The sequence below is a fragment of the Stigmatopora argus genome, chromosome 9 (assembly GCF_051989625.1).
Source record: "Stigmatopora argus isolate UIUO_Sarg chromosome 9, RoL_Sarg_1.0, whole genome shotgun sequence".
NCBI classification, from domain to species: domain Eukaryota; kingdom Metazoa; phylum Chordata; class Actinopteri; order Syngnathiformes; family Syngnathidae; genus Stigmatopora; species Stigmatopora argus.
In genome coordinates, this window is record NC_135395.1 from 11,701,316 (window position 1) to 11,844,640 (window position 143,325).

Consider the following 143,325-nt stretch of genomic DNA (forward strand, 5'->3'; position numbering starts at 1 on the left):
GCATCGATCTGGCATTGCAGAAGAGAGAGTGCGCGGGGGGAGCATGAGAAGGAGGGGATGGGCGGCTTAGGCGTCGGTGTTGACATCAAGCGTACCTCGGAGGCTCGTCAAGAGGAAGAGCGCCGTTGTTCTCCCACGTCGAGACGGGAAGCTAGCGCCAGCGCCGGGGCGGCGCGTCTGGCGTGGAAGGATGAGCTCATTCTCATGGGCGCGGGGCACCCACCCGCCTCCTTCCACTTCCTTTTGATTTGACATGATGGATGTGACAAGTTTAAAAACAACATTAGGTTGAAAACATGATCACGCGCCGTCGTTTTCACAGGCAAAGCCTTTCTTATTGCTGTGCGTAGACTGCAGACGCTCCCTGTGTGTGTTGTGTGTGTGGTTAGTACAATGCGCATCTGCCACAAAGCCATGCAAATACAGAGCAAATTTCTTTTTAATTTTTTTTTACCACACTAGTGGCCTCTGACAGTGCTAGACGTCCAATCCGTTTGAAGTGGGAGGGATGGCACTGATGTGAGGGTGCATGTTGGCCAGGGGAAGGAGCAATTCATTTGTTTTTACCTCGTTGTCTGCCATTAAAAGTGCTCAATCTATTTGAAATAGGAAAAGTGGGCCAGCAGTAGAAATCAACATCCTGCTAGTAGATTGGACGTCTACTCATTTAAATTCACAGCAGAAGGATGATTGGACACTACCTTGAGTAGGGTGACCATCTTCCTTGAAAATCACATATTACACAACATCAGTTTTATTTATTAGTGTTGCTATATTGGTACCGATGTTAAAATCGGTATTAGTGAAATATGAAACGGCGGACTGTTTATCCAGCATCAAAACAGACTTTAGGATCATACAGCATTATTAAAAGAAACAATGGAAGCCATGTGGTGTGGCATCAGAGTCATTTGTAACGTTTGTCAGAGTGGACTGGACGGCGTTTACTTTGGGCCCGAAGAAAACGACACTTCAATTACGGAAGACGTCTCAGCAAGGACAGTCGCCATGAGGGTAATAAACGATGACGAAGCGCTCTGTCAGAGTGTCACTCTCATTTCTCGACTTGAACCTGAGTGGAAAAAAAGTCAATATGTCAACCAGTGAATGCAATTTCCGTAGAAACGTGAATGGAGAAGAGCTGACTCTGAACTAAAAGACGGTGCAATTCGTTGTCTTGTCCAAATGTTGAAAGAAGGGCTTGAATGGGTCAAGAAATGTGGAAAAAGAAAATCCAGGAAAATGTGGATTGCCATGAGAAAGTTGAAAGAAGTAATTGGACAAAAAAGAGGCATAATATTTTTTAAAAAACTTTTTGGGAGCTTCATTTTGGGTCTATTGGCACCCTTTTGAAAGATCTGTTTTAGTCTCTTTTTGTCTTGACTTCCATCTGTATGGCTTGTTGTCAACGCTGGCGTTGAGCAGCGAGTCTGCAGCACAGACGTTTTCAAATGAGATTGGTCTGCTCTTCAAGTGCATTAGCTCAGCAGCGTGATGCACGTCGTGCCGCCACCGCCAAACGGTGATGGATCGTGCTACTTGAAAAATATAAGGCTGCATGTGGATGTGGATGAATGAGCACCAGTCAACTCCAATAACAGCTAAAGTATGATGGCGTTTCTTTACTGCGTATAAAACGACGAAACACACTGAGCCGCTATTCTATATTAATAGTGTTTTTGCAGGGGGGGTTAAATTAAAGTTTTTTTTCTCAGAAAATAGTCATTTTTAATCATATTTTACATTTTAATCTTGGATTATTTGGATTTCTAATCTCACAAAACAACATTTTTTTCACCTTAAATGTTGTTTGCAGTCACAGAAATGTGTTCATTTTGTTTAGTTTGACTCTCGTAAAAAAAGTACACATTTTTCTTGCATCATAATGACTATTCATATGCATTCCCCACTTTATTTATCTGTCTAATTTGGGACTTTTAAAGTTGCATTATTTAAAGCTACATTATGACTTTATTCTTATGAATGCAGTATGCAATTTCATTTTTCATAGAATGTGCCCAAATCACACAAAATTAAAAAATCTAATCTCATAGATTATGATTTATTGTTTTCGTTATTTCTGTTTTCTCATTATTCTTGTGCCTTTTATGACTTTGTCTCATTTATTTTTCTTCAATATCTCGACTTTATTCTTTTAATGGTTAACTTTATTTTCAAAAAAAAAGACTTGTTTCTTCTAAAGCTTTGAATGCATTGTTCATTCTGACTGTCGTCTTTTAAAATGTTGACTTTTTCTCACTTTGTGTTTGCGGTGCAGCTTTTAACATTGTTGGTGATGGATGAGCTTCCAGTCAGCTATGTTTATTTGTTTAGTTTTTTTTTTATTCTTGACTGTCAGCCACTTTCTGCTTTTCTTCCTCTCCTTCACCCTGTCTGAGGCCTGAGTATCAAAACAGCACACGTGTCTTCACAATGAAGACGGATCACTCTTTGCTAGCCGCGTGCACGCGCGTTTACGTGCGGAGGAGGAGGAGGACGTCGAAGAGACAGAACAATCACCACTGGAAGGAAGACCAAAACGGAAAAGGGGAGGAAGTTGGCGACTGAGGGAGAGTGACAGAGTAGGAGAAGATGAGGAGACGGGAGGAAGCGGGGCTTAAGGAATTGGGGGAGGGCCAGGGGTGCTAGTGACACGTTTTTCGGGGCTTTCCGGTACACACCGACGTCGTAAAAGCTGTTCTTTCCCCTGCAGGCCGTCAAAATGGAAAATAAGATCTGTTGTCGTTATATTGGCCCGAAAGGACGGCTATCCGCACAGGAAAGAGGAAGCCCACAAAAATTAATGGTTGTCAATTTTAACCAACGTCCCTTGTTTGTGCTTTGCTGAAATTATTTGAGCTTTTTGAAAGTTTTCACTGTCGGGAGGGGTATTTGGATATTCCTTATGACCAGGACATAAGACTCCTATTCATCAGATGACACCTGTCTTGGATATGAATGGCACGTCTTTTAGTAAATAATGTCACCTTTGATGAGAAAGTTGACCTTGTTGGAAATTGGATAAGAAAGGTTTTCGTTGTCTTTGTTACTGTTGAAATTGTCTTTATTTTCTAACTCGAGTCAGTTGATATAACTGAAGGAAGTTGGAAAACAAGTTCTTGTCTTCCCTCGCCAGGTCCTCCATTAGCGTTGACCTTTGACCTAACGGTTGCCGATGTGATTGTGCAACTCAGGGGTCACGGCAGCTAGTCAAAACAGCGCCGTCGACGCGTGACACCACGTTTTCCCAAACCTGGCTCGTCAAACTTAAAGCTTTAACTCTGACGGCTTTAAGTTTGACGGGCTGCAAAAGTCCACATTGGTCTACAAATACTCCTCTTTGAACTTTTGTTGTTTCGGTATTTCTGTTTTAATACACTGATTGGATTTCTTATTAGTATACTCTTATTATCTCATATCTCATTCAATACCATCGATGCCAATAGATAGCCAATACATTTGAATGAATTTATTCAACCTATTTAATCTTGTTTACAATGTTCATTTGATGAAATGAGTTTTGAATACTCAAAATAAAACCCTTTCAGGGTCAGGGATCACTATAGTAAACAACTATTCAAAAGATGTATTTTTCCTAAAAAATAAAAGTTCATTAACAAATAGAGACAATTTTTGATCATTTAAAAATACAACTTAAATATTAGCAAGGTTTATTGAATATTTTATTTGAATTATTAAGCATTTTTCTATTATTTTTATTTCATGAAAACTAAAGTTAAGAATTATAATGTTAAGTAATTCATCTAAATGTTAAGTAATACAAAAAAACTAAATGAAATTTAAAAAGAATAAAAATGGAAATACCTAAATGACTGAAAGCAAATGTATGAATTGATTCAACATTAAGTAAATAATGTTCCTGTCAACTAATTCATACAATAAATGAAATTAAAATGAATAAAAACAGAAATGCATTCTGGTTGATTTTTTTCCCCCATAGTTATTAACTCATTGCATGCTATTGAAGTCGAAAGCCGTCCAATTTAAAGTGGCTTTGAATTCTTATCTTTCAGTTTCATTTAGGTCCATTTCATTCATTCATTGACCCTTCCAGTCAAAATAAACTGGACGTCTAGCGTCATCAATGCCAGTCAATGAGTCCCACTTTTAATATAAAAGCCATTTTGCTTTTAACGAAATCGAAAAATAGTTTTACTCAAGTTACGCAAAGAGTAGCGGCGTCTGCGTTTCGGTCCGATCGGTTCGAGAAGAAGAATAGATAGATAGAGGAAAGGAAAAAAATAATAAAGAGAGCGAGAGAAGCTTTTAAAAGGATTTTGTCGGTTATTGACTGGTTGCACTCTTCAGCTAATAGCCATTTAAAGATTATGGGCCTGCTGGTGGAAATCAAGGCCTCCATTGTTTGCCTTATTGCATTCTGGCAGATGGGGGGCTGACACAACAACATGCAGCATCCCTGCGGGGCGCACTCGCCCAAGCCTCGACCCTCCATCAGCACATCTCCTATTGAACCGCTCCTAATAACCGCCCATGAATTATTAATCGGCGCAGCATATTGAAGAGAGGGGCGGCGGGCGGGAGAGCCCATTGGCGTGCAGGTGCCAGTCAGAAAGGGGGAAACTCAAAAGAGTCCCACGGCGACCATTTCTCGGAACAGGCGGGACGTTCCGATAACCGGCGAGGCCAGATAAAATATATATTCATTAAATGTCAGATTGCTGATGAAATGGCTCCCATCCATTAGCGGCCGACCGGACGAGCGGACGCTTAATGCTTCTTCCCGCTCCTTCTCGGGCTTCGGGTGGGTGGGCGTTTTGGCCACAATCGAGGTGGGAGGGGGCTACATCTCGGAAGTTTGCCGGAGCAGGTGCCAAGGGTGGGGGGGCGGCTGGGGTCAGAGGCACCTGTCGGCGGAAGGATCGAGTGAACTTGGGGGCCGTTCGTCTGTCCGCTCACGTGATTAATGGCTGGCTTTGGAGGACGCTTTTTTTCTACTGCTGGCCCACTTCTAGCAACTCAAATGGATTGGACGTCTTGGAACGTTGCTTCGTTGGCTGCCATCCCTCCCGCTTCAAATAGATTGGATGTCAGGCCTTGTCAAAGGCAGCCATTTAGGTGAAAAATAAAATTTGTTCTTCAATCCTCGTTGGCGTCCAATCTATTTGAACCGGGAGGTTGACTGTGAATGGAAAAAAGTCACTGCTTCGCTCCAGCTTCAATAAAAATGAAGGACAAACCTTTTTTATTTTTTTCCATTAGTTCCTGAGATCATTAAATTCAGATACAGTTTTATATTTCAACTTTTCAAGTCAAGTATTTAAATTTTTTTAATATCAGTCCATACACCTGTGCCACCCAGTATTTTTATTGCAATTCAGTAAATCTCATTTTATTTCTTAATGCAAGTTCTCTCACTATCTAATGTGTTGGGTTTATTTTGGTGGGTTTTTATTCTCCTAAAAGCACTCATGTTAACCAGATGGTAATTGGAAGAACAGGTTTAGACAAATAGTGGCTGGGGGTTTGGCATTTTTGAACCAAGTTGGAGACAGGAGGATACAATACACATATTCTTATTCAGAAAGTGTGGCTAAACTTTTGACTGGTTGTAGTAAACTTGGTTGTTGATGATAAGCATACTCCAGATTTCTGTTCTTTGTTTCTGTTCAGCCTCTTATTTCCATCTGCATAGGATAAAAATCAAATTTCAGCTGCCATTCTGAACAAGGCCTTCTAACCCTCCTCTGAAACAGTTTTTATTTGGCATTCAACAGACTAGAGCAGGGGTAGGGAACCTATGGCTCGGGAGCCACATGTGGCTCTTTTGATGGGTGCATCTGGCTCTTTGCTAACCTGTGAGCTAAAATATTGAAATCGCTGGTGACAGAACTGAGATATTACATCTAGAACTGCTTTAATCTTCTTCTTTTTTGCAGTAGAGTCTTCTGGAATGCATCCTCTCATTGATTAGGAACAGCATAAGAATCTTTTACAAAATATTCATTTTTTTCCACTTTAAAAGTGGTGAAATTACACACAAAAAATTGAAAAGGCACTAGTTTACATGTATGTATTTGACTTTTAAATTCATAGTATGGCTCACAAGGAATAACATTGGAAAATATGAATTGTTTGTGGCTCTCTTCATCAAAAAGGTTCCCGACCCCTGGACTAGAGCATGCCGAATTTCCCCACTAAAAGCCACCCCCCTCTCTCTTTGAGGCAAAATTGCACGGTGTGGGGTGACTAATATCAGGTCAGGCAAATAAATCAGCGGCTTACAAAAGTGCGGCATGTAACGAGGCTGACGGGTGTCTTGACACCGCGATACGGATGAAGGCGGCGTGCCTGCAGGCAAAGCGCAAATGGTGGCGGTCACAATGAACACCATCTGGGTACGTGGAAAAAGGGGGGGGGGTGTTGTTTTGCTAAACAAAAGCACCAGCTCTGCCAGCATGTATCCAACAACCTCGGAACAACACAGCCACCACTTCCCTCTTCTCTTATTCCCACGTGGCCGGGGATCAGTGCCAAAGCCGCCACAGGCCACTTGCAGCCTGACAGTCAGCTCCTCTAATGGGCCCGGCTGTTTATTTTGCACGGCGTGGAAGTGGATTAGCTGGAGGTAATTACGCTTAATGATGCGGCCGCTTCACCCCGCTGAGCCGTAGTCACCCGTCAGAGCTCAGCTGCTCTCGACCCCGTAGCCGCGAGCGCCATCCATCCGTTCATCCCCTCATTCGGCCATCGGGGATAATGTTACCGATTAGAGCATCACAAAAAAGGGATTTGTCCGACGGGTGTGAAAGGAGAAGTGAGTTTCATGTCTCAATCGGATTACATGCTGGGACATGTTGCTGTCATTAAGTGAGTCGTAACACCCCATGAAAGATTGGGTTACTTTTTGGAAGATGCAAATACGGTAAAAGTAAAGTCTTGCAGAGTACACACTGAACTCACATTAAACAAATGTTCATTCGCCTCTCACTTCCAATGGAGTGGACGTCTTGTGGTGTTAAACTAATTGGTGGAGGGGTCCACCTTGGCCAGGGGCCAAATTTGATTTTTTTTCACCTCATTGGCTGCCAATAAATGTTCATTCGTTGCCACCCTCCCACTTTAAATGGATTGGACATAGTTATACACTCATTTAAATTCAGAGCAGAAGGATGATTGGACACCAGTGACGCCACACTATTGGATGTCTGTCCTCATCTCAGGAAGTGGGATAGGAGCTCCTTTTATCGACATGTGTAGCTGGCGGCCATTTTTGGGTAGGACGACCAGCAGTTGGAAATTAAAGCTCAAAAAGTACAGATTGCATACTCGCAGATACCTGAAACGTCATTCCGTTTTGCATGATTTTTCTCTAATTCTCACAATTTAGCTGGGTATGATGACAATTAGGCTTTTTGTCGAGTCAGGGTTAGGGTTAGGGTTGTGTGTATGTCCTATTATTATTATGATGGAAGCTGATACTGCTCTTCTGTTTAAATCCAAGTTCAGATTTTGGATGATCCAGCCACAGATTTAGATCATACTCTTCCGTACAAAATAAAGATTGTCATTTTTTTTAAAAACTAATCCTAATGAACTCTTAATGCAAACATTTAACCAAACCATGCTTCCCCCATCTCTAGTTACTTTGAGAAAAGGGCAAACTATAGTATTTTCTGCTTCACTGGTTAACCCTTCCTACAAAATTCTCATGTGAACATCTTGTTATGATGGATAACTCTGCATCAAACGCCAACTATTTTTTTCTGCGCACCGCCATGAATGCCCCTTTGTACTTATCTCCTGCGACGCATGACCCGATCGCAGCGATAAGGCATGAAAACGTGTGTGAAGACAAGACCGTTGTTCACTCAGCATATTTTAAAAAGGAAAAACAAATTCCCTGTTTTCTCCAGACAGGTGTCATTCCAATTCTGTTGTTATGTTTGGCACAATTTGCGCCTTTCATTTATGTCAAATACCAATTCTCACTTTATTGTGTTGGCGCACTTGCTGTATAGACTTGTTTAGTTCCTTGAAAATATATTTCAAAGTACTCCCTCTTTTTAACACTGGATTCTTTTTATTAATTGTGAGTAAAATAGTTAAAAGACAACAGGGGGCTCTTTGGTCGCTCGTTACAATCACGTTGCACAACAAAATGAAGTCGTAAGAGTTAGTCCGTAAAGGGGGATTTACGGTCGCGGGAGGTTCTCTCCGCTCGACATTTTTTAATTGGAAGCGAAATGAGATGAGGATATGAGGCTCACTTAAGGTCAATGCAATTCAAGCTCATCCTAAACAATTTCCGCTCATATTGCGACGCTTACGTTATTCGTTCGGGGAGCGAGAGATGCTTCTACAGTGGTAGAAATAATTATTTAGGCCCCTGCTGAAATTGCTAATTTGCTTATCTGCAAAGAAATGAACAGTCGCTAATTTTCATGGCTGTTTATTGATTACGGCAATACTTTTTTTTCTCACTTGGATGATTATTAAAGCTACAAAAGAGTCTTTTTCATTGGAGCTCACAACCCTTCCTCACGTTTTCTATAGGGTTTAAATTAGGGGGTGTGGCAATAAATCAATATGATGACATTGAACGTTTGTTCATTTGCTGTCAACCCTCCCACTGCAAAGCGATTGGGCATCTTGCACTGTCAATTCAATTTGTTGTTCCTCTGATTCCTGGAAGCACTCTCTCACCAATCACTTTATCACTAGTAGGCGTCCAGTCCATGAGAGGTGGTCGGATGGCAGTGAATGAACGATTGACCAATCGCTGCCAATCCTTCCAATGACAATGGCTTTAACGTGTAGCATTATTAATGTCAGCCAATGAGGTAAAAAAAAAAATATTTTTTTTCTTCCTCTGGCAAAGATAGCACTTCTTTTATCACTAGTAGATGTCCAATCTATCTTAAGTGGGAGCACACCAGCATATAAAGGTCAGTTGGACTTAACGTTTATCTTCTGCAGACCCTCCCACGTCAATTGGACATCCAGTTATTATTCATTATTATCCAATGCGCCTTTCTTTGTAAATAAGCAAAGTTACAAATCCAACAAGAAGCGAAAGGATGATTTCCTCATTGTAGCTGTCAGAGAGCGACAAGAAGTGGGAGACAAAAAATGACATCTATTACATTCATCCATCTTCGAAATTTAGCAGTAATAGCAACAAAGTGGTTTTTCCTCCTCACCAAAATGAAGTTTGACTTAATCCAATCAGGGTGTCAGAAAGGCATCTTATCGGCGTGAATAGGACAGCACACATCAGGGTTAAAGCGATTACACGCTGTTAAAACACGTCCGGCCTCCATTTTCCTGCCTTTTCCGGTCATTTTTGAAAGCCTCGCAGCTGTAATAAAATATCACTTTTTGTGCATTTTTCGGACGATAATCGCGTTTAGCTCACCCCCGCCGCTGCCGATTATTCCCGTCTCACCCTCTTAAAGCACTTTGTACCAGTTTCACAGAAGATGACACTGGTGGGAGGAGGGGGAAGTGGGGAATACAAATGGTTACATGGCGTCACGTCTCGTTTTTTTGGACTCGCCGCCATCCTCTTAGGGATCCTCCTAAAGTGCTCTGATGCTTCATAATGCCGGTCATTACCTACGCTGCCGTGGGACACCCCACGTCCTCACTTACGGTCCGGATAGTCCCTGAGCCCTGACGCCGGGTTATGCATCCCCGCGGACCCTCTGATTGTCCGTTCCCGCTTGCCGTTGCCTAGCTGGCGTTTATTGACCCTAAGTTGGCCCCACAAGGCGCTGACAACGCACACGACCGAGGCCTTTTCTCCTCCCCTGTGGTGCTTACCAGACAGAGCTTTATTGAAAGACGGAGCCATAAAGCCAAGCGCAGATATGACTTTGGATGTGATTGCGCCAGGTGACCGATGTACGAGTGCAATCAAGTCATAGGCAATGATATCAATGCTGGAACAAGAACCTGCACAGGTGGGATGGGGAGGAGGTGTCCTTCTGGGGGCACTGAATTGAGCTGTAAGATAAGGTTAGTATAGTTGGAGCCCAATTTAGGAGCTGCATTAAAGCCAGAAAGGGGGGACTTCTTGTTCAAATTTGGGCGAGGGGTTCCTCACTCGAGACAGGTCTTGGTTTAAGACGACATTGTAAAAGTTTAGTTCTGGTCGTGGACTCAACAATGAAAACACTCAGTTTAAGTCCGCTAAGATGTTGTCAGTCCGTCTAAGCACTTTTGGTGTCCTTTGTAGAAGAAATATCCTTTGCTGATTGGTGAAATTGATGTCTGAGGTTTTTTTTTTTGCATTCTGGAAATTATATTTGATCATCAAATCTTATCACATGATCTTACAAGGTAGGGCTATAGCCATTTTTAAATTTAATAGTAAAGTAGTATTACCGACAAGTAACTGCGTTTGCAACTTTTATTGACAAAGTGGATTCAAAAGTTACCATTAGTTTAATTTGATTTAATTCATTGTTATTGTGTTTACAATTATATTTTTCCATTACTTAGAGCTTTTTTAAATTTGATTTTTTTCCTCTTTCATTCATCACTATTTACATAATAGATTTTCAAAAGGGATCGTTCATTTAATTTATTGATTTTATTTTAAATGTTATATTTATTTATTTTATTGCCCATTGCAAAATATACGCGGGTAAGACTAATACTACAATTGGCTAAAAAATATCATTGCGTGGGCTGCAAGTTTGAGAACTCTTTCCTTTGAGAAAACATTGCAAAATAATAATGATAATTCGAGCATGAAAGTGTTACTTGATAAATTAAAGAAATAAGCTTAAGAGGAGCTAAATTTAGCCTACATTGTAGTTTTTGGAGAATGTCATGTCTTTATTTTTGCTGGGTTTTACTCTAGTGCAATTTTTTTTTCCCTCTCCTTCCTTTGATTTGATTAAAAATCAAATATGATACGATGATAAGATGAGTTCAGACATGACATTTCCAACAAGCCTAAATGAGCCTTGATCATTTATCAGGAAGACAGCTGATATAATTGAGGGTACGATTTCCATCACGTGTTGTCCCGGAGCAATTCGTTTATTCCCGCTCACAATTACACGGAGCACAGCCGCCGCTTCATTAACCCTCGCCTTACCTGCCCGCCGAGCACAAATGACGGCTGGAGGATTTTTAATGAAAGCTCTGGCTGGAATCTGTATCCGATTCATCTTGTCTCTGCCCCAAACCAAAAAAAAGCATCTCGACTGTCTTGCCAGACACTTTAATTACTTTTTTTTCCTCTGTGCGTGAAGAATGGCGAGCGGCGTAAACTGACAGACAGGTGCACCCGTCCTGATTAATTAAAATAATAAAGAGCGGGCAAGGAAGGGGGATACAAATGCGCAGAGACGTCATCTTGACGGGAGAGCGGTGAGTGGATGGGTAAGAGGCCTCCAGGGTGGGTTGAGAGGGGCACCATTGATTTAGTCCATGACAACAGGCTGGCCTTCAGGCCTATATGGGAGAAATGGGGGGGAGAAAAGGGGAGGGGGAGGATTTGCCCCCTGTCCTCGGGGCCTCAGCAGCTGCAGCGCACCTATGGACACATGACGGAGTTAATAAACGCTACCTCTTGGGATTCATCAGCCGCCTGGATGGTCCATGACTGCAGCAGACAAAAGCAAGCATCTTTTACAATGATTAGCCCAAAGAGAGTCTTATTGTCCTCTCTCATATTGATATCACATCACCGTGTTGAAAGTGGAGTGGGCTCAGGAGAGGATTAAAATAACAATGCGCCGACAGCTTGACAGGGAACAAATGAAGGCAGAAACGACTGGTGGTGTCCAAGTACTTTTGTACTGCTTGAACGGTAGTTCAGTGACTGTTCCTGTTTGTTAGTACGTAGACCACATGTGTCAAAGTGGCGGCCCGGGTTCCAAATCTGGCCCGCCGCGTCATTTTGTGTAGCCCGGAAAGTAAATCATGAGTGGCAACTTTCTGTTGTAGGATCAAATTAAATTGAAGACCATAGATGTATATTAAATTTCCTGATTTTCCCCCTTTTAAATCAATAATTGTAATTTTTTAATCATTTTTTTTCTGTGTTTTTAGTTCAAAAATCATTTTGTAAAATCTAAAAATATATTTTAAAAAAGCTAAAATAAGCATTGTTTTAGATCTATAAAAAACTGAATATTCAGGGATTTTAATCCAGTTCTTTTAATCAATTTATTTAAAAAAATCTAAATATTATATCTAAAATGGTCCGGCCCACGTGACGTCAAGTTGAAGTTAAAGCGGCCTGCGAACAACCCAAGTCTGACAAGGCAATATTTAGCCAACAAAGTCAGAGAAAATGATTTCCAATGAATATTGCCTGGATAAAAATGTGACCATGACAAGTTGCCAGTTAGAATTAAATTTTCTGCAATGAAAAAATTGAGCTCAGTTTTATGGAAGCACAAAGCAGTGCTCAATTTTATGACAAGTTATGGGAAGTTTTGATTTTGTATTAGGAGAGAAACTTGGCGTAACATCCACCCATATTGTGGTCGGAAATGTGAGAGGCGTAAGTTTGTGCCAGCTCGAAAGCCGACCTGCAGTTCCCACATCGTCGAGCTGACACTTTTAGAGAGCCTCTCTTCATCTAGGCCGAGCGTGTCGGAACAACGGCGACCTAAAGGAGAGCGGCGGGTTTAGCGCCTCTCTGTGAAATCCAATCCAAGCGGCAGCTCATAGGCCTTAAAGCCAACCGGCCGGGCTTCAAGAAAGGCTCTCGCACGGCCCTCATAATCCGCGTATGCTTTGGCTTTCACGTAATACGGGGCTAAACGGAGCTATAAGGGTGCATCCTGTTTGAGTCATGACAAAGACATCACATTTACAGTTGCACCTCGCACAGTCAGGCTCAGAGATTTGGAATTGTCTAAATAGGTGTAAATAGCATAAAGAAAGCCATTTTTTAAAAGTTATGTATGCACGTAGATTTAACTAAAGTATCAAATCTATTTTTTTTACAATAATTGCACTGGATTCTCCCCCCAAAAATGATAATGAAAAAAGAAAAATAATGTATATTTTGTATTCATTTAGCATGTAAAACCTGGTTAGGCGTTTTATTTTCCTGACATAAACAACAATAAATGCTTAAAATTGACAAATATTTTGTGTTTATGAACTGGTAAGTCATTTTAACAGACTCAATAATATATCCTAAAATTAATATTGTTTTACAACTATTTGCATACGCTTTATCGAAAAGTCCCATTTTTCAGTTTTAAATATCAAGTGCCCCCTTTTAATTCCAAATTTTGCCCACTCTTGCTTTTAGCTTTCTGTTAACATAATTGTGTGTAAATATTATTGATGTCCAATATTTTGCAACTTATTGGAATGTGCTGTTGTGTTTTTTTTTTTTTGCCTTTAAACTCAACAAATTTAGTCTGGAAGTAGTTTTATTTTTTTCCCCCCATATAATATACGAAGGTTAAGAATGTCTAACAATTACACATATTTAGGGAAAACCACTGTAGCCTAGCAATATTGTCAATATGTAAATAAAGTTATAGTAGAATTGACTTTCAATTTGAATTTCATTGACCTGTAGACTGGTCACTTGCTTCTTCTCCCAATTGGTCAATTAAAATCATGCGACCACTTGAACTCTTTACCCAAGCGTTTTGCTCTTGACAACGTTTTTTTTCTTTTCGTGACGACGTTAAAGGGGAAGGAATTCCCTCTGCCTTCTGTGAGGGACGATCGGTAATATTAGCTCACAAGTTTTTCTCCATTAATCGTGGCCTTCTGCCGCTGACCTTTTGACCGCCGTTGACCTCTGGACATCAGGTTACCACCCCCGGCTGAGGCATTCACGTCCTCAAAAAGTTTTTAGCTAATTCAACTTGAATTTAGAGATTAGTATGTCCGAACGACACATAGTATTAGATTTACTGATCATACTGTTCTGGTCATTTGAAACATAATTTCCAAGGGGAAAAAAACAAAAAACAAAGTTCATGTTTTTGTGAGTTTCTTTTTTGAGGAATCTGTTTTTGCAAAAGGGTGCACCATCTGTGTTGTAATATGGAAGGGGATATGTGGCATAAAAAAAGCTTCTTATTTTCCCAAGAATCTGTTGTTCGGTAGTACCAGCACCTGTCAAAACCTAGCATTCATATTCATATTGCATCTGGGGATTTAAAAATAGACAGAAGTGTTCCATTTTTATTCTTTTGTTTGGGCAGAAATTTGACAAAAATATATCATAAGGTAATTTTAAATCTACGGTAGATTTTTGTAGATTTCTTTTTTTCTTTAAATACAGAAAATCGTGGTAGTAAAAAAATGACTTTTTTAAGGTTGTAAAAGTTTATCGGAATGTAGTAATGATGTACACAACTCTAAAACGTTTTTGCTTTGTCTTTTTTTGTGTAGATCATTCAAATTGTAAATGGAAATGCCTTTTATCACATGTGTCAAAGTGGTGGCCCGGGGGCCAAATCTGGCCCGCCGCATCATTTTGTGTGGCCCGAGAAAGTAAATGAGTGCCAACTTTCTGTGTTATGATGAAATTCAAATGAAGATTGTAGATTATTTCCTGTGTTTCCTCATTTAAAATCAATAATTGCAAAAATGTGTCCTAATTTGAATGTCCAAAAATGATCTATCGATTAGCACGATCGAGAAAGCTGTCAATTTATTAATCGATTAATTTTGGCAGCCTAGTTGGAAGACATAACGTCCCTCCGGATGTAATCGAAACTACCATGTGGCCCGTGACAAAAAATGAGTTTGACACCCCTGCCTTATATAGTGCATTCACTGACCCTATTTTTACCTTGTCCTAAGTGCTTTACATAATCCCACATTCCCCCAAATAGGTCAAAAGTAGATATCTTTATGTGTGACTGGAATACTGTGTACCCCAGGCCAAAAAGTCGTCGTGCTGATCTTGTATGAACAGGGATGCATTAAAAGAGAAGTGACGATTGTTGAAAATGATCGAGGAAAGGTGCGCCTCCAGTCACTAACTTGTTGGTTGGCAAACACAATCATCAGTTGATGGACATTCAAGATGCGTAGCTGCGATCAATGTTTCCCCGCACTATCGCCTCCTGTCATCTGGATCCCAGGAAAGGTGAACTCGGCCGTTCCGAGAAATCCTGCAAAGCTGCGGGATAGCCTTACTATAGGGAAAAAAAGGTGCATTAGTGGTGACAGGCAAGCCCGGTGGGGACCAATCGGAACGGTACGATGTGGATTCTGTAGCTGAGCGTTGCTTTGACTGCTGTGCTTATCTTTTCTCACCGGCAAAACGCTTATCTGCAGGCCTTTGCCCTTTTTCCCGGAATCGTCCCAATTCAGCCCCACTGCGGCATTATTAATGTGAAAGACGACTCTATGTTCTGGATTTAAACCTTAAAGGAGCCCATCTTTCTTAGATCATCTTAAAACCATTTGCTGGATTTGATTTCAAGGCATCTATAATATGATCACACGGGACTCTGGTGACCTTATCAACCTTGATGTTCCTGTAAAATTAACCAAATCCGACTGTCATTTGCTTTCATTCATTAAGATCATACCATCTTTTCTTGTGAATCTCAAACTGTTTTTGGACTATGGGAGCAAAGAAGATATTTTGACTTTTTTTTCTCAAAATCCCGAAAAAAGCATTGAATGTGAGTGTAGTTTACCAAGTGTATTTTATAGATACAACTTAATTTTCTTATTATACAAATTTATTTTCTAGAAAGCTGCTTAATGATTATTTATCTTACAAAAACAACAACAAAACCACCTTTTTTTTAAAACATGCCCTCACCACCCTTAATAACATGTCTTTTGTTCTGGAAAGATGACTAAAATGACTTTATTTAATGAGGAAAGATAAAATCAGAGTCATAATTCACCCAAAGCTGTGGCAGCAATACAAAATAAAGAGATAAATGTTACATCTAATGTAAAGACATGAGCACCACGGTTTCATTGTGCTTTTGCAAACACCTCAGTCTATTAGCAAAAGGTCCCTTTTCACCTGAGAGCCGCACATTTCCAGCCACTTGTAAATAAAAGATGGTGTCACCCGGCGCCTGTAAGTGTCCCTCAAAGAGCAAACGGGAGGAAAGGGTGAGGATAAAAAGCGTCCAGGTTAAGTTGTTTGAAAGGCCTCGGGTATTAAGAGGCATTTTACACTTAAGAAGTTGGTTTCGCTGGGTTTCTGTTTCCCTTCTTATTGATTGATGCTCAACTATCAATGCATAATAGAAAAGCACTCAGAGCAAATGCAGGGTTATGGCCTTGGGAGATAGTCGGCTGGAGCAAACACCCCCGAGCCCCTACCACCCCTCACCACCACCCCACCCTCGGCAGTGTCCGCCCCGCCTCATCACCACCACCACACTCCAATGCCATTATTGGCCCATAACGGATCCCCTGGGAAGAGCACGGTGTTCAGATCAGCACACACCAAATACCCAATTAAAAAAGGCTTTAAATTCCCTCCTCTTTCCTGGGCCAAAATCAATCTGAATTCAATCTATTCGGCTAGGATTCCGACAGAGCGGGTAATTGCCCATAATCGGTCAGCAAGGTGACAACAGCTTAAAAGGGAGACACTAACCCAATCAGGTATTCGCTTTCAGCGCCCCGCCGGGCCTCAGCTGTCGAAAAACAGGTAGAGTGCAGTTTACGCGCTCGTCCGCCATAAATCCCGGATAAAGTTACACTTGCCGTCTAAAAGGAACGAGCTCTCCTAAATGACCCGTCGTCAAAGTAATCATCTTCTTAATTGCTGGTTTAGGAATGAGCAAAGGTGCATATTTTTAGATCGTTTCATCGCCATCGCCGCAGGATATCATAAGATGGTTTGTTATTCCGTACCAAAATAAGCGCTTTAATGGGCTTGTAGAACTGAACAAAACCAACACAGCAGGATTTTTTTCATAATATTTCATCATCAGATTAGATTAGAGTTTGTTTTAAACTCGAGGTAGGGTTTCAAATAAGGGTTTCATACTAGGGTTATAGTCTTAAACTTTGCTATACGACCCATAAGACACCGTGTGCAGTCGATTGGTCGTCGGTCTTTTGGTCACCGTCTTTTGGTCGCCGGTCTTTTGGTCGCTGTCTTTTGGTCGCGGTCTTTTGGTCGTGGTCTTTTGGTCGCCCCGACCGCGACAACGGGCGACCAAAAGACCGGCGACCAAAAGACCGGCGACAAAACAAGGTAAAACAACACGGTCTACGCATCAATAAAAGCCAACAATGGCTATGAGCAGTTTCACTGAGCCGACGTGTGAGTGTATAAGAGTTTGTATGTACATGCGTTGTCCCTTTAAGAAGGTACGTCCGTCAGGGTCTGAACAAGTTCTCCAACAAAAAACAATAAAAGTCTGGGAAATTTGGAGCTTTTCTTTAGCCTAATAATTACTAGGGCATTAAGTATGACTAAATAGTAATTCGCAGTTTTTATTTAGGGAATTTGAGCAACGATTTAAATGGTAATTATCACTTACCTTCCAGGCGACCAAAAGACCGGTGACCAATCGACCGTGTACCGATAAACCCCATAACCACCCCACCCCCAATCCATAAACATTTTGAAAAAAAATAAATAAGTCGCCTCAGATTCCTTATGCCAGTTTTTTTAATCATGTAAATGTGTAATTACCCACACAGTTCCCAAGTGCACAGCAGTTGAAGGCCATCTTGCCCCATTTGAAAATGTCATTGCAGTGGAAAGACGAAAACGTTAAGGCAATTAGGCCAATTCGGCAGGGCGGGGCGGCTCACCGCAAGGTTGCCCTCCGAACTACTTTGGTTACACAAACTTTGTTTTCGCTCCGAACGCATCATCCCGCCGCCTGCCATCTGCCGCCGAAGAATCTGTTTCACTCGATGAGCCCAGCCCGGCCTTTATTGGTCCTAATGGCACTATCAGCTGAGCCGCCAAACCCAATTACCTTTTAAAAAGGGAGGCCACCCCGGCTAATCATGACTGCCTAACCCGATTTGCCCGTGATGAAGAGACGGGATAAAGAGCAGTTAATGGAGGGAAAATGATCTCACAAATACAAAAAACTCAATTCATTTCTCTGGGAGAGCAATCTGTCCGATTCAGGGGTAATGGAGTGGAGATTCATTAGTCCTCGGGCCTCAGTCGTTGCAGCAGCGTCCCCCTTATCAACGGAATGACGAAAAGAACACACTTGTACTCTGGTTAAGGACTTTGTTGGAAGATGTAGGGACGGATTGCGATGAATTTGGACGGATGCAGTTGGGCTCCTTTGTCGAGCTAAGCTCCAAAGCGCTACAGAGCATGCTCGTGCCTACCATGCCCCCCTGTTAAAGTGTAAAAAAAAATACATTTCTGTATTATAATTCATTGTTCTGCCGTTTCAGAATGTGTGAGATGTCTCAATTATTAAAAAAAAAAAAGAATTACCATTTTGAATCCTACATTGTTGCTCTTGCGTCCCTGCCAGTTAGGAATATTTTGAAATTGTATATATTTTTTAGTGCCTTTTAACGACGAACCAATACAAACAATTACACTTGCATGAAAACATGATGAAACATTGTAAAATAATTTGAAACTTTTTACAAAGTTTGCACTCATCTGTCTTCTCACGCATTTCTAATTTCCCAACCACAGTTTGGTTTTCACTCATTGTTAATTCTTCAACTGTCTTCTCACGCATTTCTAATTTCCCAACCACAGTTTGTTTTTCACTCATTGTTCATTCTTCAATGGACAAAATACCTTCCAATGACTTTTGTATTTCCCTGACATTTTAGACGTAGTTTGCCCGACAGAGTCGGAGTGACGCAAATGAATAACCGCCGATTGAAGAGTCGCAAAGGCGAACGGTCATTGAATGCCCCAGTAAAATCAGCACGCCACTCCAACTTTTTCCTGGACCAAACAGAGGACACGGTCTAGATGGAGGCCAAGGGCCACAGGCAGGTTTCGCAGACGGACATTAAGGCCAAGGCCAGAGTTAAAATCCTATTAGTTTGAGTTGGGAATCGGATTATCGTCGTCGAGAATCACTAGTCTGGCAACTAGGGTCTAATTTATGCCAATCAATGGCAATTATTGAGGGGAAGGGAGCCCCTATTAGAGAGCCTCATCCACTTAGTCTAATGAATGGGGAAGATTCAATCTAGACGCAGCAGAGAACTGTGGCTGAATGTGACTTGGAGCAGCAGTCTGGAGTTGAGCTGCTGTTATTTGTCAATAGGACTCAAATATATGGCACTCAATGAAATAACATCAACAAAATATTTTGGAGGATGACATACATAGACCTCAGATTTAAGGGCATTGTTTTTTACAACAGCTAGAACAATGAATTTGGTATGTTAACAAAATTCCATTATCATTAAATGGCACATTTGGATTCATTCATTTATGGTAGAAGGGAATATTTGACATGAAATATGAAAACGCCCATCCATCGGGTTGTTCCCTACTCCTGCACTGCCCTCTACTGTTCTATAGACTTCTAAAGATAATTCAAGTTTGTGTCAGGGAAAATTCATTTCTGTCATGTGACTGTGCCTGAAAATCCAAGCACAATTTAAACTTATTTCTTTCATCCATGGTTTTCTTCCAATGTATTTTCTGTAGTACAATATTAATGACTTATCTTTGTTATTGAAAGGAAACTGCATGATCTTAACTAATATAGGTACTTAGTTATTCCTTTTGAATGTCAGTAGTATTGTGGCCTTTTTTCATTCATTCATTTTCTGAACCGCTTTATCCTCACTAGGGTCGCGGGGGTACTGGAGCCTATCCCAGCTGACTTTGGGCCAGAATATTGTTCTATATTTGTCAGGGTATTCTTCCCATGCATCATCATTGGCAATTCCAAAAAAATGTCCTGAGTGACCTCTGGGCCAGCGTTTATATTGTTTTTATGCAATTCAGCAAGTTCATCCCGGTCTCCTGGGCTGATACTTGGAATCATACCTGGTAGAAAAATACAAACAATGAATTCCTATGTCCCCTTATCATGTGTATTTTTTTCTTTTTCTTTTTTTTTGAGGAGCAGAGTTCAAATCTTTACAGAAAAGAGAACCGGCACTTTATGAACAAGCCCGAATACATAGTCGGCTGGGATAGCGGTATGGAAAATCATATCTACATATCCAAGACATTTGAGGAGGACATCCCCATTTTCAGGGACTCTTTCCCCATTGTGGCTGGTAAAACCAATGTGACCTTGATCTTCATTACTTACTGGAGGTATCGTGCCTATACCTGTATTGTTAGTAGTGAGAAATGTTGTGTCATTGTGTGCCACGTCATGCAAAAGTAGTATTGAAACCAACCTGCTGGCAGTGCCAACCCAAACCACAGCTTACTTGTTCTTGTAACCCTTCTGCTGCTCAAAACCTCAAAATGCCATAGAAATGATTAATTTGGTCAGTAAGTGCCCTGGTGGTTAGCACACATGCCCTACAGATCTGAGGTCAGGGGTTTGATACCGGTCTAAGGCCTTCCTGTGTGTTGTTTGCATGTTGTCCCTTGTGTGGGTTTTCCATGGGTGACCATCTCACACTCAGATACTATGAAATACTCTGTATTTCAGTCAAGGTCTATCACATAAGTCTTATTTAAATTCATAACTAGGTGAGCATGTCACAACTTTTATTGAGATACAAGTAAATATATGGAAATGGCAGGGGTATAATGACTAAGACAATATTTTGTTGCGGTCCTTTATGAGGTTCCTCTACCAACATCTGCTGATGTTCTTCAGCAAAGAAGCAAACTTGGTAGAGAAGTCCATCTTTCAGCGCAGCGACAATGACCTCCTCTGCCTTAAAAGTGGCATCAAGTTGCACCTCTACCTCAACCAAGTACCTAAGGGTACTGTTAAAATGCCCCCCAAACTGTGAGTAGGCCCTTGAAAATTACGGCTGTAAACTGGAATGATTGTCTGTCTTGTCCTTTCTTGTATTTGCAGGTCCCTGCGCCCGCACACTTTGTCATCATGGCAGATGATCGCTGAGATGGGCTTGCACGTGTCAGTGGAGGGCAAGGTGTGGTGTATGAAGGGCAACATGATGACCTAGTAGTTAGCATGCCTCGTTCACAGTTCAAAAACACTCAACACGATTTATTTAATCGGGTGCAACGGGACCATCAAAAAACGTTCCCGCTGAAAAGTACCAATGAAAAACACATCCAAGCTAGCTCTGATTACTGACTCCTGACATGGTACCTTTGTTTTTTTAAGGTGTTCTCTGTTTTAACAATTGCTCCCGAGCTCCTCACCACCAAAGTGATCAGTGTGTCACCTAAGGACAAAATTGCTCAGTGGCAAGTGTTGGGCTATCAGGGAGCCTTGCTGAGCCACTTCATTGAACCCATCTACGTCCAAAGCATCTCCGTAGGCAAGTCGACGCTCCCATTTCCACCTTGTGATGGAAATCGTCGTCAATCATCACGTATCGCTTGCTCCTTTAGGTAACGAAGACCTCCGCGGAATGCAAATGACATTGAGCCATCAGATAGAAGACGTCACCAATCAGCTGCCCGTGCTCTACTCCATGATGAGACCTCACATCAGTGCTGTACCAACTGTTGCCAGTGCTAGTGCTGACAATGTAGGTCCGGTGACTTATGGTTTCAATGGGAGTGAAGGCGACCGCTCCATCGAAGTTGTGGACGGTCTGATTGGCAGGACCATAGTCGAGTAAGTAAGATATTTGTGTGTGTGTGTGTGTGTGTGTGTGTGTGTGTGTGTGTAGTGTATATGTATTTATATATTTTTTTTTCTTTTCTTTGTTGACTTTGAGTGATAGGGTTATACACTGGACTAACCGCAATTCTCGTTGACATTCACACAAAGCCTGGTCAACAAATCAATGTTTTTTTCTGATGGCAGAAAATGTTCTTTTTTAAATTATGATTGACAATTATTGAAGGCCATTTTTGAGCTTACCCACATTTTCTCATATCACAAATAGGTCGCCCTTTAAAAGTGGACCTGCCCTGGCAAGCCGCCTATGCAAGGCAGAGATGTTGCGCTACTTTAAAATAGTGGCGAATGATGCTCAAAGGCAGGATTTGCTGGACACACATTCCTACAGAGAAGCCAAGGTAACCCTAACAGACCTTCCTCAATTTCCATTGAACAAATCAACTGCAGTGTTATTGTAAACTTTTTTTCTTAACTTGTCCTGTTCAGCTGCTTGGGTCCACAGAATGATAGATCAGTACATTGCCATCCATTATTAATTTAGGTTATGGAATTAATTTTTAAGTATTTAATTTTAAACTCAAGTACTTATGGTAGCTAAACGGTAATTGGATTTTTTATTCTTTTATCTTTTTGATCATTGAAGAGTTTGGCAACGCAATACCAGGAGGCCAAGAGTGTGTGGCGGACCACCTTGATGCAGCAAGGCTTCGGTTCCTGGCCAGAAAAGCTCATGGTCAGTGATAATTTTGACATATAGAATGTGAGCTTTAAAACTTCAAGTTGAAGTGAGGATTGCAAATATAAGAGGTACTTGTGTGGAAGTTTTGCGTTTGTCAAATTGCATAGTTACTTTGAGTTTTAAGTACAGTGCACACACTTATTACATGTTTTGGTTGTCGTGAAAAAAGAACTCTTTGGAGGTATTTAAAATTTACCTCCACAGATTTTTCAATAACGTTTATTTTATATTCGTGCATCATTGAATGTACTTTCCTCAAGAAATGGGAATATGTTATAACCCTTTGTAAGCGACATTCCATTTCAAACATTTGTTAGAATTGTAAGCATTATATGCCATTGCATGCTAATGTGGCAAAATTAAAAAAATGTCAATTCAAATAAAGAAACTGAACTCATAACTCATCTATAGTCACTGTGTGGGGAAAATGCAGGTTCAGCTTATTTTTGTTCTTTTCCTACTATGAATTTTTTTTACGAAATTCTCGTCAATACAATTCTTATCTTTTTCGCCACATCTGGTGTCCTTTTTTGTGAATCAGCAATCTTACAAGTGCAGCCTTTAAATCTTAAATTTAACAGCAGCCCTGCCTGGCATGCAAACGCTATCTCTGTGATTTGTCTTGTCTGTGTTTTTGCGCAAGCATGCAGGAAACACACTGAGATTTCCTGTGTGTTTGTAGGAGACATTTCTGCTTCATTACATAGCAAGTATTCTCATTTCACTGCTTGCAAAAAGGGCCAACCCCTTATTTGACTTATTTTGTATTATTTTTTTGATGAGTTTACTCAAAGTAAAGATGAACAAGTTGGCCTCATAACTCGCAGCAGCTCCACATACAACGTTATGCTAAAGAATATAGTTTCTAAGTCGTTGTCTAATTTTTATCTCACATTTTTTATCATTCTCAAAACGATCGCAGGAAATGTCATCTTTCGTCAGAGATACCCGTAAACCTAAATATCAAGTATGTAGCAAAAACCACAATGACGACATTGACAATTATGACTGGACTGCACGCCTTTCACCTAGTGGGCAATTTGATGAGTCAATAGCCCCTTAATGTTGAGAGTTCACCACGTACTTCTCCCACATTGATTCCGAAGCTGCTCGTATATATGGAAAACATCAGGACCGATTTGTCTTTAGGGTTTGTTTTATTTTATTTTTTTGGCGTGAAAAAACATTGACATTGAATATATTAGATCAGGGGTTCAGTAACAACCAAGAGTTATAAATAACAATAAATATATAAATATGGCTCTTGTTACAGAAGTGTTCATTAAACAAGGACATGGATTTGAGAGGTAATAAGGCTCCTTCACACAGAGGTCAATCATACTACTTCCAAATATGTAAAATTGACAAATAATGTAATTCAAAATCATTTCATTTTATAGGCAGTGTGTAAAAAGGACTCATGCAGAACCTTCAATTAAATTTAAACAGGGAAAAAAGCATTCAACATCTCATAGTGCAGCAATTATAAATAAGCCAGTGTTAGAAAACAATATAGATAACCAATACATTAAATTTCAGTCAACATTATGAACCACATAAATAAATCCTTCTCCTGTTTAGAAAAGTGGCTGCAGGTGACTTTTACAAGAACGCCTAATTGTTCAGACGCTGAAGCAACGACTCCATTTTGTCGATAAAGCCCCTCTTAGGCATTTTCGGCCAGTGCTCACAGGCACATTCGCTGGAATTGCTCAGAGGCTGTTTTAAAAGAAACAAAAAGCACATTTGAGCACTATTGTCCTTTTCCCTTTCAACATGGTAAATTCATGCAATACTTACACGACTATCCTTCCACTCATGGACGGTCTTATTCAAGAATTCCACAGTAGAATCGAGATGTCCAGTCGCGTCATTGCACTTCTTTCGGATATTTCCGTCAAGTTCTCTCAGATAGCAATCTAGTGCGGTTGTTGTACAATGCATCTGTGTGAAGGAGAGAGAGAGAAAAGGTGTGAGACATCAACAACCGCTTCCTGTACTAGACAACCTTAACTGTGGTTTGAAGAAAGCTATGCTAAATTGCCACACTTGATATAGGTGAAGAGCCCAATATGACCTTGTTATCCTTTTTAAAAATCACAGACTTTCCATACCTATGTATGACATATCTGCATAGTTTCCCAGAATCCAACCAAATTATAACCTTACCTCCACATTTTGGGGAGCGTAGAATGTCGAGTTTGAAGGCTATGTAAACAGAAATAAATGTTTCAATTAATCTATTACATTTAGTTGGGAAAGTAAACAGAAATCAACACTCACACATGTGACATGTTTACGGATGAAGAAAATCTTGGCGTCATTTAAAGGCAAAGGTTTTGCTTCAAAGTTGGCGATGATTACACAAATCCAAATGAAGATCGTCAAGTGGTTCTCCATGTTGGCCTTTAAAGATAGGCAAATTCTCTTGTGTTATGGGCCCCTCTGAGTTGAGAATTTATACAGCTCCAGTGCTGAAAAGGGCGGGCTGAATAGGAATCATCTTAATGTATACAGCATACTTTTTTTTTTCCTATACTCAGTATTTTTTGGTCATGAAGCTTCCACAGGAAAAATCCCCCTGTGGCCTGATGCAACTGGTGTGAAAGTAGGTTGGTTGTCCTTAGTTTGTGTTGTACAAACAATTTACAAGCTTAAAGATGCCCCTTAAGTTGTAATATATATATATATATATATATATATATATATATATATATATATATATATATATATATATATATATATATACATACAATGGATTCACAAATGACAGGAGGAGCAGAACTTTGCCGTTAATGTCCATTAAATATATATATATATATATATATATATATATATATATATATATATATATATATATATATATATATATATATATATATATATATATATATATATATATATATTTAATGGACATTAACGGCAAAGTTCTGCTCCTGTCATTTGTGAATCCATTGTCTTGAAACGTAATAGATATGTAGAATGGGCCATTATCTATGGGTCCTCAGGGCCCTTTTTTAGGGGCTGATCAAATAATTGGAGAATTATAGTTAGGAGTTAACCAGTAAAGAACTGTTTATTTTTTAGGCTAGGAATGTGCTACAAATTCTGCCAAGGGCCCCCTGAATTTAAATTGAGGTAGTTTCTGACAGGGTTGCAAGGCAGTCGTGTAAACGTAATAAAAGTTGTAAACCGGTAAGAACAAAATAGTAATAAAGAAACTTCAAAGAATTTCACAGAAATTATGGAATCATGCAAAAAAGTTGTATTCCTAAGAAATAGTCAATAAAAGTATGGTTATGGAACAAATTGAAATCATGAAGTATCCGTTTTCAACTTATTGGTAAAATAAACACTCATGGCTCTAATCCTAAAGAATCTCCATGATCCTTTGTTTTCATGTGATTTTATGCCAACAAAAGCAGCACAATTTAACTGGCACAGAGGTTTTTAACATCTAAAAAGTCAATTGGGGATCAATGGTTTGTCTGCTGTTGTAAATGTAGCGGTGTGGTATTCGTCATCCAGTCAGTGCAGGGATTTCCCCCTTTGCAAGTGAAAAGAAGTTGGAACAATGGTTTGTTGAGGTTGGGCAACTCATCATGGGTGGGCTCTCGTAATGACCAGAGAATACCTCAAGTTATTGGGGCAAACTTTTTCCAATAATTTTACGCTACTTTCAAAATGGGTCATCACAACACTTAACCTTCCTGAGACATTTTCACATAAAGAGCAACTTGACAAAAATCTTTACCACATACTCTTCAGATCTTAAGACAACTCATTTCCTTCCCTACTACTCAAAGCATGCAAGACCCTTAAAATATCTTAGGCAGTGCAACAAGTTGGAAAGTGACCTAAAATGAATCAGTCTTAGGGAAAAAAGAAGTCTAGAATATGGATTATAAGGATATTTGTATTTGTTGTTCACTTCATTGGCTGTCGTTGTGCCTCCCAGTCTAAATGAATTGGATGTTTATGCAATGGTCAGGTGTGCCGTGGAAAATTGTAAGAAGTCATACAATGTAAAATTCTGAGAAAAAATAATATGACGAGATTCAATTTTAACTATTACAAGTTTAAAATCAAAATATGATAAATGTTAAATTATAGATTATACTATTACAAGATTCAAATGATGAAACAGTCATTTTGTTGCTTATTTTTCCCTAACATGAACTGGTAGTATGGTTTCTAGGGCATCAACTTTTGCCGACGTAAAGTCTGTGTGAGCACTTTTTTTGCGTAAGACGTATTAGGAGATTTAAGTAATAATTGGAGAAAAGTCATAAAAATGATGCATCACTCGACGGGAGGTTGGTCAGGGTCCGCAGACATCAACCTGTGGTGACATGTCGGTGTGAAAAGTTGGATTTTTGGAATTATTTTGGAGGTTTATGTGATTCCTGCTGATGAAACTTTGATGGGAATGACTATTGTTAATATAGGCGACATAGTTTTAAATTAAAAGATTTTTAGATGGTGGTGTCCCTTTAGATTTTTACGATACAAAAAGTGTCCTGCCGCTCAAAAAAGGTTGGGAAACATTGGTCTAGGACAAAGAAAGATGTGCATTCATAGCAAATCCTTTCAGTTTAAATGAATTGGATGTCTGTTGTAAGAAAATAATCACTCCCAATTGTGATTCATTTGCACGTCCAAGTTGAAAATCAATGGAATAAATGGGAACGTTATGAGGGTTTCAATTTGCCATTGAAAATGAATGAGGATGTTTTTTTTTGGTCAAAATTGTCGGAATAGTATGTTCTTGCAAAAAACTGGCTAATAGCTTTTGTGAAATTGTTCATGAGGGAATTGTGACTCAGACAAAAACTGGAGAAGGACATTTAAAGATGAAAGCTTCTGGCTTTGCCTTTTGAAACCTTTGGGGCTTTTTTTATTGTCAAAATGTGGTTTTAGTGCAACTGTTAACCCTAAGAGTGAAATTGAGCCTGCGTCATGTGAATTCCTAACAAAGTTGAAACTGTTTTAATTGGCCAAAGTGTGTCAGTGAGGGGAAAAAATGAGAATTACAGAAAAATACAAATATTCAATGTTGGGCAGTTTTCTTTACAAAGCATCCCCACAATTAACAAACAAATAAAATAAGTATTTAAGGGGGAAAAAAATCAGGTAAACCATGTCGTCATTTGGGCTGATTAGTCAACCACTGTATACTACCTTTAAAAAATGTGCAATACTTTGCTGCAACCAACAGATGGTGTACTACCAATTTACTCGTTAGAGAAGTCATAAACAAATGAAAATTATTGATTATTATTCATCCAATTTAGATTTCTAGAAAAAAAATCCTGACAGTTTTGGACACACACATTTGGTGTATAGTGTTTGCAAGCATTTGTTCATCTGCAATGATGAGAATTAACGAGTGATGGGCAACTGAAATTTAATAAGTTTAATAAAGAAGCTGATAGTTTATGCATAAATAAATAACTTAAATAAATAGTCGAACACATTGATTTTGATGTCTCCTCAGTATAGTGTCTTCTCATTCTCGACTTGTATGTACTCAGTCCTCACTCAATCTGCTGATACCCTAAAAAAAAGATTGAATGCCATCATTTTTAAATCATGCGTTTCATATGATCCGTAGCCTGTAATTAGAAATGATCACTGCTAAGCTTCGGGGAATACATTTTGGATCCAACTTTGTGAGTTATTCATGTCATCGTTTCAGCCCTATTTTTGGTCCTTTCAAGGAGTCGCTAACTTACCCTTTGAAGAAGAGACTCCAGTCTTCTGAAAAATTCCTCAGCACTTGCCTTTGGATAGGAATCACACATTCCACAGTTGGTCTAAAAGAAAAATTAAATGACATTTTAACATGATCAAATACAAAAGACTCATATACCAACAATCAAGTAAAGGAGAGAAAAAATGATCCCCTTACAGAATTTCCTGATTTACAAAAGTCCAGACTTCTCTCCTGAAAGAGAATATACATTTAAAGATATCCAAACGATTAGTAAATAACTACTGCAATATTCATCAATTATATTGTACACACTTTACTTTTTTATGCTGCTCCTGGAATTGCCCTTAAATACATATATTTTTTTGTACTTTTAATGGGCTCCCTTGATTTACTGATCGCCACCGTACAATCATTTGTCAGACTACGATTTCTTCTCTTTATTAATACATTTGTGACAAGTCGGTACCAGTATATGTCAGTACTCTGTCAATTTTTCATAATTTCCCATGTAATCGTGTATCATTTTTATTCAGGCAGGGTCAACTTTTTTTTGATGAGAAACATTTGCTCTACATAAGAAATTGTTGTACATGGGAGATTTCTACTTACAGTGATCGGGTGCTTGAGGCCCCGGTAAAATTTGTCTTGCTTTCCTTCTGTCACGTTGAATTGTACATGTAAGACGGCACGGAAGCATCGTAATGCCGAAAGACGGCAGCATTCCTGGATGAATGAAACGTAAAAATCGAATTTAATAAGTTGCTTCGCATCTGTTTGGATTTCAAGTCACCAAGATAGATAATGTTGAATGTCAGTGGAAGGTTTGGAAACTCTGCTTTTAGACAAGCATATTTGAAAGTTAATGGAATTTATTTAGAGACTGAAACATTGGTATTTGGAGAAAAAGAAACAAATGGAGAGAGATGGGGTTAGGTAGAATTTTTTTTTTTTTTTTTTTTAAGCGGTAGACGTCTGATAAAAGAAACAAGATGGTTTCCAATTGTACGTTTGCTCGTAAAGAAAGTTATTGTCATTACACAATATGAATAGTGATAAATGAAATAAAAGTATCTTTTGGCCAAATAGATACAAATGGATTTATTTAGCATAGTCTTTACGTCAGGTCAAGTCATTTAAATGGAAGTGTATACAAATAAAATAAAAAATACTAAGCAAAAATATTAAATCTCTAATAAATACATTTCTTTAACTATAGTTTACAATTCTTCTTCTGTTAACCCTACAATGGTAACCCTCTATTTCAGGGGTTACCTTTCACGCTTCTGAAATAGGGGGTTACCATGGTTAGAGGGGAAAAAAAGGGGTACCCTTCATTGCACCGTCTTGCTTAGGACCCTTTTCCCCCCGGTAACCATGGTAACCCTCTATTTCAGAAGTGTGAAAGGTAACTCCTGAAATAGAGGGTTACCATTCTAGGGTTAAGTTACATTCTTTTGACATTATTTGAAATATGTTTAGACAACTTTTTTATATATTTGAGTCATTAACTTTTTTAAAATTGCAGTTTCACTACAATCGCATATTTATTTATTGATGTTAAATATCGTTATAATTCCAACAAAATAGATATGGGCTGTTTCCATCCATTGAGGTTCGTAGTGTGAGTGTAACGATGAGGAACAGATGAGGAACAGATTGCCTAAATGGCGCCTTGAGACATAAATAATATCATTCGATAGTAACACTTACATGAATATTCTGTGGCGGTGTATTCACCAGCAGTTCTCTGGTCTGTGTGACACAAGAGATGTTAAGTCGCTGAATAACTTGTACTTGGCACACTATTTTGCCAATCAAAATTGTTTCAAAAGAAGCTCTCACCTGTAGTGAGTCCTTGACAGCAGCAAGTTGCTTTAGGACCTCGACTAGTTTTCTCCTCTCCAAGCTCGCAGCATCGGTGATGGCTAAAGAGCAGCAAAGTGCAAAAAAACACAAAACAATCAATTTCATGATGAAGTCCGAAGCCGAAGTCCGAAGGTGTTTCAAAGTTTCTATGTTTTTCTGGAAGTGATGTTCTTAAATGTCACTGGACATTTTTATACTCTTCCTTGGGGATGGAGGGAATCCACCTCACGAGAGTTGGAACATACAGAAACCCGTATGAGTCATTTACTTTTTCGCTTCCACTAGCCGTCACGCAGTAATGTTTGGCGATCTTAGGTTGTGAGAGGCGTTTTCGAGGGCGGCAGTGAAATCCCACTTCCCATTCTTGTAGCACGTTGGGGGGGATTAGCGCAACTGCACCATTACACACATGAAGTGACAACAACGGGAAAGCTGTGGACACACAGCGAATCCATTTCTGAAATATGTATACTCAATGTTCCCATTAGAAGAGCGTTACTAAAAGCACTTTTGACGAAAAACGATGTTCTCGCGAGATGGATAAGATCCATCGTCCAATTAGAAGTTGTATATTTTTTGAAGGTTTCCTTCCATTGAATCTTACCCAAGGCTACCTGTGTAATATTCGTGTGCGGTCGATTGGTCGCCGGTCTATTGGTCGCGGTCTTTTGGTCGCGGTCTTTTGGTCGCCCCGACCGCGACAACCGGCGACCAAAAGACCGGCGACAAAACAAGGTAAAACAACACGGTCTACGCATCAATAAAAGCCAACAATGGCCATGAGCAGTTTCACTGAGCCGACGTGTGAGTGTAGAAGAGTTTGTATGTACATGCGTAGTCCCCTTAAGCTAAGTCAGTCAGGGTCTTAGCAAGTTCTCCAACAAAAAACAATAAAAGTCTGGGAAATTTGGAGCTTTTCTTTAGCCTAATAATTACTAGGGCATTAAGTATGACTAAATAGTAATTCACAGTTTGTATTTAGGGAATTTGAGCAACGATTTAAATGGTAATTATCACTTATCTTCAGGGCGACCAAAAGACCGTGTACCGTAATATTTGTCTCAGTTGGATCTGTTCCAGATTGTGTAATATATTTGTATATAGAAATATTGATTTGGCATGCCAGGTGAGTCCATTACAAAACAGTAACATCTTTTTAAACAGTATATTGATATTTGGTGGGAATATCTATTCTATTGGTATACAAAATATCACGATATACGTTTATCTACACCCTGAGTATATACTATGTGCCATGCGATGTTTATTTTGGTGGAGATAGGATTACTGTCGAATAATTGTGTTATTCAAATAACACATTTACATCAGAAATTCAAAGGATGACCCTGTTAGAATATCCCTGACCAGAGAGGGAAGACCGAAAGGGAGGAAGTGGAAGAGATACTGAGAAAAACAAAAGCCAAAACTCGCTTGCTTATAGTCACTCTATTAGTCAGCATGAAATGAAAGGAGTGGGAGCTTCTCTCAGATTTTTTTGTATCACAGAAACCATCACATTCACAAATTTAAGTGTAGTTTAATCCGTTTTTATTTACAAACTAGTGTGAAAAAAGAGGCTGTTCATGTTGACATCAAAACTTTTTTTTTAACAAATGTTATCAGTAAAGATTTGTTTTCTTCATTATTCGCAAGAACTCCTGCTCGTTGACTTCACCGTCTCCGTCTCGGTCGGCCTCGTCGATCATCTCCTGCAGGACAGAAAGCAGGAATACTATTAGGAGTCCAATTCCAAATGGTGCTTATGTGAAAAAGTGGTGCCGAGCTTGATCTAATTTAAAATGATCACACTTATGGGGAGAAAAAAAAGACGATACCTGCAGTTCTTCATCAGTGAGGTTCTCCCCCAGTTCCTTGGCAACTCTTTTCAAATTTTTGAATGAGATTTTTCCCGTGCAGTCATCGTCGAACAGTCGGAACGCCTTCAGGATTTCCTCCCTGGAGTCTTTCTCACTCTGGTAACACGTTCAATAAAATTCCACATTATTAACAGAAGCAAACAGTTTGCAGTGCAGGTCTCGGACACACCATTTTCATCGTCATCATGGTAAGAAAGTCACTGTAGTCGATGGTTCCGGAACCTTCTTTGTCAATGTCTGCAATCATCTTCTTTATTTCTTCCTTCTTGGGTTCAAAGCCAAGCGCTCTCATGGCAACCTGACACCACGTTGACAGAAAAACACCAAAGGAGACTGAAACTATAAATATTTGAAGTGAGTATTTATTTATTTTTTAATTATTAATCATTAACAACACAGTAACGGCAGCATAATACCACTTACAACACCAAAACTACGTAACAGCTCATGGATCTAACATATTCCTGATCTAATGACTTTAATATTATGTCATAATTTCATTTTATTGGCTTCCCTATGGCCTAGATTTTGACAGTTTGATTCCAATTTAAATAGGTTTCATATTTATCACAGTCAATGGCATTGAATGAATAGGTCATAATATTACAAAAGTAACGGTTCATAAACAATTTGGGAGGGTTGCTTAAGATGGGAAATTTAATTTAAAGGACAAATCTGGAATAGATTTACCCCCCCCCCCCCATGTTGAAAAAGTTGTGACGTCACAACAAAGCTTTATTTAAAAACTTGAGTTCATAACTAGGGTTGTTGTCTTGGTTTAAGTACTTTCAAAGTGTGGATTTAACAAATTGTATTTAAAGATGGAAAAATAACCTTGAGCTCTTTGACGTCAATCTTCCCAGTGCCATCGGAATCAAAAAGATCGAAAGCCTCCTTGATCTCTTGCTTCTGTTCCTCGCTCAGTTCGATTTTCGCACTGGCTTTCTTCTTGAGACCCGCCGTCGGGGCAGTTTTACGGAAAGCTGCAGCCTACAAACGCAAATATTACAATAATGTCAAACAAATGAACAGTCACGTTACTTTACACGTCGACTCCCATCTTGATGCTCGTACTGGTAAACTTTACCATGCGCCACTGACAAAAAGCAAGCATGAACAGTAAAAAACAAAAACAGATTCGAAATTAAATGCGCTAGGAAAGTCTACGAAACACCCTTATAGTGACATATATATACCATTTAAGTGGCTTTCCCAGGAGAGATGTAGCAAAGAAAAGAGGTCACAAACAGGAGGAACCCCGGAAGTACTCGAACACGTTTGTTTTTGTTTTTCGCTTGTCTTGGCGCCTTCTTTTGCCTGGATCGTCGGAGTCACGCTTTTAAGTTGACAAGAGCTCCGCCAGAAAAGTTCAGCATCTGACGTCTTTTATATTTTTCCTTCGAGTAAAGCGACTCGTTTGTTTGATTTCCCTACAACAAACGTAACTACCAGCGCTACTTTTGCCACTGTAGCAACGCGAGAGCCAATGGGAAGTGTTATTTGACTGATGTTTACGTGTCGACCAATTGCAGATTGCAGCAGGCGGGAATTAGCGTCATCCACCAATCGTAGCTTTTGTCTCCTTAGTAACTAGCCAAGCGAAGCTTACTAAACAGAACCACACGTGCGAATATGGGATGAATGGATCGGTTTTTGATTTATATTTAGTATTTATATACGTTTAACAAACAAACGGTCATATAGCCTCCCCATTATCACATGTACGGGTCGACCAATTGGAAAACCTGAGTGGGTGGGCCGTAATGTTGACCACCAATCGTTGTGTTCCGACGCGGTCCCCATAGCAACGGAGTAAACTGCGCATGCGCAATCGTCACCAGCGCTGGAAACTCCGTCAAGGGAAGGGAGTAAATAAAGTATGTATGATCATTCATTATTAAAAAGTTCATCGATGCTTTTTGTAGAGTATCACCTGTTGTTTATTTTTACTCGTCTTATGATTAAGTGTGTGCAATTTTAATGTTCAGTAAATGATCCTTCGTACTAGTGTGTTAGCTAGCTATGTTTTTAGCTTCTTCCAGTATGATGAGAGACTGCTGATCATTATTGTAACTAAGGTATAGAAAAACCTTAAATAAAAACTAACATTTTTTTTCAGGCTTTCGTACTAATGCTGGGAATCACAGTCATAAACCAACGACAGCATGTGGGACTGCAGAAGCTGTCTGCACTGGCTGCTGTTGGACACGCTGCATTGGGACCCAATAAAAGGTACAAGTTCATCCAGGAAGAAACTACCGGGGATTCGATTCTGGCCGGTTCATGTTTGCGTATCCTGGAAAACCTGGATGTCACCACTTGCACTGTCGGCCAGCTGGTTCACGAGACCATTCGGGCACACCACAAGATTTATCGCACAGGGTCGGGGTGCCTACTGTTTTTTGCCGGAGCGTGGGGTCAAACCGCACTATTGTGCTTGCAGCAAGGAATTCCAGCAAAGCAGGTGGTCGCGGCCTTGAGCGAGGGAATAGAGTTTTGCATCGACCTTTGCAAGAAAAGTAGTATTTCATTCAACACGCTTTTTGGGTCGCCACAGAAACAGGATAAGGAGGCGGTCATGGACTTTAAAGACTGGAAAGGAAAAAAGAAAGTAAAGTTAAGTCGCCATTTTTACGACTCCAAGCCTGAAAGTAGTCCGGTTCAGGAACCTTGTCTTGCTGACATTGCACACCTGGCAGATACACTAAGCCACGGTTGCGATGAAGCAATGCATTTGGTCGTCCAAGCCAGTCAGATCCAGTCGAAAGCAACACCAAATTCTGGCTTTGACGTGACTAAATTTACAACTTGTATGTTGCCAGGCCTTTCGGAAGATCTTGCTCACGTTTGTCCGGGCTGCGTCGTTCTCCTCAACACAGAGCAGACTTTTGTAGCACATCGCCTAAAGGCCAAACCACTAAATGTCGTTTTTATCCTTGGAGATTTATCGCACACCTATCGACATCTCGGGTTTAAACAGCCTGCCGTTGAGCAACATGTCAGTGACCATTTGGGTTTGTCTGACTTAAACAAAGAGCAAATGTGGATGGGAAAGGTCCTGGAGATCCTGTCACACCTGCAAATTGACTTGGTGCTGGTCAGCGGACTTGTTAATGAACTTGTGATTCAACACTGCTCTAAGCAGCTTATACTTGTAGTTGGAAAAGTTAGAATGTCCGTTTTAAAGGAGATGGCAAATGCAGCCGGAGCGATTTCGGTGACATACGCCACACAATTGAGCCAACAATGCGTTGGCAAGAATATCCAGGTCAGTATATGGAAGGAAATCCACAGTCAAGAGGGAACACCGTTAACCGCTGTCAAGGTTAACGTCAGCAATTGCAACCGCTTTGTCACCGCCGTCATCACCAGCCCCGTAATTGGGAAAATGCTGGACCTGGAGGACCACTTTTGGTCTTGTGCTTACCGTGTACACCACGCCCTGAAGGACAAAGCGGTGCTGTCCGGTGCTGGAATAATTGAGATGCTTTGTATTTCTCACCTGAAGAAGAAAGCTGAAGTTCACAATCCCAAAAATGGGATCTGTGCTTCTAACCCCTACATTGGCATTGTGTTTCTGTTCTTGGCGGACAGTTTCACTGATTATCTGTCCACCGTGATGGCAAACTCCACCGGAATTCCACTGATCAAAGCCAGGACTGCATTAAACGAGAAACTGCAAGACATCAAAGACATTTCAATAGACTTCTCAGCACTTCTCTTGGACTCTGACGGGGGCTGTCAGTCATCCAAAGTTTATGACAATCTTAGTGTCAAGCAGGAATCCTGGAGTAGGGCTTTGGATCTAGTTTTGCTCGTTTTGCAGACAGACGCTGAGATTATTACTGGTTTGGACGAAAGAAAGCAAGACAGTCTACCAGGTCTCATATTTTTATGAACTTCACAAGAGAAACTTCTGTTGTTTTGTATTAACAGGAAAATATAATAATGAGGTCAATTGTGTTGTGGGTTAGGGTTAGGTGCAAATTGGATCCAGAGATCTCTGATATATACTATTACTACTCCTCTTCACCACATGGGGGAACAGATGGTTAGTTGGTTAAATTTGCTGACACGGGTTATTGGCATTGCAAAGTATATCGCGTCTTCGCCTATCGCAAATTCACTACTTTGTGATTTTTTCCCCGCTATTAATTATTAAACAAACATTTTTTAAGTTCATAAAATGTGAAAATCCACGCTGAAACTCACTTTTGCTACTAGGACTCGGCACTGAAGAAAAAAAAGTTAAAATAGGGGTTACCCTACTTCGCGATTTTTCAATTATCGCGGCCATGTTTTGTCTACATTAACCGCGATATTTGAGGGATTACTGTAGTTGATGAATGAATCAACTTCATCCAGACCCCTGGACAGAGAATTCCACATTGGAACTTTTTGGAGTTTCTTAACTCAGTGGTATCAGTGAATTGTTTTAGTGTGCAATCCAGTGAGGAATCTGTCTCACAATTAACGTTTCTGTGTTCAAATCAGAGCATTCTGGAGCGTTTGGTCTTCTCCACGGATGCCAGATTCTAAGACTGCAAAGTGCCTGTAGGGAGGAATGTGTTGGTAACCAGTTCTGAGTGTTGTGACTGGGTGTACCTCTATGGGTCCGCTAGGATAAGATTCAGAGGTTAAATTTGTCATATTCTTAATAGATAGAGAATGTGAACTCAAGGAGGTAGTCACTGGGATACTAATTCGCACGCACTTGTGTGGAATGTGACACTTCAACAGTATTCTCTCAGTAATCTCCAATTGTTTGGTCTTCTCAAGTCTGTTTTAGAACACTTGATTTCATGCCTTTTAGCCCTTGGGATTGGAGTAGATTATTTTATGTAGAAAATAGGGGTAGAAGTAATTGCTGGTGAAATCATTGCTCTTTCTGAATTGACAGTGTCTTGAAAAAAGTACTCTTTAATTGTTTTGGACAACATGGCTCTTCAGAGTGGGTCTCTGCATTAATTCTTGGACTAATGTCCTAATATTTAATGATTTATATAACAGCTTGTTATCCTGCCAGGTTATGTAAACATCCTAAAATATTCTCAGGTGTATGAAGCAAGATTACTTCAGCGGCACTATAATGTAGCGAAACCGACATCACACGTCTGCCTGAGTGCTTCCTTCCGGTGTCACCATCATGAGCCCAGCTGGATTTAAACTGATCCAGCACAAGTTTCAGATGTGGTTACATTTGCCCAGAAGCCCTAACCACAAAAAAACAAAACGAAATGACGTCCTGAACAGAGAACTCTGCAAGAAACTGGGAACACTGTGAACCACTGAAGCCAGCTTGCTGCTGCTTCCAAATTGAGGCAGCCCTCCGCCCCCCATCTCCGCTTACTTGAACACTGCAAATAGGAAAGCTCTTGTAGGCGTGAGCTTTACTATGCGTTGGCGATCTCAGAGCGCATGCGAACTGAGGCACGAATGGGGAAAGCTTTGCACACAGATCTAAGACAGCTGCTTTGATTACGCTACTACACAGGAAAGCAGCAAGAAAAAGGGGAACAGGGACGCTACCCACCCTTAGGCAGCTCTCCAAACTGAAGGCAAACACGTGAAAGCTGAAGATTTGCAGATATTTTTCAGCTCACCATGGAGACCTTCTGTTTGTGACTCACCGGCAAAAGGGCACTTGAGGCCCGTTCAAGTAAGCAAGGACCCCCGAGGTCTTTACAGGCCGGCTTGAGTGAAGCTGCAAGGAGGGGGGAGGCCCTCCCATTAGTGGGAGGTAGGTGGGAGGCCACCGTGGGGTTCTTCCAGAAGGAGTTGGAGCAGTTGCTGCCGGAGAGGAGGAGGAGATGGCCACCGGAGACATCACCACACTTCCTTCCACACCTGAAGACGGCAGCGGTGGTTTCCCACCTTCAACTTTCAAGGAACCCAAAAGGCTTTACTCTAAGAATGGGGGCTTCTTCTTGCGGATCAAGTCAGACGGGGGAGTGGACGGAATCCGAGAGAAGAGCGATCCTCACAGTAAGTCCCCGCTGCCTTCATTTTCTTTCTTAGCTGATACAAATGTGCGTCAACACATGTTTGGACATTCTGGGAATGAAAGATTTTCTTTAATGGAATATGCTTGTACATATGTATTACTAAATTGCTGACTCACAATTCCAGACGTCACACTAGACATCACCAGACAAATTCAAGAGGAGGCAACTTCCGGATGACTAAAGCTGACGATTAAAAAAAAACGTACTTGAGGTTACATCAGGTCACTTTCACTTTCTTTAGTTCCTTTAAGGTTTTAGACTGGCAGAATCTGTACAGAGTACCGAGTTGCAAGGCATAAGTGGTCCCTATTTGGTCCATAATGAGAAATAGATATAAACAGACACAACTAAGGGAGACAGGGAGGCGCTCAGCAAATGCCTCCGGAAAACAAATGTTTTGGAAAATGTTTTGTGCCCAAGCCAGGATGACATTCCCAACATTAAAACAAGAACCTTGATTTAGATTGGGCTTCAGGAAAGACTTTACTGTTTAAAGTGGTTGAATTACCATTCAATAACAATGAGTCATAACTATTTGTGATAGAAACCAGAGTGTGCCGTCAGGAGAAATAGCATGAGAACCTAATGCGTAGTGCTCCACCTCATTGATAGGATCTTGGAGTTCCATAAATGGTACTTTTGTTGAAAAATTTACAAGACCTGCCAGAATTTGGGATTACATCATTGAGCCTTTTGCTAATAGATGTACTATTTTTCCACTTGGTTTCCTGCTGCTGTGACTATTCAAAGTTAACTGATTTTAGAATGGAACTTTTTAACTCGCAGGGGTGTAGTGCTTTTGGGAGCACGAGATTGGTCAAACTCCAATTACGTCAAAACGCAATTGCGGTGACTAGGAGACCATATCTTAAGGGCTTATCATATGTCTCTGTTTCTGTGTTTACATCCTTCTGGGTAGAGAATATTAGGTGAGTTCCAAGTTTCCACAGCTGGTGTAAGGAACCCCCCAGCACCATCACATTTTCATTTCAAACATCTTGACGCCCTTTGATTGCCTTATGTTTGATTGCGTCTGGGTCGAAAGTCTCTGGCGGTGTTCTTGACGCTCCACAGTCTATAGCAACGCATTCTTCTTTGATTTCCTCAGTAACGCTTCAGCTGCAGGCTACATCTGTCGGGGAGGTGATCATCAAGGGCGTTGTTGCCAACCGCTACCTAGCCATGAACAGAGATGGACGACTCTTTGCAGCAGTGAGTGGACCACGTCTATTACCTTTTGTTTATTTTACAGAGGATTGTTTAATTGCTTGGATAGTTTTGACCACTAATAATTTAACATCACAAACTTGAAGCACTTTAAACTGGTTTATTTATCCAAACAAGCAGTTACTTTCAACTGTGAGTTTTTTAAAGTGTTTTTATGCTTCGTTAACCCTAGAATGGTAACCCTCTATTTCAGGGGTTACCTTTCACGCTTCTGAAATAGAGGGTTACCATGGTTACCAGGGGGAAAAATGGGTACCCTTCATTGCACCGTCTTTCTTAGGAACATTTTTTTCCCTCGGAAAAATTCTAGGGTTAATGCTTAAATATTAGTACAGAATGGAAAACTGCATCATTTTACATGGTTAGTTTGTAGTGTGGTGGTTTACGTGGAGGTAGCGTTAATTCGCCACCTGCTCAGTGAAAGCAGGAAATAGATTGTCTGTCTCTGCAGATGCCCAGTGATTGACCGTTTTGCCAAACACAAGGTATGCAGTAAGAAATAGAAGGATTTTGTAATCCCTTTTTTCTGTCTTCAGAGACGAGCGACCGAGGAATGTTACTTTTTTGAGCGTCTGGAGAGCAACAACTACAACACGTACCGGTCCAGGAAGTACCCAACCATGTACGTGGCACTGAAGCGAACTGGCCAGTACAAGTCTGGAAGCAAAACTGGACCAGGTCAGAAGGCCATTCTCTTCCTCCCGATGTCTGCTAGGGGCTAACACGAGACGAGCCAGAGTCCTGTTCATGTCTTACAGTGTGACGGCAGTGAAGGTATGCCACCACTGTTCCAAAGAAATAACTGTGATTTTACAAGTTTTCCTTTTTTAAATTTTTTTATTTTAACAATCCCAACTGAGGGTGAAGAGAATGAGGTGCCTGACTGAAACTTATTTGGGAATCTACCTTCAGATTCTGTGACTTTTAGCAAAGACTTATAACACATTGTGTTTTGGAGAAAGGGCATTTTACACACTTTAAAATGAAAGCTTGAGCACATTTTCGACTTTTTTGATGCATTTTCCTGAGGTGTCCTAAACCATTTACGCTGCACTGGAGCAGAACGGTACCAATATAAGTTTTGAAGCATATATGGATCAGTTCAGTCAGATTCCAGGCACTGCTATGAAAGGCAGATGCTGTAGTAATCTTGGCAAGGTAGTCTGTTTTCAAATCATTACTTGCAATTTATGCCAACAGATTTGAAATTCACTTTAATTGCATGGGCTGAATAATTAACTACTAGTTCAAGTTGAATTTAAAATGCACTGTTCCCAGTCTGTAATAAAAGCCGGTCAATTGGATAAACACTATTTGTAACAGGTAGTGCTAGCCTTGATCTCCAAGTACGTTACAGCTAAGATGGAGGAATCTGTCGATGGTAGAGCTGATAAAACATCCCTGAGTAGACAGACGGTAGCTCCTCCATGGTGAGGTCGATCTTATCGAACCCGTGCTCCAAGCCATGAAGCAGCACCCTAGCCACGCGGGCTGTGATGGGCGTGGTGTCGGCGGTACCCGCCAGCTCGGCGAGGTTTAGCCAATCGCAGCGCTCGCACTCGTGCGTACAGAAGTTGATGTCATAGCTGAGTGGGCTGAGGCGGCAGATGACATACATGTCAGACATGCCGAAGGCACCCGGGTGGTTATGCTGCTGACGGATGCTCAGCAATGATCGGAACTCTGAGCGGATGCCTGTTTCCTCCAAGACTTCCCGCACCGCTGTTACCCCTAGAAAATAGTTGGGGGAAGTTGTTTAATATTACTAGTATTCATTTGCAGAGCAGTGTTAAAAAGCCACTGATAATTAAGATCTATTTAGGTGGTAAATCGTTAGCATGATATTTACCAATGTCCTCTCCGGGATCTGAAAGACCGCCAGGGAATTTCCAGGCATTTTTCGTCTGCAAAAAGAGCAAAGTTAGGAAATGTGCCATCAGCGTTGCTAACATTTTTAACCCAGTGCAAATTTTCTTCATCTCATTTCAAAATGTTTTCAATCTGCATTTTCGCTAGGTGTGAAGATGCATTTTTATTTCAATTTCAAAACAGAACCCCTTCCTTACATTTTTTTTTTACATCTTTTTGAAAACCAAACATTTAATCCTCTACATTGCAAAAAAAAATGTTTTTATCACGAAAACACCTTTGTTTGTTGAAGTGTTTCTTCCAACAAAACTATTTCCTCCACCTAACCTTAATAACCTTAATATTTAATAATAACAGAATGCTGCTGCCTAAATTATACTGTTAGAGAGTGTGCGCGTGTGTGTGGGTAAATATTTACATCTATTTTTCTAGATCTATTCTGTATACACATTAGAATTGTATGATGAATTCAAAAATACACAAAGCTATGTTTTATTTCTATATATTTGCAACCAAATGTTAGACTGCTGGAGTTGTTCCTCATGTGGACAAATAAAAGATTTTGTGACACTAACAATTGAATTGTGTCGTATTTGGAGTCCGAACAACAATAGAGACCAAGAATTTTTCACAATGTTTTGTGTCTCCATGCCTCTTTAAAAGGGCAATTAAATATCTACACTTAGCTGTTGAAATGCCACGTTATAACTGAAAATAGTCAAAAATAAATGATTTCCAAACCATCTATATGAGCATACAGTGAGCGCTCTGTACTGCTGGTCCAGTGCTTTTTTTATAGGGTTTTAGTGTAAACATTGTGTGTTTGCATCAAGGCAACTATCTGGAGTTTTGGAATACCACATGGATGTAAAAATAAATGTGATTATACTAGATGCTGCATTAAAGTACCTTGTTCTTGTCTTGCACCACAAGGACGTTTCCATTGGACTCATCGACCACTGCGCCTACACAAGATTACATGCAATTAAAAATATAAATTAGCTCTTTACTACGTCAGTGAACATGGCAGGCCAAAAGGACTTCGGTACCTAATAAATGAGTAAACCCTTCAAATGTTCTAAATATTGAATTTATGAGATTGGGAGTTATGGTTACATAAACTTAGCATGTGTGACTCAGCTCAACTTGTCAATGAAATGGTCATTTATGATTTTTTTTTTAACAGCGTGGTGACTAAATGGTAGGAAGTGGAGGAAGAAAAATGGGTCCTTTTTACGTCTGGTACATCCTCCTTTGGAAACATATTTGACAGCAGTGAAAAGGGGCATGTGTTCCCAGCCTGACTTAGACTTCTGTGAGGAAATTGAGGTCATTTATACCATCCCACAGTCAAGTAAATTTCAGTTTACATGCTGCAGTGGAAGTCTGTCATTGGGTCAACTTGAGTTCAGAAGGGAACAAAAAAAGCCACAGTACCAGAAACAACCCACGCAAAACATGCAAACTCCACACAGGGAAGCCAGACCTGGCCTCGAACCCACGACCCCAGCCCTGTAAGGCCAACGCATTAACCACTCGGCCGTCAGAATCACTATTTGAAGCCCAAATACGTTATCTTGAAATTCTAATTATAATAGTTATTTTTAACAACAAGTGACTAAAGATGGAAATGAGCATTCGCCTAAAATCTTACATATTTATTCATATATATCTTCATTAATATCATGTACTATTGTCCCTTTATTAAATAAATCAGTGTCAAATATCGCCCTCTGTTGGACATTGTAAGGTAATGCGAGTTTGTTACCCGCTACTCCAATTTGATGAGTCGCATAGCGAGGCAGTCTACTTTCCCCTTCGCCCATCCACAGCGACAAAACGGCATGGTGGTCCCGGGCGTGATGGAAACGAAAGCCGTGCGCGGACGCAGCTGCGGCGGCGCACCGGCTCATTGCGATGGGGACCCGCAGCCACACGGCCACCTTGCCCTCCGCCTTCCATCGAGCCAAAGAATCTAGAACACAATGTCACACAACACGCCATTTGAAATCAATCAATAACCAAGATGAAATTGTATATTTTGCAAAAGCATCGTAAACCTGTCAGTAATCCGCCGAAGGCACTTTCACTTATGTCCTCTGGCACGCCAACGTCCGCCAAGTCCACCGTGACGCCGCCGAAGCGATCGACTCTCCCCGTCAGAGCCGCGGCGCCTTGTTCCCGTCGCAGCTGATTGACAGCTCCCCGGCACGTGAACTCTCGGGAGGAACACCACCTCCGACAAAGTTCTGGTACTCGGAGCTTACTCATTAGAGCGGACGCAGACATGTTTTTTCCCCTATTTGATCGACATTTTACTTGTTTTGAAACGACTTTAAATGACAGCTGGACAACTTCCGTCCTTGGGTTGCGTAAATACCGTAAAGCTAAATTTGCAGCGCAAGGGTCAAGCCGAATCAAAAGGCGAGAGAGTTTTACTTTGAATATATTTTATAATACTACATCATATGAACATTAACGTAATGCATTACTGTTTTGGGGAGTTTTCGCAAACTATATGCATATTTTACTTTTTAACAGCGAAATTCAATGAACAATATAGTTTTACATTACGGTAAAAATGTTTAGGTTAAACTTTGAACCCGGAAAAAAATCAGTGCCCGGTGTTTTTGCATGTTTTTACTTTCACGTGTGTCTATTTTGAAGTGATCATGTCTTCAAAGAAAAATAAAAGCAAATCGAAGCGTTTAAGCGAAATCGAAGGTTCGTCTGACTCGAGCAACTTGGAGATTTCCAGCCACGAAGAAAGTAAAAACAGCAACACTTTTACTGTTATCGACCCTGTTGAAAAAGGTAACGACAACCCTCCAACTTATAATTAAGTTTGCTATCTATTTAATTCAGTGTTCCTACTGAGCACACCATTACGAACAAGCTCGTCGTCTGCCTTGTTAAATCGGAGGTGGTTATGGTGTTATTGTGCGTAAACCTAGCCTGCAGATTATAAAAACAAAACACGAACCCTTTAAAAAACACGTGTTGAATTTAATGACTGCCATGCACGCCCCTAGACGTCCAATTCAATATGACTGGGAGTTCATGCAGCGAATGATCGCTAATAACTCCCTCCTGTCAAAATCCATTCATCCATCCATTCGTCTTCCATACCGCTAAGAAGGTCGCGGGGGTGCTGGAGCCTATCCCAGCCAAAAAATGGGCACCAGGCATTAGTGCAAACCAGAGTACCCAGAGAAAACCCACACAAGGGAGATCAGGCAAACTCCACATAGTGAGGACTGACGTGGAATTGATCCCACGACCCCAGAACTGAGGCCGATGCGCTAACCACTCGCCTGCCAGACCACCGCATTCAGTGTCGTGCTAATTAGAACTGTGAAGCAGACTTACAAACTCGTAGTGCACCATGTGTTTATGTATACAAATAGCGCAATCGCAAAAGTTTAATTTTGTTTGTTTTCTTCACAGCTGATGATAAAACCCCCAAAAGTTGCAGATGGTCACTTGCCCAGCTGAGCCTTAACTCCCTGAAGGTGGTGGGGGTCAGCATTGGCAGACCCGTTCTCCTCACGAGTCCCTCAGGGCGACAGGAGGTAATCCTAATAATCTGCCAATGTAAATTTCCATACTGATTCAACAAAAAAGTTGTAATTTGAACAAATGAAACTGCTCACACAATTATGCCAATTTGCTCTCTAATATTTCGACGTTGTGTTTTAAATGACAACAACTTGACATTTTTCTTAAAGCATCCACTTTAAAATAAAACAATGACTTGATTTTTGTAGTATTACTGAAGAACAAAATTAAACTAAATTTCGACCTTGTTCCGTAATTTTATTCCGTTGTTCTTGCACATATCATCACACAAAATGATGAGTCTTTACTTTGGCTAATAAGACATCATTTTGTGTTTTTCCTCCAAATCCACAGGTGTGTGTGGGTTGGCCTTTGCCCACCTTCCCCAGTAGGAAAGTGGGTCTCCACCATTCGGTCCAGCGCAACCTAAAAGTGAAATGTGGGTCTGCGGTGCTGATTCAGCCTGTAACGGGTCCTGTGCTCCAAGCAGAGGAAGTTATTCTCTCTCCAAGGTTGGTCTTTTCAAAGAAAAATGCCGTACATTTCGTCAAAAAAGCATTTGAGTGGTGTCGTGATTAAAATATCTCTGACTAAATATCATACATTCTTCTGTAAAAATCTACGAGTGGATTGCCAACACACTGATATCACATTTTACTGTAATGAAGTTCCTAAATGTAATGTTTTAACCATAATGGAGATTCTTCATGAATGAAATTCCTCCTTCTTATAGTGTTTATGTTTTGCGATTAAAGACTCCCCTCTGTGGGTATGTTTCTGCAACTGCAAGCACATCGAGCCTCTTTTCTCCCTTTGCATATTTTTAGGTCAGTGGATGACAAATTGAACATGGAGGAGTTCAAGAGCTTCTTGCTGAATTCATTAAGTAAGTAAGGATTAAATCAGAAAATCCCACTTATCACGTGAGCAATTTTCAGAGGGAATAATACATTTTGTCTGAAAGTAGATTTTCAAAACCAAATCTTAGCACAATCTGAAATGTTTTTTTTAATTTTCAAAAGATGAATCTTTCAGCCTTTTTTTAAAATGATTTTTTATAGCTTTTATTGTGAAGATCCCTTTTCCCTGTATAAAATTATAACATTTTTTAAAATTATAATAAAACATTTTAAAAGTTTATTTTTGAAGATAAAATTTAGCTTTGTATTGAAAATAGTTTTTCCGAATCAGTGATCATAATTCTATACTGTGTGCAATATATAGTCAGCATTAAAGTATGTTAACAAAAAGTATCAATAAATACGATAATCATTCAGGATTGAAATAAACAGCCATATGTTCATCATGAAAATTTCTTTTTTTTTGTCTCTCAGTCGGAAGCATCCTCCTCCCTGGAAACATTTTGTCCGTCACTTACTTTGGCCAGCCGTGCAATCTTAGTGTGGAAAGCGTACGCGGGGAAGATGGCGGCCTCCTGCGGAAGCCAGTTTTTCTTCCTCTTTCCCTTGACACCGAGGAGACATCAACGCTGGCCCCGGCCCCTGCCGAACTATCCCTACAGCTTGATCAGCTCACCTTAGACGACACCGGTGACCCCCCTGGCACCCCCGCTGCCAGCACTCCCCACAGACATGCCACCTCTCCGCCTCCCCTCTCCTTGGCATCTCCCATTTTGAATCACCTGGACCCCGCTGATGACTGCCAGGAGAATACCAGCACCTTGAGCTGTTCCTTCAACACAGAACCTCCTTCCCAGCTGTCAATAGCGTCACCTAGTGGCACGTCGGAGAATACCAGCACCTTGAGCTGTTCCTTCAATACAGAAGCTCCTTCCCAGCTGTCACTAGCGTCACCTGGTGGCACGTCGTGTCACGACACGTTTTACGTCCTTTCTTCCACGAGCAAGCTGAGTTTTCAAGGTCAAGCCAAACAGAAGGAGGTCCAAGGCCAAAGAGGAAAAGTCACATACAGCATGATTGGCGGCCTCAAAAGCCAATTGGATGTCATCAAAGAGACAATAGAGTTGCCTCTCAAACACCCACAGCTGTTCTCTAATTATGGTAGGTCATAACTATAAAAACCACAACATGGTTGGTGTTTTATTCGGATTGTTTCCCCATTATTCTTGGAGTACTCCAACTTCTTTTATTATTAAAAATATATATATATTTTTTTTTCTCTCTAAAAAAGTGTTCAATTTTAAGCCCATTTTTTAGTTTTTCTCGTAAAACGACCCTTAATAAATCTCTCCTTATCAGGCATTCCGGCTCCCCGAGGAGTTCTTCTGTACGGCCCACCCGGCACAGGCAAGACTCTGATCGGCCGCGCCATTGCCAACGAGCTGGGTGCCCACATGACTGTGATCAACGGGCCGGAAATCATGAGCAAGTATGACACTCGCCAAACCTAAAGTTCCATTTACTCCACTTGCAGCAGCATTTGAGTTTGGAAAATTCTCATTCAGGTTTTTTGGTGAAACTGAGGAGAAGCTAAGGCAAATATTCACAGAGGCATCAAAAAGGTAAGCTTTTGCTTAGTTCATATTCGCCGCTTTGCTACAGATGTAAAACATATTGTTCAGACTTGTTAAAATATAGATGCAAATCATGTTAAAGCTGTTCATGGGCCATAAATAAATGGCAATTTTGGTGTCTGTAACGGAACTGGAAAAAAACGTGTTTAATGTACATCACATAAACGTGTGCATTGTAGACTGAGAAATAAGATATTAGTATTCTGACTTTTTTTCTTGGAAAAGTGCATTTTGCCAAATTACATTTCTGATACCAATGCCACAAGCTGTGTCAAGAATGTTTGTGTTTCTTTGGTTTGCCAGGACGCCTTCCATCATCTTCATCGACGAGCTGGACGCTTTGTGTCCTAAGCGAGAGGGTGCCCAGAACGAGGTGGAAAAGCGAGTAGTGGCGTCCCTTTTGACCCTCATGGACGGAATTGGCTCCGTAAGTCTTCACGCCCCACTCGCCCTCCCGTAGATGATCATTAATACTTTCGGTCCATGTACTGTCAGTTCATTACTTTGGGTTTGGCGCTGTCGAAAATGCTCGAAGTGAGCTGGATTCTTTCCTTTTCCGCCTCCCACACACATAAATAGCGGCAAATCACCTCAGGTCGCCACGACCGGACGGTAATCGGCAAGGAGTTGTTGTTTTCAAAGGTGCAATGAGGCTTCCCGTCCAGAGGATGAAGGTTATGCACATGAGTAGTCTGTTTGACAAATCACTTCCTCAACTGGCTTCATTCCTAACACGTTTAGATGATCGTCATGGAATCGCACTCGCTCTCCTCATCCCAACAAGTGTATTGACTCAAAGCAAGTGTTTGAAGTTTTTACTGCTGTATATCACAGCTACATTCAGGATAGAGGTACATCTAAAAAAAGGTCCAGATACAATATAATGTAGTTTCAGAAGTTGGTGATTATTCATGAAATATATGAAAATGAAATTATAAAAATATGTGGCCTGACTGTGTCGGGTGTATTCTTCCTTTCTCATCCTGTTTTTTTTTTTTAAATGTGTCTTTGCTCCTATAATTTCAGTCGTGACCGGACGTTTGGTCGCCCGGGTGAATATAATTTTGAGAGCTGGTTTCAACAGTAGATATTTAGATATTAAACTCTCTGTCTCATGAATATAATTCTGAGAGCTGGTTTCAACAGTAGATATTTAGATATTAAACTGTCTCATGAATATAATTTTGAGAGCTGGTTTCAACAGTAAACTGTCTGTCATGTTGTCAAACGTCCGGCGACCAAACGTCCGGGCGACCAAACGTCCGGCGACCAAACGTCGGGCGACCAAACGTCCGGAGTACCAATTTCAGTATCAAATTAATATCAATAAAAAACATTGGACTACAATTCAAAGAATTAATGCTTATTTTGTTGTTTATGTATCTTTTCAATGGCTCTATATATTGTTTTTAGGAGGGACATTCGGGGCAGCTTGTGGTTTTGGGGGCCACAAACCGACCCCATGCTCTCGACCCAGCCTTGAGGCGACCTGGACGTTTTGACAAGGAGCTGGAGGTGAGTACTGTACAAATGCAAATAGGACTTATTTCCCCTGAGCAATGCAACACGTTTTGGAGTTCTCCTAGGCTCTGTTTTAGGTGCTTTCTTGTTCAATCTGCTCATCTGAACTTCAGTGGTTCTTGAACTTAAATTACAGCAATATAGTTTAAATTTGTATTGGCTACAGCGCAATTGTACGGCAGCTAATCCTCGATACCCACTTACTCAGGTTGGCGTCCCCAGTCCCGCCGAGCGTGCCGACATTTTGCACAAGCAGCTGAAATCGATCCCATGCAGCGCCAGTGAACAGGAAGTGACGAAGCTGGCTGACGCCGCTCACGGCTACGTCGGCGCAGACTTAGCTGCTGTCTGCAAAGAAGCAGGTGAGAACTACTGCTTTTGACACATTTTGCCTAAATTAATGAGTATAAAATAATTTATTACATAAATTATGACTTTATTCTGAAATATTCATTTCATATTGAGAATTGAGAACATTTTGGATTTGGATGAATTATGATTAGTTTTTAACTAAATTAGAACTTTATTCAGAAAATATTTGCATTTCTTCTGAACTATTTTTCATCAATTTAACCCCTATTTTCACTATTAAATTACATTTTTTTCCAATTTTTTTGCATGCCACAATGCTATTTCCATAAGTTTTTGTACAACTTAAATTCCCATTTTCTCTCTTCTAATGGAACATTCTTAAAATAACAATTTGATAAAATTGCAAATGTTTCAGTTTCTTTTATAAAATGCCGACTGAAATGATAACCTTCAACTTTTTTTGTGGTCAACTCGTAAAAATAACGTACTGGACACTGCAATAACTTTACACGGCGGTCCATGAATTCTAATTCTTTCTGGTTCTGCTCTTGTATTGGATGTCATGATCTATTGCGGGTGTGCCGAATGTTCTGACCGGCCATCTACATCTTGACCGCACCTTTTCTTGTAACGTATCCAAACTGCAATCGGAGCTGACTTAATTCTTCCACAACTACTTCTGTCTCCAATTCTCTGTGTTGATATTAACCTCGAAGGAAAGCAGTGCTTTCCGTGCTATTCCAAAGACAGAAACCGCCAAAACCACGTCCTCTTCCTCACCCACAACCCCCTCGCACACCCGGACGAGACACATATATAGTACTGACTCCTGGGTGGTCCGAAAGCATGGTCTTGCCATCCACGTGCGGCAACGGACGTTCTGGCAGGTTGAAGGAAGAGCACTGCAACCGTATTTTATTCTGTGGCTAAAGAGACCAAAATGGGAAAGCCATTAATTCCTAATCAGATAGAGGATTTTTTTGAAAATACATATTTAAAAATACATTAAAAATTTATTTGCAAAAAATGCGTAATGAAATATGCAAATATTTGAAACAATACAAAAAATTGTTTAATAAAATGGAAAGTGTTACAACCTTGGACAAATATACGCAAATATTGCTTTGTTGCATAACTGGCGCTTTCTTGGAGTCTATCATGGCTCACAAAATGTAATTATTTTGTCAAAGTTATGATACACAAACGTACTTGACCCAAAAATCTGTTTCCTGAAATAATCAAAACAGACATGTCGGTAGTCACCTAATTACAACACAATAAAACCATATAACACTGTAAATTTAAAGGTCTCCCTCTCGTGCACATTTTCCATATTGCAACAATGAAAAAACAAAAAAAACAAAAAAAGCCATTGGAGGCCAAAACTGATGGATCATTCTGCTTGAATCTAGTCGTCTTTTTGGCGTCTTGCTCAAACATGACTCACTTCCACGTGTGTGTGTATCCATTTGGGTGTGTGCACTTATTTAGTTTGTGCCACATCCGGGCCCCTGTGTTTACAAGCCTCTGTAAACAGGGGAAGCCCACCAGAACACAAAAAGGGAGTCTGTAAAATTGATTATGAGCAATAATAAACACAAAGATCTGCTTGTGCAACTCAAGAGTCATTTTCTTTCGCTTGCTCCAGCTACGTTGGATGACACGCACCAGTTAAAAGCTAATTAAAAGGCCAATGTGTATAGGAAAAATATGTTTGCCATCAATTAGTTGTAGACTCCGCTCGTCCTTTGAAAAGATTTAAAAATATTTGGAAAATAACACTCAAAAGCAATGGCGGAAAAGGGTAATAAACAGAAATGACCAAATATAAGAGAAGACGACTATGATAAATACTTGGAAGTTTGATATTATTATTATTGAATGCAAAAAAAAAAACTTTATGGATGTAAGATCAGGCGCTATTTACATCTCTTGGTCATTTGTGCCATTTCATAGTGACATTCAATTTTGTCTCGTCGAGCAAGAAAAACTACGATTCCACGAATTCCTGCTTTACTACCCTCCATTATTGGTTTCAACTATGCAGAGGCAAACCGTTACAATCGTTACTTTTTACTCTCCAATTTCAATAAGTATGGATCTGTGAGAGTATTGACAAATTATTTTTTGAATACTTCTCGACAAGATTTGATTGATTTAGTGTCCAATAACCATAATGATAGTGGGCAAATGTAAAGACAGACAGGTGCAGGAAAACTTTAGTGTTTGGGGCGTAACGGCATGAACTCGTGTGTTTACAACCAGCTTATGAAGTGTTTTTCCTTTCTACCTGATGTGTCCTTTTAAAGACATTGGTGGAATTTCGCCACGAGCCACACAAATATTAGCCGGCTCGGTGAGTTTACTTTATGGGATGCCTCTGCTAAAAGCAAAACAAAACAAAAACACACACAACTGTTCTGCTTGAACTCCATGAACTGCAAACTAATCTTGTGCATGTATCACAGCTGGGCGCGTGAGCGAGCCTGTATCTGTGTGGGCGTCACTGGTGTATTTTGACAGTGTATGTGGCTGTGTGTGTGTAATCGAGAAGAGTGAATGCGTGTGTGTCATCGTTCTGTGCACGCATGTCCTTTAAGAGCACATCCTATTGCTATTTGAGCTCAGAGAGCAGATGTTGTCTATTGTAAATACAGTACAGGTGCAAAGAGTGTTCCGGAAGCCCCGGCCAGTCATGAAAACGTTCTTGCTTGCAGTTGTCAAATGGCAAAACGCCCTGATATATTCTCCAATTCGCCCGAGAGCAGTCAGCCCGTAGGGTTTTAAAAAACTGAAGTACATTATTCTGTAGGAAGTTGAATGAGGTCATAACAACAACAGGATTGGTTCATCATATCTTAATCATAATATTCACCTTGAATTGACCCAAAGGAAAACATTCAGAATGATCCACTTCAGAGAGTACGTGGTATCAAAAGGTCCTATAGAAACATTAAATATTACAAAAATATTAGATGCACCCCCAAAAATTGAAGAAAAATAGTTTGAAGTTTAGTCAAGAAGTTAAACAAAAATGTTACCCAAAAATATTACAATACAAAATCCGCAAAGCTGACCCGGTTGAGCATAATAAAAGTTTAAACAATACATACATATGGATACTAATAAACAAAATATATACTATATGGATAGTAAGTATACACATATTTGGAAGAAAAATGCAAAATACAAATAATAATTTACAGAAAATTAAATAAAAAATAAATTATTTACGCTGCACCTGATGAACTGACCATGTCTCAATATTTACATTCAAAAGTATCCAATATTAAAAAATACAATTCTAACCATGAAAATGACAAAATCAGGATGAAATTATTGACAAATATTTTTCTTTCTATGCCAGCAAAGCCTTCTCGTGACAGGCAGGACAATTAACGACTCCTCCTCTAGATGACAATAGCTCCAATTTAGCCTGCCGATCATCCAAAAGATTAGCAATAAAACATTTCAGTATTCCACTTCTAGTGACACTTTTTTGTGGTATGCATTAATATTTTACTAACGTCAATTGGGTACCTTGGCTCAAAGTTCCTGAATATCACCATTTCTTTCGTTTATGTCAAATCGCTGCGTGAAATGGACCAAAAAGAGTAGAGAAAGCAACGTAGCTCACGGATGCCGCAAAGCAACCCAAACTCTATTCAACAATGTGACCTGAACATTTCTGGCTTTAGGGATCATCACTCTTCTTCCTCCCTTAACTGAGTGCTCTTGGCCCACAGCGAGCACACATTTGGTTTGGTTAGGAAAACATCCGATGGGAAGGAAGAGGGAAAAAAGAGGCAAAGAGGCAACACAACACGCTTTAATTTGAACCTCATGCCGACTCCCAATTCTTTCCATAGAGAGCTCGACTAGGATTGGATTATTTAGGAATGGACATTTGCAAAACAAGTGTCCCATCTGTTCAATGTTCTCATAAATTGTGTTTTTTTTTTCAAAATCGAAAAAAGCCCACTAAATATAAACAAGTCTATGGGACTAAAACCATAAAAAATATAAAATATTTAACCAACATGTAAAAATTCTGTGGGAAAAAAACCACACTGACTATAAAAAATGCATTAGCAATATTAATACACTCCAGAAAGGAAATAACAATGGAACAAAAAATGTTTGAAAGAAATTAAACAAATATTCTAATATTCCTAAAAACAATGTAAATTAAGGGTCAAACCAAAGGAAAGATGGCTCTGTGAGGTCACCCATTTAAGAAAGTGTCAAGTTTAACCGGCGGTTTTCGCTGCGACAAAAGGTCATCATAATATCATCACCATGGCAACTGCTCATTCAACTTAGGAAACTCCCAGAGGAAATTTGGCCTTTCCAAGAAAAGTATTGAGAAAGATATTGCCTCAAGAGCTTATTGACCTTTGTGTCTCTCCTTAAACTGCGTGTGATGAGCACTACTCATTGTAATTCTTTATCCACACATAAACGCGCAAATTCCAAGATATAACAAAGAAACTATTATTTATTTGGATCATCTGCACAATATCATAATGTACTATAACAAGAGTTGTACCAAATATAGCCAAGATAAGTTGTAGGAGCACAAGAAAAAAAAGATGGAATGAAAATTTGAAAAAATATCAATATTGATAATAATAATAATAAATAATAATATCAATATTGATATTTTGTCTATTTTTTAAAAGTACAACATGGGGGAAAACAAATATGAGACTCTAATGTGTAAAACATGTTCTTAGGCAAAGAATATGAAGTAAAAAAAATAAATTAAAAAAAACCTTAGATATGTGTGTATGTAGATGAGATAAAACAATAATGTTGGTCACAAGCATGACTGTAAGAAACAAAGTACAAGCTTTTAGGGAAAAAATAATATACAAATATGGAGAATAATAGGGAAATATGTTATTGGAGCATAGATCCTTTGTTGTAAAGTTAATATATTTCTAAACTTCTGAAAATAGAAAGACATAAGCGGAAAATTTAGTACAAAACTTAATCATGAGTGAAATGCACTTGTTGTAAAATCATGTGTTCATTATTCATATTTGGAAGTTTTTTCTGTGATCAGTAATTAACCAGACCATCTTTTTGGGTCTTTCACCTCCATCAGAAAAAAAAACATCTACCAATGGATCAAGTTTAGAAATGTTCCCTTTTGATGTTTGTCAACGATGCCCACGTCCTCTGTGAGACGTTGACCACCAAAAGTGCAGTCTCACAGGGCAGGCAGCTGCCACTTTGGCGGTTCGTGCGCATCTTGCGTGTTGTGGCGTGTGCGCCGCATCTCTTTCCACATCCTGCCTCGCCAGATGTTTTTTATGCAAACTAAGCAGTGGTATTGTCGGTGATTGAATGATGAGAAGCGGGGGGGAGCTTGGACTAGATCGGAATAAACGACATTGTTGGCAAACCATTTTTTTCTCAACTCTCCCTCGAAAATCTAGACAGGATGTAATCTTCAGGGCGCTTCTTAGCCCGACTGGACCACTTTCAACATTTTGCCACACCAAGAACCCCCCTCTCGTCCGACCGAGTAGGAAGGCGCGCACATGCGTTGGAAATGCTTGTCGTTAATTTACGGTTAGCCAGCCATTGGGTTGGAAGCGCAATTGCGGGGTGGCTTTGCAACTACTAATTATTGCCCGCATACAGGGTTCCATTCCGACTTAGAAAACAGGCCTCCTTCAGACAGTCAGTTATCTCGCATTGTTGTAGTCCTTTAGCAATCGTTCATTGCTAAAAATGTTTGTGTTTAAAAAGTGTAAAAAGAAGCAAACAGTGGGGGGGTCTTCCATTATGAGGGATATGTCACCTGATTGGGTTAATTAAGAACGAAGCAGTAGATAACATAACTTGGTCTACTTTAATCACTTGAGCAACAAAATTTAGCATTTTAACTTATCCAGACGCACGCAGCATTTTCCACTTTTATCACGTCAATAAAAGATTCACAGGATTGCACACGTTTGCCCACATCCTGTCATGGCCGACTTATGGATTCTTTTGTTTCCAAGCATTTCTCAGAACTGTCGAACATTAACCATGTGAGCCAGTCGCCCTGGCGAGAACTCCGGAATGTAACCTGGCAGATCTACTGTTTCTACTTAGAGTGGCATGTGAAATATATCATATTCGAGTTCGAGACTGGAATTTATTATTATTTATTTTTTTCAGTCTAACTCAAGGGTGTAAGACTCGGGTTGGTTCGCAGGCTGCTTTAACGTCAACTTGATTTCACGTGGGCCGGACCATTTTAGATATAATATTTAGATTTTTTTTATACATGGATTAAAAGCCCCGAATATTCTGTTTTTTTAATAGATCTGAAACGATGTTTATTTTAGCTTTTTTAATATATTTTTTGATTTTACAAAATGATTTTTGAACTAAAAACACAGAAAAAATGGATTAAAAAATTACAATTATTGATTTAAAAGGGGGAAAATCAGGAAATTTAATATACATCTATACTCTTCATTTTAATTTGATCCTAAAACAGAAAGTCAGCACTCATGATTTACTTTCCCGGGCCACACAAAATGATGCGGCGGGCCAGATTTGGCCCCCGGGCCGCCACTTTGACACATGTGGTCTAACTGATATTAGCGCTAGAATTTCACTTCTTTGGTTTAAGTTGGTTCTTGGTTGTTATTTTCTTGCTTTTCTTTGCTGTCACTGAATGTTTTATCTTCTGCAAAGTTTGTTTCAAAGGTGTAAATATATTCATATACCAGTTAAAATGATTGGGGGGGTTATCCTTAGTCTCTTATTTTTTCGTGATGCTACTATACGTATGTTGACCTGGTTGACCTAGATGCGTATGAGTCATAGAATCTTGTTGCAATTAAGAAAAAAATCGTTTTATGTGTGTGAAATTGTCTCTTCTTCAAAATGCACCCAATCCATCTGCTACGTCAGCTTTATAGCAACCGCGGAACATCCCGACTGATATACGAGTTTGCTGACGTTAGGCCGGATAAATACCGCACGAACGGAGACTTTGAGCTTGGAATAGTTGAACCGTGTTACGAACGGAGCATTCCTTCCTTCCGCCGTAAAAATTTGGAATAACTTCTCTCGCTTTTATGCCATTACCCAGCAAACAGCCTTCTCCTTTGTGCTAATAAACACACTTTCCTGCAAATAAATATGCTCTTTCTTCCCGACATCCTCTGCTTTGTGCTTCCAAGTTCTCCTTAAGCGCTTTCTCGTGACTTCTTTTGTGAGGCCTACAAAGGCTGAGTTTTGATAGTGACACATCCATATTTAGCCTGTCTCCTCCTGGCTTTAATGCTAAAGTCTTCTATTCAAACCTCATGCGCTTCCCAGTTATGTCAAAAAGAGGGAATTAGCGTTCATTTGGTTTGCATTTTCCCGGCGTGTACGGTCGCATCGCGCATCAGCCCAAATGCTTTTGAGTTTTAAATTGGATTAAAACTTGGAGCCGGGAACAAACGCCTTGAGTCACGGCATCGTAAACAAGTCCCACTTACTTGTCACTGTCCAACAGTACTTGAAGGCAACCATTCAGACATTTTTTCTTCCCTATTTATCCTTTTAATGAAATTGAACTGAATTATTTGGACATATTAGTCAAACATGACTTTTCAGGTCCGCCATAAATATTCTGGCAAAACTGAGATGTTGACTTTGTAATAGCCACTCTAAAATATTGGCATCTGTATGATGATGGTGTAGTGGTTCATTTGTCTGACTTCGGAGCGGCCAGTAAGGGATCTATAGTATGGGATTCATAGTTTTTATTGATATTAACTGTCAAAAAATGTAGCCAACAATCATAGCCTTGGTTCTATCAAAGCAATACTGATGTGAACTTTACATAATACGATTACTCCTAGTAACACTTTCCCCCTTTTTTTACAGGGCTAAATGCATTGAGACGAGGGATCAGCACGTCTGGCAATCCGTCAGATCACCAACTGAAGGGCAAGGTGACCGTCACTTTTTCTGACCTTCACTGGGCCATGTCAGTGGTGAAGCCGAGTGCAATGAGGGAGGTCTCCATCGACGTGCCCAAGGTAATAATAATGGGGATTGGTGTATGTCAGTGATTTTATCTACATTCCTCCACTTAAGTTTGTGTCTCTTCAATTTTTTTTAAACAAATTACTTTCCGTTGGGACGCACATTAAGGTATTGCCAGGCCCTGTTAGCCTTTTTGTAACACATCAGAAAGAGCATAAAACAGCATGAAAAGCTTCCATAGACAGAAATGAAAATGGCAAACTGCTAATATGTGGAGCATTCCGTAATACCAAGTCATTCCCTAAAACCACTTGCATTAATCCATCAACATGGAGAGTATAATTGATACTCAACACCACAAGATGACCTTAAATCACACAAAGAGCAGCCTGGCCTTCCTTTCTACTGTCAAATGCCTTCACTTTTTCTTATTAAAATTGAGCCGGAATGTAAATAACCTCCCCTCAAGGAAAGAGGAAAGGGGGGGACAGTGGCAAGACGCAGGATGTTTTGACATTGCTTGTGTAGGACATAATGGACAGGAAGAAGGTTAACATCATCCTTCGCTGGTAATTCAAAGCAGATGGGCTCACTGAGTGTTCCTGCTAGACACCAAGATTGGGGAGGGGGGAAGAAAATGAAGACGATATGTCCATCCTATCTACTCCAGGCCGCCCCTTCGCCACAATGCGCACATCGCAAGATGTTCACTCCTTGCGGCAAGTTCCTGGAACTGGAAAGTGACCCCCACCCCTCCTCCTTGGCAGCTCAGCTGAAAGGCTAGCCGCAGAGCCCCGGACTTGATTATATCCACATGAGTGCAAACATTTGTTTCTAATCCGCTTTATATAAGAAACTTCCAGTGGAGGCCGGATGATTACATACCCCGAGTTCCTCAGAAGACCTTCAATCACATATGCAGGGACTTTGGTACACTTTACGCTTCCCTGTTTACATGTAAAGACAGTTTTCAATCACTTGGTGACAACTTATTTCATCTTTTTATTCTTCGAAAGTTATTTAATGGTGAGATGAGCCAGAAAATATTGACCAAGGAGAATGCAATGGAAATGGAGTGTGACCCACATTCTTAGACCAAGAGTGTCAAACTCATCTTTGTCACTGGCCACGTCATAGTTACTTTCAGAGAGCCATTATTTCTAATGACTTGGACTGCCACATTTCATCGACAACTACTACTGGTACCAATCAATTATAAAGCGAATTGAATAGTCAATAAAACCTTTTCAGTTTTTTTTTGATAATAACAAATTAATAATTGTCCAAAGTTTTTGCGAATCTTAATAGCTAATATTCTCTTACATTTTCCTTTTTAACCCTAGAATGGTAACCCTCTATTTCAGGGGTTACCTTTCACGCTTCTGAAATAGAGGGTTACCATGGTTACCGGGGGAAAAATGGGTACCCTTCATTGCACTGTCCGTCTTGCTTAGGACCCATTTTTTCCCTGTTAACCTTGGTAACCCTCTATTTCAGAAGCGTGAAAGGTAACCCCTGAAATAGAGGGTTACCATTCTAGGGTTAATACATTTTTTTAACAAAAAATTTATTTTTAATTTAATTTTTCTAATTAAAAAGGAAATCAATAATAAAATTATCTTTTTTTATTTTTTTTCACACTATTATATGATTAGTGATATTTATCTGCGTATCATTATCCTTGATATATTTTTTTTCTAAGAAATTGTGATGTGTGCTAGTTTTCCTCTTTGTATTGACCATTGCACAATTGCTTTCATATAATCGTCTTGAATGAAAAAGTATCAATTCATATTGCAATTGATGTATTGCAATACTACTGGTGTCATTTGCTCTTCTTTGAAATCTTGATTTGGAATTTCTTTCAATCCTGGCTGCCAAAACCAATATTTTGTCTTTCTGGCCTGTCTCTCTCTTACACTCGTCTCCTCTCATTCTTCTTCCGAGCCCCCCACCCCCGTGCAAGCCCCCCTCCCTTACTCGGTGCTGTCCATAAATTGCTTGGTATTTACAGTATGTGGCCAGACGCCAGGTTTCCATTAGGTGCTTCGTTCCCCGGAGACAGCACTGGTGGCCTGGGATGTGTTACCTCTGACGCTGTGTGTGTGTGTGTGTGTGTGTGTGTGTGTATGTGTATGCATGTATGTGTATGTGTTTGGGGGGTGGGAGGGTGATTAATTTGGGCTTTTATGTTGGCAGGAAGACAGAGAAGGAAGTCAGAGACAATTAGGAATTTGAACAAGAAATTATAAGGAGCAAAATGATGACTTGGTAATAACAATAGAAGACTCGGAAGTATTCTGGGTTTCAAGATGCCAACAGGGGGCGCCAAAGCCCCGACTAATAGACAAGGAGTAATTGGTAAACACCATTGCCTTTAGATATAAGCGACTTCACGTGTCAGATTCTTAATGTTGGAGTTATTTCTTAGCTTAAATATTTTTTACTTGGTGTCTTGGGATGCAAGCAAAAATATGCGATATAAGCGAGCGGTTTTAGTGACATGGATTTTTTCAATTTAATTCAATGGGAAAGAAGATTTTGTTGCATGTTGGGTCAAGGAAAATAGTCTCCATTCTGTTGGTAAAATCTTTGTTTAATTGGTAGGCAAAGCCTATGAGATAGAAAAAAATAATTGTTATTGGGGGTTACAATGAAATCGATGAAATGGTCGCAAGTGTGTACTGACTCCCATTAACACTATCTTGCGCAAATAACTAATATTGGTAATTTAAAAAAAAGTCCCAGGCCTTAATCCTCTTCCGACTGCCCATCTTTTAATGCGGTTAACAGCACTATGCTGTCAGCCCTTCCAGTAAACATAGATTGGATGTCTCACGCAGTTAATGGCGGCCAATGAGTTCAATAAGTGCCCTATAAAGGGTTTATATGATTTTAATTTGGATTGTCTGTAGAATTGAGTTGAACAAAGTTAGTCTTCATTAATGACAGTGTTTTAGATCATGTTTACACAAGACCATATACAGGGTTTCAACTTTAGCTCATTAGTTGCCAATGAAAGCAATAGACAGTCAATCCATTCAAACTGGGAAGTTTGGCAGTGATCAGTCACTCACTTTTAGTTCAAATGGATTAGATGTCGAATGCCGCTAATAGCAGACAAGGAAATAACATTAATGGGTAAAACCTGTGTTGTGGCAAAGCTTTTTTTTAATAAAAGCAAGGTCGCTATTATCCATTTTCAGCCGCTCTGTTCTGCGTTTCTGTTTGTGTCTTGCCTGTAATCCTTTTCCCCTCAAGCATTTATGACTTTGGAAACGGATAAGTTCCCCATCTGGGAAACAGGTGGAAGATATAAGCATTTTGCCAGGAGCATTCTTCTATTTATTTTCCATCAGTGGAAACTGGTTTTGGCACCACTATAGCATGCTCATATTTTTTTCCTTTTATTTTTTAAAAGGGCCAGCCATCCGATGTGAATCAAGTCAGATGTTGAGAGTTCATGTTAACGGTGCAAGAATGCACGGTGATTTTAATAAAAATGGACGAACGCATTACAATTCGACCACGGCGTAGATCGCGCGTGGATTCGTTCGTGCTGGGAGGATACTGGCTTCTAGCCCTCGTTCAGACAAGCGACCGTTGGCTGACTCTCACATCATCTCATAATTCAACCGGAATTTTCAGTTCCTCACGTCCTTTCAAATATTCCTCCTAATGTATCAAAAGCTTTTTGTTCATATGGAACAATTTAACTCCATTTTCTTTTTCTGAAAGACTGACTCCGGCATACGATCATTTTGTTTGTCTGCTCTGTGGATGATTTGGAGGCATTCTTGAGATGCGAGTCGAAAATGTTGAAATTGTTCTTTGATCAACTTTAGAATGTTTTAAACAATGTGACAAGAATTAGGCAGTTTTGCTTCAATTTAATAGACATTGTGCTTCTCCCTCTGTTGTTTGGATCTTTACCATTTGGGGGCAACACAACACATTGCTGTCTGAATCAGTATTGACCACAGTGTATTATTGACCTAAATTGATAGGGTTTAGTTATTTCTATTTAGTATCTTATGTACTTTATTATTTAAATCTTTAACCATTTACAGTCCTACCTAACTCATTGGCTGCATTGATGGCACATTCAGGACAATTGTCAATAGGTCTCATGAATTTTTCAGGTCTAAGCCTGAATAAGATTAAAGAAACAACAAAAACCCCAACAGATTCCGTGTCTGAATTGTATCAGTACTGACAGATATTCTGATTCAAGTATTGGCATGAGCTCAGAAGTGAAAAATATCAGTGCACTTATCATTGTAATGTCTGTTTTTAAAGATGACTAATCCTAAACTCAATTTACCGCTGCCAGGTTCGCTGGACCGACGTGGGCGGCATGGAAGATGTGAAACTGAAACTGAAGCAGGCTGTGGAGTGGCCCCTGAAGCATCCCGAGGCCTTCACTCGCATGGGCATTCAGCCTCCCAAAGGGGTCTTGCTGTATGGACCGCCAGGATGCTCCAAGACCATGATAGCCAAGGCCTTGGCCAACGAAAGTGGCCTCAATTTCCTGGCCATTAAAGTGAGTATTTTTATTATTATTCAACAGAGCTCATTGCAGGCCTAAACATCAAGGACAAAGTTCCTGTTACAGCAAGATCAAACGCACCAGACACTAAAATCTTTCATTTGTCTGCAATTTCAAGATAGATGCTTACTAAGTCATTTTTTGCAATATACACAAATGTTTATGATTTTTAAAATGAAACAATTATGAATTAGCAATTACCAGCAGTCAAACCAGTTGAGTTTAGTGATGTTTTGGCTTTCAAATTGACAAATATAAATCAAATCATTATTATTTCATGTATTTAACCCCCCTCATTCATCCTTACGCGGTCTTAACATGTCCATCAACATCCTGGAGAAGATGCTTCACCCTAACCACCCAGGAGGGACGTCTCACTGCCCCATTTCCTGTGCAAAGTGCTTCCTTGTGTGACCCTTGAACCCGTGTTTGTCCATTTTCATTCATCACCTCTGACCCCCCAACCACTGTCACCTCAGCCTCCTTCCTTACCTCCATTCATTCCCATCGTCCTGACAGAGATGGATGAGCCAAATTTTCGGAGTTGTTGATCAGTGATTGTCTTTCAAAGAGCTTGCCGTAAAAGCAGTCAACTCTTTCAACTCAAAACAACGCCTGTTATCAGCAGTGTTGTCGTTAGGGTTGCCAACCATTCCTTAAAAAAAATGGAATCGTTAAATCCTGACTGGTTTTACAATTCTCCACCATTAAAGTACAGTCATACCTTTACTTACGAATGCCGCTAGGTACGAAATTTTCAGGTTACGAAATTTTTCATATGCAAATGAGTGACTCGAGACTGGCGACCATTATGGGGGAGGACAACTGGAGTCTTCTTCCGATACCTGCATTTTAGTACCATATCATGACCACTTCTTTTACCAGTATCGGTGCAAGGTTACTTATTATTTATTGTAAACCTGCACTGTTAACTAAGAACCTCTGCTCTGTGAGGGGTAAAAATTCAAAGTTGTTTAAAAGCGCATAGTCACACACATATACTCAGCTCATATCTCCACGCCAGGATCACTCACCATGCGCAGGCCTGGGCTCAACCACTGAGAGGAACGAGTCAGCCGGCACACTTAACTGCAGACATGGAGACTGCGACTTGAAGTGTCCTCTACTGTGTTGCCCCGGAGGTGTTGAAAGGGGGAACTTCAGAGGAAGGAAGTTCTCACCAGGGGTCTAAGTGGACGTTTTATCCACCCAATCTAAACTGAGTTTTTGTCAATAACATTGATGTAGAAGTGAAGAACGAGTTAGGGTTCGTTTCTAAAGTACGTAATGCACTCAGACAGAAAATCCAGGGAAATAAATGAGCTGTTCCAAATGATACTATCAAAATGACATTTTGATAGCTTGAAATTGTAAGGTTGCTGCAAATTGCCAAATATTCGACCTTTGTGATTCCAAATGTTTGAAAAGACTAGCTGACTAACATCCATGTGTTTGATATTTCAGGGTCCTGAATTGCTGAGCAAGTATGTTGGCGAGTCTGAAAGAGCCGTGAGAGAGGTTAGACATGTTTTTACTTGCCATCAGACCAGAAAGAGAAGACATAGCTTTCATGCACCTCTGACTTTTACATAGTCCAGCAAATTCGTGTACTGGTTCAGGTTTTACTTTGCTGTGAGTGGCAGACCTAAAACAAAGTGAAACAAAGTAACAGCAAATTGCGAATAATTCATCTGCTCATATGTAGCTAAGAAACAATTGGATTCTAATTATTCCTTCATTTATTTCATTCATTTTCCTTACCAATTATCCTCACAATTAGTGCTGTCAAAATGGACTGCTTTACATATATATTTGCAAGGACTAACGTGTATACATATCGGAAATTTAACCAATGTAAGAGTACTGTCAAAATTAAAACATTAATTTCAATGACTGATTCAAGTGTAATTTAACCTTGTTAGTAATGTAATACAATTTTTTTTGGCTCCTAATACTCATTGTCTGCCAATGACGGCATCGGAAGACCAATCCATTTTAAGCAGCAGGTAGTCACTGCTGGATTATTTACTAGATCCCACTAGAACTATTACTGTTCATATTGTTCATAACAATTTACGTCAGATGTACTTAGACGCACGTTATGACGCTACCCAGAGCTATTTTTCCTGTTTACGCTTGCTGCCAGCTGAGGGTGAGCTCCCTCCAAAGGCTATTTTTAAATCTTCTTTTCCGTCTCTCCTCTCCCATTGTCACCACCTTGCAGGTGTTTCGGAAGGCCAGAGCCGTCGCACCCTCCGTTGTTTTTTTCGACGAGATTGACGCCTTGGCTGGAGAAAGAGGAAGGTAAATGTGGGCTAATAATAATGATGCGTAGAGTATTGTTCTCGGTGGAGGCTAAAGGCGGGTTAGTCATTGTGTGGTCGGTGACAAATGGAATGTCTCTTAGCCGTCCTCTTCGGGCCCTGGTGGACATAGCGGAGGCCTTTTTCTTCAATGGGATGGCACATCTGTGGCGTAGAGGAAATAGGATGGCGGGGGTGTTATTAGCTTGATGGAGGGACACAAACATTTCATTGTCCGCTAGGCCTGGCGGATGGGGGTGGAAGGGTGGCCAAATATGTGGCGTGGAAATGACCAAAAGGCCCACTTTGTCAACAGGCAGTGGTCAATCCATCTAATTCTATCTTGTCTAAATCAGTCACTCAAAGTGTGGTCCCTCATACCACGAAATCGAAAGACAGACAGATGCTGATTGTTAATAGTCGATAAATAACGGAAAAGCCGCCGACTTCGTTAAAGCCCCTCTCTGTTAAAGGACAGTGACTTAGTCTCCCCTCCTCTGGAGTTATTTATGCACATGCACTTCCTGCCATGTTTAATCAATAAAGTGGCTGGCCTCTAAAACGTTCCCTCCCTGGGATTTTCAAAACTGTTGACACAGGCGGACCACCTCTGTTTGACTCGTGGCGCGTGCGCATCCATTCCCCCGCACCGTCATGTAAAAAGATGAGTAGCACCTGTAAATCTGTCAACCGACCTGCCACGAGTTCAAACCCGTGGGATGAAATCAGAAAGGGAGGCCAGATGGGATAAACTGGAGTTTTAAACACACATACTACAGAACGGAAGGGAAAAAACGGACAAACATTGCATGATGCAGTTAGAACTGAAGAAATATCATTTATTCCATCAGCAGTTACAACTTATTCCATCAAAGTGCTTTAATGAGTAAATACAGGAATTACTGATCTGATTTTTTTTTTAATGACCCCAGTTTCAACTTTTGAAACAATTGTCCCCGTGAAAGGGTTAATAATGATTGCATTAATGACTGTTTTTCCCCCCAGTTGCTTTCAGTGGAATTACAAAGCATCGTCAAATAAAATATACAAAATAAATAGACATGCAATATATAAATGGAATATTTTTAAAATTCATGTTTTGAAAGAGTGACCTATTGCACCTTGTGAAGTCTATTTTCAATAAAATTACAGAACAAATTATGTAGTACAAAATATTTTTTTCAAGTAAGTTTATTGTCACACAATGTACCTGAAATAGTTATAAAAGTCTAAATAGTAAAAATAATAAAATCAATATAAAAAAACATACAAATGAAATAATTATACATCCAAAATACAAATATATATTTAAAAAAGAACTTTTAATTGAATTATACCTTTAGTATTAAAAAAACTGAAGACAAAATAAATATTAAAAGATAAAATAAGGGTGCGGGGGGCTAACGGATTTCCCATATTTGACTCTCCTCAAGCAGCAAAAGTGCTCTGCTGGCTTTTGATGACATCACTGGCAGTTTGGCTCACTTCAGCTGCCAAGAGATTTATTTTCCCTTTTTACCTATGAAAGAACCTGTTACTAGTGCACAAGTGAGCACATTCAAATGCCTACTACAAGTTTTACAAGATGAAAATTAGCAATTAGAAGTGATGGATGTCACTTCCTCTTGCAGGGAAGTTTCCTAGTATAACCGTCCATCCATCAAGGGGGTCTTTTTTTGGGCACATTTGTTGTTTCAACACTTGTTTACTTCTTCAAACCTACTCCATCATTTCACTCCAGAGGCGGCAAATGTTCTTACACTCTCGACTTAAATCGGAGTACAGATACGTGGGCAAAATTGACTTGGGTTTGTTTTTCCCGACGCTCAAATCAGTCATTCATCACGTTCTGTCATTTACGCTCATTTTCCTCCGTGTTCTCCATCATTCACGAAGCTCTACGGGATCGGGCGGCGCAGGCGATAGAGTCCTGGCGCAGCTCCTGACAGAGATGGACGGCATCGAGCAGCTCAGCGACGTCACTGTGCTGGCCGCCACCAACCGGCCGGACATGATCGATAAGGTAAACACACGCCAGGCAGTCCTTTGGTCGATGATTGATAAGCCCCCATCCTCCTCACCTCTCCCACTGCAACTGTTGCACTTGATGGATGAGGTTAAAGGGGCCTCTCCCTTCACTCTCCCCTTGGAAATCTCTCGTTGCTTTGTTTGCTTTGGATGAATGCAACGATTGGCATGAGAAAATCTTGACCATTTTGCGACAGCTGAAATGGAAGTTGAAATTTTACCCATCATGATAAAGTAGTTGGCTCGGAGTCAAAATAAATGTGACGTCGAGCGCCATCAATAACAATGTTTTTATTAACATTTTATTCATGTTTAATCTGTTCAAGAAAAAAATGATTTAAAATCTAACAAAACACAGTCATAAGTAATGCTTAAGTCCATTATTATGTGTTTATATTTGTGTATGTTGTACAATGCGTGAGACCTGCGCCCCCCCCTACACACACACACACAGTGATGCATTTTTACATGAATGAAAATTGAGTGGTATCACAATCTAAAACGTGTTGTCTGGCATGTCTTCCAATCGAGTCCAGCATCTTGATTTAGTCACTTAAAGATAATGACTCTGACTTTTCGTTCTTGTCATTGATTAGTCCTTGAAAGGCACATGCCCACCTTCGTCTACTCGTCCCCCCCTTTCTTTTTTATCTTCTGCCTCTTTCCTGGCCACAAAAAGCAGCTTTCTTTGCTCCCTTATCCGCCCATCTCGGGCCTAATGAAATTTCCTGAGTGCTGATCAAAGGACACGTCTGGGCCTTTTCAAAGGCACACAGGAAGGAGAACATCCTGACGCTTCTTAAAGGGCAGACGGCTTGTCTATTTTTTGTCTCGTTGGCTCCGAGCCATTGCAAATATATTTGCATGGGTGACGGGAGGAAGTGTTTCATTGGGAAATAGATCATAGGATTGTCTTGTGTATAGATGACCCCACTAGTTGGTATATGGACCAGTCTGAGAAGGAAAAAGCCCTGTAAAGTGAATTAAGGAATTTATTCATCTATGTACAGACGCTCCCCTACTTACGAACATTCAACTTACGAACAACGGTACATACGAACATGTCTGCAAATTGCGTTTAAGTCCAAAAATGTTCGCAAGTCCAATTTTGTATTTCGGGCCTTTTTCGGAGTAGTACTTCTTTCCGCCGCTAATACCGACGCCTGGCGCTGTGAGAGCTCAGCTCACCCAGCATCTACCTTCTTCTTCGTTGCAATGCGGAAGTGCGTGAATGTATCTCCAGTGTGCAAAGAACTTTTTTCATTTGTATCATTAAATATCTCATCCATCCAATATTGAATATGGTTGGTTAAAAGCTAAAGGCTTCTATTGAGGGAGTTGCAAGCCATTTCATTTGAAACGAGTGGCAATAATAACGAAGCTTGATGCGCGTGAGAGTGGTGAGCGTTGCACATTCAGTACCATTTATAAACAAAGATCGAGCAGCAGGACCCAAATATTGAACGTTGCACAAAGTTTACAAATCAATTGAATGATGCCATACAGTGCTACCGCATAATTTATGATGAAAAAAAGAAGAAAACTGTGCAATCGTCATTAGGTCGCTTCTTTTGGCCAGTTTCTAATACATAAATCTATCTCTCTCTCTACAGTACTGTACATATTCTCTCAATTTTATTAAATGTTTTTTTTTTCAGTACAAACCAATGCGTGTTACTTATACAAGCCTTAAACATACAAATGCACTTATATAAACCTTCAATATACTTATATCGGCCTTAAACATAAATTATAATACAAAATATAGCACTGAATCAACTTACAAACAAATTCAACTTATGAACAATCGCTCGGAACCAATTGCGTTCGTAAGTAGGGGAGCGTCTGTATATATGTATACACACATACAAATCTGTTTTTTTTTCATGCATTATGCAGTCATACGTAAGAATCACACTCACATGACAAAATCTGATTTGTGTCACACATTTGCAAAAGAAATCTAATTTGACCTGTAATGTTTACATAGCCCAAGTTGAATCAAGCGTGGTCTTTTTCCTGTGTAAAGAATGGATCCGTCCGTCGGTGTGAGGGCAGAATGACCGAAGCTTCCCTCTCCTCGACAAGCGCCCGGTCGCTCATTTCCAAATCTTTTCAAACTGACAAACATTTGCAAAGATGTCGGGTGGGGGGACTCTATTAGGTAGGGGAGGTCAGTCAGGCTTTTTATTGCCGGCCTGAACAGATGGGAAGCCCCATGCATCTCGCCTCCACAAGCGGGCCTCTCAGGAAGTGGTCTCCCAGGCAGCTGAGAAATCACATTACACCCCCTTTCGACCCCACTAACTGAGTGTATTGCTCATAAATGGGCTCGCAGTCACTTATGTTGCGGTGGAAAACTGTCAACGTAAGACAGAGCTTTATGAAATAAATGCTAACTGATGCAATACCGAGTCATGTGGATATGGAACACACTACCTAACCCTTGGCGTGCACCCCAAAACTCCCGCGTCCCCTTATGGGTTTCAACCACCTACCCACTTTCACCACCGCAGGCACGGGTGGTCATTCCAATGCAAATGGCAGGATATGACGGGGGGTGCGAATGAAGACAAATGGGGGAAGCCGGGTGTCAATGCAGTCATTGTCAGCTGTTGGCGTTGGGGAGGAGGCTCCTAGGGGGCCTCAGCTGTTCAAGTTGGGGGCAGGAATAGGAAATAAGTGGAGAAAGTAGTACATTGATTCCAGTGTGGTGGGAGTGGATCTGTTGTCCATCACTCAAGCTTCCCTACGAGGAGATAAATTGAGAGGAAAGTTCGTTGTTTTTGGGGATCATTGACACTCTCAATTAGGGAAGTACTTGTATTTGCCTGGGATATCAAATAAGGGTTTTAAGCCAAGGTTGGGCTTTAAGTTGCAATTGGGTTTTAAGAGGGTGTTCATGATGTTTAACTTTGAGATGGAAAGCCTCGTTGAAGGTTTTGAACAAGTGGAACTTCAAGACCGTTTTGGGGTTTTATGGTTAGAGCTGCATTCAAGGCTCCAAAAAAAGGGCTTGAAGCCAGAGTTGAGGTTTCGGTCTTGGCTTTCCAGTCTGATTTAGGGTTTTAAACCAGGTTTTAGTTTCAATCTAGGCTAAGGAGTTATTGGCGGCTATACAATTCAAATATCCATGTCAACTGGGAAAGTTTATCAGAAAGAATGAGTCAGGGTTTGAAGCTGGAGTTTCTCTTTGAAACTAAAATAGGACTATTTTTTGAAACAAGGTTTCAAATGTCAAATTAATAATTCAACCCATAGTTAGGCTTTAAAATGAGGCCTTGGATTACTGGACAAATGACAGAACAGAACATTTGGAAAAGCCATTTCGCTCCAGGATGTTTGTTACATATTTCATTTAGTTTGTTCGCAAAATATAAGCGATAATTAAAAAAATGTCAACGGATCCGATGTCGTATCCTTTCTCTAGCCTCTATTTAGCCTCTGTTGTACTCGATTTACTCAGCGCGTAGAGATCACGTCCGAGGCAGTTTTGCGATCTTTCGATCAGCTGCAAAGAATTGTTAGCAACATCGCAACATCCTCAGATGGTGCGCGGCGGAATCAAAGCCCAAATAACCTAGAACAGACCGTCCCCACACTTCCTTAGAGTGGAAACAAAATGTGCGGTTTTTAGTTGTTTACTCCACATCTGCTGGAAACAAGGCGCAGGGAAGCAGTGCAGTCTTTGCGTTCCTTGGCGTGGATAGCAAAAATAAATATCGAATCAATCTGCGGGAATTTCAAACATGCGCTTTTCCCGCACCCGCAATTTGATTCAATTGAAAGGGGGGCTGCCAATTAATCATTTTGTAACTGACTTCCCTCGATTTAGTTAAGCGATGAATGTGGTAGCTTTGTAGATAGGCAAAGTTTTCTTTGTTGTTTTCTTGGGCCGTTTGTTTGGTTACGGTGCCACAAATTGCTGGCAGATGTTTTTGTTTTTCCTTTGTTGTTCTTTTGGACCATGAGTGACCAACTATACACTTATCAGATCACCAAAGCCCACAAGCATATGCAAAAAAAATGTCCACTTGATGCAAAGTGATGCAAAATGACTACGTTCGATCTAAAACTCCAAACATAGTGCATACAGTTAACAATGCATTAACTAGCAAGGGTCCTGAAGAAATAATGAATTTTAGCCATTAAGGAATAGTTCATATTTTTTTTTCTTTCTTTAATATTGGGTTCTTAATAATTGATGTCTAGAAAAAAAACAAAAATAAAACATCTAATCGCTTTTTTAAAAATACGGTGTAGAATTGTATCATTTTGTTTCTCTATAGTAACACGTTGAATCCTATCGCTGTGAAACGTAACCACATAGTAAACCATTATGGCTGCAGAAATATTGCGTCTTTATCACATGGCAATTTGTGTACCTAGATAAATATCGAATTGGAATGTTGAATTCAAAAGATTCCCAACTCTGGTTATCATGCATGTGACTGTCTAGTGACCAGTTATGGGTGTCGTCTGCTTTTCACTTGATGATGTATTGGCTTCAGTGCCCTTGTGACCTTTGTAATGATAAGTGGTTTGAAAAATGAATGTTATCATGTAGAGAATTTTATCATCGTGGAGCGTACGATCGAGTTTAGCATTGTCATTTTTCTTTTCTCTCAAAATGTCACATTTGGAGAAGCACTGAAGTGACTGAGTTAGGATTTTAGGATTTCTAAGCTATGTAGTATAGCTTTTATAAATGTATACAGCAGTGTCGTTTCCTTACAGGAGAGGGAGCCAAACATGACCTGCAAATTGCATACAGCACATTACATATTTAGTGCTATGTCTTCAAAAATCATTTTAAAAAGTATTTTAAAAAATCCCTAAGGAAAAAAAAGACCAAGGATTCATGCGTCATTTAATTGATATGTTTTGTGTGCCGGTTTCTAAAAAAATTCAAAAATGTTCGTTTGAGTTAAAAGCTCTGCAAACTTGCCCGTATGAGTTTTGTATATGCACGCTCCAACTATTGGTTACTTAACGACTCTAAATCTTCAGTTTTGTCTTTTCTATCTCTTGGATCAAGTTGGCTTTTTCGCCTTCTTGTATTTGTTCAATTGATATCAAGCACAAGAACTTGAGTTACACATCGAGTTGTTTCAAACAAGTGCCCCATGTCGATAAAGGTGCACATTCATCGTGAGCAGCACGGACATCTGCCAGTATTTTTCCCTGCCGAACCGGTGTGGACGTTGGCTAATTGCAATCACGCTCCAATTGCACCCCCGTGTAATTAGTGGACAGCTTGGTAAATATGCTGATATTGGCAAAATCAGAGCTTTGACTTCCTGCTTTGTATTCAAAGCACATGTCATTGATTGCCGCTACGCGGGTTTGCATCCCACATCTTAATCAACATGTCCCTCACTTTTTCAGGCCAGGGACAAATTTATAACCTTCTACAAAGACATTTAAAGGGTTAACCTTCAAAACGGAAACCAGCAGTTTTTAACTCTTTCATGCTGGAGGCAAAATCTCATGGCACACAAAAAAACTGTCCCAATTCGATGCTAACATTAACATTTAAATATGCTCCCTTTCTATGTGTTGCACATTTTGTGGGTAGAAAAAAAAAACTACTTTTGAGAACAATTAAGTGAATTTGGATAACATACTGTTATGTCACTAAGTGACTGGCCTTACAATGTTGAAATTAGAAAGGAATAGCAATTAGTGAAACCCTTGTCAGTTTTATTTTCATGTTAAGTCAATCATATACCGGAGGAATGTCTTGCTTGAAACCCAAGTTAAATATCCTAGAGCGAAACATATGCGTGTAATATACACATCTCTTAATTGCCAACTTTATAAAGGAATGCACAGTGAAACGCCGGTCTAAAGGACTTTCTTTTGATGAAACTCTCCGCCTAGAACGTATAATCACCAGAACTCAGAACCTTGCCCTTTTGCTTCCTAATGTTATCATATCCTCCTTGTGACGAGTCAATATGGGCGGAATTTTAGCAGCCTCTGTCAGAAAGGATTAAAATGGGAACACGCTGTCCGAGAACGGCTATCGATAGACTTTTCATCATTGGTTGAAACGGAACACAGTGTTCTACATTTTTTGTAGCAAGCATCTGCGCTCTGTGGGTTGTGCAACAGGGTAACAAACCAAAAAGCTCTGAGTGTGTTTGTGAGCAAGTAATAGGATATGGATGATCTCTATAGGAAGGTATATGTGCGTTTTTGTGTGTATGAGTGTGTGTGTCTCAGCATGGAGGATCCCCAGGCAAGTATCAGACTTCAAGAGCTGTATTAGGATCAGTTTACGTGTGTGTATGTGTATGTGTATGTGTGTGATTGTGTGTACGTACCCAAATACTGCCACAATCTGCAAAAACACAGACTCAAGTTATTTGCAGTATGTTTTCTGACCTTTGTTTGGGAAAGGCACATTTTACTGAAATAATGATGGATTCGTTTCAATTTATGGATATATTTACCACGTGTAAAATCTGGGTTTGTTATATCAGTGGTCTCTAAGCTACGGCGCGTGGGCCAACTATGGTTCAGTTTTTATTGGCTCCCAGAAAAATATTAAATATGACCCGCAAAAAAAGCTTGAGTTAAGTCTACAACACTAAATGGAGGTACTCACATAATCTCTGTTGCTTGTAGCCCTTAAGCCATTCCCTGCCATTGACAATTACAAAATGAAATAACTTTCAACTGGGAAGGCTGTCATTGAGTTAATGTTTCAATGCCATTGATAGAGATAGACGTTTAATCCAATTTGACAGGGGGGTGGCAGCGATTAGAGTTAATACTTTAAAATGTATGAATAGCTTTTAAGAACCCAATGTCTTTTTACCTGATTCTGATCTGCTGAAAACGGCATGATTGTCATGCAGAACAATGACTCAGGTACTCCACCTTCGAAGCTAGTATGAAAACACACAGATTCCTTCGTAAAAGAAGCTTAAGACATTTAAGCAGGGCTTTGGGATCCCAAAAAATAAACCGTTCACCATATTTAGTTTTCGTTGTGTGTGTGTGTGTGTGTGTTATAAAAGAGGAAATGAGAGTTCTTTGTGTTACCTGGCAGACGATTCTTCAGCATGTGTCGTCTTGCCTCTTGGCAAGCCGAGACCACCAGCGTCCTTGGAATGCTCTCCATTCAGGAAATCGCGTTTATTCTCATGAAAGGCTGCTCCCCTCCTGCAATAATGCTCCAAAGCTGACAGTTTTCTTTCCACCACCCCCCTCCTCCCACAAGAATGTTTATTCCTAGTTAGCTTGGAATTAGCAAGCCTTTGTCTTAAATAAAACTAAGCAAAATAGCATTTAGGGATGCAGATTTAAGTAGATTATCTCACAATAATTTCAAAAAAAATTGGACCAGGTTTAGAAATTGTTTTGCGGACTCCCATGTGATGGCTTGCAGACTTCAGTTTTAAAATTGAAAGTATAGTGTACAAAGTACTACATGGTATTATGCCCTGACCTCTTTATCCAGCCTCTTCAAAAACAAGGAGCCATCTTTGCCCACATCCGGATGCACTCATACAGAATAGAAGGTGGCTGGGGAGCAGCTGGCGGGGCCAACAAATAATGCCCTCATTGTACCTTCCAAACATCCCCTGCCGAAGCCCCCGAGCTCGTCGCTCTGCTCTGGGCTTCCCAATGCCACATTAAGGGCTGCTTACAAATGTCAAAGCTTTCTGTCTTTTGAGGGGATTTGAAATTGGAGTATGCTGACAAGAGGGGGTAATGTTTCTACATTGTCACTTCAACAAATGGGAAACGAACAAACAAACAGGCTATTATTTGCCATACGGCAGTACCTCGATTTACGAATAGCCCAACTTAAGGTTTGAGACAAGAGACCCAGTGCTTGCATCAATCAGTTTATTACCACTCCCAGTTCAAGTTTACTTACAAACTAAATAGAAATCGGCGATTACGTGAAGTCTATATGAATTCCCTCCACAATTGCCAACCATTGATTGTGTTTTGGTGCGTTCCGAAAGAAAATATCCTTGTTTTTATGGTGTCCAAACATAAACATTTGGCCAACATCCAATGAGATAAACATTGTGGTCCTGCGATGCCATGTTTTTCCAGTTCCTAAGTCCTATTGTGCTAGTTAGCTAGCGACCCTGGTAGAGAGAAAACAACAACAACAACAACAAAGGGGGACAGAAACACTGCGGTGGTCTTTGAGATCTCTCAGGGCCTCCTGCTGCTTCTTGGCAGAAGCCTCACTTCATTTCCTCTTTCACAATGATGAATGGCCGTGTGAAAGGGGGGCTGTTTGCTGGAGCTTGTGCCTAACTCTAGATTTGCGTGTGTTATCTCGACGTCGTTTATGTTAGCCTGGAAAAAGAGGAATAGAATGGTATTTTATGAAGTATTAAAAACATGCAATAAAAGTGCGTATAGTATGTGGGGACAAGTGACTTGTGCGTACATAACTATAATCTTGAATGTGTGCCTTTAAGCAGCATTTCTGATCGGAAACTGACCAAACACTCAAATTTCAGCTCTTAAACAGACATTTATACATCACGATGACAAACAAGATTTGCTTCCATTGCGTTCACCTTTAATTTTAAGAGGCATGCCAGTCTGCCGTTAGACTTATTTATTGTCCATTTATCGATGCTTATATTCAGCCAAATATTTGACCGTCATTAACCCATATAGAACGACAACAACCAGGCTTTTTGATGGCTAAGTCATTCCCCTGACCTGAACCCAATTGAGTGTACATTTTTTTGCTGGAGTTAAAATGGAAGGAAATTTACCCCCCGAAATAGTAACAAGGAATTGAGGACAGTTTTTGTCTTCTGCCTTGGAGAACATCAAAACAAATCTAGGAACGGAAATGTTGACCATTGGTTTGTTTGTTTTTATGTTATCGGCACTGCAGTCCCAATGTTTATCTGTGTGCTTTTAAGTAATACAGCATAATAATTTAATGCTTAAAAAATGTACCATTTCCCATAGTAACTAGTGACTTGGGGTGTGGTTCTCCTGGTTGGATAAGGGGAGTGTTATGGTGTCAAAGGGCCGTGGGTAGGTCCCAGCCTAAATCCACCACTGTCCTCCAGGCCACATCCCTGAACTAATCTCCTTTATCTTCCTCCTCTTCCTTCTCCTTGTGGTGATGGCCTCGGGAGATGTGCGGCTAAGCCCTCCTCTGATCCCCCCCACCGAAGCCTCCCCTTCCCTCCCAACCCCTCTAAATGGGCCTCGGAGCTGGCCGGCCTTCTTTTTTGGCTTTCCCCGCTTCCTTCCTTCCTCAGCTCCTCCACTAATAGCTCCCTTGTTCCTGACTAGTCGGGGGGGGCTGCCAGCTGAGCGGTCATTCGTGGAAGATTCATTCTCGGCATGCTAATTGTAAACAGACAGAACGAGTAAGAAGGAGAGAGGGAGCAGAATGGAGGAGCGCTCAAATCCTTCCATTTCCTCCCCTCTTGCATATCTCCGCCATCTTTATGGCTTATCCGGTTGCTGCTTTGCTACCCTTCCTCCCTTCTCATCGAACCGTACTAAATCACGCACTAGTTACTGTGCGCTAAATGTTGCGTTGAATTATTCTACTTGGTAAAAATGCTTGAGTTTCTTACTTGTTTGCATTTTTCAGCCAAATAAGAAGTATTTTCAGTACACCTATACTCCTTTTTGCATCTTTTTGCTCACTTACAGATTTTCCTATATCGCTGTTACTTACAACAGTATATTCCATATTCTCTAGTTTACTGCAGAGGACTTCAGTCCTAATTATTTAGGACCCTGGTTACAGTGTCCTCCTGGAACTAGTTTTACCTCATACTAAGAAGTGTTGATAACTGTGCCATACCTTAGCCCTTGAATTGAAAATACTTGACTCCATATGTATTTTCTATTTTTCTGTAGTGGTTCGTTCTCTCACTGTCCTTAATCACCTTTTCAATAAATCTGTTGAGCAGCTTTTACAAAGTATTACTTCTGGCTAGCCAAAGTGCCAAGTGTGCTGTGGTCATTACGAATGAGCTTAGGTAAACCTTTCAAGTCCAAGGTTTTGTTCAAGACCACATTTTTAAGATCTGGGCTTAGTCTTGAACTCGACTCCCAAAAGATTAAATCTTTGTTACACCTTGAACTCAGTTCCCATCTTGGCCTTGTTTCAGTCTTGGCTTTAAAGGGCTTGATGCTTAATGCTGGGCTGTTTTCTTGCTGCCCACAGTCCAATCACAAGTGAAGTTCACCTGCAGTTTATTTCCCCACTCTAAGTAATACATTTTATATATCTTCTATATCATACATCTTGTAATAGACCACACACATTTAGCAACAGTTTCGTGCCACAAACGTGACTCCGTCTGGGAGTAAATCTCCCCGTGATGCTATTTGTATTCTCACCTCTGCAGGAAGAAGGATATCGTCGTGTAAATACACTCGCTCGTGATGTTAGTCTCTTTCTTCAAGTGCGAGATGGAAGATGGTGTTACAGATTAGTACTGTTTATTCTTAGCCGCAGGCTCACTTTGTGTTTATTATCGAAGCAACACATGACCGTACACAGAACATGTTTGTGGCTGGAATTATTCGATTTGTTTAAATACAAATGTTGGTGGTGTATATAGTGTTTCCATATGGCAATGGAAAATAAACGAATAACGATCTAGGGACAAACGATTCTCATTAGTTTCAGGTTTGTGATGCCAGTCATCAACATTGTGTGGAAATCAATCACATTCTGCTAAGAACAAATTGGTTGGTGGAGTTATCTGTTTTATGGGAAATGCATATAAATTATGAAATGAAAGCCATTTCATGCAAATGACAATAACAAGTCAAGCAATCCTAATAGGTGCCATATAAATGCACAACCTCTTGATTGAGATTAGAGGCAAAGAATGGGCCTAAATTTTGACTCAATGATCATTTTCTTCAGCTAGCAGAATTCCATGCATTTACTACATGGAAAAAATCCTCTTTAGAACCAACTTGGGATGTTTTAAAGCTGGCTATTAAAGAAAAAGCAGGCTTGCCTCCAGTATGCACAGCATGACCTCAAACATATAGTTAGCGTACAGGCTTTTCCTGAGGTTAATTCCAGTGCCAATACCAATTTATTCCCTTTTTAAAAGCAGAAAAAAAGCCTTCAACTAAAAAAAGGAATGACTCGACTATTCTCTGCATTGAAAACCTTCACTTTGCGCCTTGATTATGGTGTACGGTTTCTCTCAAAGATAAACAAAGCATGCTAAATGCGGCGCAGCCAATTGGTCCGATCCTTGAACGAGGGGGCGACAGAAAAAGCAATTAGGAAGACGGAAGCCACTAATTAGAAGCTGCGTGCCCAGCACACTGTATCCATTTTGTTTTCATCAGCAATATTTGAAGAGCTGGCTTTGCTCTGCCAGCCTGCATTCCGGGAACGTTGCCTTGTGTGAGGCTACACTCTTGCACCATCCTTTTCCACTTGTTGCTACAGAAAGAAATTAATAATAAAAAGGGGAAACATCCAAATAGTTCAATTGCTGTTTTCAGTAAGTTTGCACAAATGATTCCGCTTCCTGGATTGAGTTCCATGGGATTACCGCCAATGCCTTTTGTGGATTGTGAATGTGGGGGGATTGCAATACAGCATGCCAGAGTGGTTTGGGTGGTTAACCGACTTGCTTTGGGGAAACATCGAGCACCTGAAGAAAGCCACAAGACTCATTTCCACATTAATGTTGTATATTTGTGTGAACGAGCGCTTGACATTGTTCCATTATCGTAAGATGAGCTTGCACAAAAAGAAGAAAACATACAGGGATACATCAGGCCTTTTTCATCTTTCAAAAGCATTCCCAGTCCTGCAGTGCCAATAAAAATGACTTTCCCCCTTGTTCATTTACAATTATGTGAATGATGCACTATTTCTTTAAAATAAGTCAGGTACCATTTCATAGCTTTTTCCCTGAATAAATGAAATTAGAGTTTGAATACCGTGTTTAATGTTTACTTTGATCAGACACCATTCTGAATCCGACACCGGTTGTGTGGTAACAACCGATGCTCATAGTGTACTACAATGAACTTTTCCCCAAAAAGGCCTGTACTCTATACTTTTTTTGAGCATTGAAAAGTTTCATGAGCAGTGCATAAGTGCGTCCTCCATCTTCCTGTCACTGCTTCCTGCCTGGCCACAATGGTCACGATACTCCACGGAGAATAAAATGTCCCCCTCCACTTCCCAATTTTTTTTTCTTCTGGTGAATGATAGAGAAACAAAACAGAAGAGGAAATAGCTCAAGCATTCCCCCTTATTCTATCTAATGTTTTTTCCAGACTGCCACAAATGCTTGGAGGGGCTGACCTTACTCAAAGTGAATGTTCTCCCCCTGCCTTCCACATGGAGTTTAGGAAATGTGCAAAACAGTATAGTACAACACAACATATTTCTAGAGATAATCTGTTTTTGTTGTTGTTCTTGAGAAAATCAGCTTTAGAAAGTTACTTGGGACCGTAGCTGGTGTGTATTTGTTTGTATTTATTTTAATATTTTTCAGTTTGTTTTGTTAACATTTTATGAATTTATAAATGTATGTATAATGATCAAAGCTAAAATTATGATTAATAATATTTTTTAATGACCAAAAATATTCACTTGCCTTAAAGGATCAGGATTCCCTATTTTTGCCACCTTCAGCCAATCTCCTAAACTGTCAAAAAGCAGCCCATCTGGAGCTGCCTCGTGTTCCAAAAGAAAGAACAAGCAGCAGTCAATGCACATATGTCATGACCCGGCCTCTATAAATACACACATAGTGGGTTCGAAAGCCGCAAAGCACACCACAAGAAAGAATGGCTTCTTGCAGTGGAAGAAGGTAGCGGCCACTTTGAGCCTGTCTCAAATCAGCGCAAAACACATGTTATCCGTGTTATGGTTGGAATTAGCATCCCGGATGTGGGCTCTATCCCTATGGCCTCGAGGCTCAATCAAGTCCATCTCAAATTTGTGGGCCGCCTCATTCTTTCTATCGCTCTTTTGCTCTGCTCTCTCTTTCCGGAAGACGGATAATTCCCCCCTGATTGTGCAGCAGAAGGGGGGAAAATGAGAAAAGCAAATATGGCCGGGAGCGGAAGGGGATCTGAGCCGTTATGCTGGGTCATGCTGAAAATAGAGACAGGTGCAGCATTCAGCATTTGCCATGAAATGCATTCGTACTCAAGTGCGAGTGAACAAGAATTCAAACCTCTATCTCAGAACTGTGAGGCGGCCATTCTACACAGTTGCACAAATTATAAGTACAATTTGTGCATCTCTTAAGCTTTGAGAAAAAAATGGCACGCTCAGGAACACCACACAGTAACCCAGATGTGTGTATAGTTGTTTCCTTAAGCCTGAGATGCTGTGGCAGAGAGGAAAGGCCGCCTGCCCATTAATTACAGAGCGGCCCTTAAGCTTGGACCGCCTCAACATGCATAGCACATCCGACACGGGGGGAACAGTTGGTTCCTTGAAGCCCAGACGGCAACACAAAGCCTGTTTTCTCGCTTCTTTTTTTGTTGCCTCTCCTCAAAGCAGGGCAAAGGTTGACAATTATAAACAGTCGGTTGAATCAAGTGCGTGTTTTCAGGTAAACAAAGTACATGTTGAACTCATGAAGAAACTCATTAACAAAATTAATATCTTGGTACTGATCTTTTCACTATTGATAGTCATTGTTCTAAAACTTAATAGCTAATTTAGCAATTTCATAGGAATGCTCCGATCACATTTTTGCGTGCGAGTCCAAATCTGAGTTAACTGATTATCAGGATCTGATACACAGGTTTTTTTTAACAAAGCTGTCTTATTTGAACAAAGCTAGTCAATGCATTTTAAAAATCCCATCTTTTACATCGTATCCCGATCCTCTTAAAATTATGTGATTGATTGGGCCTGAAGATAGTGTTATTTGTTTTGGGCATGTCATCAATAAAATCTCCATTTGGGAATTTAACAAAATATTTCTTTATTTTTTTATTGTGAATTCTTATCCACTTTGGGTTGGAAAGTGTACGGTCAGCTGTTTGTTTAGCGGTGGCATGAAGGGGGCCAAATATTTTCTGGTGGGGAAAAAATTCTGCTGCATCCTGCACTGCGATAACTCAAAGGCTGGGAAATTGTTTCCTTAGCGATCAATCAAACATGTTTTCTCAATATGATTGTTGGGGTTTTTAAACCACAAAATTCATAATTACTATGCATGTCACGTACGTCTGGTTTCTGTAGACATTATAGATACCAGTTATTTACTGTTAGCTGTGGAACAATAGCTGTTTGTAAGTTGGAGGAAAATATACACATTCCCCGTCACTTAATTCGTCTCACGGCATTCGCCTCCGCCTGCCCGGGAAGCCTTTTAGCGCAATCACCAGTCAATACAGGAAGCCAATGCATCAATCATTCTCAGGGCTAACGCAGCCATATTGTAAGTCTCATTCCTTGATTCCTTCGCAATCCCACGGGTTTAGTACCCATCTGGTGCGGGGATTTTTTCGGGATGAGGGGGTTGTTCTGTGCTATCGCGGCTAATTCCTACACACTAAAGCGTTCCCGTCTGTCTATGGCCCATCAAGACAAGATGGTCACCAGGTGTCTTCCTGTCTTCAAAGTGTTGGCGTCATTAATCATGCCCCCCAGCCCTGTTTTTGCACCGCCTGCACATATGTTTTATTTTTCTCAGGCCCTTCACGCCGCACATACACATACTTTATACCTACATATGCTTTGCTTGTATATTTTTGGATTGTCTGTCGCCCAGCTGCATTTCTTATGGGGTTAATGTCGAGTTTGAACTCGAGTGGAACCATATTGGTGAAGAGGGTAAAACTTATAAGCGCTAGGTAATTGAAGTCATCGTGATGCCCTTGCAGAGGTGTTTGGTTGGTTTGTAGGGAAGATGTGTCATACCTCCAGCTGACTGCATTAAATTCTGAAACTGGTTTTCCTGAAGCATTTCATTTAATTGTAGAGTTAAAGCTAAAACAACTAGTAATTCACTTGCGATACGTTGTGAATCAACAATGACCACAGAAATGGCACTCTTCATTATTGGAGTAATGTACATTTCTGACCAAGTCAAAAAAACTTGTCTGAAACTCTAAACATGCACGCTTAGGAAAGCACAATTTCCTGTGACAACTAAAGCTCGGCAAACAGGAAGTTGTATGAGGATAATGTCCAATGCTTTTAGCGACCTTGTGACGCAGATAAAAGGATTTGCGAGCGTTTTGGGGGGAAGCTCATTGAAATGTCACCAATACACGTATTGTCTCAGCCTGAATTTCTGTCAAGGCTGCTACAGCCATAGAGTTAACTTGGCAACAGAGCCACTTTCATTGGCGGCGTGGATGGTTGCACTCTCAATGCCCTCACTGACGTAAAACAGAGAAGAAAAAGTACCAAGGGAGGTGTGTGTGGGGGGGGGGGGGGGTGGGGGTTGTTATTTCTGTTGATTTAAATTGTTGAGGAAGGGATTGGAAGGGGGTGCATGCTGCAGATGCCAAATCAGTAATGCGTTCCTCCAGGCTGGGAGCTGCCTGAACTCTGGGAGAGGAAGTTCCAAGCCTTGGGAGCTCCACACATCCTGTTCTTTTTTTCGTTTTTTTCTGTATTGCTACTAACCAGAGCTTGTCTCATCGGGACACCTCTTAACTACCACTAGAGTGGAGGAAATTTGTGTGTTGAATTTTCTCCTGCATTCTATTTAACACAAAAATAGTAACACTGAAATGAGCAACAAAAAAATACTTTTTGAAGACTTTTTTTATTCTACCCTCATTACACACTGCCACCTCTGAGAGTTTTCAGATTGGATGCCATGTGATTTTCACACAATCGAGTTTTGTAGAGAAAAAATATGCTAACACCCCCCCTAGGGTGAACCCACACTTTGGGAATCCCTGAACTAGAATGGAATTTATGCCCCATAATCATGTTCCCATCAACACTACGCGGTATTCAGTAGTAACACAATGTTCGCTGTGTGACTAACCAGTCCCTCCACGCTCGACCTTCTCTTCTGGGGGAGCTGATAGGACAGGAAGTTTGCCGGAGGATAGCACTCTTGGTTTCTGCTATTTTGGACAAATGGAAAGGTTTTGAGTCTGTCTTTGCCGTCTTCCATCTCCTTACACGATTGGCCGCTGTGTTTATTTGTAGTCACTCTCAAGCTCTCCAGCTGCATTTCAGCCCTTGCGACCCAAATGGTCTCTCTGTGACCCTGATCACTGTCAGAGTTTTCGTCTTGCTCTACGGGAACTATGTTAATCCTTTGGCTATAGACTTTTTGGTGAAGTCTTCTCCATATATACAATTATCATGTGTTATAGTAGGAGAGCTTGATTGGGTTAAATTGGACAAAACTGTGTTTTGCGGAAATTGTTTGGGAAACAAGGCCCTTGTCACTTTGCACACCTCAATTGTGTCAGTGGACGATTACTTACTGTATCTCAATCTTTTCAAGCTACTCTTTCCCAATGCCAGATAAGTTCCCAGATGTTATGGTAGGACAGACATAAATTCCCACAGACGAGCTCTAAAATCTTAGCGATTGTTGAATTTAAGAATGGTGTGAAATGAGTTATCTCACAAAAGAGATTCAAAATATTCCCATTGGAAATAAACAAAATTCTTGTCACATGCTGATTTGCCTTGGTTTTTCATGAGGAGGAATTCCCATTTTGTTCAGCATTCCAGTGCTTGGTCTTGGGGGGAAAGGGCTTTTTTGTTCCCAATCAACAAAGCGAGGTCACAACAATTCCCACAGCCAAAAATATTGCTGGTCTTCCCCAGAATGCTGCTTTTGAAGCTGCTGGTCTGGCAAAACATTGCTGTCAAATGTAAACACAATTGTTCTCATGCCTTATGGCCTTCAGTTTTAACTGTCTTTTCTACACACCAGAGATAACAGTTTTTTCCCATGTCGCTGTGAAAGGTCTAGTGATAGCAAAAAAAACATAAATGATGGGAAGTTCGAAAAGGGCTATTGGCACTGGCTTTGAAGCGAGATCATTTTAAACATTTGTATTTACTCGATCAACCCCCAAAATACTGCAATTCGTAACAATCAGAAGTTGACTTCATCTGGGATTGTCATTGTTTTCTCCCTTATCCTAACTTTAATTGGCAGTGCGTTAGGGGTTCTAAGTTCATCGCTACATTCTCTTATAGCACCAGGTGTTCTCGTACTTTTGACCAAATAACGACTCCCAAAAAAGAAATTGAATGTGAGGAGGTGGTGCGGCGTTCATCTGGCTTCCCCGAGTGGCTCTGTAATGTCTTAAATGGTGCATGTGTGGGGTGGCTCAACTTTTAACCCTAGCATATAGACCCCGTAGGCCCACTTCAAAGGTTGAGCACATCAAACAAACCAAAGAGCAGTAGATGGTCAGCAAGGATAAAAAAAAATCCCACTTGTCACCCCAATGACTTATATTGACTTTATCCCTAATAAAAGCTACTTCAAGATTTAAAGAGATGAGTGGGGTGCTTTTGTAACACACAATCTACATAAATATAACCTGTTATGCCAAAAACATGACCCCCCACGCACATATACATATATATAAATATAAATACATATATACATAGATGTGTATATATATAAAAACATATATACATATATGTATGTGTGTATATATATATATCTACATATATATACATATATGCATATATTCATATATACATATATACATATATATATATATGTATATATATGTGTGTGTATATATATATATAAAACATCCGTCTGTGTGTTATTCATTTCATTTGCTTAGCTTTCGGTACACCCCTGCACCTACTCACACCCCCATCCGTATCAGCGGCACCACCGCCACCCCCTAGTCCTGACGCTAGCTTGTCTGAGTGGCCCTCTGCCATGCATTCCTCCTTTCCCTGTTTGGCCTCTGTCTCAGGAAGTGGCCCAATTAGTGGATAAACACCACGGAAGGGGCGGGGGTGGATCCTGGGCTTGTCGCCAGGGTGGGGGTACCAATTAGGACTCTTGGGTAGACCTTACGATTGCATCTCAAGTTCTCAACCCTATATCTTTTCCGTAATACACTCTTGGATTCAAAACACGACGAAAGTGGTTACACGTGTGGTTGTATGGATTGAATGCAGTGGTTTTCAAATCATTTGCAAATAATTGTCAGACTGGTTTTTAAAATGTGAACAAATATGCATGCATACAATTTTTGATTGATTTATTAAATGTAATGTGTTTAACCTATTATCTAATGTTAATTTGAAACTATTTATTTTACAAATGATGTATTTGTTGATTTAGTGCATTAAGGCTTTCCGATGAGAATTACCTGGTGGTTGCGCACATTTGACATGATAAAGTTTCAAATCTGTCAAGGACATCACCCACTCGGACACAAAAGACCCCACCAAATGATTGAAACGTACCGTAATCCCCCGTCATTTTAGTTTATTTTTCCTCTATCCCTCATGCTGTTACACCGAAATGCATTATGGCATTTTAGTGGTCGGTAACGCTAACTGAGTGCAGCACATGGCCAACTTCAGGAAGCAGTTAGCTTGACGTATGACACCGCCGTGACCCCTTGGATGAAAACACGAATGTGAAAACCTAACAAATAGCAGAGCTTCCCTCAAAATGCCTCCTGACTTCCAGGTTAAGTCACAGGACTCAATCAGTGACACCATAGAACTGTAACTTCCCAAAGGCCTGTGCCCTGGTCAAACTACGTACTCGTACACTATAGTATAAAGTAATGTTCACGGACTTGACTCATTTGCCCAGTTTTCATTGATTGTGTGTTCTCATACACAATGAAATTTGATATCTAATCATTCACAGTTTTGTATTCATGTGGAGTTTTGCTGTAAAAAAGGACCTTCTATTCAAATTTGATGGTAGCCCGTGATTTCTGCCCAATGTTCTAAAAAGAAACCATTTGTTTTGCATAAAGTCTTTGAGACTAAATGATGGAGAGAAATCACTTGACTTTGGATCAAGGCAAGGAGTAGTCATTAATGTGAATCGGTCTACAGCAGAAATACAACCCTGCGGGGAATTGTGGTTATCTCCGCACGAGCTGTCCAAAACCATAACGTCTGGCCCCACCACTCAAACAGCATGCCATCTATTTTGAATTAAAACCTGCGCGAGCTGCTCTTTTGATTGAGCGAGACCCCCTGCAACCCACCACCACTATCGCCCCACCTCTGCCATATTCCAGCTATTTCCACTGGCAAATATGGACTCTGCATTCCACTCCGAGGAATGACCCTCACCATTCCAGGCTAGAGTCACTCAAGCAACAGTGCAATTACAGTCTCAATACCCCCCGAAACTCACTGGGAGCTGTTGGTTGAAGGAAGAAATGTTACTCGATAGGGACAAATTATACGTGTATGGTCAACATTTCAATGCGAGGACCACTTTCGGCTTTGGTAAGGGGGAAGGAAGCTGTATTTCACCTCAGGGGTAATCGGCACTAATGCATCTCCTTAAAAAGTATTTGCAGTCTTATTGAGCTGGCAGTAAAATAGGCAGGATATGCGCTGCTTTTTTCTTTTTCCGCAGTTGGCGGGACTTGAGTAGTGTTTCGCCGCTGTGTGGAGCAGTATTCCATATGGTTGTCAGTGTGGATGAATTACTGTGAGCGCTCCCCGATGTGGAATTGGAAAAGCAGTTTAAGTGTACTGTTTTTACACACTGATGAACATAGTAGTTGGTTGTCCATAGGAAAGCAATATCTGGTTAAATCGTGTAACGACTTCAATCAATCAGTTCTTTAGCAATTAATTTATATTTCAAAGTAAAAAAAAAGATCCTGTAGGAAAAACGCGAAGAGAATAATCAATTTTAATCTCGTTCACTCCACTTGCCACATTTGTAACCTTGTAACTTTCTTAGATACACAGTGTAAAATCAGGTACCCGAAATTTGCTAAAGCACTAACCCATATTTTCATAAAATAGCTGCTTGCAATGAAAATATACAACGCTAATTACAATGTTGAGTTGCTCTGTTAAACAATAATAAAAAAGACCACAATGTGCAAATCATATTCAACCTATATTTCATTGAATACACTACAAAGACAAAATATTCAATATTTTAAGATTTCCTTAATACCCAGGCTTGAGTCCGTAATTTTAAAAAAACTGCCAATTTTTTTAAGTCTTAAAATTTTGTCCTGTGAATTCCTGGATTAAAATTTCCTTCCCAGCCTTGAAGGCTAAGTACTCCAGGCCTGTTCTTCATTTGCATGTGCATATTTACCCAGTGCAGGTTCACCACATTTAAGGGCGCTGTTACGCTTCACAGACAAAACGCTTTTCCACACCACATCAGCGTGCTTCTTATCAGTCTTAATCACTGCCACACACACACGTACAGCTGATAGCCCATAGTTGCACTTTTATGGGACCCCCACACTGTGTTTGACACGTATTACTGTAAATGCCATTAGCAAACCGTACTTATAAACTGCCTAACTGCCCCATACAGGATGCGAACCCAGATAAGAGAGGACAATTAATGCAAGGACCCTTTTTGCGCCCCCCTAAAGATACATATCTCTGAAGAGAACAAACTCTCAGCTCCAATTGTAAGCAGATGGCAAATGGTTTGGGGATTTGGATGCCAATGCTTGTTCTTATTGAATTGATAGCTTTATTGTCATTGCACGTCATAGGTTCAGAACATCCAGATGTCATTCCAAGTACAAGCCGCCAAAGTAAACGGTTACAACTGACACATACATGGTTAGAGAGAACGGCATCCGTGTCAGACTGCCAAGAAGGCGTTTGGGTTCATTAAATTTTAAAAATAGCTGAGAGGATGAATTAGGAGAGCGGGGGGTAGCAATCTCTTGGTTCCTTTGTTAAACGATATTAAACAATCTTTTTAAACGACACATTGTTTCTTGGCTGGAGCATATCTATAACCTAATGGGTTGCAAAGTATCACGATATATCACCATATTGTTATATCCCAACCACTCACCTAAAAAGTCTTTGACACAGCCCAAGAACAAATTTTTAGTCACTCTTTGGCCATCAAATGTTTGCTGTACTGATGATAATTATGAAAATACTCACACAAAAGGCTAAATTTTCCCAAAATGTTGACGACGGGGCCCAGGTTTACAAAAAAGTCAATTGTTGGTTAAAGTCAAGTATACTTTTGTTCATCCACACGTGGTTCAACATCCCAATGGTGAAAATTAGGATTGTTATTGGAAGATGCCGAAACTTTCGATTATGCAGTTTATTGGTGGAGAGATAAAGCAGTTGGCAGTATGTGAATAAACTCGTCTAGCTATCTTTAGAAAAGCAAGCTTGTTGTTTCTGTGCCAAAAGGAAATCACCAAGATCCGGGCTTGTTGCACAACCAGAGGTTGGTATGAGCAAAGGCGTCAGTCTGGTTGACTTTTTGTACCCTTTGCAAGTTGACACAACATTTCTTTTCTGTGGAACATTGCTCTTTGCCATCTGAAAACCTTTCTTTACCATCCTATTAGCTATACTCATACCTACAATGAGATAAATAGGGCAAATTGTTTTCCTCCATTTCGTGTTGGTTCAAGTTATGCAGGGAAAACGCTGGCTCTTAAAGAGGCATAGTAGGTGTCATAAAAGGTTACTGCTACCTTTCAGTAAGCACGATCGAGATACATTTCACATTTAATTTCTAAAATAAATGTATACAATGATTTTTATCTTTTGTATCTCCACACTTTTCGTATGAGAGAGTATGAAATCCAAAGTGGACTTGGCGTTGGAAGCCTGGCAGTGCGAAGACCTATAAAAACATTGTGCTTGGCGCACTAGCCGCAAGATGAATATTCTTATTAAGCAACTTGTTCTTCAACCGCCGTGACGGGAGCGTGCAGGCGGTCACGTCTGGCAGTCTCCGTCCGGCAAGCGAGATTCAATTACGGGGGCGGCATTTTTACAGTAAGACAAATACAGAAATAGACTGCTGCTGTTGCCTCGTCCACAGTGTTAAGTTTCAGTGCATCCATGTCAAGGTCAAGGAAGTGGGGGAAAAAACAAAATGAGGATAAACAGTATGATTCCAGGGGATAGGATTGCACCTTGTGCCTATATTAAATTGATTACTTTGTCCACTTATTATTATCTGGTCTCATTGTGTTACATAATCTCTTTATTATATTTGGATGGGCTAGCCTTGTTTGGAATCGCCTTGCTTCGCATAATACGAAAGCTGTTTTCTATTCTCAAGATCATCATGAAATCAGTTTACAAAAACAGTAGATGTTTTTATGATATTTTTCTTTTGCGGTGTGCCGTGAAATATCTCTTATTGAAATATCTCTTATTGAAATAACGTTGCCTTGCAGTTGTTCGGGACGTCCAAATTTTTAGCCAGCGGATTATTGTATTATTTTTGTGCCGTACCAGTACTGATACTGACATTGGTATTGGTGCAACACTTTGAAAATATTAAAATGCCACAATACATATTGAAAGAAATTACTGCGGATCTAAAGTATTTTAATGTGATAGCATTTTTTGATTTATTTTATTGCATTTGACTGTGTAGCTACAATTAACAAATTACATGTTCACAGCTCATGCATTAGGAAGTGCTAAAGTTCATTAGTTTCAATACTTTATAATTACAGCAAAGATGCTGCTGTAAGCAAGCAGCATATCTGAACTTCAAGTTGTCGACATAGAAGTTTAACTATTAAATCTAATTGAAACTCTTAGCTGAATTTTGTCAAGAGTAGCTCACATTTTATAAATGTGCCCAATGCATTTCTATCAGTGTTTGAAAATAGCCTAATTAGGGGAGAACCTACCCAATCTGGCAACACTAGTTGGAAGCCATCGTTGCAGCATGTTCTGGGCGCCATGGAAACCCACAGTCCTGACCTGGAATGCCACTTTACAGAAAGAACTTAAAGCATCAATTAGACAACACCGGCACCCCCCTCCTTCCATTACACACCTCCACTCAAACCCTTTCGGTCACATACCTTCAGGCATTCGGAACTCAAGAGGACACCCATTTTACTAGATTCCACTTTCTCAAATTGCAGGAAAACACACTTAAACGGATGGACCCTCCCGACATAAGAGGAGTCATTGTTGCCCCCGCGTGCCCACCCCGTTCCTCCCCTCACCTTCCTGTAGCCCGTCTCTCCGCCATGTCACATAACAAGCTAAGAGTGCCTTTTTTTTCCACGTGGGCCTTCAACAGGCAATCCTTTGACAAGCGCTGCCCAGTAAGGGGGAGAGCCTCTTTGGGCATCTGAAGGGCCCATTCTCCAAGGTCAGGATCTACGAGGGGGGAAGTGTGTAAATGATACCTGATGGCCTGTAAAAAGATCATTTGATAGACAGACATGCTCGTTAACCCTGCCACTAACAACTGTTCGCCTAGGCAACTGTTCACCAACATTCGCTGCCACTTTGACATCTCACTTCTGCACCTTCTACCCTTGCTGGGGCAACATAGTAATGGTATTAACATCTCTTTCACTTTTTTGAGGATCAGGGTTCAAATCTCAACTAAATGTCAAATCAAATCATGTTTCTCTGTGGAGATCTGAATCATAGGTGTGTAATGCGTTGACCTCAAACGAATCGTAGATCTCAAAGATAGTGTCCGTCGATCGTTTTGGAAGGAGTTGGCAGGGGGGTAGTCTGCCATCCATTATTCGAAGCGCTTAGATTTATAGTTTGACAAGTAGGCAAACCAGTCAAGCTTAAGCAAAGGAACTAATCACTGCCGATGCATCCTATCCAACTTATTTGTATTATGCCTTTTGAAACTATCGGTCGCCGCGCACAGTTCAGACATATACCATCACAACTCTTACCCCATTATTGTTGTTGTGTAAAATGGCCGATTAGGGCCATTTATGAACATTCAAAGTGAACGTTTAAAAAAAAAAAAAATAGAAAGCAACTGAAAAAACTGAAACATTAATGAGATCTTTTTCCCTCTTGTTTTGCCAAATGGCGCTGATGTAAACATGGCTTTTACTTTTGCTTTTTTTTTAAAATCAAAGTGTATGTGAAAATGCTCTGCTTTATTCCTTTGACCTCCTTTGTGTGTTGTGACTTTGCGTTCTAAAAGCAGTACTGGCTCTTTTCGGTTGCTTTGGTTTCCCCTCATACCTCCATCATTGCTATGAGACATTCCTCAAGCCACCGGCCAGGAAGCACGGCGTGTAATTTGCTCTGTCTGAAAGAATTATTCAGCTTGGTGAATATGCTGGGGGACGTTCCCTGCGAGAGGAAGAAAAAAAAAGTTAGTCACATAAATTACCCAAAAGGATAGCCCAAGAGCAGATGTGTGATTGGTTGTTGGAGGACCACGCCTTCAGTCCCAAAACATCAGCTGAACATTCTCTCTGTTACAACACATCCCGCTTGCTGCTTCCTTCCTGCTTTACCCGTTGACTTTTAATACCTGGCTGTCAAGTTTTCTTTCAGTACCTCCCTCACTAGCCTCTCAGTGTGCATCCAGTAATTACCTCAGCTTTTGAGAAAAGCCTTTCATTGAAGTAATTATCTTCCCCTGCGGAACACAATAAAATGGCTTCCCTTCCAAAGTAAAGGGGTAGTTTTGGGGTTTTGTTGCACTTGCCTCGTTAATCAGATACTTAATACAAGAACAATCCAATCCAATCCAGAGCCAGTATCGAAATAGCAGCTTTTGATTTAGTTCTTGAGGATGGTTCAAACATTTTGTATTTTCTGCTGTTAAACATGTAAATGCGCAATTCGACTCTTTGGTTTGGCCTATTTTATTCGGCTATATTTGGGCCACAATTAAACCATTTATAAAATTGTCATATATGAGGTATGTTCAGAAATGTTACCCCTTTCAGGGATATCCACAATGGACAGCTATTCAGAATAGAATGGGCATCCAATGAGTTAAGAGTTTGTTTGAGGGTTTCAAAAGAATTTTACTTCCATGGCACTGTTCGCATATTAGTAGTAGAGAAAAAGTAACTTTGATAGCTAGTGTGAAAGCGGCTGTATCTTTAAATTTTTGCCCAGCCCCACCCATTGCGATTAGTAGGAAAAGGCAGCCTCCATGGCAACACCTTTCCACTGGCATTACAGGTTACTGTAAAGAGGAAGAGTCCTATCCATATCGGTCTGCAGGCAGATTCCGGACTAAGCCTTGTGTTAACAGATGATCTGATTCCCTTTCAGACAGCTCGAGTGTCAACCTCGCTCCTCAGCGCCGTGAAAAAGCAACCTCTTGTCTGAAAGCCTCCCAAGTCCCTCTGTCTTCTCCCATTTCCTGTCTTAATTACATGCTCCTTTGTGCAATTTTTTTCTTCTTCTTCCCCGTCTCCCCTTGACCCCTTCATTGCCTTCTTGATCACCTTCTGTTGTCTTCTGGGGGGATGTTTTTAGTTGGATTTTGGCTATAAATGTATCCAAATCTGCTTAGAGGACTGTGGTCCTGATAGTGTGGTGCAGGGACTCACTTTCTTATAGTACACCTAGAAATGATTGCATTGAATCGTACTCTACAGAATTTGTTTAAATTGTTTCTGCTTGGATTTGAAACCCAGAAAAGTGCATTATAGTTCATTAGTATTTAAAAGTTTCATCTATACAATTTTAAGTCATATGGAATCTTTAGCACCAGTCACTTTTATGGTGGACATGTTTTCCAAGCCCTTTTTTTTTTCTATCCACAGTTTTTGCGCGCCCCATACTCTGAACAATCCTCACCATTCCAACTTCTTCGTGTGGGGTTTTGGTCGAGAAAAGCCTGAGCCTAAGTGCAAAAGCAACCATCGAGCTCACTTTGATGGAAGCGCATATTTTAAAAGTGGAAGAATGGATGCCTACCAAGGAGAAAAGGTTCACATTTTCTGCTGCGACACTTTTTTTCTGCAGCAGCAGATTGGATTACTGGAGACGAGGCATTGAGGCAATACAGAGAGAGGGTGACCTTGTCTAAGAGGAAATTTGACACAGGTTTTCACAGGCTGGGTGGGGATTTCTCTTTTTTTCTCATTTTTTTTGTTCCTCCTCCGACATTAAATCCCCAACTCTTGTATTTCCTTGGTGTAGTAGCAGGCAAAAATGCAGAACAAATCGCATACAGTTCATATTTTCTGCCATGAAGTAGGAGGCTTTTGAACAAATCCTCCTTTATCTTTTGTCTCTCGTTTCCTGTCTCTTGACACACGTGCACACCCGCATGCAGAGACAACCCCCTTCCACCACCGTGCTGGGGCCTGGTCCCAGTTCAGGATGAGGGTAAACAAAAACCAATGTTTAGATTTCACGGAAGTGGAAATGAATCCGGCCGAGTCGGTTGTCACTCGCCACCACTGCTGCTTATGTTTGTGTGTCATTGGCCAGAAAGAGGCAGTAGTTATACTTCATTTTACCATTATTTGACACCTTATTAGTTGCACATATGACACTAAACCTACAGTAAACATTGTATGAGCCATTGATAGTTATTAGAGGGAGCATTGTGTGGAATAATAATAATAAATCCGTGAAATGTGTTTAAGAATGTTTGTCTAATTTGTTTTGATATTTGATTTACAAAGTATTTAAAAGATTACATTGCGAAAACCTGAGAACTTTCAGAAGACTTTCAAAGCTCACCTGATAAAAACATATTTCAAACTCTGACTAAAAAAGGAACACCTGCAAGCGATCAGGATATTAGAATGTGTTCTGTCAGATTCACACACGAATAATTATATAGGGCTTTTCAACATAGTACATTTTTGCTTAAAGGACTTTATAATGCTTGATGTAATTATGTACTAATCATATTTGATGTGAGCTTAAACACATTTTATAAAGTTGTGTAGCCTATTTGTTCTAAAATGCACATACTTTTATTCATTGTTGTCGTATCATGTTTTAAATAGCCATTTAATTCTATTCTCTGTCGAGGGGTTACTGCTCAGTTCTTGCTCAATTAATAAAGAATGTGCATTTTGTGTGGCATTGGGCATGACAGCCTTTGCGTTGAATCTGCCCTAGTCCGGTCAGGAATGTGCAGGGTGCCCACAGGAAATGGGAAAGGTTTACACTAAAGGCCAGTTCTCTTCAAAATCAAACGGAGAACTGCAGACAGCTCTCAGGAAACAGCTCTTTGTAAAACAAACATACATGTGTTTTATGGCAGACGCTTTGCTGCTGCTTTTTTTTTTGGTAAATGATGCTAGCCTCCAATGAGTCTACTTTTCAAAATAGCCTCACTTTACTTTCCCCTGCTTTTCATCACCCTCCTGTAATAATAATCAGAAGAAAAAATCACATATCACAGTTGTTTTGACACATCCGGGGACTTAATTTTCAAGAAGGTGGAAAAAATGGTGGTCCTTCATCAGCCTCCACTAACATTTGTCTCTACTTAAATTCACCTGGTGTTCAACTGTACTTACATTACATTACAAGAATCTATCAGCCGTTAGGACTCACATAGGCCTTTGCGAAATGTTGACTGACAGATTGCAAAACCGCATTCAGCAAATGCAGGGTTGACAGTCACCACGAAATTGGAGATTGATCCCGATGTCCTTTTCCATCCTGCAGGCTCTGATGCGTCCCGGTCGCCTCGACCGAATTGTCTATGTACCTCTTCCCGATGCTCCGACCCGACGGGAAATCTTTCGCCTTCAGTTTTTGAAGATGCCAGTGTCCCAAAGCGTGTCCTTGGATGACCTGGTGATTCGCACGGAAAAGTACTCTGGAGCCGAGGTAAATTTGTAATTTTGTTTACCTTCTCAGTTCGTGGATCATAGATACAAAGATACAACTATTGTGACTTTTCAAAATAGAAAAACAATATTTAGGCTACTCTAAGATGGGAAACGAAGAAAATGGCTGTTTCACACAATTTCTAGGCAAGGTTTAAGTACAAATCGACTCGTAGAAAGTATGCGCAACAATTCTACAAAAATGGCTGTTATTCGTGCCACATCGTAGTCTCAAATTGCACCAAACGCCAAGTTATTTGTAAGAAACAAAAAGGTTCACATGCATCGAAGGTTCTGTACCCCAATGCAGTTTGTAAAACTGCTGCTTCCCTTAACATCTGGGTGAAATGTGAACTATTCTCTCGTGGTATGTGCTGCTGTACTGGAATGTCTGTTACATTTGTAACAGGCATTGGTGGTTCAGTGGTAGAATTCTCGCCTGCCACGCGGGAGGCCCGGGTTCGATTCCCGGCCAATGCAACTCTTTATCTTTTAGTTGTGGTCTCATGAGACTATACTTTTCCGTGGTGAAGTTTTTGCAATGGCAAAATCACGTCTGCTGTAGCAGTGGAATGATTCTTCATAATGGCAAGCAAACAGCATCTGCTTTTGCTGAGAGGAAATTCAGAAAAATGTCAACTTTGTGTGGAGAAAAAATGTTTTTGTTGCATTGGCCGGGAATCGAACCCGGGCCTCCCGCGTGGCAGGCGAGAATTCTACCACTGAACCACCAATGCATGTTGCAGTCACCCTAGAGCTGTCATTTTCCACCAAAAAGTGTCTCTTTTGCTTGTGCGGTAAAATCCCACGGAAGTCCAAGCCATGGCTAGTGACATTCTGTGGGTGAAACCTGTGTCATGGGCAATTTTGTATCGTTTTCTGCAAAGCAATAGGGGACAAAATAGCTAGTTTAAACAGAATGCTTGGAGGCTTGATAAACTCACCTGCCACCTTCTCTAACGCAACGACATCTGCTTTACCTGAGCGAACCATCCCTCTTAACACCCCAACAAATGGCCCCAGGCTCCTCTTCCTCCAAACAAAGTTGACATTTGATAGCCTAATAGGTGCGTTGTCAGCAACAACAGCAACTCACGTTGTCCCCAAAGAAAAGGTGGGTTGCCGCTTAGCGTCAGTTGTTTTGTGTTTCTGGCTGGGGAAAACACCTAAAGTATTCATTTCACAGTCCAATCAGATCAAAGCGCAAATACATCACTGAGTAAAGAGCAGAGCTGCCAACCTCCGTCGACCCCATTTCAGGAGTACCCTTGTCCTATTTCCGGAGTGAATGCGATTCACGCAAAATCGATATAAAATGTAAAACTAATAAGCGTAGGAAAATTGTAACTGTTATTATCATGTTTTGGCATTAATTGAATATTGTGGTTTTGCAAACTATTGGAAAAGTACAGCATCATGAAAATAAGGTTATCTTTGTGTTTGGGTCCTTCTACGTTCGTTTTACAGTCAGTAATTTTAATGTGTCGCTCTGAAGTCGCACTTGCATATTGTGCAATGTGCGAATGTCCGTCCTTTTGGAGACGATTTCCACGGTAAAGTCGCACAGGAAGAATCATTTGTCAGAACTTGTAACTCAGATAATTCACAATGCACTCGTGTTACCGATTTCTTCCGGTTTACAGTGCAGTTGAATCAAGATGGCGGAAGGCTTAGTGATTGTGTGAATTTCGAGGCTTTTCATTTGGCAATTTGGTATTTGGTCTTCAGAAAAGTCCTTCAGAAGAGTTTGCGTTGCATTTCCAGAGAATCTCCTGAAATTCCGCAGTAGTTAGCAGCCTTGAAAGATCCTTGAATACTAACATTCTACAGCTGTAGTGTATAAAAAAAGAAGGTCAAGGTCATCCTACGCTTCAATTTTAGTTTATTTTAAATAGGGTTTTTTGGAGGGGGGTATCAACATGGGCTGAAATATAACAGCAGGATTTTAAAATGACAATAACACCCTTTATAATGAAACATACAATGGCGAGCAACCACCCACGGGGAAACAGTTTCCTATTCACACCTGTTATTTGGTTACGCCCACCTCTTGTGATTTATGACCATGTATTTGTCACTGCAAAGATTCTTATCGGAAAAAAAGGGGGAAAATGCACCTGTAAATGTCCTGACCACTCTTTGACAAACAGAAGCTGTGTATGTATGTAATGTTGGGTAACCACTACAATAAAAGATAAACAGCTTCGGAGGAATGCGTGGTTGTAAAGACGAAAATTACACAATAGCTAACCTTTGTAAAAACTTTGGGTTTTTAGTTTGAAAAAAATCCATCACTAGGTCAAAGGTCTAAAGGTCAAAACTTTTAGGTTCCTAAATAAAGCTGATAAACTCAATTAAAATTGACACCACATGATTGGATTTATCATCATTTTGAGAAAGGCGACTACTGCTCCTTTTCCCTAGCGCATCTAGATGGCAGCCATCTTGGGTAGGGCAAGGAGTGGTTGAAAACTAAATCTTGGAGAGTACTTGATTGCGCAGCACTGGTGTATTATTTGCCCACAATACATCTCACATCCTTTTACTGCCGAGTTAGTTCTGATACTTGTATCGGTACTACCTAGTAATTAGTAGACAATTAGCTTTTGGCTCTTCAATGTGAATCCAAATTGTAGTTAATTATCAAAATAAACGAGTTTCCCTAAAGAAACACCTTCCAAGCACCCATTAGTTTATTACTAACACAATGGTAAACAGCATGGGCAGGCTGAGAAAACTGGTGTCAATAATATGATGCAAAAGATCAAGTGAGACAAGTGTTCAAATTTACTCAGATGAAACTCTATTCAAAAATGTTACAAAAAAAGCTGCAAGAATTCCTTCCGTGAGGAAAGACGCAATCGGCACCTCGACAAAGAGCGTGAGGAAAGAAGCTTTTCACACTTCAACCGCCAAACAAGCCTTTTGTCCCCTGTTTTTTGTTTTGTCCTGATGTTACGTGTCGACTTGAACTATTCTCAGCCACTCTCTGAAAGTCTGTGCTCACTTGGCAGGATTTTAGCAATTCATGGAGGTGTGGGCCTTCATGTTTGGAGACCAGCTAAACTTTTTTCGCTCTTTATAATACATTACAAAGTAGCAGTGTGCCAATATAGTATGGCGTTACTTTGATACCCAATAGGATATTGATTTGCTCCCGCCAAGAATCGATATACCGTTTTAAAAAATATCACAGTCTGATAAAGGATTGGTTCGCGGGCCGCTTTAACGTCAACTTGATTTCACGTGGGCCGGACCATTTTAGATATAATATTTAGATATTTTTTTAATAAATTGATTAAAAGAACTGGATTAAAATCCCTGAATATTCCGTTTTTTATAGATCTAAAACAATGTTTATTTTAGCTTTTTTAATATATTTTTAGATTTTACAAAATGATTTTTGACCTAAAAACACAGAAAAAAATTGATTAAAAAATTACAATTATTGATTTAAAAGGGGGAAAATCAGGAAATTTAATGTATATCTATACTCTTCATTTTAATTTGATCCTAAAACAGAAAGTCGGCACTCATGATTTACTTTCCCGGGCCACACAAAATGATGCGGCGGGCCAGATTCGGCCCCCGGGCCGCCACTTTGACACGTGTGTTCTAGTGCATTTTTACTACAAGCTTGGTCTCGAAATGAATTAAACTCAAGATAGGATACCAACGTATAGGCGTTTTTAATCCAGATCATTGCCAAAACATAATAGAATCTTCCTCGCAACATACGTTTGTGGGATTCGGTTAAGTAGTTTTCTTGTTTGCCGACCATGATTAAAGACAACACTTCTGGCTGTGGCGGAGGTACCGGTCGGTAATAGGCATATAATTTGTACTGGATGTTGTGTGCAGTGGTCTCACGTAGGTGAACATTCCCCGTGTGTGTCGACATGCACTTTTCATCTTGAGAAATAAAAGAACATTTCAGTGGTGCATATCACACAGGTGGACTTTTACACACCTTGACGTTAACACGCACGCGCACACACACAGGTCACTTGAGTGTGGGTGTGTTTGGTAAATATGCCATCCCTGAATTCCCAGCGCGGCAGAGAATGCTGAGCTTTCATTCGTCTGATTAAGGGGCGAGGACAAATATGCCCTTAAAGGCGAGGCCCGCCATTACCCCCCTTACACATATACACATACACACACGCTTAACTTTGTGTAACCCCAACACAGGTGCTACCCCAACATTGGTCTTTCCAAAACATGCTAACGAACACATAACCAATCTTTTATTTTTTTAATCCCTTTTTTTCTCTTTTTAGCTTGTTGAAAGTTACACTTCTTATTTGTAGGAGTGTGTCTCCAATTATAGCTACTTTTTTGTACCAGTTCAAAATCGTAGGACTAGTCATTCATTTTGTGCTGTAACAAACCAATGCTGTGCAATTTGTGCTATTTGAAATGTAGTTTCCAACACACTCGCCATTCCCAAGATGGCTACCAATCACAACACAGAAGAGAAATAAAACATTTTAACAATAATCTGTAGACTTAATTTCCTTGATATCACTTTTTAAGTGGTGTCACTCACGCATCACAATTTTCATTAACCCACGTACACACGTGATTGACTCCACATTGCATTTGTTGTGGTGGGTCCATGTTTGTGTTGGACTAGCAGACCATGCAGAACCTCATTAGACCTTTCTACTTTTGGTTGCCCCTATGTTTAATCTAACCATTTCTATATTTAATGGCTAGAGAACTCAATGTCTCTGCTAAGAGATGGCTTTACATCTACCAATTTTGACTGAGTGGCATCAAATGCAGTGGTGGAGTTGATCATTTGCACAGTAAGACGCTTAAAACTTGAACGTTAAGACTGGAGACTTGCACATTTGCGACTTCCCCTGTCCACTCTCCTGTAAATGTGAGCGATTGTGTGCGAGGGTGAGGCAGCAGGGGGGAGGACTGGACGTCGCCGGCTGTAGACACAAGGGCGGATTGATAGTAAACACACACACACATACACACACAGTGGATGTGCTGCGCACAGGCCCTTCATTAAGGCTGTCTGATACGCTCACTGAGCGCCTTTGTTGCTGGAGGAAGCCAGAAAAGTACACCAGACTGATTTGACCTGTTATGTATGGTAGGTATGTGCTCCCTACCGCTATTTGCCAGCTCACTTTTTTTATTTTCTTAGGTCCAGGCACCCCCTTGGGAATGATCTATTTTGCTCAGGCAGGGTAGGGACGATCTTTGTCTACCAGTGGACTGGGGGCTTATTTAAAAAAACAAACAAACAAACAAAAAAAACTATATACTTATATACTAATTTGTTCTTCCTCTGGCCAAGTAGAGACTGAATCCGTTTGAAAACCGAGGGTTTGCACCAAATGAGCATTTGTTCATTTGCTGGAAACCCTCCCATGTCAAATCTGTTGGACATCTATCACCTTCAATGGCAGTCAAGTGAGTTAACATGGGCACTAGTTGTGAATAATTTTCCAAGCAGCCTGCCTGCTTGTTCTTTAAAAAAAATCACGATGTATTACCACTTCAATGTATTGTCACACCCCCATTGTTGACAATTGTGGACGTCGCTCCACATCCGGTGTCCTGTCCTGTGGTTGGTCATGAATTTTTACGACTGGACCACTTTACTGAAGTCCCGTTGTGTTTTTGTTGCTCTTTTCAGTTTTGGTTTTTTGTCGAGTAGGTCTTAAATTTAATTTGAAATGGTATTAAGAGTCACAAAAGTGTTGAATTCGATTGTCGTAACCCTGATGACATTTTCAGCTTGCAATGTTGTTACATTTATTGCAATGACTGTTTCAAATAGTATGTAAGCCATCTTATAGTGCTGACATCCAAAATAAGCAGCCAAATAGGCAATGTTTTTTATTATCAATTCTGTTATCAAAATGTGCAATGTTAAAAGTAAAACAGAAACAGACAAAAATCAAATGCAAATACAGAAGATAAATGACAGATGAAAGTGCTGACTCACGATAGCACAGATAAATTACGTCTCGCCCCCAAAACTCAATTTTTGATATTGCAAAGTTGATTGATTTTTCATTCCCATGACATGAAATACGTGGACAATCACTTAAATGTCTTGATGCACTGCGGCAGGCGGGCGGATGGACTCCTGTCAGATTCTGGCGGCGTAAAAGCAGAGCGAATGAGGGGCAGAGTTAATCATCAAGAGTCTCTCAGTTCTAAAATTTGCTGACTCAAGCCCCAAAACGTTGGCCCGATAGCGAGCCGACGGCGGCCCTTTTTTTCCTTCTTTTTGGTGACTTAGCAAAAATGATCTGCGTGAACAGTAAGTGCCTCTGTGTTGGCTCAGCTTAAACACTAAAGGCCTGTGATGCGAAGTGATTTATCTCGCTCATTTTGTGGCCATTTTTTTTACTGACAATGCAAATATTAGACAGATTTTATCAACATAAGAAAATCAACATGGTTTATGTCGCTACATTATCAGAACTATGCACCAATTCCTTTTTTGGGGGCACCAAATTCTGATTGCGACAACCAACCATGTGGTACCGGCCAATGCCGATGCTGGACCGATTCCACAATATTTGGGGAAAAAATTAATAATAATTTTATTTTCCTCTTATACTCAATTTCTGTATTACTGTAAATTAATTGCTAACGGGGCTTGGCAAATGTGCAAGGTTTATCAAGGATGATTGTCCATCATAATTTTAAACGGAAGGACGAAACACTCCTTTTTTTTACTGTGGCTTGCACAGCTGGTGGCCATTTTGGGTAGGGCGAATGCCAGTTGGAAACAATATCTGGAAAACTCTAAATTATACAGCAATGACACGCTAATTCTTAGTAATTGTTAATGCTGATGACATCATTTTTATACCATATCTTTAGCAATATTTGTGCAGCAATAAAACATACAACGTTGAACTCTTTCAATGGAATTAATTGTATCCCCACATGAGATAAAATGATGACCTATCCTCAGATTGCTGTTTATAACTGTTGTGGTGTGAAACTGGGCCACCTAATTCAACACATCTCGTTTCACTTTCCCGCATACATATTGCCTTCACTGTTTGGAATCTTTATTACTGAACCCCCCTTCGAAATTGTTTGAATGATGGGAAATCCTCGCTTGAAATGACCCAAATCTCGTGTGTTTACCCTTCCTAAATCATGTCGTCCGTTGGCTGGAAACAGAAGACGGAGGGGAGCGGGGTAGACCTCACATTCGGACATCTGCAAAGCACCTGTCCTCAACTGTATGTGCTGTACTAGCTTGGCCTAAGCACATTCAAGGGTCCAAACTAAGCAGTTTAATTGTTCATGTCTTTATAAGTAGGATGTAGTTGTGACCAATCCAGCAGTTGCAGTAGTATCTTTGAGTGTACTCAACAACTAACTGTGCAACCAAAAGCACACATTTGCCTTCTGTTTGGAGCAACCAAGCGCATATTTAATCATAGATTGAAAACCAAACAAAGGCACTGAAAGATGAGCATTAACAGCCAGTGTTCCCAGTTTAAATTACATGTTTACATCCGTCATTGGCATCCAATGAGTTCAGTCCAATGCAACCAGCGTATGCCTGTTTTTTTATTCATATTGTATTCATCAATGGAGTGCAATGGGTTCATTATTATGAAAAAAATAGAACAGAGTGTGTCTGTTTGTATTGTTTTATAAATGTACATATCATTAAGTAAAATACTATTATATGCCCTCCCCAAAACTGCGACTTATAGTCCGGAGAATATCATCCTTTATTTTAATCAAAATAGAGTTGAAGGTCTTAAATGTTTTTATTACATTCATATTGGGAAAATAATGTTTGAATAGATGTCCAGTGTAGTGACCACAGTTTTTTGTTTTCTCATTTGTTAAGATCACATCGTAATATTTTCTGGAAAATAGCATTTCCTATTTCATACTGATAATGAGAACATCTTTTTGTTTCAAATGAACTATAATCCAAAATGTTCTTGTATTAGTTGCGCTTATAGTCAGGTTTAATTCTTGTCCTGGATAATGAGGTACACTTTACAGGGGTCCCTTGGCCCAAAAGATTTGAGAAGCCTCATCGTAAATGTACTTAATTCCGAGCAAAGAGGCCGTGTTTGCATTTAAGAGACGCCAACCTCCCAAATGTTGGCTCAACACATATTTGAGTGACAGGGGGCTGCTGTGGAAGCAGACATAATCCTGTTGGATCAAGTCCACCTTGAGAGGACACTGGCGAAACATCGTGCTTATAAGAGACGCACACGTGTTGCAAGAAAAGTCCAATTCCAGCAGTTCACATTTTTTCCATGTGTTTATTTTTCTATTCTTAACCTTTTGGACCTTTTTGATCATTTCTAATGGCACAATAAATGTATTTTTTGTCTGCTTCCTGTAATGGGACAGTTTTGGAGATGTGAAGTTTTTCTCCCAATGTGCTGTTTGGCTTTGGGCTTGTTTCCATTCACGTGTCAGTAAATTCAATGGGCCTCTCTCTGTGACTGCCTGTGACCATGCGCGTCTGCTTCCTGTCCTAGATAACGGCAGTATGCCGAGAGGCCGCCCTGCTGGCCCTGCAGGAGGATATGAAAGCCCAGCACGTGGACGCCAGGCACTTTGAGAGCGCGCTCGGCGCCGTCAGGCCGCGTGTCCCCGACGCTTTGGTCCAGTCCTACACAGACTACCAAACACGACATGCCGCTGCTACAATTCCTCTTCCACCACCCTTCTGATTACTTTTTACCCACCGTCAAACTCAAACCATTTTTATTCCAGTTCATCCAATCACATGAACTGCATCATGTGAAACCAACTGTTACAGTTCTAGGATCTTTTTTTATTATTATTTAAATATCATGGTTGTGTATGATCAAGCAATTGGTCATCACCTTAGAAAATATCATGTCTATTTATATTACTTACATTACAGTAAAATAATTAGACTTTTTTCAAAATCTATTTATGGATCTACGTGACAAAACATGCAAGCATCATGTGTATCATTTTTCAGTTCATGTTCATGTCACAGCTAATATTTGATCCTATTTTTCTTTATTCATTCAGATAGTTTGATTGTGGATAGATGCAGGAATGTAGAATTCCTGATCTCGCTAATTCTTTTTTTGTTATTATTTAAATATCATGGTTGTGTATGATCAAGCAATTGGTCATCACCTTAGAAAATATCATGTCTATTTATATGACTTACATTACAGTAAAATAATTAGACTTTTTTCAAAATCTATTTATGGATCTACGTGACAAGACATGCAAGAATCATGTGTATCATTTTTCAATTCATGTTCATGTCACAGCTAATATTTGATCCTATTTTTCTTTATTCATTCAGATATTTTGATTGTGGATAGATAATGGAATGTAGAATTCCTGATCTCGCTAATTAACAGCATTTGTTTGATAATAAGCACACCTTTGTTTGATGTTTGGAATGGAATAAATTATGCAATCAGTTATTCAGCATTAAGAAATAACGTGTATTGTACATTTAGTTCATTCCGTCATCTTCCATACCACTTATCCTCACAAATGTAGCGGGGGTGATGGAGCCTATCCCAGCTGATAATGGGCAGAGGCCAGAGTACACCATGAACTAATTGCAAGTAGAGCTATAACAAATAATATAATATAGATAATTGTATCCCATGTGTGTTTTGCTCTGGAAATTTTATTATTATTTCACTTTGCTTTGCCCACCATTGGCAGCAGTAGACGTCCAATCCATTTTGACCGGGAGTGTCTGGAAAAACAAATTAAGATCAATATCTTGCTTAAATCACATTACAGGAAATTTATTATGTCCATCGTCCATTTTGTTCAATCAATATATCACAGTAACACCAACTCTTTAAGCCATTTAACTCAAATAGCCTATTTCAAAACTTGCCCAAACCTTTTATATAGTGTTCTTTTATGACTGTGTGGGTGAGTGTGGTGTCAACCGCCCCCCCAATGGATTGTTCCATTTCAATAGCGTCCCCCATTGACTTTGTATTGAACTTCCCCTTTTCTCATGGATCCGGATGTGGCGCATCCGCGACACCAATCAAAGCAGACAGTCGGGTACACGGGAGTGGGGGGCGCAGCGTGGCGAGGGGGCTGGGGGGCGTTTCCCTCCGTCCCTCGTTCTCTCCCCTCCTTCTATTTTGAATTATTTATTTATTTTAAGGTGGTCCGGAAATGATGTGAGCAACAAACGTTCCACTGGGATATAAACGGTAAGACTAGAACAACATTTTGTAATAAATATAGGTACACATTGTAGTTATAATTCATAATATGATGTTAATTATATAAAAGATGTTCCTAATAATGTGTTTGGGGGTTTAACTGTCTTTTTTAGTATATTGGATTTAAATGATATAGCTGTGTTTTTGTTTACAAACATTTTGCAGGCAGTTTGGTATTCCATTTTTTTTCTAAATGTATACATTGTGTGTTTATTATAAATAATCAATCTGTCTATTTTTAAACTTAGATCAACTGTTGTGAAATGATGAATTCCATTTAGGATCATTGCGTATTTCACAGCATGTTCCAGTAGGAGAATTTTTTTTAAAAAAAAGAAGTAGAAGAAGACAAAAAAACAACAACACGTGTTGCGTCACTTGATTATTCACCGAAGCCACAAGAGCGGAAACGCTGGACTCTAGGCCCCACCCCCTCTTCCGGTCCGGTCCACCTTAACGGCCTCGTCACATCTGCCCAATGAATCAGGAGCGGATGCGATGTATCCTTTTTCAGGGGGCCTCAATGGCCGGTGGGAGGTGTCTTCTGCTGCTGCAAACACCGCGAGCCCCCCCTCGGCCTCATTCATTCACTGCTCACAGACCCGCCAAGCAGCAAGCGAGCAAGGGAGCCGAGCCAAAGCCAGTCTTGACGCCCCGTACACCGCAGGAACTCCCGCTTTGGATCTAATTTACTAACTAACTCCCTTCGCCTTGCGCCATTTTAAACGCTCGCTTCCCACTTTTTATACACTTCCACACAGGGACTCGGACTCTACTCGGTAAAGTCACGTCCCCAGTGGCCCCCCTCCCTTCCGTGTAAAAAGTACGATCTTTGGATTTACTCGGTGTTTTTGACGCTCGGAACTCGGTCGAAATTGAAGGGGATTAACGACAACGGGATACACGCGTTTGGATTAGTAGTCTGTGAACGCACCGCGTTCCATTTGCGTGGGGGACAACGCATTTCCTATCCGGATGGACACTTGGTAAACTGCCTGCTTGATGGATTCGAGCCTATGGACGCTCTCGTATAGGTAAATATAACTTTTTTTTTTAAATTTCTCACACCAAATTGCTTATTTCGTCGCATGGAATCGCACAAAGTTCTGTTTTTTTTCCTTAGTGGAAGTTCCACGCGTGCATGCATGCTGTTGCTTGCGACAAGCTTACCCCCGACGGCGCTTGTTTTCATTCATAACTTTTCCTATTTGCATGCAAATACAAATGTTATTTTATTGAGCAAATATTATGCGTGAAATGAATGAGTTGAACGTGCACGCGTAAAATTTCGTCAAATTGTGGAGTGGAAACTCATTGCCTGCCGTTAACGAGGATAGAGGTCCAATTCATTAAAACTGGGAGGTTTGGTTGCGATTGCTCTTTTTTCAAGCGCTTCTGACGGTGCGTGACGTCCAATTCGTTTTGGAGTGGGGTGGCTGGCAGCGATCAGCCTCTCCTAGTAATTGGGTTGGACATCTAGCGCCGTCAATGGCAGATAGTGAGGTAAGTTTTTTGACAAAGTAGCAAAAAGTGCGATTTAAGTGGTGTAAAACTTGGAGGATTGGCTGGGCCTCCCAGTCAAAATGAATTGGACGTCTAGCGACGTCAATGGCAGACAGTGAGTTTAACGTTTTTTGAAGGGGTAGCTAAAAAGTGCGGGTTTTAAGATGTAAAACTGGGAGGACTGGCTGTCAATGTCCCTGAAAAATGAGCATTCCCATTTTTCATGGCCATTGACGGTCCTAGACGTCGAATCCATTTTAATCGAAGCTGCCAGCCTCTCCCAGTCAAAATGGATTGGACGACTAACACATTCAATGGCAGGCAATTATCTCGACAAAAGTTTTAGTGAAACTCAGCAAAAACATATTTTTTAGGGGTTTAGGGGTCTGTCAAAATGTCACTTGTTAAACAAAGCTTAGAATATTGAAGAATATTTTCTTTATTTCAACAAAAGGGGATTTATATTAATTGTATGCATCTTTTTTTGAGTATTTTTCCGGCCTCGCTTTGACCTTGAGGCTTTTTATTTTGTTGTTGTTTTTTTTCTTTCCCATTTCCCTCAAAAGCCCCTCTTTACTTTCCTGTGGGGGTGCGTGCGAGAATACTAAGCGAGGCGCCTCATTTAGTCGCTGTCCTCATTTCGAGGCCGCGCTTGCATTTAAATGTTAACTAGTCATAGAGATGTTAATGAGCGAGGGGAAGTGTTTGCTAGCGGGCCCCCCGTTGGACTTTTTGCAATGCATGCGTATTGGGTAGCAGGGGGGCTTCATAATGTGGGGGGAATCGGGCTTGTTTCTTAGTCAGTTTTTAGGAAGCCAAAAAAGTAGGAAGTTGGTCTTAGACATCCTCCACGAGGTAACTTCACCCGTTTTGGTGGTCCCCACAGTGGAGACAACAGGAGACTGAATTCCTGCATTATGCATAAAACACAGTTCTGAGCATGGTGTGTTCGCAAAGTCAAAAATATTGAAAGTAAAGGGCTGCAGGGTTGCAATATTAGCTTTTTTTCATGGATTTTTGCCTAGATTGCTTCGAAGAGCAGCAGTGATCATAAATATGTATTTAAAATAGGAGCACACCCTTTTTAGTGTCCTGAGACTGCGCACCGTTGAAACCACTAAACAAAGTTTTTATTTTGTTTTACTTTGCGTTGTTTTTATCAAGGCTTAAAACATGTCCCCGTCGATGATTCCTCTCCAGTTTAGCATAGGCCAAAAATCATTGTGTCAAACTGACAAGTTGGTCCCGTGCGCTCTCTCCGGCAGGTTTTCCGATGCATGCCAAGTCCACGGTGAATGTCGGAAGTGGTGATCCCCCCAGATGGAGCTCCAAAGTCAACATGGCCCCGGCGGTTCATTAGTGGTGATCCAGCAGCCTTCCCTCGAGAGCCGCCAGAGGTCGGATTACGAGCGGGAGTTCCAGCATGCCGCCATCCTTTCCCTGGACCAGATCAAGGCCATCCGCTCCAGCAACGAGTACACGGAGGGCCCGTCGGTGGCGCGCCGCCCGCCCGTGCCCCGCATGCCGCCGCGGCCGCACGACAAGCAGGAGAGGACTCACGAGGTCATCCTGGTCAATGTGAACAACAACTATGAGCACCGGCCGTCGGGGGGCGCCGTGCTCGGCGGCTCCAGGGTGCCGCTGCTGAGCCGCTCCACCAGCACGGGCAGCGCCGCCAGCTCGGGGAGCAACAGCAGCGCCTCCTCCGAGCAGGGACTCCTGGCGCGCTCGCCGCCCGCCAGACTCAACGGCAACCTGCGGCCCGTTCGGACTCAGCCCAAAGCCAAGGGGCCGCCGGCGGGGCGCGACTCCGGCTCCCACTTGCACCAGGCGCCGCCGCTCAAGGGCAAATCGGACTTCCCCGGCCCCGGCAAAGAGGCGGCCCCGCCGCCGCCGCGGGCCCTCTCCGGCCACCAATTCATCTGCGAACGTTGCGGCAAGTGCAAGTGCGGCGAGTGCACGGCCCCCCGCAGCCTGCCCTCGTGCCTGGCGTGCAACGGTCAGTGCCTGTGTTCGGCGGAGAGCGCGCTGGAGCACGGCACCTGCATGTGCCTGGTCAAGGGAATCTTCTACCACTGCTCCAACGACGACGAGGGCGACTCTTGCGCCGACCACCCCTGCTCGCCGTCGCACTCGCACTGCTGCTCGCGCTTCCTGTGCATGGGATTAATGTCGGTCCTCTTCCCCTGCCTCCTGTGCTACCCGCCGGTCAAGGGCTGCCTGAAGGCCTGCCAGGGTTGCTACGACCGGGTGAGGAGGCCCGGCTGCCGATGCAAGAACTCCAACACCGTGTACTGTAAACTGGAGAGCTGGGCCCAGCCGAACCAGGAGAAACCCTCCTGATCGCACCCCTTGCGGACCCCAACGCGGACAGTAAAGACAGCAACAAAACCTAGCAAGCACCTCCTGCCCGTCTTCCCTGGAAGAAAAACCACTCGTTTGAAAACAACAACAACAACAACAACAAAAAACACGTTATTTTTTTTTTCCTGGTTCAGGACCGTGTTTTTACACACCAGTGTTTGCCTTAGCCGTTCCCGCATCGTTCCTCCAGTCTGTTCTCGGATTTCTGTATCGTGTTACTACCGGTTCTTCCTGTGAAGGAGCGTCTTTTCGGAGGAGGGTTTCCCAAATCTTAGCCCAAATTGTTCCGAAATGAACACATTGGAATGCAATGGCGGTTGAAAATTTGGGGACAACCCCCATGTTAGGAAATCCTGCAGGGAATCTAAAAATAACCTTTTCCTGCACTTCCGCTCCCAACAGTTCACGAATGAAAGTAAAACAGCAACTCCACTGTGACATTTGAGGCGCACCCTCCAAAATGGGACCCATTCTAGGACCTTAACTCTTACTTAGATTATCCTCCTTTAAATTTAGCGCTGCCTTCTCAAACTCATCATCTCAAACCAAAATAAGAGAATGCAAAAGAACCAATTTGATAGTGCGAAATAAGTTTGGGAAACCCTGCTTTTTTGGCTCTTTTTTTGGGGTTGTTTTTTATAAGGGCAATGATGTAGCTGTTACCTACAGGTATCTTAATTTTCTGTTTGCATTAGCAGTTGCTCTACCACACTAAAAACCTCTTCCAGGCTTATGTTGCATTAACACAAGCACCTCCATCTCATAGTATTTCCTTCCTCTCCTCTCCAGATGGAATATGTTTCTCTTCCTCCCATCCTCCCATTTATTTTGTGTACATTGTATGCTCGAAAGAGGAATTCTGGCTATTTTGGTTAAGAAAATCTGCTCAGATTTTGTTGTTGTACAAAAATATTTATTATGTGAAGCTCTATTATTTTATGATATTTATTGCAAGAGACAGTCTTAAAATTTTACTCATGTCTGAATATAACAAAAAATATCAAATACTTACCGAGAAAAAGTGGAAAAGGGTGGCACAAAAGAAAAACTATGTTAACTTTAATGCAGAAAATATATTAATGAATGAAAACAAACAAGCGCTTCTGCCTTTTTTTTTTCCTCCCCTTGTTATTTACGAATGCATCTTTTGCCAGAATTTGGGTATTTTTCAACGCGACGTCGACACGGCATCACCCCCACCGCAGGAAGTCGCTCAACAAGTCACCGCATGACCCTCACGATTGGATTCCCAAAGGCGCTCTCCATTTTGCATGTGTGCGCGCGTCCATTTCCAGGCCACCTGTTCAAAGATAATAAAAACGACTGCCATCAATGCTGAGTTTTTACGGCATAGTTCCTGCACTTAAAGGCAACTCCAACCCCACCCTAACCCCACCACCACCACCGCCACCTTCCCATTTGTCTTACTCTTTGTGTGTGTGTGTGTGTGTGTCAGGGGAATTTATCACTTGGGAAGTCTGCTGACACCCATCCCCCAACCACACCCAGCCTCCCCATGGGATGAGGTCATCACTTTGAAAGGCAGTTGGACAAACCAGGAAGTCCTAAAGACGCGTTAAAAGGAGAGGAGGGGGGGTTGACGCTACATTGAAAAAGTTTCCCAGATAAGAAGCCGGGAAGGTAAACAAGGGCACAAAAGGAACTATCTGGTTACATACAGTTGCCGTATTTTGACGTTGTCAGCACTTAAGAGGAAACCTGTGCTTTGACTGGGTTTTATACAGACTGGGAAAAGAAGAATTGAATTCTGGTCAATTGCTTTTTGGACATTTTAGGGTCACTTTTTTGTTATTAACTCGTTGGTTGCCATTGACGGCGCTGGTTAATTGGTTCCCAGTCTAAATGGATTGAAGGTCAATGGCAACGAAACAGCCAAGTTTAAACGAATAGAAAGGTTCATTTTGAGTCACTCCCTGGTTCATTTCTTGTATATTTTGTATCATTTCCTGTTGATTTTGGGGCATGTCCAGGACACTTTGATTCTGCGGTACTACCTGTTGATTGGTCGATTGGCATAAAAATACAAATATTAAATATAGGGAGCTTTGCTTTGCAAAACATTCACTAAAAATTACAGTCAATTAAATTCAATACCAACTTGGATTGAAATTAAATGATCTGTTTAGCGCAGGTTTTGATTAAAAGTCACATTTAAAAAAAAAAAAAAAGGTACTGCACATTAAGGTCATTGTTGTTTACGCAAATGAATTAACTAACTAGAGCTAAAATAAAAACTTTTTTTTTTCTCAAACTACATTTTAAATTCATAAAAGTAAAAGCACAGCAAAAATTAGTCTGCTAATGCATTTTCAGATTTAACCAATCAGGAATGATTTCAAATACTAAACAAGAAGACACATGGCTTATGTTTTCAGTTAGGCAGTATTTGGGCAACAAATTGATGGTTCCTTCTGCGCTCAAGTTGGGAAAAAAGAGTGGATAGCCTATTTGCTGTTAAACCTTTTTTTTTTCCTCCCTCGCAAACCGGAAAAAATGTGTCAGAGAGAAAAAAAAAGCTATTTTTCCCAAATCAAATTAAGAATGCAATGTTTTGTAAAAGAACAAACAAAGAACCTAACAATCATGAAAAAATTAAAACCCTGAAAGCAGTCTGTACTTTAACCAAGTTTATCAAAGTATTCAAACTTGACTTCCTCCCAAAGTCGTTCATTGGATGAGATTTGGCAAAAAGTGTGACCCCTGAAGAAGGTTCCCGTCCCCCCCTAATGAGCTTCTTGGGGTGGGATTGAGGTGGAATGTACCTTTTGTTGGTTTAAGAGTAGATTAGTGATTTGTCAGTTTCCTGTCGTCTTTCAGTGCGACGCAACTCCAAAGCCATTTGGATTGCAGGCATGACGACAAACAATAGGAGACCCCCGCCCACCCCCACACCCCCTCCACTATATGCTTGGAGTGACAGTGTGTTTACTTGATGTTTTGCAGCCTAAACCAAATAAGGAAGCGGATCTCTAACTTTGCAACGGAGACTGATATAGCTTTTGAACTTTTTTTTTTCTTCCCCGGCAACAGTCCTTTTGCCGTTCAGTAAATCCTCGGAGGACGAAAGTTCATTCATCTAAAAATGTCAATCAAATGCTTTGTGCAATTTGATTGTGTTTAGAATTTTAGTTGGTAGGCTTTTCAGAACCATAGTTTGCAAAGAGGGAGACTTTTTAAAGAAAAAATGACATACGTTTTACATTTTTTTGCTTTCTGTCAATCCCATGATATACAATGCTGATCTTGAGGTCATTGGCAGCCACTATAAGAAATATGACGCACCATGTTTATTACACATTATGAGTTTTCAGAAAAAACACATATTTCCTTTGCGGTTTCATTTGCTCATCACATCTTCCTCATGTGGTGAATGACGCTACTTTTGAAAAGTGAAATCTGAGTCACTATTAAGTCATCTGTGGGTATAAAGTGCACAGCTCGTTTCAAGTTAAATTTAGAAGCTCTACACGCCCACGTCATTCTTTTTGCAATACTTTTTTTTTTTTTAATGTAGGACTACCACGTGAGTCATGGAGGAACCTCCGAGCCGTTGGTCGCGGCGGGGCAGAACGTTCTCTCCCAAAGGTCCTCCTCCACATTGCTGCTTCAGCTTTCCTCAAACTCCTCATATGGTACTCATTAAAGCCCCCCGACACCCACCCAACCAAACACCCCTGCACTCCCCTCACTCTTATAAATAGAAATAAGCAATCAGAGGAAGTGTAGGGATTTGAGCCTCTTCTGGATTGACCTGTACTCGGAAAGAAGCCATCTCTGGAGACGTGTTTTTGGACGAGTTGCGGCAAAAATGTTTGACATTATTTGGCCTCCATGGGATGAAAATGACTTTTTACCGCCTTTTAGCACAAATAATGATTTTTTAGTACGGAGAACATCGAGGGTTTAATACCCCGGTGGGTTCTGGCCTTCCTGTGTGGAGTTTGCATGTTTTTTTAAATTTTTGGACAAAATCCAAGGGGGATTGGAAAGAAAAGTACATTTGGTAAAAATCTAAAGTGGAATAGTTTGGCCTTGGTGGAGGTCTGCAGTCATAAACTGTAACCGTTTCCTGTTTGAATTGTGACCCGGAGCCATCTTTTCTCCTCTGGCGCTATAAAGGGCCGGCCGCTGTTTTATCAGGTGTTGAGGGCCGTTCAAGTTGGAGGTGTTTCATTGAGACTCGCGACCGTGGCGCACCCCGTCACCTTTCTGTTTTTACTGTCCAAACACACAGCCCTCCAATGTAATTTTCAAGTCTACTTCCTTCCTCTTTGAATGCCCTTATATAGACAACGACGATCGATGATCTCCGGCTCCACTCTCACGGGCAAATCTGACCCATTTTTGTGGTTCGCCCTTCGATTTGTGCTATTGTGGGGAAATAAAACGAGACTCGGGTAGGAAGTTGGATCCATATAGGAAGAAGCAGCACAATTTCCAAGTTGCTTCCCCCACGGTTTCTCTCTTTCTTTGGCTTTTTTTTTGGCGGGGGGGATTAGACTTTGCATCCAGACAGATGGTTCCCGTCTGCTGGCTTTTTTCAATTCACTTCCTCCCCTCACAGACAGCCCCCCACCCCATCCACCATCCCAGTCCCCCCCTCAGCGTCCCGCCAACCCCCCCACCCCAACGGCTCCTGTTATGTGGCTGGAAATAATCTTTTATTGCCCAGTTGTTCGGAAGTGACCTCCTGCCCTTGATTAGATAGGGCCAAGTCCTATCACACGATTTGTTTGAGCGGGCTGGGTGACCCCCCCCTACCCCCCACCCCACCACTCCCTAGACCAGCGGCCCCATCTTTTCTCCACCCACCCTCACATCCCTCTCTACTGCCTGCTGATCCTGCATGAGGGGACAACAATGGGGGGGCTTTAGTTCCGTCCGGCTCTTCTCGGCTGGGGGGCAATGGGACAGGAGTGGGTTGGAAGGTGGGGGTGGGCCATGGGTGGTGGGGTTCCACTTTTTTCATCTGTTGGTCAGCCACCATCAGCATTGGGTCATACTGTATTTTTTGGAGTTAGAAATATTGTCGTTCTAATTGGAGATGTCCCAATTGTATATTTGTCAATATGAGTATATCTACCAACATTCATTTTTTAAACCGCTTATCCTCACAAGGGTCGCAGGGCCTCCTCGGAAATGTATTAACATAGTTTTGAAAAATACCTTTCCCAACATGGCAACCACATAAATTATTTGTACAGCAGAGAAGAGGGAAAAAAAACAGCATGTTTTTTCAGATTGTCTTTTTTTTCAATACTATAAATATATCGTATAAAGCACTGGATAATAGCATAAAAATATATTTGTTGTAAGCATATAACTTGATTATTTTGTTACTTAATACATAGCCTGCCATTGCCAGTTATAGACATAAAATCTATTTTAACTGGGAAATCTGGCATTGAGTCGTCATGTTTCACTACCGTTGATGACAATAGGACCGCCCACAATTTGAATGGTGGCTGGCAGCCATCCAACAAAACGGTTTGGATGTCTACACGGAAGCCAGTAGGTTAGTAGATTTCAAATCTCTTCCGCTAGCCGGGCTGACCTCAGCGACGCCACTAAATATCCCAACAAGCCATTGCTACTTCAAAAGAAACGTTCTGGCTTCACGAGCGTTCCTGCCAAACAAGTCTTCATGGAATGTTTGCACGCCGACACGCTACGTAAACAGTTTTTAAAGCTCAAAGTGGCATTGGGGTACAGAGCTTGTTGTTTGCGCCGTTGCTTCACGAGGCTGTACGGTCATCACGACAAAAAAAACAAGCAAAAGACGTGTCCTTTTTCACACTGGGAGGGGATTGTTGTCTTAGGGGGGGTCAAGTTGTGTGTAAATGGGGTGAAAATAGACAGGAAGGCAACTTTGATTACCTCCATAATGGAGGTGACCTCACGTCACTTCAGCTTGACTGTGAAATGCAAATTTTTAGACAAGCTTAACTCATTCGCTACCAGTGACACTAGGATTGGACGTCTTTTTCTGTCAATGGTAGCCATTGATGGGATAACCGCATTAGCGTCTGTTTACAGCCCGAAGATCAAGTCTTGGGGTTGTAAGGCATCTTCTTCGGCCTCTCTCCAGGCTCTCCACATCCAACAGGAATGAAATGGAATGGAATGGGGGGTCCAGAAGAGGAAGCTTAGGAGTTGCACCCCCCCCCCCTCCCATCAGCACCACCACAGCACCTCCACACCCCTCCAGATCAAAGACAAGGGACACAGAGGGGCTTATCTGTTGTTGATTTTAGGCTCACGCTCAAGCACAGGCTTCTAGAAATGTGTCAGGGTATTACAGGATTTGATCGGTGGAACTTCATCTCCTGCCCCCAACACCCCTCACTCACTCATCTTTTTATTTAATAAAGGTCTTTGAACCTGGGGGGGTCTTTTGTCCACTGGAGAGATGAGTTAGGGGAGAAAGTGGAGAGGAAGAGGGCATCAGGAATGAGATGGGGGGGGGGGGGGGGGCAAATCAGCATACCTGTCAACCTCTGCCGATAACTGCCCTTATAAATGATTATGATTCCCCTTACAAACCCCCCAAAAACCTTACAAACACCGTACGAGTCGTACGGTGTTTGTAAGGTTTTTGGGGGGTTTGTAAGGGGAATCATAATCATTTATAAGGGCAGTTATCGGCAGAGGTTGACAGGTATGCAAATGGGCCAAAAATGTGGGAGATGAAATGGCACAAGTGTTGATAGTGGAAAATTATATATTTCTTGAAATGTCTGTAATGTATTTTCAACCTTTTGCGGTTACCTGTTGCATTTAAAGTCTGCATGTGTTCCAAGCAGCCAGCTGTGGAGGAGTTGAAAGGCAAGCGTGCGGCCACCCTGTGAATATCACACCATTACTCAGGACGCATCAAAAGAGGAACACTTTGTTCAAACAAAGGAAAGTGTGAGTGGGCCAGCCAGTGAAATCCCCCCCTTCCACCTCAAAAAAAAAAAAAAAAAAGTGAAACCAGCTGTCCGCCAGCGCCTCGTCTTTACGACGAGACTGAGACGCGTGCTCGTAACCGTGTCCGTGTTTGGCCACAATCAAACGCTCAATTGGCCTTTACAGGAACGTCAGCCATGTTGCGCCAAGGTTTCATTTTTTTTTGAAAGAGAAAGAGGAGGGGCGTTTTTTGTTGTATTCAGGCCTTTTAAATATATATGAAGTGTAGTGAGAATAAACAACAAAGCCCCTTAATTCGTTCCTTTCCTGAGGGTCTGAAGTACACATATTGCCCACATCAAGTATGCAGACTTCCTCCCACGCACTGTACAGGTGCAACATTAAAAGACTTATTCAATGTTGCTTGGATGCCTGCAGTGAAAAAAAAATCCCCTTTTTGTCTTTTTGGCTGTTTTCTCCTCAAGCCATCACTAACTTTCTATCCCCATATATTTTTTTATTTTGTCTGGATTTGTTGTGTCAAATATCCAACTGTTTTCCCATGTCTCCCTCCACCAACACAACTGATAAAATAATAAGGAATGTTCTGGATGCTTCTGGACAGCCTGCTGATGAGTTGATCATTGGATTCAGGTGTTTTAGGAGGGGGGTATGGAAAATACACCAGATAGGAGCCATTTGTGCATTTTGATCACTTTTTTATTCTTAAAAAAATCGTTTTTTAGTGTGATATTATAATGCATTGCAGGAATAGTTTGGAAAAATACCCAAAAGGATAAAAAGTGGTTATTTTTGTATTACTTCAGACTGTTTTTTTCTTTCCCCATTCATTTCAATGGGTTTATTTTTTGCGCTTGTCAGACACCGTAGGAGCGCAGAGTGAACCAGCTTATTCTAATTAGTGAATAAACCATTTTGTAGTTGTGGAAGAAATACAAACATTGTGGGAAAATAACTGAACAATGTTTTTGACGCAACTTCAAGCGAGGTATGTTTATTTGACACGCGTCTTTGTTTTAATAGTCGGTGATTCGGACGCCGCACTGGGAAGGTTGTGATATAAATAAGAATTGTTTGCAGTTAGACAAGGTTAAATAAAAAACAAAAACACGATCCCAAATTGTTTGTTAAATAAGTTGTTTGTTTCTGATTTAAGTAACAGATGATGCGCGTGGCACCTGTTCAGGTGCGAATGAATAAACGCAGAAAGTCGCTCTTTTGTTGACCCATTTAGGACCATAAACTAATAAAATGTGGATTGGGTTCGTCAGGAAGTCTGTTTTTTTTCCCCTTTTTAACCGCGTGAGGTTTTACAGCACCCGAATAAGGTGAACAACGGGTCACGAAACGAAGTATTTGTATTTGTCATCATAAATTTGTGACAGGATGTCCTCATCTATGATTAATACATGTTTGTTTTTGCCGTTTGCATAATCACGATGGACAACAAATGAGAGGTAATCGCTTAAAATCAGGAGTGAAAGGAATGACATCTTGGAAAAAAATATATACCTTTTTTCATGAATATTCGAATTGAATTTAATGCTTTTATTGTCATTATGTTAATATAATTAAGGAGATAGAGATATTGGTAATTTGTCCAAAAATCCACCCTCGGAAAATATCATGAAATAAAAGGAAGTTGTAATTTATGTAGAACCAAGTGACTGCGAGGTGGTAAATGTGCTTGTTTTTGTTCTGGAATTAAGATATGCAAAATCTGTCCTGATTTTAAAATCAATCACCCACAGTAGTTCCACCATTAACATACTGTAGATTGAGTTCATTTATTATAATATTGTAAAATCAGTAGTCCATTTGAGAGTATCTTATTTGTCTTTTCTGTGTCTTGTGGTTATTTTTTTGCTGACCTACTAATTTTTCATTCATCAGTGTGCCGGCACATAATGGCAGGTAGCCTTGAATGGTAATGACTCTGGCTAATCAACGGTCAGCCATTCTTCAAGTGGAGGTCGCGCTCCCTGAGGAGGAAGTGCACTGGCGACCATCAATCTGCTGGGCTCGGCCCGCATGAGAAAGGACTGGAGGTCGTGGGCGGGTTTCAAAGTTTAGGCCACTGTAGGTGCCAATCAGTACATTCACAACTTGAACCCCCACCCAGCGTGGCCCTCCCGCGTCACCTTCACCGCAATCATCTACATGTCAAAGGGCCAAGCTTGTTGACTCGCCGTGTTGCACTTCCACACAAGAATCGTGTCGCTTTGTCGTCGTTTATCATTTCTCCTTTGTCGTCACCTCTTTCCCTTCCTCTCCGTCGCTGCGTTTAAGGGGAGGGGGGCCGGTTCTGAATGGCTGAAGAAGGGAGGGGCCATTGGGGGGGGTTTAAGCATTGAGTTTGCCAAGTCAGGCAGAACGATGGACAGGAAGCCAGGCAGGAAGGAAGACGAGCCTCTCCCCGTGAAGTGCCATTGTTTACGTGACGGGACTTGAAGCGGCTCAAAGTGGCCGATGGGCTCCTTCGCCTCCATGTGACCCACTTCTCAGGCTGTGGCATATGCTGGAATAATAATAATAATAAAAGATTTGGGGTCAAAGTGGAAAGTCTTATTCAACTCTTTGAAGAAAATGTGGAGGAAAAGAAAAATTCAAACTTGAAGATGAACTTAAGTAGAAGGGTTATAGCACAGGTGTTGAAGTTAAGGCCTGGGGATTAGATTCGGTCTATCTTGTCATCTTGTGCGGTGTACAAAGTACATCTGTATTGCAATAACATTTTGGTAGTTCTCATTGAAAGAATGGACTATAGAATTGAGATCATAGTTTTTCCCCCCTTTTGTACCTTTTTTTTAAATTTGAAATAAAGATTACTGTTTTTTTTCCATTAAAAAACAGACATTACTACAGTAAAACAAAATATACATCCCTTTGAACGTACAAATAAAAAATAACTAACTAAATTTGTTTACAAAGAATTTCCCATTCCTTTTTTATCAAATAATGAATTTAAAAAGAATAGTTAATGTCTCGTAAAATTCATTTTCATAAATCAATGAGATCGATAAAATGCCCAGTCCTGTTTGTATTTTGACCAAACCAATCATGAAATCAAGAATGTACTTTCTCTGCAGGTTTCAAGACATCTTGTTGGCCTTGATGGGCAAAAAAAACGAATCTTCCTGCTCTCCAGCTGTTCGCCAGTCCACCGTCGGAACGCTGATTTGGCCCCGCGGCGCTGTCGAGCGGTCGGGCCCGACTGAAGAGTGTCCAGATAACATTATCTCCTGACCGACTGGCGCGCCTGCATGCCCTACCTCATCCCAAAGGTAGGCCTTTAAAACTCACCCAGCCTTTGCTTTTATTCCGGGCCAACCAATCGCAGAGCGTGCGCCGTCCGCCACTATAATAGGAGCAACCTGTGTTTTGTCGAGCGGGGTTGAGGTAATGCCGTGTGCGGTGGGGGTCGCACGCAGCTGCTGGGCCCGGCTTTAGCTTTCATTGCTCGGCTTGTGCATTTAGTGTCTACAGATGGACTTATTACATTCGTGCAAGGCAGCAACATGTGTCCTCTTAAAGCGGGGAAGGGGCAAGGTTGAAGGGTCTCGTTACCCAAAGACCAACAAGCACTGTTGCTTTAAAGTACTGTACAAGTGTCAAATGTGTTTTCCTTGTGTACCACGCCGTAAGTTTTGGTGGCTCGGGAGGGCAGTTATGATTGGGAAATTGCTTCTTTTTGGGGAAGCGTAACATTATTCTGCGAGCCAAAAGCCGAGGTGCACTGTGTTTGTTGGCGGACTGGGGCGTGTGGCGAAAAGAAGTGGGAGTTAGACTTGTCTGTTTCAGTATACGGTGAAAACGTGCTTGTTTTCGGTATTGGAATGAGGCTTTTACACTTACTGAATATTTTGTCAAAAAGCATTCCTTGACCCCGTATTGGGACAATTTGGTGCCAATGAACTAGGTGAGTTGGAGTCACAGAGGTTCAGCTTTTAAGGGTTAAGTGCTAATTATTTGTTTTGCTATTTATGGTTTTATTTATTTTGCTATTTATGTTTTGCTATTTAGCACAGCCAGAACTTCGCACTCATCCCCGCAAGCTGCTGTAGGTTCAGTGTGCAAAACCAAATCATCACCCTAATGCATTGCACTATTGGCCCTTTATCTCATGCTAATATATTAGGATAGTTCTGAAAAGTCGGATCTGATAATTAGTGTCATTCTCCTGTTATAGTTCATAAATTGTTGTGGTATACACACTTCTTAAGCTTGACATGACCCTAAGTTTATCCCAATTTGCTCTGTTGCATTTTTGAAATGTATATATTTGAATTATTTGCATTGTTTTGCATTCTGCATTAGACTATTGGCTGGTTTGAAAATATACTGTACTTGTTTGAACTTTCTTGCTGTGCATTCCCACTGGTCCCAACTTCCTTTCAATCGTCTGGCAGCCCAGTAGTCTATAACACATCATTAAAAGTATTTTCTAATATTATCTTTCCCCGGTCAGTCGTTTGCAAAACAACCCTCACGGTTAAGTGTTAAATATTGGACTCACCTCTTAGAACTACGTCGAGAATTCCTCCCCACTCGCTCGCCTCCCCCTTCTTCCCTTCTCTTGCACTACCTTCCACCCTCCGAACCAAACAAGCACGCTGTTTGTTTCCCCCCTCTGGTCTTTCCTGATTGCCCAGCCGGGCAAATTCCGCTTTGCCGTAATCTGGGTGTTAAGAGACAGCCACCGAATGAACGAGAGAGCCCGATTGGCACACATGCTTCCACTTTTCTGTTTGTTGCCTCGTCTTAATTCGTACAATTTTGCCTTCATTAGGCCGCGTTTCAAGCTGCGGGGCGCAGGTAATGTGAGGCCCAGCACCCCCCCAATCCCCTCCCTCCACCCTTTCAAATTGCAGGCCCAGGCTTGGGTTGCTAGGAAGTGGAAGAGCCTCAATTGCAGCCATTTCCTCACCAGTGTACTGAGAGGTCCTATTACAGCGTTTAGGTCATTGCAATTGGTGTCATTACAGGCAGCCCACTTCCCTCCACCAAACGTAATGAATTAGCTCGAGCTCTTTGGGTGCCGTGATTGGAGTTGCCAGGGGAGATGAGAATGAAGTGTGTGTGTGTGTATGTGTGTGTGTTTGGTGTAATTACGGTGTGCGTCCCGGGGCGGATGCGTGTCGGTGTGGGGCGGCCACGAGGACGGCTCGCACGCCAGCGTAATGGCTTAATGCCGCTGCTGACAGGCGGCCGGGCAACACGGAAAAGGTGCTACTGTGCTCTGCTTGTGGACTGTGACTGACGTGCCAGACCATGCCCGCCGCAAATGACTCCAAGAGCCACTTACATACAGACGCGGACAAACCCAAGGGAATGTTGTTTATAGAAGCTTTTCTATAGCCGTTCATTGTGCTAAAAATGTGAAGAGCTTCGTTTTCAAGGAAACCATAACAGTATGATAACGAGAACATACAAATTTTAAATGGATTTGTGTGGCAAGCTGCTCATTAAACTATTGTAGGTCACTTCCTGATAATGTTTGGACATTTACTGTGGATGTTGGGGCATTTTCAGTAGGAGTAGAAATCCTGAATACCTCCTGATACAATTTGTTATACAAGGCTCGCAATAACGATCATCTCATATTGCAATTAAATTATGAAATTCTACAATGCAACTAATAATAATCAGACAGGCTTTGTCATCATCATTGACCTCGACAAAAGCCTAATTGTCATCATACCTATATATATAATATACTCATATTCCTAAACGGATAAGAAGACATGTATATATTTTTTTTGCTCTGCCAAAAACTGAGTGAACCACTATACACATTCAGGTGGCTGACCTTTGAAGTTCAATTATTCTTTTTACTGTAACTACTCTGTGTTTTTGATAAACCCACCGGTCAAAAGTGCCTCCGACTTTAAGTTTTTAGTAAATAAGATCTGACAGAAAATTGGATCGGATTTTCATACAAAAAACAGTGAGATTCCTTTTTCTCTCATTTCTGATTCTCCGCTTTTTCCTTCTCCTCCTCGTGGGTCGTCTCTAATGTCAGTCAGAGCAGGAGGGGAAAAAAGTGCCGGCCTATTATTTCTCAATGCAAACACCATATGTCTGCTTCATCCGTGCGTCCGTCATGTGCGGCTGCTGTTTACTATGGTTTCGATGATGATAGGCCGATGAAATCATCTAATGTCACTTTTTTTGTCAGTGAATTCGAGTTTGCCAAAAAACAACTTCATCCACCAAGCGGAGGCCCATCGTGACACGTTCCCGCCCCTAAATATCAGTCGCAGTCATGGTGGTTTTTTGACAGTCAGATGAAAGCCGTTTGAGAAGAAATGCTGCAGTTTTACGCTACTGCACAGTTATGGCACTTTCCCCTCCGATATGTATTTTGACAGCCTTGGCCACAAAGTGTGCGACCACACGTGTGAAACTCGAGGCTTGCGGGCCACAGCTGGCCCCTGAAGTCATTTTTCATTGTTACGAAACAGATTCATTTTTAAAACTAATGATTTCAATAAACATGCAGGGCCAAATGTGCAATATCGTAGTGTTTAAAAATGATCGTCGTTGATGTTTCATTGGAAATAACATTTAAATGAGTTCGTGCATATGCAAAATTTTAAATTTCTGTTGCGTTTTGAAATGTAACATGGCGCCAAAGCATTGGCTAACAAGTGTTAATGCCTCATTTAACGTTCTATTCGTATTGAATGCTCGTGAAACTGTTCATTGTTTTGGGCATTTTTTTCTACCCTAAAACCTCTTTTCTATCAAAGTGCTGAATAGTGAAATTCATGACTAAGCATTCCATTTGATCAGTCTGATCAATAATTGAACATGTTTCATCATGAGATTTATTTAAAAAAACAGACTTGAACAGTAGTGACAGAATAGTATACGACGATTACATCTTTGGAAATCTATATTTGTGATCCCACATGCAATAGTGATACATTATCGGACTAAATCTAAAGTCCTTCCACATTTTGGTCTCTCCATCGTTCTCTTCCGCCTCCTCCTTCCGAGCCCCCTCGCTCCACCTATCCTCCAGTTATTCGACACTGCAGGAGACGCCAGGCATTCAGGGCATTCTTTGTCCCTGTAGAAAGGAGGCAGGAGATGATGGGGGAGGGTCCTCCATGTGGGAGAGGAGACAATACAACCCAAGTCCCACTCTATTGCGCCTCAATGAGAGTGCCTCTTTTTACACACGCACTCCTTGACCAACTCACGGTGGAAGGGGTGGAGTCGAGGGTAGCGAGGCAGCGTGCGTGCGGTCATAGGAAAAGGAGAAAAGAAAGAAATTCACCCCATCGCCACCCCTAGCCGCACCCCAAACCCCCCCAACCCCGCCTTTTTGGGTGCTAGCCTGATCCGATCTTGACTCCCCCCCCCCCCCCCCCCCCTCACACAAAAGAGGATGGGGAAAAAATGACATCAGAAGCGTTAAAAGTAATCATTTGACTTTTCATTTACACCCAATGAGCAGTCTCCTTTGCATTCCCCGTTTAAACGCAGTGCGCTAAGGAAGAAGAAAGGAAGAATTTGATTTGCTGGAGTCTGAGAATCCAAAGCCAGGGACGTACAAAGGAACTGCCACGGGCGAGTGATGTGAAGTTGGCTGGTTAGGTTAAAACCTCGTGTGCAGCTGCACTGTCTACAAAAATAGGATTCTCTGTGGATTCGGTGACGCTTTGCCACCCAAAGCAGTTCATAATCTACAGCAGGCGTTGTTCAAACTTTTATGTTCGTACACTGAATTGTTTACGAACAGGATCCCCGATGAATGGAGGTTTGACTGGATATGTCAAAACCATCTTGTCTCCATGTTGGATTTATGAAGTTTGAATAGCAAAAATAGCAAAACTGATCCAAACCACATGCTGAGGTGTTTGAATGTCATTCAAATTAGATTTCGACAGCATGCCTTTTTCAGTCCAGACCTTCTTCTAGTCTCGCCGATTGAACATCTGGGTACCATTTGCCTAACCCAGATGAAAGGGTTTGGGCAAACATTTTGGCATCGTAACACCTTTGTCGACGACAACGCTAAAAATGCAAACGCGCAACATAAGGTTTGGTTCCGTGGCAACTTTGTAGATGGTGCCAAACCCCCATGAAGAAGTAACAAGTTACTGTAGTTTCTTAAGGACAGTAAATCTTTACATTGAATCTCCCTTTTTTAATGGGAATCTCTATGCAAAAATAAGATCATGACTTATCTTTGCACCTCTGAATTTCACAATGAATAACAAGCCAAGCCCATTTGAGGACAAGTCTGATTATCTGGGATTTTGTTAACTGGTATAGTACTTTGAGGTTTCCCTGTCATCATAATGGCAAGAAATATTATCATTTATTTGACGATTACGTTCTAACATCATTGCCACAATTGCAGTCTACTAATTCATATGTGGGAAGCGGTCAGTGACTTAATTTCATACTCGGCGGACTAGTTTTATTAGGATTTTTTTGGTTGTGTTTTGTTGTGTCATCCGTTTATTTCAAGAGGCCAATGTGTGCAAGTGAGGAAGAGATCGACAGGCCGAGTCCCGCAACCGCTTGCGATAATAATAATGTTACAGCAGGATTTTGGTCTGGAACAGTCTATTAGCGGGAAGTCTACAATTACATATTTTCTGGGTAAACATTAACTAGCTCTGCACTCCAGGGCGTCAGAATGACGGCAGTTTGGCCTGGAACGTAGAGTGACAAAGCACTATACTGCTCTTTCACTGTGTACTTTAGTAAGGGTAGTTATTGGTTCATTGTTGTTTGCTTGTAGGGCAGTTGGATTCAAACTTTAGGATTGGAGAGTACACCAAAGTTCAAATTCGTCTTCCTTGACTAGCCTAGCTGCAGGCTTTGTATCAGTCTCCCGGGAAGTAAAATTGATATATCTAACAAGTGAATCTAACCTTGCCACAACCTACAGTACACCCTTGCTGTACCACATAGACTTGTGTATATAATACTTTTGGGATTTGCTCAGTTTAAAGACAAAATAAAGAGCAAGAAAAAACGCAAGAATCCAAATATATTTTTGCTGTGAGCAGGAAAATCACTTTTCCGTTTCTATGACAATCAAGATTCAATCAAGGGTCAATCTATAAATAAAAGTCAAAAATGATTCCTTTAATAAGTCACCTTAGTGTTATTTAAGCAAGGCTTTGGATTTAAGACTTCCTGTTCGCTCTGTGGAATTTGCCGAGCCTTTCACTGCTACCTTTGTGTAGATTTATGTGCCTCCGGTGGATTAGGCGTACTCAAAAACCATTTAAATCACAATCCGTCGCGTTCCAAAGCAATGCTGTTGGGACAATGTGCCACGGTGAGAGGGGAAAAAATGCCCCCCAAAAAAGAGAGACCAACAAGTAGTCAGCTGGTAGTTACTATATAGTAGTGATATTCCAAAGAAGAGCCCATGAATAAAAGTTCAAACCCCTCCATTAGGGGGGATGTGCCTGAACTTGAGCTGAAAGGAATGTTTTGGATTCACAGGGATCCTGTGTATTTGACTCTGTGGGTTAAGTGCATGGCTGACAGCATGCGTGTGCGGCATTAATTCCAAATAAAATAGTGTACTTAGACGCTGTCGTCTCACCTGGATCAGTTTCTGTTTTGCTCTTTTCAAATGTCCTTTTTAGCAGGCTGCCATTCGCATGCCAAAGCAGCAGGTGAGGCTGTAGTCTCCAAGTAACAGGTTTGGTTCCAGCCTCTAATCTTGAGGCTATATTTACACAATACAATCCAAAATCAAGTCCTTTTGTGCAGAAGCCCCAATAAAACGAGAAATCTAAGAAGGTAATTTAGGAGCTGAAATTCAATCATTGACACAAGTAGCAGCCCTTTTCGAATTTGAATTTTTCTCATTTTATTCTATTTAAAATGAACAGATTCTGCTAAATGAAGTTTTTTTTGGGATGGTTTGGAAGCAAATTCACAGTTATGACTTAACTACTGCGTTAGGTTGGTGACTCATATTCCAGTTTGCATAAAAATATGGGTTACGTCACCGCCTGAGGAAATCTGTGTACAGAAGACTTTCTTTAATGAACGCACTGTAACCAAAATTCCAATAAAATTTCCATAGCATCAGCTTTACGTAAAATATCTGTAAAAGTCATGTAAGGAGGTCTCTGTATGTGCCTGACATCTGTGTTCCAAGTTATGTTGAGCCATAGCGTCGGCCATATCTGTTTTTATCATGAGAGGCTCTGTGTGTGCCTGCGTACAAGACTGTGTTTGTGCGTCAGAAAAAAAAAAGCAAGTCTGTTTTCTTTCTCCAAAAATGTCGGGAAAAGGGACATAAATCTTCACGGCTCCCGGTGGGATGTCACGGAAAAACAGAGACCTTGAAGCCTGGAGTCTTGTTGGATGCTTAACGGCATGCCTGGAAGTGTGTGCGTGATTGGGCTCGAATTTTCTTGGTGTTGATTTGTTTGGGGGGGATTTGTATGTGCAGGGATGCGTGTTGTCTTTGCGTGCTCAGCCTCCACTTAAAAAATTCTCCTTCCCAGGCCTCCCCACTTGTGGTGGTGGAAAGGCAGAAATAAATAGCAGGGTATCTCCTGGCGGCCGTCCAGCAACCGAGGCCCTGGCAAGGAAGTGACTCATTTCGGAGCGGAGAAAAGAGGATTTTTGTGTCTCTTATTATCAGCCGGCCAAGGAAAACCACACAAGGGAAGAGAAGAAAGTCGGGAGGAAGTTGGAGGAGGGAGCTGAAGGGAGGTGGTTGGGCTAGGAAGGAGAAGGAAGGAGAAGTTCCATGCCAGTCTGATTAGGGCCTCTCATTTTAGTACTTGTAGTCTTCTGTGCCAAGAATCATCCTGAGACAGTTTGTTTGCTGACACCTGAGCAGTGAATGTTTACCCTGCCATATTCATGGAGCATTTGCTCAATGCAAAAAAAAAAGTAAATAAAATAAAAAAGTGTTTTTTAGTCAGAAGGTTTCTGGGTTTGTTGGTGAAATTCGAGGTAAATCAGATTCATAGATGCTAAGGTTCTGGTTTTGCGTCATGGCTAATGTTTTAAAGTTGAATTTCAAACTGGGTGAAATGAGACATTCAAGCCAAGGGTAAGTTGTGAAGCAATGATCAGGGTTGGGTTTTAGTTTGGGTTTTAAGGTCTCAAACTAAAATTATACCTTGAATGCAGAGTTACAAGTTAGGGTGAAAGTTTTCTACTATTCTTATTCTTCTTTGTTTTTTAGTTTAAGGTCTCCATTATTAAGGTAGTTTGTCATGCCAGCATTATGGATGGAGAGCAGAATAAGGTGGTGAAATAGTTTTAGTTTCAAACTAAGTTTAGAGTTGGCTACTTTGAGTATTTCAAATTTACATTTCTAAGGTTAGTGTTTCAAAGAAGCATTTCAGGCATAGTTGTAATTATGGTTTTTAGTCTTGGATGGCATTTCAAGTTATCAGCAACCCCCGTGCTCATAGAAGTAAATTATTCAGAAAACCAACCTAAATTGTTCTACTTTCCAAGCAGTCGTCATTACATTTCACTGTACTTGCAACAATTTGATAAATATATATAGATGAAAATACATTTTCATAAACATTCCCCCCCTGTCGATGTATTAAATTTCTCTGACTGATCACTCCAGGCCTTCTGCTCCCATTATCAACCTTACATCCGGTCTAAGGGGACCTTTCAACTGCGTAATCATATGTCACACAATGAAAAGCAACCTCTGTTGAGCAATGCACACCTAGCGCCACTCCAGGGCCCCGTCGCAGTTGCCTGGTGGGCGTGCAGTATGGCAGACCTTTGTTCCGTGTGTGTGGAAAAGCACACACTGTCAACATGGTAGAGAAAAGCTAATATTTACCATGTATGGCCTCAGCTTTAATATTAGCTCAAGGTGCTAGGCAAGGGAAAGCAGTGGTCTCTGACTTCCTACTCAACACAACTATCCAAAACTGTATTTGTGCTTCTGCTTTATGAGATGAGGGTGTCTACTGGAAAGTGGTAAATGTTTTAAAGGGGCCAGGCGGTTCAAATGTGGGATTAGGTATCATCTCGGGTTGCAAACTGTAGGCTTTTATGACGCGGAACTTTGTAGCTGTCAGTGTAGTCCGATCTTTTAACTCTTTCCCTGTTTTCGGCTTTGGAAAAGGGTTAATTTTTTAAGACACACCCTGTATTATTCTGCATTCACCATTCATTCTCCAATGCAAACCAACATCAAAACCCAAAGACAAGAGATCCGATTTGGCCACTTTTCTTGCAAATTAGTTTTTTGGTTTCTCATTTTTTTTGTGACTTTATGGCAAGTAGTAAAGGAAATGTACTTTAACGACTACTACTTTGTTACTGTAATTAAATACTTAAGACAGTGGTATGAGTTTGTCGACGACAGGACTTTCAACAACCAATAAGTTTTCTGTTTCAATTCAACTCGTAATTGAAATAGTCTTTTTAATCATACTGATCACATTGCAACGTCAAAGTAACAACTTGAAAAATAACCACTATCAATCTCTTATATGGTCCTTTCAGATCATTGCTGCGAGTAGCCTTTGCAAAATTCCTTTTACTCTCTTTTCAAGCAGTCAAATTCCAAACAGGAAAAGATCTTTGGGCCTTTTCTTTCCTAGTGCATCAGCAAAGTGTATTTTTAGTACGCGGTAGCTCTGTGCCTCGTCTCCGGAAAGACTCTGACGACTTCCCGTATGTTTTGGCGCGAACCATCGTTGGGGTTTCTGGCGCCGGACCCACAACAATATCCTCATGTTGCTGGCCAGGTGTAGAGGAAAAAAAATCCCAAACGAATTTTGTATCCTGTTGCACGGCCGGTCGAAGTGTGTTTCCCCGCCTCACTGTGCGCCCCGTCTCCTCTCCTTCCGTCTTGTTCTTGGCATTCCTCTAATCTGAGCCCAGCGCAGTCGGTCCACCGTGGCTCCCGCTGCACACCTGCTATGAAGAAACAGCTGTGGTCAGCCACAACATCATTAGTGCAGCTGAAAGAGAAGGAAAGGCCTGCATAGCCTTCCCCCCCACCACTGTATACTCTCCCAAAGAGTTCAACGCCAGGGCATCTGTACAATGGACCAGCATTTTTACGATAAAGACATGCAAAAAAGCTGCCGGACCCCCACCTCTTTCTCATGTAACACGATCGGATTGGAACATGTGGAAAAGCCTGGGTGCTGAAAGACAATTTTATACCTCCAAATGTATGCATTCTTACGGGGTATTCACTTTGAGATTCATGAGCAGTCGGTTTGTCGCAAAACATGGAACCTTCTGCGGGTGGGACCAATGATCTCACCAAGTCGAAGTTGCATTGAACGGGAAGAGCGTCAAACTGCAATTGATATGTGAAAGGGAATAAGTGTCTCTGTAGCAGTAAACTTACTTTATTCCACGAAATACCCAACCTTTGTGTTTAAATTACAATTTATCATTGGGTCAACCATAAACTTTTGACCCAAAGCATATAGTTACTGCTAGGCTAAACGTAAAGCAGGTTTGTTTCCTAAACCAGAGTCATGAATGATTGCATCAATCAAAAATTAAGTTGGAGTATACAAATTCTCAGGTCTCCAAAATGAGTATATATATACATCTGTGAATTACGAATTTGACTAATGTGGGTGGTGGTTTTTGTTTGAATTTGTCTTATTGCATCATATTACCACTGTGTTGCCCTGATTTGAAATTTTCTTGGATTAGATAATCACTGAATTTGGTTGTTGAACTCCTCAGTAGAGGGCAGCAACTTCATGATTGCAATGTTAATGCTCATTTAGGGAATGTTAAATTAGGCAGTTAAGTTTCAGTGCATTTTACTTTTCTCCTGAAAAGTGGGCACCCATACAGTTTTGTTAGTAGTGGATGACTCTATGAAAATGCAAGGGAGTAAAGCAGGCGTGGGCTTGACGGTTTCTAGACGATCTCCAAATATGGTGAGCATGGCACTCGTTTAGTGCAGCTTGGATGGTTTTAATTACCGTTGGTGGGCTAAAATGAACTACTTCCAGTTTTATTTTAATGAAATTTCCTCCTTGGAGCCATACATGATTTTACGCTCCCCTTTAATCCGAATTTACTCACTAATAAACTATGAGGAATAAGGATAAACTCATTCTAGTTATTTCAGGGTGATGACACTTCAGCAAACAAAAACGCATAAAAAATCCAAATATTTCCTATTGGTGCTTTTCATCATTCTCCCAGCCAGTGGGAAAAATTAAAAACTCAACACTAAATAACCAGTTTAGTTGGATATTTCTTGCTGTGGAGAAAATCAATCCGTCAGCACGTACAGGAAGGAAGCCCGGGTCGAAGAGAGATACTGCTTTTAATGACACGTCTCTGTGCGCCTGCACTAGAGGGGGAAGTAACCGGATATTTAAACAGATAAGAGTGTGTGCCAAAGGAGCTGGGATTGGATATAGCTGCAAAACCCCATGGCAACCGGCCGGCTGCCATTGGATATGGAAAGGTAAATAGTAATGCAGGCCGAGCATGTTTTAATACTGAAAATTAAAAGCTCATGTAACACTCAGGCGAGGGCAATAAATAGGCGCTTCCAACTCTGCCAAGTTTTCATTAGTGACTTCCTCAAAAAGCGCTCGTTAAATATAAATTTGGAACACGCGCCCTGGCTCATCAGGATCTGCAAGCAGTAATCGGATATTTGACTACGATTCCAGCAACCATTGGCCATAAGTTCACAGAGTAAATGGAAGCACCTCTGAACCTTAAAACTTGCACTTCTTTTGCCTGAGAACTAAAAGGCTTGAATGAGACCCATTATGCCATTCAGTCTACATTGTCTATAGTGAAATATTTTGGGTCCAGGCCAGTTTTGTCAAGGACTGCCTTACGATCCTGAAAAACTAAAACCATGTGTATGCCTGATTTCAGACAATTGCATGATTCCAGTCACACGCAAGTTCCTAGTCATTTGGTCCCAGTTTTAAGCATGTCTAAAGCCTTCCCTGTTGTGGGTCAAATGAACTTAATAATTTAAGGGAAGGTCTCTCATTCCCAATATCTTGTATCCACTGTCCTGTTTTGTGAATTTTCCATCTGAATTTACGCTGTCCTTTTGTTACAAAGTCAGATCATATGGCCATCCCCACGTAGTGCAGAGACCATATTAGATTAGTCAGATGGAGTGGATTGAAATGTTTTACTAAGCAGATGGTTTTTCAGAGTTTGCTAACTGTCATGAACCATACACATTTTCATTCTTGATCCAATCTGCGGCATCGGTTGCAATCTGAAACAACACCGTCGGCAGATCAGATGTTGCCCTGAATAAGGATTAAAGGCAACCACATCCATTTTGGCATGGGTACTGGAATTTTCATTGCAATGATCTTGGGTGTGGTGTGCCAAGAATGCTTCCTGAAGGAGAAATCACAAAGGTGGCTAGGAGGTATAGCCATGAAGTTAAAAATGGGCTCTGGAAGTACACCACTTTCTATTGATAACAAAATCCTCGTGCATACTGCTTTACATCTTTCCGTCAATCCATACATTTTCTCTCGCTTGTCTGGAACCAACACATGGGGGCAACAGAATAAACTGAAAACTCATACTTATAGAGGGATTTCCGAGATGTTCCTTCTCAGTGTTGAATGTTCCCAGAACCTTGTCATGGATCCATCTAAACAAGTTAGCAGATCTAGTGGAGGAGCAGCCGTTTCTCCTCATTACTCCTAGTTCCTTTTTGATGACTTCGTTTTTCGCCCTTACTTAAATTAAGGATACTACGCAGAAACTAATTTCTGCTGCTTGCATTCACCATCTTTTTCAGTCAAATTCTCCTGCTCATTGCCATTTTTGGCTCTTATCAGCATTAGTACAGACATTCCACTAATTTGCATGTCAATGTCCTGCATTCTTCCCAGAACGTAGAACGTAGATCACAACATAAAAACTAGCTGTGTCACAGAAAAGCAGAAGAATTGAATTTCCTCTGAGACTGGTTTCTGGTAACAGTGGTAAGCATTTTCATTCATGAATGATGCCATCACACCCCCGCAGTTAGAGCCACAGCTGACAAGGCCTTTCAGATTGTAGGGCATGATTCTGGCAAGGCTGGAGGCACACTCATGGCACACAGCTCAGAAATTACCTCCACAATTGTAAAGGAAAAAAAACGGGGGCAACAAAGAACCCTCTGTCTGGGCAAAGCATTTCAGGCTTGAGTTTGGGCGGGGGTGTACTATCTGATGCCATCACTCCCACATGTCTTGTGCACCCTTCCCCTTTTCCACCTCTTCCACTGATCATGATGACAGCAGTCCACATTGGGCACACTGCCACACTGGAGCCCGCTAACTCACGGCCCCATTGACAGCTTCAAAACTGCCTTTCCCATTAACATATACCTAATTAGACCACACTATCTTCTGTTAGAGCAGGGTATGTAAGGTATATGTTTAATATTTTTCAGCATGGAACACTACATCGCCACTGCTCTACATACATGTTTTATAATAATATCTTGTGCAATTCCCACCTGCCTGAAGACAATAGAGGAAGTAGCCAATTTGATGAAATCCACAAAACTATGTCTTCCCCCAACACTTCGCCTCAATGTGCTGAAGGCCACAGCTGTCCGCTGAAGGGCTTGACAATGGCTGACAACTGGAAAAGTATTCACATTTGCACCATACAAAGTGACCAAGGCTTTTTCTCAACCCATCTGAAAGCAACAAATGCCCAACTATTACATTTTTATCAATTTCTTGTAACTGGATGATTTGGTGCATACAGAGAACACACTTGGTTCTGCGTAAATATCAACTGAGAATGAGTAACCAAGATAATTTACACACAACAACAAGCCTACCCCTGACTCCACATTTTACAAATCCACAGTCCAGGTCCTGGCCAACTTCCACAGCTGTCGTGCATTTTCAACAGATTCCACCGGCCCTGGACGAGGCCGTGGAGAGAAGACATTCCTGCGCCATTACACATTGTCTAAGAGGAATTAACGTTAACATCTGATATTGTGGAAGTGGGAAATTTGCCACCCCGACCTTGCCCAAAGCACTCCGGAACTCAGGGTCATGGATTTATTATCTCAGATGGCCCTCCCAGGTCACAGGGGGCCGTTTTCTCCCCCCTAACTCTTCCGGAACAAAAAACTAAAAAAAAAAAGCCTGGAGCCTTGAGTGTGCTATTCATTAAGTACATTTTGGACAGTATTGAGGGGTGGGGGTGGTAAGAGACACGTTACTGTTGCTCTCTGGGTATTTGTCATAGGAACGGCATGTCTCGTCCCATTGAGAGCCCATTCCCAGCTGTTGATCTGTAGCTCGACGATGTGGCCTTCATCCCCCCGGAGCAGTCGCAGACACATAAACAGGATGCCTTGGATGTACAAATGCACAAGTGTGGAAAAGGAACAGTCCAATTCCAAACCCTGCACCCCTTTCTAAAATTAATTGCAGTTTTAAAGTACATCATAAATATCCAGTTTTATTTCGTACATGATTTTCTCTATGCTCTTTTTTTCCCTCTTCATAGCAGAAAGTATTTACTCTTTATTGGAAAATATAAAATTTTACTGTTTGTAATGCATTATGTTATGTTGGAAAAATTCTATTCAACTAATTGGAAGTTAAACTACAGATTGTGTTCAATTTCTGAAGTTTGCCAATAGTGAACCACCAACCGTTACCATTTCAGTTCAAAACGACTTCCACCTCAACCACTATGTCGCACAACAAATTGCGTGCACGAACCGTTCTTGCTGCACTTCGGTGGTACCCTATGAAGTTTTGATAATCAATTATTGAGTGTTAAACCTATTATTGTGATTTAATTGTGGAAAATAGTAAATAGCTGACGCATTATTTGCTAAATTTAGGAGTAAGGCTAACAACATTTTAGCCAATCTCTGCAAAAGTTCTCGTGCTGCAACTCGCCAAGGATATAAATACTATTAACAATCCTTTGATTCTCTTAGGAGGTAAAGATTCTCTGTCCGAAAACTGGAAAGTCATAGTGACACACATACACGCTCCCACAGTGGGATCCAGATGTTTTGATTCTTTTTGGGCCGGACGTCAGCTAGGAGTCAGGGTGTGCTTTAAAAGTTTCCTTGCCTGTGACGGTCTTCTCAGTAGTAGTAATGTCAAGGCAGCTACTTGCACTCTGACTTCCAGGAAGTAAGCATAACTATGCCTGTGCCTGCGTCATTCCGTGAGTCAACTAAACAGTCTGACGGGATATCTGTGAGCGAGTCCAGACACACTCATTCCTCTTTCCTCTTTTGCTTCTGTGACTGTTCAATTTCCGCACAGGCAGAGTATGAGGGGCTAAAGAATTTGGGATGATGTGTTACACTGGCGACGGAGCACAGTGGAATGTGAAAAGAACTGGTTTGTTTCTTCAGCCTGATATATTTGAATTTTGTTTTCTGTTTGAAGAAAAAAAAAACGTAAAGCCTTATGCCACTACGGTGGGCGAATGCAGTGATTGCCAATGTGATGCGATTATCCTATTTGAGTTACTAGAGCAGTCTCAGGACAAGTTGGAAGTTTGAACTCAAGGCATCTGGCTGTGCATAGCCATATACATTGGTATACGGATGATATTGTTTGACCATAACTGTTCCATAAAACAAAATTTTCTTGGTGTAGAAAGGAATTTGGCTTCTATAAACCTGGACCACGTAAATAAAGTACCACAAGGCATACACGAGGTCCAATTCAAGCCTGTTTTTATTAAAGTCCCATCGCTGTTAGTCCTGATATGAAAAAAAAGAAAAAGAAAACTTGTCAAGTGGCCCCAGGGCCCGGTTCTTAGCTTTCCTTTTGTCTGCACAAAGATGTGAACAAGTATGTCATTTGAGCGTCTCCCTCTCTGCTGTATACACTTCAGATGGCAGCCTTGACAGACTATGAATCATCTGTTAGGAAACTAGGTTGCAGCACAATAGGCGTTTCATAAGGAAAGGCAGGACCCGAGCGCCAAAGTAGGCAAATGTACAAAAATGACTTTGTTGAAAGATCAAGATGGAGGAAGTCAAGTTGCTTTGTTGTCTTCAAAACTTCCTTTGAGTGGGATAACTCGTAAGTTCGCAGTACAAACATTCCAAGAAGGTTAGATGTAGAACGGTGGGTGTATGGGGTTAGGGGGGCAAACATTTTAGAATAACTTTTGTCCTTTGCATCAAGTCTCATTTTGCACAAACCTTCTGTATAGCCTGCATTTTCTTTGCCATGCAAATTTTACTTAATGTTGATTTGCAGAACTCGGCATGTCCGGTTTGTACGTTCGTCTTAAAATTCTGAGATGAAGTTCAAAGTTCAAGTTAAGGCTCCATACCCACTATGTGGAGTTATCTTGAGTGTGCAACAAACCAAGAGCAGTAAGCATGCAAACTGTTTTTTCTTTGTGGGCTAACTCACATTTGCTAAAGTGGTCAAATGTTTCTGACTGAGTAAGTAGTAAGAGAAGAATTCCTTATGGTGTAAATAATCGGCATGTGTCTACCCTGCTTTAGTAACTTTGTAGGAAGTACCAAATCTTTTTTCTTTTTGCGGTCTTGTGTAACGGAAATCTTTAAGATCTCCATTGATAACTGTCTAGTGCAAAGAAGCAGGGAGGATGACCGAAATATTTATACAATCTCTTCTTAGTTAATATCTCGTTACCCCATGAGTACTCACCTCCGTGTTTCAATCCCATTGTAATATGTTCCGTATCCGATCTACGTTACAGCAATGAAATTAAATGTTCAATATTTACCATTCCCCTGGTATGCAACTGGGTAGATTCCAGCTGTGACAGGTAGCAACTACATTCCTCCCACAGGAAGTTTATTCATACTCATTTTCTTTTTCCAGTCCCGACATTTTTATTTTAACGTGGCTGATAGCTAACGTGTTACATGTGTCACTACAAGCGAGATGTGAGACTCCGCAGAACTTTTCAACAACCCTCGTATGCGAGGTGGAATCCTTCCAATTTCGATGCACATCCCAGCCCTGCCAGGCTACATTTTCTTGCAATGAAATAATAAACTTGGCCTTCATGTGTAGTTTCCAATCTGTGGCAGGTAGACCGCTGTTTTTCCAACCTGTCAAGAACCAAGGCAGTTGTGGTCATATTCAAACATTGGAATATTTTCATTAATAAGACCAAGGAATTTTTGTATCTGGTCTGATGTTAATATTAAGTTAGAGGTATATTAAGGAATTGTCTGGTTAAATTCCAATTCCATTCATGATAACTAATATACCTATGGATTGTGTTCAGTCGCAATACCTAGCTTTTTTCCCCTAACCAAATATTTCAGATGGATTTCATAATCATTTCCTTTTCATTTCCAAATCAACGGATCCATTAAAGTTAATCCTTCAACGGTAGAAGCCCCAGTTTTGTCACGCCAAAGAATACAACCAAATTTCCAACATAATTCCAATGAAAAGGAATGGGAGTCGTCCGATTTCACAATCTCCCCAACACAAAGCATCCCTTTACCCCTAAGACCCTGGCCTCCCCACCCCCCTCCCATGTCGCCTTTTGTTATATGCATGTGACTGTCCAAATGGCTCAGTAGGAAATGCCAGGGTCCCACTCAAAAAGTGAAAGAGGAAAAATAGTTGTGAGAGCCACCGTTCTCTCTCAATTCAGCTGCGACCAGAAGCATTTTACTGCTCCTTTATTGTTACTTCTCTGCTGTTTAAGCTGTCTTTCATGTCAAAAGTCTTTTCCTGCTTACAAATCACCGGGAAGCAATCCCTCTGGCCGCACCGCTGTGCCCTAAGCCCTTTCCTAGGGTTCAGCGCTTTGATCACCTGTTACGTCGGCCATCGAGTTAAGAAATAGAGTAACTGGCTGCTGGGATAATCTTGTGTTCTTGTCTGGAAAGGAGGAACCCCCTTGCTTTTTCAGTTTTTTTTTTTCTTTTTTCCTTACTCGTGCTTGCCCTCGATGAGCCTGGGAACAGGTTCCCCGCAAAAGGAGGGTGGTCAGTTGCTAAATCGGTAGCTTTTTAGTCTTTGTTTCAGAGTAAAGTAAATAGCAACTGGCTAAGGCCAGATAAACTGAGGAAAAACTACAGTAAAATCCAGTATCTCCAAAATGATTTGGCAATCGGGATATTTTCATTCTGATTGAACTTGCAAGTGAAAAAAATAGTTTAAGGCATAAAATACATGATAGAAAAAAATCATTTAATTTTATTTGTGATACAAATTAGTGACAAGGCATGTATAGTAAAAAGTATGTTGTGAGCTGGAATGGCACAAATTTGCAACTGTAGGCAAGGCGTTTTAAGGGTAGTACGAGACATGAAACATAATTAGTTAGGTAAAAGGAAGCGTAACTGCAAAGGATGTCATAGATACCGCTTGGCTTTGAAAAGTCTGTCGAACTTGTTAACTACGCATTGCTTGGAGCCTGAAATTCTGAAAGTATTTAACCTATCCATTATACATTTCTCGTACATTGTTCGCCTAGAATTACCTCCAAACCATGACCTATGATGTTTTGGCTGAAGGGTAAAACGTGATCTGGCATCCTTAATGTGAACACTGCTGTTTCACTGCCAAAGGACCAGACCCGTTGTCACCGCTCCCAAGTTTTAAGATGTGCCTAATTGGCTTGCTTAACTGCCAGAGATGGGGAAGAGAGAGAGAGAGAGAGAGAGAGAGAGAGAGAGAGAGAGAGAGAGAGAGAGAGCTAGCTTGTTACGAGGAGGGCCCGTAGAGGTGGGGGACCCTTATCAGCCTGTCGTCGGACACCTCCGGTGGCTATTAATCAGAGCCAGAGTCCGACTGGAGCCAGAAGAGGATCCGCCAAGGGGGGGGCGGGGATGGAAGAAGGCAGCCTGGAGCCTTGCTTGGGCTTCACAGACACGAACAAACAGAGAAACTCCCCCTTTCTCTCTCTCTCTCTCTCTTTCCACAAGTCTGAGGGTACTTGCTAGGACAAATCACCCCCCGCGAGCCCTCGTCCACTTCCCTAACCTTTCTCCCTGCAATTAATTTAGGTTACCCCTCCGGCCAGAACCCATCCATTTTAGCCGGGGTGACAGGTTTACGTCGCCCTCTTGCCACTTTATTGTATTGGTGCGCCGCTGCCAGTTGGCTATTGTGCTAATGAAAATTTAGCACCAGACGCAATATTCCTTTTGCACAGGATGTGCACACAGCATGCAAAATATCTTGGCAACCTTTACAGGATTGAAGGTGCTCATTATTTTTAATGTTCGTGACAGAGTGGCCTTGAAAACAGTTTTTATGGACAGGAAAACAACTATGAGGTGTTTCTGATTATTGAGGTGTTTGCTAAATGATCTCTTTCTTATGTACATTTTGGCTGGCGTTTCATGGCTTTTACCTGTACCAAGTGTACCTAATCCAGCAGCAGCATTACAGACTCTTTTGGACTTCCTTACCTGTTGCTTTACTTCATCTTGGTTTCTGTGGTTTACTGTCTGAACCATCCAAAAATAATACTTCCGTTGAGTTTAGATCACCTCTCTTTCTGGTCGTTTGAACTGGCCTGTGTTCTGACACATCGTAATAATCTTCCTTCCAATCCAGTCTTATGGTCCATAATACATGCGTAAGGAACAAAGTGTGTAGAAAATGGACAAAAGCATCGTTTTCCACGTTGTTGTTTAGTTCCAAGAAGATAGAAACCGACTCTCCATAGCATGAAATCCACGTCAGATTTGTTTGGTATATCTAGCAGTTTCTTTTTTCAAAGAACATACTGAACACTGCAACAATCTACTAAAGTAGACCATTGATCCCGAAACCCATGCAGCTGGAGTTCCTCATCTTTTTAATGCTGATTAACGTGCTTTGAATTATTAGACAGATTGAAGACATTTGGCGATGGGTGAGCCAAGCAGGAATGTAAATGCTTCAAAACCAGGCCAAGTCGGAGTGCCACTTTGGCTATTAACTTTCTGATTAACTTCGGCGCTCCAAATGGAAAGCTTCTGTGAATGCGCACTACAAAGCGCCATGTGTAAATATTGAATAATGAGTCCGCTTTCAAGTTGTCTTTTTTGTGTTTGCAATAAGGGAATAATGTCATTAATGACAGCTTTTGGTGTGGTTTTACATCACACAAGCTCATAAAAAGCCATCGCCGCTGATACATTTGTTAGCATAACCCTCGGCAGGCATTTACGAGCTGGCGTGGGTGCATTTGCTGGCAAGATGTGTATGTCTATTTAAGACGCGTGTATTAATGAGTCGCTCATTTGCTAGCTGATGCACGACTCTTGCCATTAGTCATCACTTGGCACAACAGCAAGAATTGTTTCTACACACTGGTAACTTGACCTGCTTTTATGGGAACGAGTGGTGAGGATGTTATTTAAAATTTGCACTTCAGGGTGGGACAACTTGTATGATATCTTTTGTTATTTCCACTTGTTTTCTCATTGCATAATATTGTCATCAAATATGTTTAACTCTATTCTTGCAGTGAATAACTAGGCTTTGGCTTTAACCTAGGGGTGTCTCTAATTAGTGTGGAAGCCTGAACTCAGTTTGAAATAAATGATAATAATTTTACATTTGTTTCTAAGAAATGTTAAGGTTTTAAGCTTGCACCAGAGGTTCAAACAAAAGGGGCGGTATGATTTAGGGCCTGCTAGGTTTCTTGTTATTCTCATTTACAGCATTATAAATGTTAGAATGTGAATATTTAGTGGAAAGCGAGAATCTGCATTAAGTGAAGAATCATCAAGTGCAACATTCACAGACATTTTCTGACTCATTCGGGTTTCAGGAAGTTGATTTTTCTCTCCAAATCCCCCTGCCCCTTTCTGGTTACCAAGACATTTCTGTGAGTCACCAACCCACCACCACCACCACTGTAATGTACACTTTGGACGTGTAAATAACACAAACAGCACTGACCGGTTTATGCCTCAATGGAGCTCCTCAGATATGAGGAGACCCGGGCTTGCCAACTCAAACGTAATATGAGCGTGCTTTGGCCTTGCCGCCTCGTTTTATTTTAATGCCCTGACTCAGCAGTCTAAAGTTGTTTCACAATTGGGATAAATTAGGGTTTTAAATTAGGATTGCGGTTTAAATTAGGGTTAACTTCTGATCAAACATTTTGAGAAGGCAAAAATAAGTCACTCTAAATCGGTTTACGTATTTTTTTGGTTTCGAACTATCTGTATTACTATTTCATACAAAAGACAAATTCAGAGCTCTGTACACCAACAGTACACCCAGAAATTAACAATCCGGTAGTCATTTAGTGGCGATATGAGACCATCTAGCAGAGTTTTATTTATCCACCCAATCAAGAAAGACGTTTTAGGACTATTCCAGGCTGATGAATGCCCTCCAGCGAGTACTGATTCCTACGGGGGATAAAAAGCAAGAGGGTATCAACTTTGGCCACACTACAGTGATAAATGGCATGCAATGGTTACACGATCAGTTGCCTCCGCCAGATAAAGGTCATTGTATTAGGGCAATTTCGGAAGTAAACCTGCAAGGCCCCTACACGGCAAGCAAAGAACAGGAAGGAAATAATCAATTTGCTGCCTTTTAATGAACAACTCGCCGTATGACCTCTTTGCGGGAGCAAGATTGCCACACGCTGGTTAAACATTAGTGGAGTGATAACCAGCTCGTCAGCACACGGAACTGAAGCTTGGATGAGAGAGTTCATGTTAAATGTGCACAATCACACTATGGCTATTTCAATTTGTGAAATAATTCTGGAATAAATCTTGAAGAAAAAAAATGAAAACCACAGTGTAGATCAATCAACAAGATGCTTTCCCAGTGGCTAGGCTAGGAACTGTGCAGGAACTTTTTAGGGTGGAAAAAAGCACCAACTTTTGACTCCGAGACCATTTGAAGTCAGAGTAGAAGGAGCCTCATTACCATCCAGGCCCACACAGGAGGGGGGGGGGGCTTTCTCCCAGACTCTTAAATTGCCGTTAAAGAAAATAAAGTCTTTAAGGACACAAGATACTGAATAACTTTTGGAGGAGACGGACCGTTCTCCCCTTGTTCCGTATTACATCTCACTGGAGCCAGTAGAGTCATAAATCGCTGGTAATGTTAACAGTAAACTCGTATAAAAAGATACCTGATTTTCTTTATGTTGACCTCTTACCCATTGGTTATGGAGGTCTTGGAGATTACAACCTTAGGTGTGGCATATGTAGAGCTGTGTACTTGATGACCCTCTATTGGTTACAACCATATGATGTTATTATCCAAAATACTGCAATTGCCTTCTCTAAGGCATTTGAGATGACGTCAAGTGTTATTAGTCTAAAGTCTTCGCTCAATGCAAATCAGGCTTACAAGGATTAAGGTTTGTTTCCATGAAAGTTTAAGACGTAATAAAAGATGACAACTTATTCAGGGAGACAAATGTATAGAACTTAAATTTACTCACTCTTGTAGTTGTGTAAATCTTCGGGGAAACGTCTCTCGAAGCATTATAAGATGCTTACAAAGGGGGCTGAGGACACGACATGGCCTACTTGATAAAAAAAGTATAAAATTTCCAACATATACACCCAGATGCGTAGTTTATTGTTACTTCCACAAAGCAATACATTTTCATTTTTGAGTGAATTGTACTTAAATAGCGCAACAAGAGTGAAAGCTTTTCTACTGTGACTTGTTCTTTGTCTGTCTTCTCCAAATCCCTTGTTTATGACAAATTCCCAACTCCATGTTCAGTGTCCCAAGAACTGGAGTCTAGCATGCCTTTAGGAGGTACTTAGCAGACACTGAAAATTGATATGCATCAGTTATAATTTAAAGGTTGTTTTCTTGGGAGGGGTCAGGATGACTGCTGCACCTCAACTGCCAGTAATGACCATAATGCCTTGTTAACCCCTTTGCCAAAGGTTACATATCCCTATGACATTGGCCTTAAGTCATCTAAATGGTTGCAGTGGCCATCCCCAAGATGCTGTAGCATATCATTTGTCAGGTTGAAATTGTTCCCCTATTCCGAACGGGAACATGGACACCCTCAATCGGTGGCCGGCCGATTGCAGGCCAGAAGGAGATGCCAGAAGGAGACGGACAACAATTCACACTTATACCAAGGGCCAATTTAGAGTGTTCAACAAGCCTACTCTACATGTTTTTGGGATGTGGTATTACCCGGAAAAAACGCGCAAGCCCATGGCGATCATGCAAAATTCCACACAGTGAGGACCGACCTGGGAACGAACCCTCGGCCCCTGAACTGTGAGGCCGACGAGCTAACCACTCGGCTGCCAAGCAAATAATAATTTTAGAAAATGAATGTGTTTTGTGAACTGCCTTATCGGAAAGAAGGCACCCAATATATTGTTACGATCTTCTTTCTCTGTGAACTATTGGTGCACTTGTCGATCACCCCGTAACTCGTTTCGAAGGCCCCGGGCCTGTTGCATGAACTCCAACCCTGGGCTAGAAAGGGAAAGGCTTATACTAGCTAGCGCGGCCAAACGAGAAACCCAACACCAGCATCTTTTGATGCAATTGTCAGGGTTAGCATGCACATTCCTGCCAAAAAAAACTGTCTCCATGTATTGCCCAACAAGTCACTGACCTCCCTTACACACCTATAATTAGGACCACGTCAATGTTATCGTAATATAGGGTCTGCGAACAGAAAATGTTTTGGCATCTTAAACGGTACAACATCAAGTATAATTATGATAAAGATAATTATGGTATATTGCAGTCCAAATTACCTAATGAGGGTTGTTTACAATTGTGTGGGAGAAAAAGCACATGTTACCTGTAACAAGCCTTCACATGTATACAAGGTGTCCTCGGTACATATTTTTTTAGACACACCTGTGGCATCTGCTATTTTGGTCAACAGTAGAATTCAAATGTCTCCACATTTACTGGTTCTGAGGGTTCCCCGTACTGTGCTACACTTAAAAAAATGTTTTTGTCATGTAGCTATTTGAGAATATTTGGTTTATTTTAAATAACACTCCACTGTATGCAACACCTCTCCATTTCATTTGGCTGACACATGGGACACACACACGCGTCAATCACTTTGTCTTTCCTTTTCATGTGTTTGGGGGGTTCATTTATGGCACTTTTTTCATGCTTTGCCACACATGCGCTGAGCTTTGACAGACTTTATGGGCTATATTTTTCTAGCACAATTTGTGTCCGGAGCAAAAGTGACACAACCCTAACATTTAGAGGCTGAGAGCCCCATAAAGCACTCTCCTTCTATTTCTAACCATAACCATGCCCTGGAGGCCATTAACCCCCTCCCCGACACTGTGTCCACATACCCATGATCCCTCATTGTTGCAATGGCAGTCTTAATTCATGAATTGCCGTAACATTACAAGTCTGATGTGCAGCTTGGGAGCAGACCACAACCAAAGCCCTTTTAGAATGGCGAAACCTCCAAATTTGTAGTTCAACCAAAGATTTTCTGGAAAATATACTTTGGAACTCTCAACAGTCCGTCTCGCTCAATTTTATTTGGGAGTAGGCAAGTTTCTGTTTTGTAAATGTTCACCTATCTTGTGTCAGTGAAGCTACTGCAGTGATCATTCTTTTTCCTACATCTTTTATTTCATCAAAGAAGTGTCAGGGAAGAGAGAGCTTTGAAGGAACAAGTTGGTCGCAAAGACGAAACTGGAATGTTAGAGGGGATGTGGGAGTAGGAGGTCAATGTAGGGGGTGGTGGGGAGGTGGAAGATGGCACCAATTCAAAACGACTTCCTGTCTCAGTTACACCACTGCGTGCTTAGAAAAATATGACCTTAAGATACTGAAATAACTGTCCAAACAAATACTGGGTGAGCTGAGTTATTACCAAAAACAGTGGAAGTGTAGATAGTAATACTATTTTGTAACTAAATGCTGCAGAAACAAAAGACGGTGAAGAAATTGGAGGCAAATGGAGCACAGTATAGTATATACTAAATCCCTTGCAGGGGTCCTTGGTTTATGATGGCCCAGAAATATTAGGTTTTTGGGTCATGAACGGTGCAAAAGTATAATCTGTTATTCATTTTCTTTAGATGGGACAAGACAGGATTAGAAACAATTTGTTTTTTTTCCACTATAAGGCTTTTAATACATACTGATGTATCTGTACGAACCTGGAAAAAAATGGAAATTACACCGCTTACTGCATCAAACAATAATTACAATAGATACCTGCCAGTGTCATGCTTGAGTCGTTTTTATGTGGATTATATTATGTTATTAGGTACTTGATACGAGTGAAACCGAAGGTGATTAAAAGGGAATAACTTTTTTAAAATGGCTCAGTACTTTTAACACAGAACCCCTGGCTTGGATTGAAAGGAGCTGTTTTTCCCATGTAGTTTTTTTACTTTGTGCACACATGCATGTAACCTAAAGGAGGGATATGAGGGGAGGATAGCGATGAAGTGTGTATTGATGTGTATATTGGTGTAGAGGGAACGGTGCATCAGGAAGTCAAGCACTTCTGGAAGGCTTCCATTGTCAATCTGTCAAGTGAAAACATGCCACATGCTGGCTAATTTCTCTAATTATCTTGGTGCCAAATGGCTTCCAGATGACGGCGACAGGAAATCAACACTCAATTCATGGCATTGTCACTAAGATACATATCGTTTAGCTGTTTGTTCTCTCGTTCTTTTTGCCTTTCTCCTTTACTCTTTTAGCCATATCTGTCTCAGTCGCTCAATCTCGCACAAGTCTCTGCTTTCTTTCTATGGTATCAGTCCTATTTATCTTAAAGATGGAGTAATTCTTAAAAACCATAAGTTAATATTATGTCTGCACTTTTCCACAATTTGATGTCAATTGCCAAAGCATAAATTGCGAGTTCTTGGCTAGCAAGTTGGTACAGCAGCCTGGGCATTTGCAATTGCAGCCCCAGTCTGCTAAGCAGCTGTTTGGGATCAGATGCAGCAAAAGCCACCGATTAGTCCCAGTAGAAGCGAGACTGCTGGTGCATTCCAGCAACT

General features: G+C 41.0%; 8 protein-coding genes, 1 long non-coding RNA gene and 2 other non-coding genes across 16 annotated transcripts; 6 read left to right on the top strand and 5 right to left on the bottom strand.

Annotated features, from left to right (window-relative positions):
• The first annotated feature begins 20,072 nt into the window (after positions 1 to 20,072).
• On the top strand, positions 20,073 to 22,795 carry adad1 (adenosine deaminase domain containing 1 (testis-specific)). The gene is made up of 7 exons (XM_077609912.1): positions 20,073 to 20,151; positions 20,648 to 20,843; positions 20,916 to 20,991; positions 21,189 to 21,345; positions 21,419 to 21,647; positions 21,922 to 22,054; positions 22,300 to 22,795. Exons 1-7 carry the CDS (start codon positions 20,073 to 20,075, stop codon positions 22,411 to 22,413), a joined length of 984 nt encoding a protein of 327 aa, XP_077466038.1. The 3' UTR covers positions 22,414 to 22,795.
• A 5,130-nt stretch (positions 22,796 to 27,925) lies between these two features.
• il21 (interleukin 21) lies at positions 27,926 to 30,082 on the bottom strand. Its single transcript, XM_077609766.1, has 6 exons — positions 29,954 to 30,082; positions 29,822 to 29,863; positions 28,721 to 28,834; positions 28,307 to 28,342; positions 28,131 to 28,211; positions 27,926 to 27,952 (listed from the first exon to the last, which is right to left on the bottom strand). Exons 1-6 carry the CDS (start codon positions 30,080 to 30,082, stop codon positions 27,926 to 27,928), a joined length of 429 nt encoding a protein of 142 aa, XP_077465892.1.
• Positions 30,083 to 31,508: 1,426 nt separating this feature from the next.
• Positions 31,509 to 33,345, bottom strand: cetn4 (centrin 4). The gene is made up of 5 exons (XM_077609350.1): positions 33,051 to 33,345; positions 32,689 to 32,844; positions 32,024 to 32,152; positions 31,813 to 31,950; positions 31,509 to 31,686 (listed from the first exon to the last, which is right to left on the bottom strand). Exons 1-5 carry the CDS (start codon positions 33,051 to 33,053, stop codon positions 31,597 to 31,599), a joined length of 516 nt encoding a protein of 171 aa, XP_077465476.1. The 5' UTR covers positions 33,054 to 33,345; the 3' UTR covers positions 31,509 to 31,596.
• On the top strand, positions 32,153 to 35,816 carry bbs12 (Bardet-Biedl syndrome 12). 2 transcript variants are annotated; one of them, XM_077609349.1, is made up of 2 exons: positions 32,153 to 32,208; positions 33,974 to 35,816. In XM_077609349.1, the coding sequence occupies exon 2, from the start codon at positions 33,986 to 33,988 to the stop codon at positions 35,750 to 35,752; it is 1,767 nt and encodes a 588-aa protein (XP_077465475.1). In that variant the 5' UTR covers positions 32,153 to 32,208; positions 33,974 to 33,985; the 3' UTR covers positions 35,753 to 35,816. The 2 variants fall into 2 exon arrangements, with proteins under 2 accessions (XP_077465475.1, XP_077465474.1); XM_077609348.1 differs by lacking the exon at positions 32,153 to 32,208 and adding an exon at positions 33,584 to 33,731.
• A 253-nt stretch (positions 35,817 to 36,069) lies between these two features.
• fgf2 (fibroblast growth factor 2) lies at positions 36,070 to 41,532 on the top strand. Its single transcript, XM_077609352.1, has 3 exons — positions 36,070 to 37,839; positions 38,968 to 39,071; positions 39,623 to 41,532. Exons 1-3 carry the CDS (start codon positions 37,665 to 37,667, stop codon positions 39,806 to 39,808), a joined length of 465 nt encoding a protein of 154 aa, XP_077465478.1. The 5' UTR covers positions 36,070 to 37,664; the 3' UTR covers positions 39,809 to 41,532.
• On the bottom strand, positions 40,273 to 43,304 carry nudt6 (nudix (nucleoside diphosphate linked moiety X)-type motif 6). Its single transcript, XM_077609351.1, has 5 exons — positions 43,016 to 43,304; positions 42,724 to 42,930; positions 41,865 to 41,920; positions 40,936 to 40,990; positions 40,273 to 40,817 (listed from the first exon to the last, which is right to left on the bottom strand). The coding sequence occupies exons 1-5, from the start codon at positions 43,242 to 43,244 to the stop codon at positions 40,444 to 40,446; spliced, it is 921 nt and encodes a 306-aa protein (XP_077465477.1). The 5' UTR covers positions 43,245 to 43,304; the 3' UTR covers positions 40,273 to 40,443.
• Positions 43,305 to 43,584: 280 nt separating this feature from the next.
• afg2a (AAA ATPase AFG2A) lies at positions 43,585 to 102,987 on the top strand. The gene is made up of 17 exons (XM_077609039.1): positions 43,585 to 43,769; positions 44,403 to 44,527; positions 44,868 to 45,025; positions 45,341 to 45,399; positions 45,848 to 46,534; positions 46,733 to 46,862; positions 46,939 to 46,995; positions 47,311 to 47,434; positions 48,421 to 48,522; positions 48,737 to 48,890; positions 56,725 to 56,879; positions 61,160 to 61,369; positions 62,840 to 62,893; positions 63,600 to 63,679; positions 65,575 to 65,701; positions 93,242 to 93,406; positions 101,913 to 102,987. Exons 1-17 carry the CDS (start codon positions 43,628 to 43,630, stop codon positions 102,105 to 102,107), a joined length of 2,724 nt encoding a protein of 907 aa, XP_077465165.1. The 5' UTR covers positions 43,585 to 43,627; the 3' UTR covers positions 102,108 to 102,987.
• Positions 64,492 to 72,890, bottom strand: LOC144082146 (uncharacterized). Of its 5 annotated transcripts, none has more exons than XR_013303162.1 (3): positions 72,760 to 72,871; positions 72,036 to 72,602; positions 64,492 to 65,903 (listed from the first exon to the last, which is right to left on the bottom strand). It is a non-coding gene; the product is annotated as an uncharacterized LOC144082146 (long non-coding RNA). The 5 variants fall into 5 exon arrangements; XR_013303161.1 differs by lacking the exon at positions 72,760 to 72,871 and having other exon boundaries at positions 72,036 to 72,052; positions 72,533 to 72,744; XR_013303163.1 differs by lacking the exon at positions 72,036 to 72,602 and having other exon boundaries at positions 72,760 to 72,890.
• trnag-gcc (transfer RNA glycine (anticodon GCC)) lies at positions 93,815 to 93,885 on the top strand. Its single transcript has one exon. It is a non-coding gene; the product is annotated as a tRNA-Gly (tRNA).
• trnag-gcc (transfer RNA glycine (anticodon GCC)) lies at positions 94,072 to 94,142 on the bottom strand. The gene has a single exon. It is a non-coding gene; the product is annotated as a tRNA-Gly (tRNA).
• Positions 102,988 to 103,539: 552 nt separating the features above from the next.
• On the top strand, positions 103,540 to 108,782 carry spry1 (sprouty homolog 1, antagonist of FGF signaling (Drosophila)). Its single transcript, XM_077609041.1, has 2 exons — positions 103,540 to 104,656; positions 106,391 to 108,782. Exon 2 carries the CDS (start codon positions 106,446 to 106,448, stop codon positions 107,466 to 107,468), a length of 1,023 nt encoding a protein of 340 aa, XP_077465167.1. The 5' UTR covers positions 103,540 to 104,656; positions 106,391 to 106,445; the 3' UTR covers positions 107,469 to 108,782.
• Positions 108,783 to 143,325: the final 34,543 nt, after the last annotated feature.

Bases quoted from the DNA above. Each gene is read 5' to 3' on its own strand.
- adad1 (XM_077609912.1), top strand. From the start codon at position 20,073: ATGGAAAATCATATCTACATATCCAAGACATTTGAGGAGGACATCCCC. The intron at 20,152-20,647 runs GTAAAACCAATG...ATAATGACTAAG, and splicing joins CTCTTTCCCCATTGTGGCTG to ACAATATTTTGTTGCGGTCC. The intron at 21,346-21,418 runs GCAAGTCGACGC...TTGCTCCTTTAG, and splicing joins CGTCCAAAGCATCTCCGTAG to GTAACGAAGACCTCCGCGGA.
- il21 (XM_077609766.1), bottom strand. From the start codon at position 30,082: ATGAAATTGATTGTTTTGTGTTTTTTTGCACTTTGCTGCTCTTTAGCC. The intron at 28,835-29,821 runs GTAAGTGTTACT...TCATTCATCCAG, and splicing joins CACCGCCACAGAATATTCAT to GAATGCTGCCGTCTTTCGGC. The intron at 27,953-28,130 runs GTAAGTTAGCGA...TCTTTTTTTTAG, and splicing joins TGGAGTCTCTTCTTCAAAGG to GGTATCAGCAGATTGAGTGA.
- cetn4 (XM_077609350.1), bottom strand. The intron at 31,951-32,023 runs GTGTGTCCGAGA...ACGTGTTACCAG, and splicing joins CCATGATGACGATGAAAATG to AGTGAGAAAGACTCCAGGGA. The intron at 31,687-31,812 runs GTATCGTCTTTT...TCTGTCCTGCAG, and splicing joins TCACTGATGAAGAACTGCAG to GAGATGATCGACGAGGCCGA.
- bbs12 (XM_077609348.1), top strand. From the start codon at position 33,678: ATGCGCAATCGTCACCAGCGCTGGAAACTCCGTCAAGGGAAGGGAGTA. The intron at 33,732-33,973 runs GTATGTATGATC...ATTTTTTTTCAG, and splicing joins AAGGGAAGGGAGTAAATAAA to GCTTTCGTACTAATGCTGGG.
- fgf2 (XM_077609352.1), top strand. From the start codon at position 37,665: ATGGCCACCGGAGACATCACCACACTTCCTTCCACACCTGAAGACGGC. The intron at 37,840-38,967 runs GTAAGTCCCCGC...TGATTTCCTCAG, and splicing joins AGAGAAGAGCGATCCTCACA to TAACGCTTCAGCTGCAGGCT. The intron at 39,072-39,622 runs GTGAGTGGACCA...TTCTGTCTTCAG, and splicing joins ATGGACGACTCTTTGCAGCA to AGACGAGCGACCGAGGAATG.
- nudt6 (XM_077609351.1), bottom strand. From the start codon at position 43,244: ATGTCTGCGTCCGCTCTAATGAGTAAGCTCCGAGTACCAGAACTTTGT. The intron at 41,921-42,723 runs GTAACAAACTCG...AATCTTGTGTAG, and splicing joins TCATCAAATTGGAGTAGCGG to GCGCAGTGGTCGATGAGTCC. The intron at 40,818-40,935 runs GTAAATATCATG...ACTATTTTCTAG, and splicing joins AGATCCCGGAGAGGACATTG to GGGTAACAGCGGTGCGGGAA.
- afg2a (XM_077609039.1), top strand. From the start codon at position 43,628: ATGTCTTCAAAGAAAAATAAAAGCAAATCGAAGCGTTTAAGCGAAATC. The intron at 46,996-47,310 runs GTAAGCTTTTGC...TTGGTTTGCCAG, and splicing joins TTCACAGAGGCATCAAAAAG to GACGCCTTCCATCATCTTCA. The intron at 61,370-62,839 runs GTGAGTATTTTT...TTGATATTTCAG, and splicing joins TCAATTTCCTGGCCATTAAA to GGTCCTGAATTGCTGAGCAA.
- spry1 (XM_077609041.1), top strand. From the start codon at position 106,446: ATGGAGCTCCAAAGTCAACATGGCCCCGGCGGTTCATTAGTGGTGATC.